This window comes from Selaginella moellendorffii, unplaced genomic scaffold, assembly GCF_000143415.4.
Source record: "Selaginella moellendorffii unplaced genomic scaffold, v1.0 SELMOscaffold_1, whole genome shotgun sequence".
In the NCBI taxonomy this organism is placed as follows: domain Eukaryota; kingdom Viridiplantae; phylum Streptophyta; class Lycopodiopsida; order Selaginellales; family Selaginellaceae; genus Selaginella; species Selaginella moellendorffii.
This window is the reverse complement of record NW_003314262.1, coordinates 2,799,473-2,929,830: the sequence shown is the minus strand read 5'-3', so window position 1 is coordinate 2,929,830 and position 130,358 is coordinate 2,799,473. Positions and strand designations below refer to the sequence as shown.

At 45.1% G+C, this 130,358-nt stretch overlaps 29 protein-coding genes and 2 long non-coding RNA genes across 40 annotated transcripts; 16 read left to right on the top strand and 15 right to left on the bottom strand.

Annotated features, from left to right (window-relative positions):
* Positions 1–25,731: 25,731 nt before the first annotated feature.
* Positions 25,732–26,561, top strand: LOC112348254 (cytochrome P450 750A1-like). The gene is made up of 2 exons (XM_024680432.1): positions 25,732–26,432; positions 26,552–26,561. The coding sequence occupies exons 1-2, from the start codon at positions 25,732–25,734 to the stop codon at positions 26,559–26,561; spliced, it is 711 nt and encodes a 236-aa protein (XP_024536200.1).
* Positions 26,557–27,427, top strand: LOC112349974 (cytochrome P450 98A8-like). The gene is made up of 2 exons (XM_024685321.1): positions 26,557–26,601; positions 26,668–27,427. The coding sequence occupies exons 1-2, from the start codon at positions 26,587–26,589 to the stop codon at positions 27,298–27,300; spliced, it is 648 nt and encodes a 215-aa protein (XP_024541089.1). The 5' UTR covers positions 26,557–26,586; the 3' UTR covers positions 27,301–27,427.
* Positions 27,428–28,786: 1,359 nt separating this feature from the next.
* Positions 28,787–31,568, bottom strand: LOC9630461 (pentatricopeptide repeat-containing protein At5g27110). The gene is made up of 2 exons (XM_002961499.2): positions 29,365–31,568; positions 28,787–29,063 (listed from the first exon to the last, which is right to left on the bottom strand). Exons 1-2 carry the CDS (start codon positions 31,566–31,568, stop codon positions 28,787–28,789), a joined length of 2,481 nt encoding a protein of 826 aa, XP_002961545.2.
* A 78-nt stretch (positions 31,569–31,646) lies between these two features.
* On the top strand, positions 31,647–33,708 carry LOC9630460 (callose synthase 5). The gene is made up of 7 exons (XM_002961973.2): positions 31,647–32,530; positions 32,586–32,777; positions 32,847–32,947; positions 33,003–33,121; positions 33,176–33,269; positions 33,336–33,446; positions 33,495–33,708. Exons 4-7 carry the CDS (start codon positions 33,054–33,056, stop codon positions 33,525–33,527), a joined length of 306 nt encoding a protein of 101 aa, XP_002962019.2. The 5' UTR covers positions 31,647–32,530; positions 32,586–32,777; positions 32,847–32,947; positions 33,003–33,053; the 3' UTR covers positions 33,528–33,708.
* Positions 33,709–43,784: 10,076 nt separating this feature from the next.
* LOC9630459 (probable pectinesterase 67) lies at positions 43,785–44,992 on the bottom strand. The gene is made up of 4 exons (XM_024680413.1): positions 44,760–44,992; positions 44,598–44,712; positions 43,996–44,513; positions 43,785–43,938 (listed from the first exon to the last, which is right to left on the bottom strand). Exons 1-4 carry the CDS (start codon positions 44,990–44,992, stop codon positions 43,785–43,787), a joined length of 1,020 nt encoding a protein of 339 aa, XP_024536181.1.
* Positions 44,993–45,195: 203 nt separating this feature from the next.
* LOC9657849 (GTP cyclohydrolase 1) lies at positions 45,196–47,220 on the top strand. The gene is made up of 2 exons (XM_002961971.2): positions 45,196–45,591; positions 45,904–47,220. The coding sequence occupies exons 1-2, from the start codon at positions 45,351–45,353 to the stop codon at positions 47,073–47,075; spliced, it is 1,413 nt and encodes a 470-aa protein (XP_002962017.1). The 5' UTR covers positions 45,196–45,350; the 3' UTR covers positions 47,076–47,220.
* Positions 47,095–48,667, bottom strand: LOC9630458 (dnaJ homolog subfamily B member 4). The gene is made up of 3 exons (XM_024679452.1): positions 48,351–48,667; positions 47,851–48,278; positions 47,095–47,669 (listed from the first exon to the last, which is right to left on the bottom strand). The coding sequence occupies exons 1-3, from the start codon at positions 48,513–48,515 to the stop codon at positions 47,228–47,230; spliced, it is 1,035 nt and encodes a 344-aa protein (XP_024535220.1). The 5' UTR covers positions 48,516–48,667; the 3' UTR covers positions 47,095–47,227.
* Positions 48,668–48,778: 111 nt separating this feature from the next.
* On the top strand, positions 48,779–50,772 carry LOC9630457 (probable bifunctional riboflavin biosynthesis protein RIBA 1, chloroplastic). Its single transcript, XM_002961970.2, has 6 exons — positions 48,779–49,165; positions 49,258–49,479; positions 49,546–49,868; positions 49,931–50,060; positions 50,107–50,403; positions 50,458–50,772. Exons 1-6 carry the CDS (start codon positions 48,827–48,829, stop codon positions 50,713–50,715), a joined length of 1,569 nt encoding a protein of 522 aa, XP_002962016.2. The 5' UTR covers positions 48,779–48,826; the 3' UTR covers positions 50,716–50,772.
* A 16-nt stretch (positions 50,773–50,788) lies between these two features.
* LOC9657285 (elongation factor Ts, mitochondrial) lies at positions 50,789–53,077 on the top strand. 2 transcript variants are annotated; one of them, XR_002992887.1, is made up of 9 exons: positions 50,789–51,022; positions 51,087–51,259; positions 51,313–51,402; positions 51,453–51,624; positions 51,678–51,868; positions 51,936–52,061; positions 52,115–52,203; positions 52,262–52,396; positions 52,442–53,077. XR_002992887.1 is itself a non-coding variant. In XM_024679442.1 (8 exons), the coding sequence occupies exons 1-8, from the start codon at positions 50,800–50,802 to the stop codon at positions 52,305–52,307; spliced, it is 1,110 nt and encodes a 369-aa protein (XP_024535210.1). In that variant the 5' UTR covers positions 50,789–50,799; the 3' UTR covers positions 52,308–53,077. The 2 variants fall into 2 exon arrangements, 1 of the variants encoding a protein (XP_024535210.1); XM_024679442.1 differs by having other exon boundaries at positions 52,262–53,077.
* A 4,722-nt stretch (positions 53,078–57,799) lies between these two features.
* Positions 57,800–59,755, top strand: LOC9630455 (elongation factor Ts, mitochondrial). The gene is made up of 8 exons (XM_024680404.1): positions 57,800–58,178; positions 58,320–58,588; positions 58,642–58,731; positions 58,782–58,953; positions 59,005–59,195; positions 59,264–59,389; positions 59,443–59,531; positions 59,590–59,755. The coding sequence occupies exons 1-8, from the start codon at positions 57,800–57,802 to the stop codon at positions 59,633–59,635; spliced, it is 1,362 nt and encodes a 453-aa protein (XP_024536172.1). The 3' UTR covers positions 59,636–59,755.
* A 19-nt stretch (positions 59,756–59,774) lies between these two features.
* LOC112348240 lies at positions 59,775–60,176 on the bottom strand. The gene has a single exon (XM_024680397.1). It carries the CDS (start codon positions 60,174–60,176, stop codon positions 59,775–59,777), a length of 402 nt encoding a protein of 133 aa, XP_024536165.1.
* Positions 60,177–62,275: 2,099 nt separating this feature from the next.
* LOC9657284 (elongation factor Ts, mitochondrial) lies at positions 62,276–63,352 on the top strand (the record flags this gene model as incomplete). Its single annotated transcript, XM_024680388.1, has 6 exons — positions 62,276–62,329; positions 62,380–62,551; positions 62,603–62,793; positions 62,861–62,986; positions 63,040–63,128; positions 63,187–63,352. Coding segments are annotated over 6 exons (678 nt in total), but the record flags the coding sequence as incomplete, so codon positions are not given.
* A 2,142-nt stretch (positions 63,353–65,494) lies between these two features.
* LOC9630454 (N-terminal acetyltransferase A complex auxiliary subunit NAA15) lies at positions 65,495–69,760 on the bottom strand. The gene is made up of 25 exons (XM_024678336.1): positions 69,577–69,760; positions 69,436–69,514; positions 69,287–69,369; positions 69,075–69,230; positions 68,902–69,017; positions 68,738–68,843; positions 68,620–68,691; positions 68,453–68,568; positions 68,266–68,395; positions 68,044–68,121; positions 67,939–67,992; positions 67,817–67,887; positions 67,714–67,768; positions 67,571–67,666; positions 67,312–67,523; positions 67,033–67,263; positions 66,853–66,985; positions 66,685–66,801; positions 66,506–66,637; positions 66,402–66,458; positions 66,254–66,348; positions 66,140–66,198; positions 65,990–66,083; positions 65,854–65,939; positions 65,495–65,793 (listed from the first exon to the last, which is right to left on the bottom strand). The coding sequence occupies exons 1-25, from the start codon at positions 69,625–69,627 to the stop codon at positions 65,645–65,647; spliced, it is 2,628 nt and encodes an 875-aa protein (XP_024534104.1). The 5' UTR covers positions 69,628–69,760; the 3' UTR covers positions 65,495–65,644.
* Positions 69,761–69,779: 19 nt separating this feature from the next.
* LOC9657283 (ubiquitin carboxyl-terminal hydrolase 3) lies at positions 69,780–71,131 on the top strand. The gene is made up of 9 exons (XM_024678352.1): positions 69,780–69,877; positions 69,971–70,099; positions 70,167–70,220; positions 70,300–70,402; positions 70,461–70,516; positions 70,574–70,648; positions 70,706–70,763; positions 70,819–70,895; positions 70,951–71,131. Exons 1-9 carry the CDS (start codon positions 69,809–69,811, stop codon positions 71,047–71,049), a joined length of 720 nt encoding a protein of 239 aa, XP_024534120.1. The 5' UTR covers positions 69,780–69,808; the 3' UTR covers positions 71,050–71,131.
* LOC9657282 lies at positions 71,084–72,495 on the bottom strand. The gene is made up of 3 exons (XM_002961493.2): positions 72,375–72,495; positions 71,979–72,308; positions 71,084–71,921 (listed from the first exon to the last, which is right to left on the bottom strand). The coding sequence occupies exons 1-3, from the start codon at positions 72,471–72,473 to the stop codon at positions 71,109–71,111; spliced, it is 1,242 nt and encodes a 413-aa protein (XP_002961539.2). The 5' UTR covers positions 72,474–72,495; the 3' UTR covers positions 71,084–71,108.
* A 19-nt stretch (positions 72,496–72,514) lies between these two features.
* Positions 72,515–78,179, bottom strand: LOC9657281. The gene is made up of 12 exons (XM_024680385.1): positions 76,772–78,179; positions 75,695–76,008; positions 75,459–75,525; positions 75,315–75,403; positions 74,901–75,257; positions 74,478–74,615; positions 74,251–74,421; positions 73,930–74,196; positions 73,721–73,869; positions 73,233–73,664; positions 72,908–73,166; positions 72,515–72,848 (listed from the first exon to the last, which is right to left on the bottom strand). Exons 1-12 carry the CDS (start codon positions 78,165–78,167, stop codon positions 72,672–72,674), a joined length of 3,816 nt encoding a protein of 1,271 aa, XP_024536153.1. The 5' UTR covers positions 78,168–78,179; the 3' UTR covers positions 72,515–72,671.
* Positions 75,674–76,762, top strand: LOC112347449. Its single transcript, XM_024678360.1, has 3 exons — positions 75,674–76,040; positions 76,398–76,567; positions 76,617–76,762. Exons 1-3 carry the CDS (start codon positions 75,939–75,941, stop codon positions 76,717–76,719), a joined length of 375 nt encoding a protein of 124 aa, XP_024534128.1. The 5' UTR covers positions 75,674–75,938; the 3' UTR covers positions 76,720–76,762.
* A 1,479-nt stretch (positions 78,180–79,658) lies between the features above and the next one.
* On the top strand, positions 79,659–82,890 carry LOC9630452. Its single transcript, XM_002961965.2, has 2 exons — positions 79,659–81,434; positions 81,487–82,890. The coding sequence occupies exons 1-2, from the start codon at positions 79,659–79,661 to the stop codon at positions 82,684–82,686; spliced, it is 2,976 nt and encodes a 991-aa protein (XP_002962011.1). The 3' UTR covers positions 82,687–82,890.
* A 145-nt stretch (positions 82,891–83,035) lies between these two features.
* On the bottom strand, positions 83,036–87,001 carry LOC9657279 (CCR4-NOT transcription complex subunit 4). 4 transcript variants are annotated; one of them, XM_024684960.1, is made up of 15 exons: positions 86,682–87,001; positions 86,491–86,618; positions 86,276–86,420; positions 86,124–86,218; positions 85,980–86,063; positions 85,872–85,920; positions 85,730–85,821; positions 85,588–85,675; positions 85,431–85,528; positions 84,698–85,383; positions 84,528–84,644; positions 83,964–84,477; positions 83,794–83,897; positions 83,650–83,724; positions 83,054–83,550 (listed from the first exon to the last, which is right to left on the bottom strand). In XM_024684960.1, the coding sequence occupies exons 1-12, from the start codon at positions 86,766–86,768 to the stop codon at positions 84,041–84,043; spliced, it is 2,106 nt and encodes a 701-aa protein (XP_024540728.1). In that variant the 5' UTR covers positions 86,769–87,001; the 3' UTR covers positions 83,054–83,550; positions 83,650–83,724; positions 83,794–83,897; positions 83,964–84,040. The 4 variants fall into 4 exon arrangements, with proteins under 4 accessions (XP_024540738.1, XP_024540728.1, XP_024540734.1 ...); XM_024684966.1 differs by having other exon boundaries at positions 83,650–83,721; XM_024684970.1 differs by having other exon boundaries at positions 83,036–83,550; positions 83,650–83,897; positions 85,739–85,821.
* A 109-nt stretch (positions 87,002–87,110) lies between these two features.
* Positions 87,111–87,573, bottom strand: LOC112350005. Its single transcript, XR_002993606.1, has 2 exons — positions 87,454–87,573; positions 87,111–87,382 (listed from the first exon to the last, which is right to left on the bottom strand). It is a non-coding gene; the product is annotated as an uncharacterized LOC112350005 (long non-coding RNA).
* Positions 87,574–87,648: 75 nt separating this feature from the next.
* Positions 87,649–88,849, bottom strand: LOC112348223 (zinc finger protein 474-like). Its single transcript, XM_024680371.1, has 4 exons — positions 88,606–88,849; positions 88,384–88,536; positions 87,751–87,938; positions 87,649–87,704 (listed from the first exon to the last, which is right to left on the bottom strand). Exons 1-4 carry the CDS (start codon positions 88,689–88,691, stop codon positions 87,649–87,651), a joined length of 483 nt encoding a protein of 160 aa, XP_024536139.1. The 5' UTR covers positions 88,692–88,849.
* Positions 88,850–88,892: 43 nt separating this feature from the next.
* Positions 88,893–89,531, bottom strand: LOC9657278 (putative phosphatidylglycerol/phosphatidylinositol transfer protein DDB_G0282179). The gene is made up of 4 exons (XM_024685336.1): positions 89,447–89,531; positions 89,289–89,387; positions 89,071–89,231; positions 88,893–89,020 (listed from the first exon to the last, which is right to left on the bottom strand). The coding sequence occupies exons 1-4, from the start codon at positions 89,529–89,531 to the stop codon at positions 88,913–88,915; spliced, it is 453 nt and encodes a 150-aa protein (XP_024541104.1). The 3' UTR covers positions 88,893–88,912.
* A 7-nt stretch (positions 89,532–89,538) lies between these two features.
* Positions 89,539–90,363, bottom strand: LOC112349975 (putative phosphatidylglycerol/phosphatidylinositol transfer protein DDB_G0282179). The gene is made up of 4 exons (XM_024685326.1): positions 90,244–90,363; positions 90,064–90,165; positions 89,830–89,990; positions 89,539–89,739 (listed from the first exon to the last, which is right to left on the bottom strand). Exons 1-4 carry the CDS (start codon positions 90,326–90,328, stop codon positions 89,635–89,637), a joined length of 453 nt encoding a protein of 150 aa, XP_024541094.1. The 5' UTR covers positions 90,329–90,363; the 3' UTR covers positions 89,539–89,634.
* A 4,267-nt stretch (positions 90,364–94,630) lies between these two features.
* Positions 94,631–96,004, bottom strand: LOC9630451. Its single transcript, XM_024680361.1, has 7 exons — positions 95,956–96,004; positions 95,786–95,887; positions 95,570–95,685; positions 95,333–95,519; positions 95,201–95,269; positions 94,983–95,143; positions 94,631–94,932 (listed from the first exon to the last, which is right to left on the bottom strand). The coding sequence occupies exons 1-7, from the start codon at positions 96,002–96,004 to the stop codon at positions 94,750–94,752; spliced, it is 867 nt and encodes a 288-aa protein (XP_024536129.1). The 3' UTR covers positions 94,631–94,749.
* Positions 96,005–98,709: 2,705 nt separating this feature from the next.
* Positions 98,710–99,467, top strand: LOC112348215 (negative regulator of the PHO system-like). The gene is made up of 2 exons (XM_024680352.1): positions 98,710–98,979; positions 99,147–99,467. Exons 1-2 carry the CDS (start codon positions 98,710–98,712, stop codon positions 99,465–99,467), a joined length of 591 nt encoding a protein of 196 aa, XP_024536120.1.
* Positions 99,468–105,144: 5,677 nt separating this feature from the next.
* On the top strand, positions 105,145–105,397 carry LOC9657277. The gene is made up of 2 exons (XR_002993485.1): positions 105,145–105,240; positions 105,299–105,397. It is a non-coding gene; the product is annotated as an uncharacterized LOC9657277 (long non-coding RNA).
* A 3,996-nt stretch (positions 105,398–109,393) lies between these two features.
* LOC112349717 lies at positions 109,394–112,082 on the bottom strand. Its single transcript, XM_024684642.1, has 7 exons — positions 110,899–112,082; positions 110,753–110,847; positions 110,453–110,691; positions 110,313–110,394; positions 110,067–110,262; positions 109,820–109,996; positions 109,394–109,760 (listed from the first exon to the last, which is right to left on the bottom strand). The coding sequence occupies exons 1-5, from the start codon at positions 112,025–112,027 to the stop codon at positions 110,176–110,178; spliced, it is 1,632 nt and encodes a 543-aa protein (XP_024540410.1). The 5' UTR covers positions 112,028–112,082; the 3' UTR covers positions 109,394–109,760; positions 109,820–109,996; positions 110,067–110,175.
* Positions 112,083–112,163: 81 nt separating this feature from the next.
* Positions 112,164–113,922, top strand: LOC112348208 (RAF proto-oncogene serine/threonine-protein kinase-like). Its single transcript, XM_024680343.1, has one exon. It carries the CDS (start codon positions 112,164–112,166, stop codon positions 113,862–113,864), a length of 1,701 nt encoding a protein of 566 aa, XP_024536111.1. The 3' UTR covers positions 113,865–113,922.
* Positions 113,923–116,735: 2,813 nt separating this feature from the next.
* Positions 116,736–117,709, bottom strand: LOC112348201 (uncharacterized protein At4g15970-like; the record flags this gene model as incomplete). The annotated part of the gene is made up of 3 exons (XM_024680334.1): positions 116,736–116,942; positions 117,126–117,489; positions 117,534–117,709. Coding segments are annotated over 3 exons (747 nt in total), but the record flags the coding sequence as incomplete, so codon positions are not given.
* Positions 117,710–118,616: 907 nt separating this feature from the next.
* LOC112349719 lies at positions 118,617–120,632 on the top strand. 6 transcript variants are annotated; one of them, XM_024684672.1, is made up of 7 exons: positions 118,617–118,962; positions 119,012–119,319; positions 119,371–119,588; positions 119,647–119,738; positions 119,820–119,882; positions 119,934–120,327; positions 120,388–120,632. In XM_024684672.1, the coding sequence occupies exons 1-5, from the start codon at positions 118,956–118,958 to the stop codon at positions 119,846–119,848; spliced, it is 654 nt and encodes a 217-aa protein (XP_024540440.1). In that variant the 5' UTR covers positions 118,617–118,955; the 3' UTR covers positions 119,849–119,882; positions 119,934–120,327; positions 120,388–120,632. The 6 variants fall into 6 exon arrangements, with proteins under 6 accessions (XP_024540440.1, XP_024540430.1, XP_024540418.1 ...); XM_024684662.1 differs by having other exon boundaries at positions 118,619–118,962; positions 119,647–119,882; positions 119,961–120,327; XM_024684650.1 differs by having other exon boundaries at positions 118,619–118,962; positions 119,647–119,882.
* A 7,504-nt stretch (positions 120,633–128,136) lies between these two features.
* Positions 128,137–128,778, top strand: LOC112348195 (probable serine/threonine-protein kinase MRK1 homolog). Its single transcript, XM_024680326.1, has 2 exons — positions 128,137–128,545; positions 128,720–128,778. The coding sequence occupies exons 1-2, from the start codon at positions 128,137–128,139 to the stop codon at positions 128,776–128,778; spliced, it is 468 nt and encodes a 155-aa protein (XP_024536094.1).
* The last annotated feature ends 1,580 nt before the right edge of the window (positions 128,779–130,358 follow it).

The following is a 130,358-nucleotide window of genomic DNA, read 5'->3' as shown; positions in this document are numbered from 1 at the left end:
GCGCCTGGCAGGTAAGCCTCGTTGCATGTGGCATAGCATGTGGCCTCACGCCATTTCCATTGCAGGAATTCTCAAGTCTTCTCTCGAAAACACTGGGGGTCAATGACACACTCAGCATCCATAACATTCTACTCACGACAAAAGTTGTTTTTGACAAATGGGTAGATGTGCTGAGGAGGTACCATGACGGGGAGTTACTAAACTCAATGGGTGTGGAGGACGGCCGGAAGCCCAATGATTTGAAGCTCAACGCCTTGCGTTTCTCGCGGTCTCTAGACGACGACGACCTTCTGACAGTGGCTAATGCTCTTCTACGTGGTGAGGTAGTCTTCAACAAGACCAAAATGACTCCCAGCCATATTGTGACATACGAGGACTTGTGCACGACTCTGAGAGCTCGTGCGCTATTGAAGAATTGGATCTTCGAGCAAGTGGCCGTGGAGAGGGTGAGCATCGACACCACGTAAGAGATGATGGAAGCGCTGGATTTGTCAAATGAAGACATCGACAAGTACGTGAAGGGGGCCCCCAAGTTCATCGATTTGCTGCGGGATGCCACGAAAAGTAAAGCTGAGAAGTTGGATCAGTATCCAAATTTCATTAAGAGTGATGTCAACCGCCGGCTCCAGAAACAGCTCGACCCCGCAGCAGAGGCCTATCGAGAACCTTACCGGGTATACTTGAATTCGGATGAGGATCAAAGGTGGAGGAGCATCGTTTCCCACGGAGATGAGCAGGTCAAGAACATCTTTTGTGTGATGGACTTCACAAACGTGGAGATCACTCATGCAGACGAAGTCAGCTCCATCATTGACTTAATGGTGGGACTTGCGGAGGTGGAATCTTCAGTCCACTATATGATCTACGACTCCGAATCCTATCACAAGTTCTGGAAGGCCTTGAACGAGGTGAAGGCTCGGTTGAAAGGCAAGGAGATGCGGGAGATCCATGGGATAATGGCTAAGAAGAAGATACCGACGAATGTCCACATCTTCACACTCGCTCTTATTATTGGTCCTGCAGCAGAGTGGGACTGGACTGACTTCCCAGCTTCGTTCGACAAGGCCAATCGAATTGATCTGAGGGAGGTCAATTTACCCGTGCCTGAGGAACTGAAGACGGCTATGGAGCTTTCAAATCCAAAGAAAGCTCCAGGTGCAGCATGGGAAATGCTCCGCTGGGTCTTCAACGCAATAGCGGGTGGGTCACCTGCTTCCGACTCCAAGGGCAAATGCGTTGTCGAGTACAACTGCGACGGACTATTCTTTCGAGCTGCACTACTCAAGGGTGTCCCGTGTGTTGTGGTGACAAACTCCATTGAAGAGGTGACTTCAATGGAGCATATAATTACAGTTGCCAAAGAAAAACAGTATCTTCTCTGTGAACCTGGTGAGTACGCATTTTAAGTTTAAATGTTATCTCACAAGCTCTGTATGCAGGAGCGTGGCCACCCCCAGATGCTGAAACGGCATTAACAGCTACTGTTGAAGATACCCATGTTGGGCCGAGCTCACAACCTGCACAAGGTAAGGTCACGTGAGGCCTCACGCCATTTTGATTATAGATCGTTGTGAATATTCAGACACGAGGACTGAAAAGCGCACTGGTGGCGCGTCGAAGAAGGACAAACAGACAAGCAATAGGAAAAAAGGAGGTACAAATTATATTTGCAATGGCGTGTGGTCTCATGCCATTCCTTGTAGGAGACACTACTTCAAAGGCAAAACAGGCAAGCACCAGCCAAGCTCAAAATGACAATGGTCATAAAAAGCGAAAGCACGTTGGACAGTTGTCGGGATCAGAGGCGTTTGATTCGAAAAGGAAGAAGGGCAACGAAAAGATGATAGGTAATACCTCGCGGTTATGGCATGTGTGCTCATGCCATTCATTGCAGATCAAGGGCTAAGTGAAAGCAGGCAGTCACCACCTCCTGACTCAGATTCCTATGGCGGACTCCCCTTCCCCAATCTCAATAGAGAGGTACAATGGATGAGGGATGCTTTTCAAGTCAGGGCCACGTTTTTCTCATCTCGTCGTCTTCGAAGGGTGCAAGAACGTGCAGAAACCATGTTAAGACAGTCGGGTGAGGATACGGTCCTAGGTCACGCACTAAAACAGGCTATGGATGTCTTGTATTTTGAGATGGAGACTCGGCCAGATGATTTTCCCAAGATGGTCCTGGAAGAACAAGCCATCCAGCCTGAGCAGCCTATGGAAGAAATGCAGGAGGGGGATGAGGAGCCAGAGAAAGATAATGAGCAGGAAGAGCAGAAGGACGAAGAGGAGGACAAAGAAGAGGAGGACGAAGAGGACTTGGATGGTCCTCACAATGGTGACGATCACAATAACGACGACGACGATGATGACGACGATGGCCAGCCTGAGGTGGCCAAAGAGCAGCGGAGGAAGGTCATACAAGACAAACCATCAGGTAAATAATAGTACATCCATTCCTAACCTTTTACCATTTCTAACATTGTCCATGTAGGTCGCAGAGGAAATGGTAAGTAGAGATTATTCAGTTGAATTTACAAACTCTAGCCTTTAGTGTCGAGGAAGGATAGTGCCAAGCAAGGGTCGAAACATATGTCCAATCCTTCAGAATCAGCAGTGTGCCCAAGTGATATCGGTCCTAGTTCCTCAATAGCAGTTGATGGTAAATATAGTATAGTCGATTCAATGTGCTAATGAGTTTGTTTTTAGTAGCACGGGAGGATACCATCTCAATCGAAGGGAGATATTTGGACATGCATATGGATCCGCCAGTGGACTCTACTTGCCTACAAGAGTCATTAGAGCTGGTGGAGGCTACTATCCATATCAACGCCAAGCAAGCTGACCACGCTCCACTTGATGCTGCCCATACCACTGAGTCAATCTTGTCCACGTATCCAACTGACGGTGACCAGGCGCCATTGGACCCGCATGAGGCCGCCCCAGCCGTCGAGCCGGTCGTATCCCCATTTCCAACAGACTCAACGTGTGCCCAATCGTCTGACTACGCGCCGTTGGAACCTCCCTACACCGCCCCTGCTACCTGTTCGGTCATGTCCACTTTGCCAACGGAGGCACCAGCTGAAATGGCGTGTGATCACACGCCATCGGAACCACCCCATGCCACTGTTGAGCCAGTTGTACTAGAGTCTACAGCTGAAATGGCATGTGCCCACACGCCATCGGATGCGATTGACCCCACATTGCAGAGGAGAGTATTTCTGCCCTTCACGTTTCCTTGACCAAAACCCTCTCAACGACCATCGGGAGCACCATTCGCTAATATTGTAGATGGTAAAATTGACTTGTACCATTTTTTATGCTGACGCATTTCATTTCAGAGTCACGGCGAAGGTATTGTATTGTTTTTGATCTGAATGGTGTCCTTTTCTCCCATGAGCATGGCTCGTCCTCGAATGTCACTGCACCCTCCAAAGCCTGCGGTCGCAAGTTGGTCAAAAGAGACAGATTCACATTAATCACACGGGAGAAACTACGGGATCTAATAATGACCATGCGACACTTAAAACAGAGGGCCGGGTTCAATTTGCAATTGGGAGTTTGGACATCCATGATGCGCCACAATGCATTAACGTTGCTACAGATGATGCACGATCAGACGCAAGTAATATTACCATTTGAATTTCTCCTAATGCAGGAGGATTGCTTGACTATGGTCCATGTGAGGGGTAGCAAGCCCATCTTCGTCAAGCCAGAGGCTGTAGTGATGAACCGGACTGCTAGGTCAAGTGAAATCCTCATCATCGATGACTCGCCGATTAAAATTGCAGCGAACACGCACACATATGCAATGCACCCCATCTCTTGCAGTATGGAAACTAAGGAGAAGAAACCGTATGTTCTGGGGGACCTTGCAAAACGGCTTGGAGCGATGGTGATAGAGAACCGGCCAGTCCAGGAGGTGGCTGTAGAAATCAACCAAATGGCAGATGGAACGGTATATCAGAAGCCATTTGATCGGACAGACACCAATCATCATTTATGGCATGTATATTGTCTAGCCAAGCACTATCCGCATCTCCATAATCTGCTCAACCGGATGGGTTCTTCGACCACTGAACATGAGCATGGACGTATTAGAGAAGAGATGGCATTACTATTGGGTTTAAATCCTGATAGTGTGGAGAGTGATGAAATTCCAAGATTATTGTATAGGCGTTGGAGGCAAAAAATAACAGTCTGAGATGGCATGTATTTATTTAAAAATGTTACTAGAAGTGTTACAGCATGTTATTGGAAGTCTACGAAGTTGTTTTATTAATAAGGGGAAAGTAAAGATTGAATGGGGACTTGGGCTCCACCTAGACTCGGAGCAACTGAGCCAATATTAAAAGGATGGAAAGAAATTGGACGACGATGACAAGGAGAAGAGAGAGGTGAAGCAGTGGCAGGGGGAGGAGAAGTGATTGAGTAGACATTTCCTTGTTTAAAATAAAATGGCATGTGCCTCAATGCAGTTGAATTTTGTTATATTTATATACTATATAAAGGTTTGGAAACCTTATTTTACAAGTGGGATAATGACAATTCCCACTTTAACGAAATAGAGCTTATTTTGGCTCCTAGCTTCGATGTTGAAGTTAGTATTTGCATCTAACAATCATTGGTGATGATTGACTATCATCTGGGATAATTGATTATCCTTGTCAGAGGTTTTGCTTGATTATCATTGATCTAGATTGATTTGCTATTCTTCGGGATGGTGGATTCCTTCTTAAACGATGATTTTGCATCTCTTTATTGGTGGGATGATTGATGATCTTTCATGATAGTTAGTTGTTCTCTTTGATGGCTTATGGCTTTTTGCATTACCACATGTTCTTTGTGGTTTGCCTTGGATTGGTCTCTTGGGTTTGAGACATCAATAGAATGTTGCTAACACTTGCTTAAGCAACTCTAGTTCCTTGGTATTGTTGACCGGGATCTATTCAAATTGGCTAGTGCAATAATTGGCATGACTGAGTGTTTGTTGGTCTTACTGCATTCATTCTATTCTGTTGATTGTTGCTCGAGTTAGTTTTGATAGATTGGGATGTTATTTCCTTCGGGTTATACATTCGAAAGCATTGTGCTTGTCAGTCAATGATGTTTTGTGTTTTTTGAGTTATCTTTCGTAAATTGTTTGGCATACTGTCTACCATCTTCGATAGTTAAGTTTCATCATTGAGTTTCCTTGATGATATCTTTGCTATTGAATTTTGTTGGATGGTCATTCCTATGTTTACCAATTATGATGATCTTGGTGGCTCTTATACTCTAATACTGGTTTATCGGATGATAACTTACTTGGAATACTTTGTGTTCTAAACTAAGATATATTCACTGATAATTAAATCTCTAAGATATCAATGTCTATGACTTTGATATAGTCCATCTATTGCTCTCTAAGGTTGGGCCAGTATAGGCAGACTGGCTTCGGCACTTCGTGTGCATGTTGAAATCTCTAGTCATGGGGTAGCTACTGTCGACTGGTCACATAACCCGCCTCTCTGTTGATGTTCCTTAGTCCGTTGAAAGGGCATGACTGTGTAAACAACTCTAACTGCCTGTTGACAGTAGTCTATCTAAACCTTACCGACGGGTTTGGTTTCTTTGCTCAAGAGGGTTGGGGCCTCTAGCTTCTCTCTCTATGTCTCTGCGGGCAGGGCGTATCACACTTTTGTAGCTGGGTGACACCCAGAGCAGCAAGGGTGGCTAACTCCGTTGGTCATTTCCTTGTCGGCGACGGCCGGAAGGTGTCTGAACTCGTAGCGCATCTGCGTTAGACAAAGAGGTTACCCCCTAACTCATTTAAGTTGGTGCATTTCTCACATAGTGTGAGTACCGTGAACTTTTTATGGAGTTGTTTCCTTGGCGGTATTCTAGACTGGAATATGCATCGACGAAGACGTCGATCTTCCCTAGGGGGGGAGAGTGTCGCGAATGTGACTTCGGGTATCGAAAGTTACCTGTCGGCTAGTCCTTTTGGATATTCTTTCCTTACTACCACGATGGCAGGAGGTCGGTATTGCTGGACCCGTTATCAGTTTCCCACTTGAGTTAGTTGAGAAACTGGTCAATGACCATGTACTTAGATCGGATAAACATAAGGTAGGAACCCTATGTGTTTCTTGCTGAGCATACTCAGCCTGGTTTGAGAAACTCCTGTCATTGGCTTGCACTTGCTAGTATCAAGAACCCCTGCGATATTGAGATTGGTCCCTCAACATCGCTAGATGATAGCTTACCGTGTCTGCCAAACACCCTCGCTATCATGCCCTTTGTGTTAGTCTCAATTCGTCCTAGATGCTATTTATGGAAAGTGTCTAGATTTGCTCATTTGGCATATCTACGGAATGTAGAGATCGTCCTGAACACAATGGTGTTCGTCCCGTATCCAAATTTGCAATCTAAAGACATTCCGTATTTAGTAAGTTTTGAGCTTGTCCCAGAGACTAACTCCTGATACTAAGGGAGGCTTGGGGTGAAAGCCCAAAGCGTGTGTTCCTCAAGTGGGGGGGGGGGGGCTATGGGGGGTTCCAAATGTATAGTAGGGATAGTGGGTAGGTCGGGCATGGCCGACCAACTTGAGGCATAGTCTAGCTCCCGCTTGCGTGCCTGTCCTTGTTCTGCGTCCGGCTTGGGTCTAAGCCCAAGTTCCATTCCATGCTAGCTGATGGAGTACCCATACTCTCAAGTTAGGCCACCGGTATGCCAAAATAGCACCAGACTCCGTTTGGCTCCGTTTTGCATACTGGTCCTGGCATAGGGATGCTGGTTGCTCCAGGACTGTTCCAAGTCGCCTCGAGCCCTTGTCCCTTCGCTCCTTGGGCTGTATGCTCGGGAGTTGCTCCGTGGTTCAGTTCCGTCACTCCTTGGCTCCATGCTTGGGAGGTGGCACCGTTCCTTCGTTCAGTGGCCCAAGGCCTTGAACCTCGGGTTCCACACCACGGTCCTTTGGACACGTGGCATGTGACACGTGGCATCTGTCATGTGGCACAAAGAGGGTTTAGGTTCCGCTTCGTGGTGTTATCCTGTGGTAAATCACCATAGGATAAAGGGTCAAAACCACATGCGCTACAGTTGCACTTACTAGTGTTAAGAACACTAAGGAGTAATAGAACTACAGCACAGAGCAACTCTTGAGTATATAGCCCAAAAAGTGAAGTTTCAAGAGTATAGAGTGACTTGGAACAATTCTAGAGCATCTGGCATCCCAATGCTAAAACTAACACGCAAAACAGAGTTAAATGGAGTTTGGCACTATTTTAGCATACTGGTGATCTAATACGAAAACATGGGTACTCCACCAGCTAACATGGTGTGGAACTTAGATTAGGCTTAAGCCAGACATAGAATAAGGACAAGCACGCAAGCAGGAGCTAAACTATATCTTAAGTTAGTCGACCATGCCCGACCTACCCACTATCCCTACTATATATTTGGAACCCCTTAAGATAGTATAGTAGCTTGTATTTCATATGGTAGCAGTTATGTTAGGTTACCCAAAAGGCATATGTAAGAGAATTAATTTGGATATAATAGTAACCAACAATTCAATCCTTGTTAATGCCTGAGGGACCAGCATAAGAGGGACTAACTCTACTAGCACAAGAGGGACTAATAAAGGGTCCAACAATACTAACCTTCTACTGTTGTGGTAGTAAAGAAAAAATATCTAAAAGGACTAACCGACAGGTAACATTGATATTTGAAATCATATTTGCGACACTCTCGCCCCCTTAGGGAAGATTGATATCCTCGTTACTCCATACTCTTATCTAGAACATTACTAAGGAAACTATTTCAGAAAAAGTTTATGGTGTTTACACTTTTGTGAGAAATGTACCAACTTAAATGAGTTAAAATAACCTCTTGTCGACAAGAAAATAACTAACAGAGTTAGCCACCTGTGTTGCTCTGGGTGTCATCTAGCTTACAAAAATATGATACACTTTTGACTACAAGGACATAGAGGCCCCAACCCTTATGAGCAAAAAAACTAAACTCATCAGTAAGGTTTAAATAGACTACTATAAATAGTCAGTTAAAGTTGTTTACATGGTCATATCCTTGAAAAATAAGGAACATTGACAAAGAGGTGGGTGATGTGACAAGTTGATAATAGCTACCCTATAATTAGAAATTTCACCAAGTACACTAAGTGCCGAAGCCAATCTTCCTATACTGGCCCAAACTCAAAGATCAATAGATATACAATATCAAAGTCATAGACAATAATATCTAAGAGACTTAATTATGAATGAATAAATCTTAAGTTAGAATACAAAAGTATTCTAAGGAAGTTATCATTCAATAAACCAATATTATAGTATAGGAACCACCAAGATTATTATAATTGGAAAACATAAAATTCACCATCCAATAAAATTCAATAGCAAGTGTATTATCAAAAAAACTCAATGATAAAACTTAACTATCAAAAATTGCAGATAATATGCCAAATAACTTATAAAAGATGATTAAAAGAACATAAAGTATCATAACAAATAAAAAAAATATTCGCAAATGTATGAAATAACATCATAATTTATCAGAACTAACTCAAGCAACAATCAACAAAACAGAATGAATGCAACAAGACAAATAAACACTCATTCATGTCAACTATCACGTTAAACAATCTAAATAAATTGTAGTCAACAATACAAAAAAACTTAAGTTGCTCAAGTAAGTGTCGGCAACATTCTATTGATGTCTTAAACCCAAGAGATCAATCCAGAGCAAACCACAAAGAATATGTAGTATTGCGAAAAGCCAAAAGTTATCAAAGAGAACAACTAACTATCATAAAAGATCATCAATCATCCTATCAATAAAGAGATGCATAATCATTATCGAAGAAAAAATCCACTATCTAGATGAATAATAAATCATTCAATACCAATAATAATTTAGCAAAACCTTTGACAAGGATAATTAACTATCCTAGATGATAGTCAATCATCACCAATGATTGCTAGTAGAAACGAACTTCAATATTGAAGTTAATGAGCCAAAAATGCCTTCCCTAACAACTTTTAGCAAACAGAATAATGACTATAAAACTCAAGGACCCAAAAGCGTAAAGAAATCTATAACCAAATCTTGTCTAACAATGATCATAAATTTCGTATAAATTAATGTCAAGGCCAAAGAAGAAATCATGGTACAACCCACAATATTCTCCTCAGTATAGCTAGAAGTAAAACATGCAAAAGCTAATGAAAAGCATATTTGCATCAATCCAAAATCTAAGCATATTGAAGCTATGCTTAACAAGTAATTACCAAACAATCCTCTATGAATCCATCTTTATAGCAAGATGTAACTCACTTTATAACAAGCACAAGAAAAATCATCAATAATTGATATATCTTAATTCAAATCCAACAAAGAACCAACATTTTCAATATCGATCATTAACTCTTCCTCTCATAAAGTTAGCATAGTCCACAATTGAATCATTTTTCAAGGAAAAACCAAAGTTCAACCTTTACTAAATAATCTTATCTAAAACACAACTAACTCAATTTGCTACTCAGCTCATTTGAATGCCAAAATAGTTGCTAACTAGCAACTACACAAATGCTAATTACACAAAGTTATAGCCAAATCCTTAAAACTATCTGCATCGAAACTAATGAAACTCAATATTAATTCTACGGAGAGACATTTTATTTCACTCAAATCTCAACATGAACAATATCAACGACAAGGCATCACTTCAATGCTATCAACACTAGAACAAAATTAGAAAAAAGCAAGAGTGAATTACCACTCAAAGCTCTTTAACAACCAAACTAACCAAAGTTGAAGATACCTTAGTCAATATTTAAGACCAATCTTTCAACATTACTCAGTTACAGATACCACATTACTAAGGAGTGAATCACCATGTCCAAGACTCAATGTAATCCAACACTACGGACTAAATGCAACCAAATGATATCAACAGAGGTAGAGTTGATATACTAACATGGAAAACTTATATAAGTTCAATGACATAATCCTTTACAACACTATCCGATAAAGTAAGCCTATCATTGATAAATCTTCATCAAGCAAAGCAAGTGTCAATAGGCATTGACAAAATTTATAAATAATCACTAGTTGCAAAGCAACCAACAATCACTCTTTAACTTGCCTTCACAAAACCCAAACACTAAACTCACATCATCAAGTCATATACTTTTCCAACATGAATATAATACCTTAAATCTGAAATAAAGGTTTATGGACAAGTATGAACTAAATGATCACTCGAATCCAATTAAATCGCAATAAGCCCACTAACATGTTTAGCCAATAGCCCTAAGCATGCATTGAAAAGGCTAGCTTTGCATAATCAACACTTAGCTGAAACTAAAGTGAAGATCATAAGATAGACTCATATTGGACCTTCTCATAGACAAGGTATAATATGGGTACTAATATCTCAACATTAAACAACTAAATTGAACATCATTATCCTCAGCCAAGGTGCAAGGCTATTAAGATTAAATCAAGATTAGTGAGAGCTCACTACTCTCATAAAGGAGCGTGGACCATACTTGAGCTCACGAGTTGAAGAGTTGAGCTTGTGAGTTGAGCTCAAGTTTCAATTGTAGTTTAATACAAATATTAAAAACTTTAAAATATTAGGGTTATGGCAAACTTAATAATTTCATAACTCTCTACATATTATATAGATAAAAATGTTCTAAAGGACACTTTTTGTTCTAACAATTCAAATATTTACTACATGCCATAATAGGGATGTTTGTTAGAACATAAAATAAAATGTTTGTAGAAAAAGTATTCTTGTCACTTCCTTAAATTTGTACTCTATGCTTATTTACTAGTAAATGTCAGGTTTTTCAGAATTAAAAAAGTATTAAATTTGAAATAAAATTCTATGTAAAGCCATATAACCGTTTGAAAGGAAAGAAAAAAAACCTGTAGCGCATGTGATCATAGGATGAATACTGTCACCGTGGATCCTTGGAACCTTAAGGGATAAATGGGGATAAAATAGCCACTAAGGGCTCTTTCATCAAGCAATTGCCCCTTTACTAGTTGGCTTAAGGGGAGAGAGATAGGGTGTGCTATAGTTGGTATCAGAGCAAATGGCATGAGTTCGATTCCCATTGATTAGTGGCTACTTAAAAATATAATATACCCTTGAGTAAGGTATATTCCTACCTCTAAATTTGAAATCATACGTATTGGGCATCCATGCGTATGTCCTTCCTCTTGTGTGGAGTATCCACGGACGAGGGTATCCACCGTGAGACTGTGGTATGGGTGGATGACTACTTGCCTCACATAGAATAGCTAGTCTACACAATGGAAGGATTGGTAGAGATTGCCTCACATAGAATAGCTAGTCTACACAATGGAAGGATTGGTAGAGATTGTGGTATGGGGGGATGACTAGTTGCCTCACATGGAATAGCTAGTCTACATAATGGAAGGATTAGTAGATTCAGTGCAGAAATGGAGGTGCTGGTTCCTCTTGGCTCAGTAGGGGTTGTTAGTCAATAGTCAATGAGGGCATTGACATCTCTGAAGGGGGGGTTGAGTGTAATGCATATGATTATAGAATAAGATTTGGATATACTGTCACCGTGGATCCTTGGAACCTTGGGGGATAAATGGGGATAAAATAGCCACTAAGGGTTCTCTCATCAAGCAATTACCCCTTTTTTAGTTAGCTTAAGGGGAGAGAGATAGTGCTACAAAACCGTTGATGTAAGCTTATTACATATAAAAGAAAGACTTGGTTCTTTTCTAGAATACATTTTTGAGGGGTTTGTCATAGCATATTATCTAGAATTTATAGATTTTCATTCATACTCTCATTTAAAAAGAGGGAAATACACACAAATGTCTGTAAATTTTAGTGTTAGTAATTTTAACTCTTATAATCTTTCTTCCTAGGGTTCAAGGGCTAGGAGATGCAATAACTATCCCATTACATAGCATAACCAAACCATACAAGAAAATGAAGATACAAGAAAATGAAGAGAAGATAGTGAGGATAGTGATCATGAATTGGAGATAAATGCAATAACAGAGGGCACAATAAATTGGGTGAAAAAGAATGTTCTCTTACTTGTTTTAGAAAACTGCAATTTTATGACTTTCAAGAAATGCCCTCTTTGTTTTTTAGTGTCTGGTGGAAACAATAGTGATGATCAGTATGATAGTATATATGCTCTCGTGACACATTGCAACATCACACACCTGAAAGACTATCATAAAATCTTTTTTGAGATGGTAAAGATAGAAATGAAGACACACGAGTATTATGGGTAGTATTGTAAAAAGAACACTTGCAAGTTTATAAAATGAAAAGTGAAATGAAAAAAATGTTTTTTATCAATTATATAAAGTATAATAAGTTTATATTATTGATAGAGAATAAACATTGATAGTGTTAGAAAAATCTAGTTATCTCCAAAAGTTTTTTGCAACTTAGCAATAGTAAAGCTTACTTAGTATATATGAATATCCACTTTAGGATCCTAGTGCAAGATGTTGATGACGATGTAGTACATATGTTTGTAAGGAATATATGCCTTCCCATGTTCTTCACATTTCGTAAAGTCTAGACATGTGCAAGAAGGGAAGCCTTGAATAGCAATTGTGTACTCTTTACTTTTTATTTTGACTATATACTCCTTTGCAAGCACAATGATGTACTTCGTGAAGAGAATCCCACACTCAAGTGTTTGAGCCAAATTTATTTTACCCTACTTCTACTTGGAGACGGTACCAATAATTTAACTACTTTACCTTTTCTTGCTAGCCTCATATGCATCTTTGTAGGAATAATCTTAGTTCTATCACTCATATCTTCAACTCTCCTCTTAAGATTGAAACCAGATTTCTCAAGGTTTTTAATCTCATCTAAGTTGAGTGCAACTCTATTAGCAACTAGCCATTCTTTAAGTATTGCATCAGGTTTAGTCATTACAGTGTCTTCAAGCCACTTTGTATGGTTGGCATCAATGTTGCAACAATATAGCCAACACCATCTTGAAAATCTTACTTTCTTTCGTTCCCCATAGAAACATGGGGCTGAAACAAAAGTAGATTTATCACCACGAATCCAGGCCCAACACTTGCCTCTCGAAAGCATCCCCACACACCTTACATTCAATTTTGCTAGCATGTATCAGATTGCCCATTGCTTCAGCTCCACGTTACGGTAAGCAATTTCAACCTATTGTGATACGCTCTCTTTATCAGCCACTTGAGGTGGCTCGGTTTACCGGTTCATCGAGAGTGGTGTCTTGGAGTAGAATGGTATTCAACATCAAGCCTGTGAGAGTTTTTTTACTCTAAGATCCATGCGAACACCTTCATTAGTAAAGGAGAAATGACGCTTTGAGCGGACAGTCTTCATATCACCAATAAAAGCCCAGGGAGTGTACTTTATAGATGTGCCACGAACCATTTACACAATTGCAGTTGCTATTGTTTGGGTGGGTGGGGTTAATTTTCTCTTCATCCTATCATGTAACATCTCAACAGAAGGCCTTGTTCCCACATATCTTCCTTCCTTGAATGCCAACGCTTTTGAAGATTGCTCTATAGTGGTATCAAATCTAATAGATAAGCTTCGTATAGACTCATTTTCCCTTTCCCTACCCTAGAGGAACACGAACTTTGGTGCTTACTTTTGGATAGATTCACAATTGGGGTATATATAAGGTCTTTAAATGGTTGATTATAATGGAAAAGGCAATATTAAAAGGTAATAAAATGAGAAGAAAAAATAGAAACCAACCTAAAAAAAGTGATGACCCCACTGGAATATCCTAACTTCCCACCACCTTAACCATGACTCAAGTTGTGGTAAACAACTTACATCCGTATAACCATCTTCACCCCACCACACAAATCTCATTTACTTTTGCCTAATGCTCCTCTTCAGAAGGTGCAACTTGCCATTGTTTGCACAAATCCTTAAACATTTATTGAAACTTTAGCTTGATAAGGTGGTAGTGTTGGTTTAAGCTTTGAGCTCAATGGAACTCACAAGTCCTCTTATGACCTTCTAATGGCTAACCATTCCCAAAAACTGCTCAAACACCATTCTAATTTGCACTAGCCCTAATTGCCATGAAACTGTAAAAGTTTGCAAGCTCACCAGTCTGCTTTAGGACAATATCGGAGAGGGACTTCTAAAATATTTTTTGGGCTATTTGGTCTTGTACTTTAAACTCTACTGTCGCAATTATCTAGTTATAACGTAACCTATGAAAACACAAATATTACAACAATTTCAATAGAATAAGAATAAAAATTACCTTGGATCATACACATGAGCTCCCATGATGGTCTAACCTGATACATGCTCCATATGGTCAAAATGTACCCATGTATTTGTAAGGTCACTAGACCCAAACATGTCTATTTGGGATTTACACTAGATCTACATCAGAGGTAGGGGCTATGGTAAATATTTTGAAGATGAAGGGGCACTCTTGCTCATTCACAACTTGGTTTGGAAACAAACTTCCATGGTGTAAGCGACTAAATTTTCCATTCTACTTTAGTCACTTAACCACACCTCCGACCACTTCGAGGAGTCTCATTCACCACCTCCATAAGTCCAATCCAGGACTTGGGACTTGCTAGCCCCGAGAATGGCATCCATGCCACTCAACATTTGCACTTGGTCCAAGTGCTCCACGTGTCCGATCCCATGACCGACACTCAAAGGTACCACCGACATGCCAGCCCGTTACGCTAAGGCCATGCCCAATCACCTTTGCCACACTGGTAGTCCATTACCACTTGCATCACAGTCTTGGCTCTCCAAGACTAGGCAAACCATCTGTGAGTGGTCATCTGAGATCCACTCCTTAGCACCCTTAGGATGCCCACCGACAAGGGGAATAGCCTTCCCCAATATCCCTCTGTCAGTCCCCACTAAGTCCCTTTCTGCCCCTGGCCGTGTTTGCCAACACTGCCACTGGATCGAGACCCACAGGCCCGACCACCAAGTCCCACGGTCCTCTGGGACTTCCTCACCACACGACTGTGTCCTTGGTCACTACCCCAGAGGACTGCTCCTCTTCCTTTCCATAGTCTGGGCCTTTGGGGCAACATTTCGGAACACCGTGGCCTTACGCGAGCCACCTGGGTACTCTCCCCGCCTTTCGCCTTTATGTGCTCTAGCCATGGGCTTAGAGCGAGGTTCCGTTGAGCCACACCTGGTATCCAAGTAGGTAGTGCCACCCACACTTGGACTGGGAGCATCGGCCAGTCGATCTCCCGGGGGAACTAGAGCCGGCTCTTGAACACTTCACCAAGCTACCCCGCTTGTCGGTCCGTATTCACTCTAGTCTTGGACTTCCCAGTGGTCAGTTCATCACCCAACACTGGGTCTGGCCCTTCCTGGGACAAACTGGCCTTTCCTAGCCAAACTGGCTCCACTGCAGTCCTCCCCCTCACTATACTTTTGGAGCTCACCAAACCCCCCAGGGTCTGGGAGACGAATGCTTTGAGCTTTCACCCTCTCAGACTCGAACTCGGACTTGGACTCGGACTCGGACTCGGACTCGGACTCGGACTCGGACTCGGACTCGGACTCGGACTCGGACTCGGTCTCAGCCTTGGCCTCGGTCTCGGTCTCGGTCCCGGTCCCGGTCTTGGTCTCGATCCCGGTCTCGGTCTCAGTCTCGGTCTCGGTCCCGGTCTCAGTCTCGACCTCGGACTCCATCTCGGGTCCTTCTCGGACTCCATCTCGGACTCCATCTCGGACTCCGTCTCGGTCCATCTCGGACTCCATCTTGGACTCCGTCTCGGTCCATCTCGGACTCCATCTCGGGTCCATCTCGGACTCCGTCTCGGTCCACCTCGGACTCCATCTCGGACTCCGTCTCGGTCCATCTGGGACTCCATCTCGGGTCCATCTCGGACTCCGTCTCGGTCCACCTCGGACTCCATCTCGGACTCCATCTCGGGTCCATCTCGGACTCCATCTCGGGTCCATCTCGGACTCTGTCTCGGTCCACCTCGGACTCCACTTCGGGTCCATCTCGGACTCCATCTCGGGTCCATCTCGGACTCCATATCGGACTCCATCTCGGACTCCACTTCGGGTCCATCTCGGACTCCATATCGGACTCCATCTCGGACTCCACTTCGGACTCCATATCGGACTCCAACTAGGGTCCACCTCGGACTCCATCTCGGACACTTCCACATGTCATGTGTTGGTCCTTTTTGGGTCCCTTTTTGGAGCCTCGCTTATTGCTCGCTTCATACTTGTTCCTCGAGCACTTTGTTGGGAGTTCCACTCCCGCTCTTGACTTTTCAAGTCGGAGCTTTTGGTCCAAACGTCTTACGCTCGTTTGGCTCTCGCTTCGGCCACTACCACGTGGCGCCCTTCCAGCTCCACTTTGGGGCCTAGGGATTTTGTGTCTCACACATGGATGAACTCATATGGATAGGTTTGTTTCAATTCAAGGATGGAGTCAATTTTTTATAGCAACTTCCCCTCTTGAGATTCACATATTCAAGATTTTATCCTAAATAATATAATGTAAAAAAAAGATATTATTATAATGTATGATATATAACAAATGTACCTCCTTAGGCTAGTAGCAAGTTGTACTCCTTGTAATAAGTCCCACAAGCTAGCCTTGTTTAGTTATCTTTTGGCAACCTGCATTGAGTAAGGTGTTTGCGATAAAATCCTTGAGGATAATCTTTTGAATATGTTTTGGAGTTGCAAATGAGTTTCTCATAATCTCTTCTTGCACAACATTTTTGAAACAATTAAGAGAACTCTTTTGCATCCCTTCTTACATTAGATGTATGTGTGTGCTAACATGCACTATAGCTCTTCTATCATGTGGAAGAAAGTAGTACATTTTGGCTTTGTAGATAGTATGACATAGAGGAGCATTTTTGTAGAATCGACACTTGAATCCAATAACAATAGTGTCACAAACTGGAGGATTGATTGCAAACCCTTCAAGAAAAATAGAATTTCTACAGTGGTCTCGATTGCATGCTTCATCCACACAATCTAAATACCCACCACAATGAACTATAAACACTGTGCTTTCAAAATGTTGGAAGTGTATAGTCTTGATCTTGCACCAATTATGGACATCCTGCTTGTTTTCCATCCCCTTCCATTTGGAACCTATGCTATTAATAAGAGGTGGTAGCTCGAAGAAAATGTTGCTGTTGTAAGAGGATGGAAGCTTGCTTACGAGACTATACAAAAACAAGTGCACGTCGATTGAGAGGTTTGAAAACTGGAAAGCATTGCTAACAACTTTGAATATTACTAAAGCTGGAGCTAGTGAATTCAATGTTGATACTAGCATGACTTCTCCACTTGAACTATAAGAGGATGAGAGGATAACAATTGATTCTTGCTTCACATTCACTTTAGTTGTGTAAGCGACTAAATTTTCCATTTTACTTTAGTCACTTAACCACACCTCCGACCACTTGGAGGAGTCTCACTCACAACCTCCATAAATCCTAATATGGACTTGGGGCTTACTAGCCCCGTGAATGGCATCCATGCCACTCAACTGTTGCACTTGGTCCCAGTGCACCACGTGTCCAATCTCATGACTGACACCCCAAAGGTATCTCTGACATATCGGCCTGTTACGCTAAGGCCATGCCCATTCACTTTGGTCACATGGTGATCCAACACCACTTACATTGCCATCTCATCTCTCAAATATTGGGCCATCCATCCATGAGTGGTCATCCCAGATCCACTCCTTAGCACCCTTAGGATGACCACCGACAAGGGGAACAACCTTCCTCAATATCCTTCCTTCGGTCCCCACTAAGTCCTTTCCATTTCTGGTCGTGTTCGCCAACACTACCACTGGATCAAGGCCCACAGGCCCAACCACTAAGTCCCACTATCCACTGGGACTTCCTCACCACGTGACTGTATCCTTGGTCACCACACCAAAGGACTGCTCCTTTTCCTTTCCGCAGTCTGGGACTTTGGGACAACATTTCGGAACACTGTGGCCCTACGCAAGCCTTGTGGGTACTCTCCCTGCCTTCTGCCCTTAGGTGCTCTAGCCATGGGCTTAGAGCAAGGTTCCGTTGAGCCACACTAGGTATCCAAGTAGGTAGTGCCACCCACACTTGGACTAGGAGCATCGACCATTCGATTTCCCGGGGGAACTAGAGCTGGCTCTTGAACACTTCACCAAGCTACCCCGCTTGTCTGTCCGTATTCATTCTAATTTTGGACTTTCCAGTGGTCATCCCATCACCCAACAGCTGGGTATGGCCTTCCTGGGCCAAACTGGCTCCATTGGGCTCTAACCCCCACACTCTCCCTACTATACTTTTGGAACCCCCTGCAACCCCCCCCCCCCCCCCAGGGGACGATCGCTTTGGGCTTTCACCCAACAACCTGTATTAGTATTCAGACTCGAACTTGGACTCGGACTCGGACTCGGTCCCAGTCCCAATTTCGGGCTCAGACTTGGTCTCAGTCTCAGTCTCGGACTCCATCTCGAACTTCATCTTGGGTTCATCTCGGACTCCATCTCAAACTCCATCTCGGGTCCATCTCGGACTCCATCTTGTCCATCTCGGGTCCATCTCAGAGATCTCCCAAATATGATTGTTACCCAGCTTGTCTGCATCATCCAGATGGAGAAGAAGATTGCATGCATAAACCCAGCAATTTCGGAGTGACAGTATGCTAGACTCTATTGGTTCTGCCACTAAACGCTAGATGAATTACAGTGGGACCTGGTGGAGTGGGAATGGAAGGACACATGCAAGGGGTTCTTTCAATATAAGACTAAGCTCGGCCAACGAATGATTCGCCCCTCAACTCATTCCACTTTTATCCAAAAAGCAAGAGCTTAACAAATCCTCCCCCTGAAGCACTCGCAATGTGTGAACAAGATCTGAAAAGGCCACTGATCTACCAAAAATTGCTACTTCATATGGCTAGCCCAACAAGAATGACTCCCCTCACTCGTGGCAATAAACCTCCTGAACACAGGGTGCAATGTTTGTGGAGCAAAAGAGACATAACGACATATATTATGGGAATGCTCGGCAGTATAGGAAGTTTGGGAGGGAGCCATGGGAATCCTTCATAAGGAAGCACAGTTATCATTTACGAATCCACACTCTGGGGTAGCTTCCTTCAAGGGAAGACCAAACGCTTGGATATCTGGAAATGGAAGCACAACGAACACCCCCACTTTGACAAACTCAATCAAACATACACTCACTTCACACATCTCTATCAAGAACTCTTTGATGTTCTCAAAGGATGTACTTTAACAAAGATCTAGAAGGCCCATTATACTAGGACGTTCAATGACAAGAACCCCTTGGCTTGGGCAACAATCTCAAAGGTCTAGTCATGACTGATCATCACACTAGAGTGGACATGCTGACAAAAAGAGGGAATAAAGGAAAAATCACTCAGGAATACACTCTCTAGTCATTCTTTAGATACAGAAGTGAGGCTAGCAAAGACGAATGGATATGGAAACCACCACTATGGCTCTTGCACCACTTGTTTACGAGTGATAAAACATGTACATCCTTGAGTCCCACAAACTCCCCACTAAGGACTTCGACCATATCAACCACGACAGATAGGGACACGAGCTTCACCTCACCTCCCCCCCCCATTGACCAGTTTCTCATTTAGCTCAAGTGGGAACTGATAATAAATCTAGCAATACCAACCTCTTATTGTCATGACAATAAGGAAAAAATGTCCAAAAGGACTAGCCAACAAATAGCTTTCAATATCCGAAGTCACATTCGTGACAAACATCCTATCAATGTCTCAAACCCAAGAGACCAATCTAAAACAAACCACAAAAAACATATGGTAATGTGAAAAGTCATAAGCCATCAAAAAGAATAGCTAACTATTATGAAAGGTTATCAATCATTCCATCAATAAAGATATGTATAATCGTCATCGAAAAAAGACTTCATTATCCTTAAGAATGGCAAATCATTTTAGATTAACAATAATCAAATAAAACCTTTTAAAAGGATAATTAACTATTCTAGATGATAATTAATCATCACCAATGATTGCCATATGCAAATACTAACTTCAATATCGAAACTAAATAGCTCCCCAACAACTCCTAACAAATAGACCAATGAGTATAAAACTCAAAAAACCAAAAACTCAAAAACATTTATACCCAAGTTTTGCTTAATAATGATCATAAATTTTGCATAAATTAATTTCAATACTGAAAAATAAATCATGGTACAACCCACAATATTCTCCTCAACACATCCATAAACTAAACTTTATAATACTAAAGCTAATAAAAAGCATTTTTACATCAATCTAAAAGCCAAACACAACAAATCTTATACTCAACGATTTTTTTGCACTTGTTATAAAGTGAGTTAAATCTAACAAAGAACCAATATCTTTAATATCAATCACTAACTTTTCTTCTCGTAAAGCTAGTATAGTTCATGATTAAATCACTTTTTAAGGAAAAATTCAGCAGTATAGCCCAACCCCTACTAAATAATCTTGTCTACAGCATAACTAACTCAAACTTGCCACTCAATTTATTTGAATATCAATATAGTTGCTAACTAGCAAATACACAAATGTACAAAGCTACAACCAAATTATTAACACTATCCACATTGAGACTAATGAAGCTCAATATCAATTCTATTGAGAGATATCTCATTTCACTCTAATCTCAATATCAACAATATCAATGACAAGGCATCATTTTATTTCGAACACCATAACAAAGCTAATAAAAAACAAAAGTGAATTTACCACTCAAAGCTTTTTAGTAACTTAGTTAACCAAAGTCAAAGATACTTTACTCAGTATCTGAGATTAAACCTTTAGTAAAACTCAATTACAAATAACATATCATTAAAGAGTGATTCACCACATCCAAGACTCAATATAATCCAACAAATACAACCAAATAATATCGATAGAGGTAGAATCAACATGCCAACATGGAAAAGTTATATAAGTTTAATGACATGATCCTCCACAACACCATTTGGTAAAGTAAGTTTATCACTGTTAAATCATCATCGAGTTAAACAAGTGTCAATAATTCTTGATGAAATATACAAACAGTTGCAAAGAAACCAATAATCACTCTTTAACTTGCCTTTCACAAGACCCAAACACTAAATTCATGCTATCAAGTCATACACTTGTCCAATAGAAAGGTACACTCAAGGTACTAGATATAAGAACACGGACAAGCATAGATTAAATAACCATTTGAATCCAATCGAACTATAATAAACTCACCAACACATTTAGCTACAGCTCTAAATAAACTTTGAAGAGGCTAGCTATACATAATCAACACTTAGTCTAAACTAAAGTGAAGACCATAAGATAGACTCATATGGTATATAACCTCTTAATAGACAAAGCTATAGTATGGATATTAACATCTCAACCTCAAACAACTAAGTAAAACATTCCTATCCTCAGCCAAGGTGCAGGGCCATCAAGACCAAGTTAAAATTTGTGAGAGCTCATTACTCTTATAAAGTGTTAAAGAAATATAAAGTGTAACCTACCACTAAACATAACATTATAAAAGAAAGGCACAAGGGTCATATTTCTAAAAAAGTGTAATAGCCACTTTTTTACATTAACTTCAAACTCTATCCAACTTAATTACCTTAGCCCTAAAAGTCAGCCTCCCTTTCGGGTCACATCATACAAACTACTCATTATGATTTAAACTAACTAAACTCAATTCTAACCCCTTCACTAGTTTGTATTAGCTTATGAAAATGAAATGGTTTTCAAGCAAAATGATTAACAAATCAGACATTGTTAAAGCCTAAGAAAAATTTGTAAAAAAATTTCCATTCTAAAGAAAGAATGACTCTCAATCTAAAACTCTTCCTTACTTACAACTTTACAAAAGTTCATCTCAACACAAATTCTCATGACCCAACAATATGTCTAAGTATTGAATATCTTGCCTATATATCTGACATTTAATATCCACAAAATGCAAATGCATACCCAAGACCTAATCACAAAGACCATAGATATTCATATTGCACTAATATATAAGCAACCAAAGGAAATAACTCGAGAGATGATCCATGGGGTTCAAATATAGAGGGAAAGGGTCTATGAACAAAAGTGCACCCCCTTTTCCAATCGGTTAAGGGTCTTGGGATATTTGGGGTTAAGCGTCCTTGGGTTTGAATAGTACTGGGCTGGGTGACCTCCCGGGAAGTCCAAACTCAGGAACTTACATTTAGTATTAGAGTGGTCTCAGGTCCGACTCTATTAGTTGGCTAAGGGAATCACACCATATGTTGATTGACATCTGGCTGGTCCAGTTTGCTCCTGCTGGGCTCAACCCGAGGGGTAGGGTGTTAAGAGAGCGGGGCTCTCGAGAGAGCTGCAGCTCTCAGCTTCCGTTCAAATATAGAGGGAAAGGGCCCATGGACAAAAGTGCACCCCCTTTTTCAATCGGTTAAGAATTTTGGGATATTTAGGGTTAAGTGTCTTTGGGTTTGAATAGTACTGGGCTGAGTGACCTCCCGGGAAGTCTAAACTCAGGAGCTTACATAATACTCTTCTTTAATCACGTTTGAAATCCAATGTAAAGCCAAAACACTAACAAAAAAAAAAAATGGAAAACAAGCTCTAAGGAAATTTCTTCATCACTCAATAATGCCATTTCCACTAGCACAAGTTTTAGTGATGTCAATGTCTCAACTACACACATTCTCCATTCAATAATTTACTCCAAGTGCTAACAGATAAACTAACAAGTCATAGCAAGTGAATGCTATAACCCTTCCAACACGTCAATAGGCAACCTTTTAAAAACTAAAGTATTGACATAAGCTTAGCATAATGGATCACTATTGAGAATCCAGTCAAAGCTACTATAATGTTACTACGTACAAATAAACTAGCTTCACTATCAAATATTTTGGGGTTGATCATTGTTTAATCAAGCAACTTCATAAACACATTACTCATTATCACATAGATATGATATAAATATCATAATAACTTGATCATCAATCAAGCAATACCACAATCAAATGTACATTATTACTTTAAAAGTCTACATGAATATCAAATGCCAACTCTATTTGACAAATTACAACATAAATGTTACACCCCACCAATCAAGATTTACAACATCAAACACCATCAATTTTGTTTATAACATAAATAAGCTCATGCCACACTCTTTTTTACCAAACTCAAAAACTAATCCAACACCAAGCTACTCAAGGAGCAATAGCAAGGTTCCTTAAAAAAGAATTTAGCATTGTAACCTAAGTCTTCAATAGCAAGCATAGACAAAATGGTATAGTGCTTCACTATTATCCATCCCATAACTCACCATTTATAAGACCATCATAACTAATATACATCAAGGTAAGGACTCTTAATTGCATAATTTGAACATGAGTAATGATTTCACACCTTGTTGCCAAATTATCTTTCAAAGAAGTGAAGATGATTTACGTGTTTAATCCTTCATCCCGATAACTTTCTTTTTGGTCTTAACTTTGACCAAACCTCAAGACTATGTGCACACTACTTTTAGTTCAATCTAAGAAAAGGCACAACAATGATTACTTGAACCAATAGATTAATCTACAATCTTGATTGATCCACTTTTAATCATATATAGGAAGGATCCATTAGTGCCATGCTAAACAACTATGGACCAACATATTTGCCACTCATAACTAACCTAAGAGAGGTTTGCTTTTTACCTATAGTACATGGTTTATAACCCCCGATAAGCTAACATTAATCCTACCAACTCAAAGTGTAACCTTGAGTTGCTAATGTGGCTCATAAATCCAAATGCAAACTCATGCAAATAGAACATTTCAATCCATCTTATGAGCCTAAGAGTGAACTCACATAATATAGTATAAAAAGTAACCAAAATCCATACCCAAGGAATGGATGCAAAACCTTAGCACCTAAATGTGTACCCACTCAAATCATCATCTTCATCTCTACATATGCAACAAAATTAGTTGCCCAATTTTATTGGATAGTACTCATTGAAACATATTCTTTAATACCAAATGTAGCAGTTTTCACCCTTTATCCTATGGTGATTTACCATAGGATAACTATGAAGCAGAACTTAAATCCTCTGTATGCCATATGTTATATGCCATGTGCCACATACCATATGTCCAAGGATAGTGGAGCAAAACCTAAGTTTTAGCGCCTTGGGCAATTGAATGAAGGAACGAAGCAAAACTCCTAAGTATGGAACTAGAGATTGGAGTATAGAGTGACTCATGAGTATACAGCCCAAGAAGTAAAGAAACAAAAACATGGAGCAACTTAAAACAGTCCTAGAGCATTTAATATCCCAATTCTAGGACCAATATGCAAAATAGAGCTAAATATAGTTTAGTGTTATTTCAATATACTGGTGACCTAACGCAAGGACATAGATACTCCACCAACTAGCATGGTGTGAAACTTGGGCTTAGACCCAAACTACACATAGAACAAAAATAAGCATGCAAACAGAGTTAGACTATAGCTTAAATTGGTTAGCCATGTCTAACATACTCATTATCCTTACTGTACATTAAATCACCCCACCCCCCCTTCCCCCTTGAGGAATGCATATTTTGGGCTTTCACCCTTAGCCACCTTTAATACCAAAAGTTAGTCTCTAGAACAAATTTGAAATTTATTAAATATCGAATGGTTTTAAATTGTGAATTTGGACATGGGACCAACACCATTGTGTTATAGACAATCTCTACATTCCATAGATATGTAAAACTAATAGATCTAGACACTTTCTATATATAACAATTGGGATTGAACAGGACTAACATAAATGGCATAATAGCGAGGGTGTTTGATAAACACAGTAAATTATCATTTAGTAATATGGAGGGACCAAGCTCAATATCATAAGGGTTTTTAACACTAGCAAATGCAAATCAACAACATAAACTTCTTATCACCATGTCAAGTATGTTTGACTAAATAATAATTTAAGATTTCCTTCCTTAGTGCCCTTCTAGTCTAAATGTACATGTGATTACCAATTTCTCTAGGCAAAGACTAATAACGGGTTCAGCAATATTGACCTGAACCCTTTATTATGGTTCAGGTCAATAATAACCATAATAAACCATGGCAATAAGGAATAAGGAAAAAGCAATAAGGAAAAAGGATTAGTTGACAAGTAACTTCAATACCCATAATCACAAAGATAGTATTGTAACTTATATTTTATTTGGTAGCAGCCATGTTAAGTTACCTAAAGAGCATATGCAGAAGAACTAATTTAGATACAATAATGACCAACAATTCAATCCTTGTTAATGCCTCCACAACCTATACAGAAAGCCTCTACCAGCCCATTACCACATAGAATAGGCAACTTGGGTGCAAGCCCATTTTGGCAGTTAACAGGTGTGTATGTGGCCTTCACGGGGTTGTGCCCGAGCAGTTAAAACATGTGGCAATAAGTGCAGATGTTCTCAAAGAATAGGTAAAGATCTATTCTTGGTTATAACATTTTTCAATTCAACCATCACAGATAGTTCAATTATTTAACTCAACAACCAAAAGTCAGCCCATGAAAGAGTCATTGGAATCAATCAGTACCAACCATACATATAGTTGGACTTGACTTGGCTCATTAATTGTCAAGTTAAAATCAGATGATGGATTTAGGTTTTTCACTTCAAAGCTTGATTCCGAAAATGTGCCTGGCTTTTGTTGTTGTTCTGCTTCTAATCATGATCGCCTCCTCATTCCTCAGAAAAGTGCAAGCTCAACATGGTCAGCTTCCACCAGGTCCTATGCCTCTCCCAGTTTTAGGATCACTTCTTTCTCTCAGGAATCCGCTGCACCGTCACTTTGCAAGCCTCACAAAGATCTATGGACCCATAATCCATATCAAGCTCGGGCTTGTGTCTTACATAGTTGTGAACAGCTCTGAGATGGCCAGGGAGGTCCTGAGAGCTCATGATGTGGAGTTTGCTTACAGGCCACTTTCAAAATTCGGAGAATACTTCAGCTTCGGATGGAAAGATGTTGTGCTTGCTCCTTATGGAGAGTCCTGGAAGAACCTGAAGATGATCACGGCTCGACACTTGCTGAATCCCAGCAGGCTGGATGCTGCTGCTGCTTACCAAGAATCTGAAATGGCGCTCGTGGTCAAAGATATTGGACGTCTTGCCACCGCCTCCAAAGTCATCAATCTCAAACATTTCATTGGTAAGTTTGTCTCTGGTGCGTTCTGCCAGGTTCTCTTTGGAAAGAGAGATGTGCCGGTTGTGGATTTGATCAGCCTGATTGAGAAGCAAACCCTGAGCATCAATGTCGGGAAGTTCATACCGCCACTTGATTGTCTTGATCTCCATGGAGTGAACCGGAGAATGAGGGATGATCTGATGCCAAAGTTGGAGTCTCTTCTTGCTGGTATTATCCAAGAACACAAACAGTGCAAACTCGACATTGAATCCTCGGGCAAGAAATTCATTCCCAAGGACTGGACGGATGTGCTTCTGTCTCTGCAAGACGATGCTGATAATAATCTCTCAGATATATCAATTATGGCCCTCGTCACTGTAAGTATCCGCAAAGTTCTCCATGGACAGTTTTCTAATCAGGGCTATGTCGGATGTTTGTTTCAGGACCTGGTTGTAGCGGGAATTGACGACATGAAGGGAGCTGTAGAGTGGGCGATGGCAGAAGTGATTCAGAATCCCCCTGTCATGCAAAAAGCGCAGGAAGAAATCCAAGAGGCAATCGGGACCGAGCGCCTCCTAAGGCCTTCAGATGTCCCCGGCTTGCCTTACATGCACGCAATCCTGAAAGAGGTGTTGCGACTTCATCCAACAGGCCCACTTGGAGTCCCTCATTTTAATCCCAAGGAAGCTGTTCTAGCTGGCTACAAGATCCCGAAAGAGTCCACTGTGCTCATCAACATCTGGGCAATTGGACGAGATCCAAAACACTGGCTTGACCCAGAAGACTTCCGTCCTGAACGCTTTCAAGGAACGGAGATCAAGGTGGTCGGACAAGAAGCGCAGCTGGAGATGATCCCATTTTCTGCTGGACGCAGGATGTGCCCGGGGCATCCAGTTGCTGTTCGTTTCATCCCCTTTGCAGTTGCAAGCCTGATTCATGCCTTTGATTGGAGCCTTCCACCGGATCAAAACTCGGTCGACCTGATGGAGAAGGGTGGTACAATCGCAAGCAAGCTGGCTTCAGAGCTAACAGCTGTCGCAAGTCCCCGGTTGAGCTGCAAATCTCTGTATGAATGAGGAATTCAACTGCCGGACTATTATATATCAGTGCGCTGATCCAAACATATCCAGTCTTTGACTTGAATGACAATCGTTTTCCGGAGCCACTGGCACCAATATTCCTTTGGTTCTGGTGGTACCTTCCTATCTGTGTTGAGCTTGCGATTTTCCGAAGAATGAGGAGGCGATGATTAGAAGCAGAAGAACAAGAACATCCAGCCACATTTTTGGAATTAACATCCTTGCAGGAGGATACGACGTATGGCTACACCAGTTTCCGGATCTCCCCTGGGCCATACGAGCACACGTTCCATGAAGGTCATGATCAAGTGGTCCTGGGCCAAGGCCGATTAACTACAACCACCGTTCTCGTATACGCGCAGAGCTGTCAAACCATTACTCTTTTTTTCATTTACATTGAAGTGAGTGAAGAAAAATTAAACTGGCAAGAAATAAATACCCGTAGGTTCTTGAAAGTTTGCAAAACTTACTTCCATGTGTTGAAGAACATCTCCAAGCCCAGGGAGAACGTGATGTGATCTTACACTGTGTCAAGATTGGTAAGCATCTTGCCCCTAAAACTTTATTGTTTCTATTGTTAACATTGAGTTGCAAGGAGCTCCATGCAGCACAAGCAATTGCAATTGTATCTCTCAACTGGTGCCATGTTTTCGTAAAACATACTTAAAGCAGTCTCACAAGTTCTTAAAAGAAACAAATTTCACAGCAAAGAGTAGGGTTTGTTGCGTGCATTCATGAGTTTGGCAGTTACTGTTGCCACAAGCAAATTCACCATCGTAACTAGCAAATCTAGTGCTCTTCCCACAACCTTGGAATCTCTCGGTCTTGTAGCATCCTCCAATAGCAAGCTCTGCACCATTGCACACGGTGAAGCTCATCCTGTCAAAAACTTTCCTGTACAAGAGCGTTGACCACCATTGTCTCCAACTCGAGCTCTTGGTTTGGCAACATGAAATCCCGATGAGCGGCCTTACACTGGCTGAGGCGTGCCAGATTCGCATAGCACCTGGGCGATTATGATCTTGTCCGGATGATCGATCTTGGAGAAGATCTCCATAGCGTCTTGGATGTGGCCCAGCGTCTTGGATGTTCTAATTGTGTGCTACCAGTTGCGAGCGGTTGCGAGCATGCATTTGCTATAGCTATTGAGCTTTCTTGACGATCGAGCAGAGGCTTAGATCCGATCCAGTCGTGCTTTTATCTACTCCACAACTTATCAGCCTTCCTTTTTGAGCAGCTTCTTCGGCATAGCCCGCTTCATTGATCCTCCCGCGACTCCCAAAGCTTTTCACCTGTGCTGTGGACATAGCGACGTCCCAATCGATCCCACGCGCAGGCAAACTTGCAAATTCACTGGGCATAAGCATCGATCATCGCCACCAGATCTTTCTGTAATTTTTTCCAGCCAGTCAACCTTCCTGCAGCGATCCATACTTCCTCGCAATCTATGTGGCGAAATCCCTGAAAGGCCACTCCTCCAGCGTTACACCAGGCTAACGAACGCTACCTTGTGTCCGGCTTCATCCACCTCCTCGCTGCAAGGATGGGCCGCAATCTTGAAGCCCCAAGAGAAGACGTTTTTCTCGGCGATGGCATCGAATGCCCCGCGCTTGTCGTGCGCTTGCCATACATGTCCACCAGAGGATTGCCGATACTGGTGGGCGAGTGGCGGCCATGGAATTGCAGCCGCGCTTGCATGCGTCCCACATTTCGACACAAGGGCCCCAAACTCCACCGCATCGATCGCAATGTCCGTGCTCCTGGACGCAAGGTTTCATCGAATTCTTCCATCGAATGCTGGAGCCGGACGACTTGGTCCACTCCACCGCGCTCCAATCATTCGCCATAGTGACAGCTGAGATGTTCTGGACTTCTGGATCGTCTCCTCCAAGCGCTCTTTCAGGATCCACGAGCAAATCTCTTTGGGCGGATTTGATTGGAAGGGTTTGTTGGGGAACTTGCTTCTCCAGATGTATGTAAAAAGGTGTGGACGACTAACGCTCGAGGCCAGCACGGTTTCAAGATACCTGGACCTGACGAATGTTGGAATATTTAACGTACGCCGAGGGAGATTCTAGCGCTCTTCCCACAATCTTGGAGGCCATCTCTCGGTCTCCTTGCGTGTAGCATCCTCCAAGCAAGCTCTCCACCATCGCGCACGGAAGCAATTCCTCGCTTTTGCGAGAAGAGCTAGACTCCCCAATCTCTTGCGCGTGCTTGAGCATCCCAGCCCGTCCGAGAAGATCAACCATATGAACCAGATGACTCTGGGACGCCACCAAGCTGTGATCTTGCTCCATGCTGTAGAAACAGTACGCTGCATGATCGATCAAGCCCGAGTGGCTGCAAGAGCTCAAGATACTGATGAAAGTCACTTGATTCGGCTCCACTCCTCGCTGCTGCATCCTCTGGAACAGTTCCATCGACTCGGAGCTCCGGCCGTGCTGGGCGTAAGCCGAGATCATGGCAGTCCACGAGACGATGTTCCTGGACTGCAAACTCATCCTGTCGAAAACTCTCCTGGCCTCGTCCAGGCTCCCACACTTCGCGTACATGTGTACAAGAGCGTTCGCCACCATTGTCTCCGACTCGAGCTCTTGGTTTGGCGACACGAAATCCCGATGAGCGGCCTTGCACTGGCTGAGGCATGCCAGGTCCGCGTAGGCATCCAGCACCTGCGCGATTGTGATCTTGTCCGGATGATCCATCTTGGAGAAGATCTCCAGAGCGTCTTGGATGTGGCCTGATCTTGCATATCCCATGATCATGGAGCTCCACACCACTGCATCTCGTTTGTCTGTCGGTAGTCCTTCGAAAGCGCTCCTCGCAAGGCCGAGCCTCTGGGACTTGGAGTACGAGTTGATAAGTGCTGCTACCACGACTGGATCGGATCCAAGCCCCAAACTGGTCGCTCGATCATGAAGAAAGCTCGTTTGTAGCAATGCATGCTCGCAACTGGTAGCACACGCAGTTAAAACAGTCGCCAACGTGAACGTATCAGCCTTACCACCTTCCAGATCCATCTTTTTCAGCACGAACAGAGCTTCTTCAGGATTGCTGGTCTCGGCATAAGCCCATACCATGGCATTCCAGAGCACCAAGTCGAATCTACAGAGTCGAAATCTCTCAAACACCTCCTCAGCTTCATTGATTCTCGCGTGACTTCCAAAGCATTTCACCAGTGCTGTAGCAACAACTAGATCGTCCCTGGTCGAAACATCTCCTCCAGTAGAACACAGATACTCCATGGCTCTCGAGCTGATCGTGTTTATCATGCCTGTGCTAAACCCAGACTTCGAAGAGCTCGACAATCCCTGAAGGAGAGCAACCAACGTAAAGCTGCTTGCTCGGAAACCTTGCTGTTCCATCTCTCGGAAAACTTGAATTGCTTCCGTGATCTTTTGGTTCTGAGAGAGGCAGAGGATCATCGCAGTCCACATCCCCACGTCCTTGTTCCCTGAGAAATTCTCAAACACAGCCACTGCTTTCTCTGGATTTCCGCAGCGACTGTAGCAACGCACCAATGCAGTGGACATGGCAACGTCCCATTCGATCCCATCCCTCACTACACAAGCATGTATCTCTTCTCCATCGACCAGATCGTCACAGCATGAAAGAAGCGTCGTGTAGGTGACTTTGTCCGCTTGCAAAGGCATCCTCTCGTAAATTGCAAATGCCTCTTTGCATTGCCCGCACTGGGCATGAGCATCGATCATCGCGTTCCAGGCCACCAGATCTTTCTGTCCAAGACTCTCAAAAAAATTTCCAGCCATTCGGCCTTCCTGCAGTGATCCATACATCCTCAAAAGCTCTGTGGCAATCTGCAAATCCCTGCTAAGCCCACACTCCTCGAGGAGCGATCGAACAAGGTTGCCATGCGCCAGCGTCAAGCAAGACCTCACCAGTCTAAGGAACGCCACCTTGTCCGGTTTCACTCCCTCCAAGCACATCTCCCGAAGAACCTTAAATCTCTCATCCGTGCTAGCATAGGCCGCGATCAAGAAGCCCCAAGAGAAGACGTTCTTGTCGGCGATGGCATCAAATGCTGTGCGCGCGTCGTGCGCGCTGCCGCATTTGCCATACATGTCCACGAGAAGATTACCGATCCTGGTGGGCGAATGTCGGCCATGGAATCGCAGCTGCGCGATCAGGGCGTGCAAGCGCTTGCCTGCTTCCAGGGCATTGGATCTGCCACATCTTGACACAAGAGCCCCAAACTCCTCTGCGTCCAGCGGAAGAAGCATTTTGGACTTAGAGTTGACCATTCGCCCATAAGTTATCCACTTACGTGGCATTTAGTAAAGGTTGCTTAATTCGACCATCGAGCGATAGAGTTTTTCTCTTCTTCCTTAGTTTTCAACATGGTATCAGAGCTCAGGGATTAAACCCTAGGCTGAATGGAGGAGGAAGAGGAGGAAGACGACGAGCCCCCTGATCTAGAGCGGCTGTGAATTGCAAATATCAAGATGGAGGTTTTCTTGTTTATTTTGTCTTGTGCAGGCAACCCTAAAATGGAGGCGGTTCTTGATCGAGCCTGGCCTGGATTTGAATTGGAAGGGTTGTGGCACTGCTTGCTACTGTTGGAGACGATTTGATGCCTCTGCTGCTACAAGGGAAAGCTACCTTGGGCTGGAGATTTGCTGATGCTGCCAAGAGGCTTCTTCTCTTCCTGGGAATTGCTGTGCGCAAGGGCCTTGAGGTTGATGGAGAGATCACATTTGAGTGGGGGAGATGGAACAAAATGCTGGTTCCTAACAGGTCCTGGTACAAACTGAGCTGTGTGCAAGCTTGGGTACCTTGGAATGTGCTGCTACTGTTGTTCAACACCACAAAATGCTAATTTCATGAACTCAGCTTTTCTTGGCTGAGTGGGGGGAGTGAGATAGATTCACAGTGGTTTAGCATTAGTTTATTTTTTCTGATACAGCCTTCACACGCTGATCTCGGCTGAGTGGGGTAGGATCACCATACGGCTGAGACACGTGATGACACGTGGTGGATCTGACTTTTACCCGTGTATGTATAATGAGATGATATCTGAGTGATAGAGTTTTTGTCTTCTTCCTTAGTTTTCAACAGATTAAGAGTGGAAGAATCGAACCGCAAGTGTTCTTGACACCCCGCAGGGAGCGCCAGAAGCAAATGGCGGCTTTCGTGCTGGGACTATCGCTGTTCATCGTCTAGGCGAGGAGCAAGAACCCTGGGGTTTTGGCGCCTCGGCGATTAGGTAGCGAGCTCGCATCTCCTGCCTGTCCAGGATTTCAGGCTCACAATGCTTGCAGGTTTGGGATCCATCATCTATTGGAGTAGAGATTCGATATTACGCCGCCTCTGATCGATCTCCATCGTCGTGAGCAATGACGACGATGGGACGTTCCGGACCGAATTCGATAGCGAGGTCGTGCCATCGTCCTTGGGTCCTATTGCCGCCATACTCCGTGTTGCCAAGACAGCCAACGAGTGGCTTTATCTTTGTAAGTTTTTATATAGCGATTCTTTAGAATGGTCGGTTTCTTATCTATGTTCTTCTCGTGGATTGATAGGTCGATTCTATGCTTACGACAGAGCTCACTATGATGATCCTTCTTCGAGTGGTCGAGGAGTCCGGCAGTTCAAGACGGCGCTTCTGCTGCGGCTGGAGAAGGTCTGGAGTTTTCTTTTTTTTTCGCTGTCTTGGTGTTCTTATTTCTTTTGGGCAGGATGAGGAGCCCTCCAGGCTTGCGAGGCGTGAAAGAAGCGATGCGCGGGAGATGCAGCGCTTCTACCAAAACTATTACGACAAACACGTCAGGGCTTCGGAGGCCGACCATCAGGACAGGTCTCATAGCCATGAATTTGAATGTCAAAGCTTCACTGTGATTTGGATTAACAGGGCGTCGCTTGCGAAAGCTTATCAGACAGCTGGTATTTTGTTTGACGTACTCACGTCTGTGACACGGCAAGACGGAGCGGAAGTGGATTCTGAAGTATTGTTTCTTTTCGTTGTTTATGTTCTCGCAAAATAGTTTTTCTTACAACAATATTTTGTGCAGATCCAAGCTATGAACACTGATGTGACCAAGAAGAAAAAGGACATCAAGGACTACAACATCCTTCTGCTTGATGCTGCCGGCGCGTCCCAAGCCATCATGAAACTAGAAGAGGTACGTTTACCTTGTTCGGTAGTCGGGTTTGCAATTTAAGGTTTACAGGATGATGCAATAGCGAACGGTCACGATATCTAGCTTGAACACCTGATGGCTTTCTGCTAGGAATACCGTGACTCAGTGTACTTTCACTTGTTCGAACCTCTCAGCTCTCACTTCCGGCAAAGGAATCCTCAAACCATACAAGAAAGCTATTAAATTTTGTCACTTAGCAAGATTCCAAGCTCTCATGTATTGTATTAGAAGATAACTTCCACCATGCCTGGACAATGCACGGCCTAGTGTTGAAAATCGTCCTGGTGATACTGAAAATTCGTCCTGGCGATGCTTGTGGCAGCTCTTGTTGCTGACGTTGTTCCATTGTATGAGCTGCATAATGATTTCTCGCTCAAAAACATCTTCCTCTGCACAACTGCCTTTGTCAACTTCCTCTTGGATCAAACTCATGTGAAAAAGCCTTCATCAATACAAATTGAAATGCTCCTTGTTGTTGATTTGGTAGTACTCATGAACAAGGACTTGCCAGCAAGAGGATCAAATGAGAATAAGATCCAACCTTGTAGCATGCCTAGGAGAAGATTGATTGGTGGGAACCTTCATGATCTTCAGCTTTCTTGATCAAAGCACTTAACATTGGCTCTGGAAGACCAACACCACCGCAACCAACACTTTTCATCTCTTGCATACCATCACATGTTTGAACAAACCCCATTCCACCTACACAATGAGTTTGCTGCAACTTGCTCACAGCCAAGAAACAAGAGCCTGCAACATAAGTTCTGATCTACATATTATTGGCTCAATGCCTATGTTGAATTGTGTATGAATTAGAATGGGCATATAGTGCATGGGTGACAACAAAGTATATTCTAGAATATTCTTTGGTAAATCTTCAACCAAAAGGTATCGTGCAGCCCAAATTTAGCCTTTGCTTGAGCAGCACTCATCTGTGGTAAGACGTTCGGAAGCTTAGGGTGTGATGTTGCTTGCGTGGCTGCTGGAGTGGAGGAGGATGCCACTTCTCCAGTCTTCTTGGTCTTAAGTGGCACTACCAGAAGAGATGTCCTGGGTCATTGTAAATGTAACAGAGCCCATACTCAGTTGCTTAAATTTCTTTGTCCATGACTCCTAGCTGTCTACTTCCTTTTAAAGTTCATATCCTCCAGATCGCCATGAATGTCGCAAGTATTCCATGGCATCCACAAAAATGTTAGGTAAGGCCTTCTCAACCTCTACACAGAGCTTTCTTTAGTCCCCATATACATTGGTGCATTTTTTATTTATTTGTCATGTCCTCTACTTCCAAGACCAAGGATAAAAATTCTTGAACATGGGTACCTTGTTGCTTAAAGTCATGAAGCTTGTCTCGAATTTTTAACTCAGTATTACTTGGAACAAAGTAAGCTCTCAATTTCCTAGTAGGTAGTGATGTGGATTAGGGTTTATGAGGGAATTCTGAGATCCCTCAGAGCTGGAGAATAAGAGTGGAGTGAGGGTTAGGTGAGGCCAAACCTCACCCCACCCCTTGGGGATTCTGTATTTGACAACATGTCTTAGTGTGTTCTAGAGTGAGTGTGGTTACTTATGAGCATCTTGAGTATAGCTTGGATTGAAGTGTGCTCATGTTTGTTTTGTATGGGTTTTTTGTTTGAACAGCAAGTGTGTTTCTTTTAGTGTCTAGAGTACCTCGAAGTAAGCATGTTTGGAGATCTTGTGTTGGCATCTTAAGTGCACTGCAAGGCTAAGTCAAGTGTGCAAACTTGTTTTGCATTGTAAGGCCACCACTAGCAAGCAAAGGGTGACAGGGTTATATTAGTGAGAGATCAGGGAAGCATCACTAGGCTGACATGTCAGATTTTCCATACCATGTAGCTTGAGTGATGAGTTTGTTCATTGCACCCTTCTTGATATTAGAGACATTGTGTGATGATTTATATATGGGGGAGAGAATTAGCTTCTAAAGTGTGAGTTTCTTTTGTTAATCACTAACCCAATATTGTTGTGGCATCTTCTTGATGAGTTGAATGTAGGTAGATGGCCAATGGTAGATCCAATTCAAGACCGGGTGAATATTCTACAAAGCAAAGCAGAGTGAGATTGATATTGCTGAGAAGGAAAAAGAGCACACCCAAGGAAAGACACCAATGGCAACACCTCTAGCTAGTGCCAAGGGAAAAGATGCTTAAGAGGGTGGTATGGGTATGTTTGGAGTTCAACAGTGAGGAGGATGTGAGAAAGAGCAAGCTTTCCTTGAGTGGGAGACTTTGTAGAAGGATCACAATTGGCACGGGTCAAAGGCCTGAGTGGCAAGGCAGTAGCAACCAATCTTTCTGAGGTGACTTCATGTCTTTCCACTGAAAAAGATTTGGATATAGAGTATTCTCACCATTCTCTAGAGAAGCTTGAGGTCATGCCTGAGGTTCCTTTTAGCCATGCTACTAAATCTCAATGGAATGGTCCCTCTCATGCGAAATATGTGAGTGTCAATGGATTCTCATAGTTTAGCCTAGAATCTTCACAATCCCTACCACAAAGTGATTTAACAAGTTCAAGAAGTGAGCAAGAATGAGGTGGCTATTGTCCACGATTGATATGTGGTGGTTTTGGAGTTGCAAGAAGCACTACATGAATTGATGTCAATGCAAAAGAAAAAGAGATGCCATGGGGGATCCCAAGGCAATGATGGAAGAATTAATATTGTAGTTGAGCAGATAGAAAAATATATTGGAGGGGTATCTTAATGTCCACCAAGTTGAGGACTTGCATGTCCTTGTGGCTTACAATAGCATGTTTAGCCCGATTGTAGCTTATAGGCCAATAATAACCCCATCTCAAATCTTTTGGAAAAAGCCCAACTTTTACCCTAAAAATCAAGCATCTCTGGGCAATCTGGGCATGAATAATCCAAGTATTGCTATGGTTCTTGGACTGCTGCGAGTTCTCCTCCCAACCTGAGGCTGCTCTGATCATGATGCTCCGAGCCCAGCACACCAAGCCATTCCTGAGCCCTCAGAAGCTATGTGTCATGGATTAGTCATTGATGCTCATGTGAATAAACATTTGCCACGTGGACGTGCAAAAAATTTACATGTGCAAAGCTACAAATTGCATGCCATAAGTTAGTTAAAAGGCCAAGAGTTGCTGGATAATGGTTGTTCTCACAACTTCATGTCAAGAGCAATACTACAGTGGCTGGGCTTGATGACTAAGGAACCATTGGACGTCAGGGTGGCAAATGGCAGTGACGACGGCTCCTGTCTTTGTTCTTCCAAATCCTGCAAAGTCGTTCATAGTGATGACATATGCAAGTGATGCTGGAATCAGTGTTGTGCTCATGCAAGACAATAATGTAATTGCTTTTGAAAGTCATAAATTTTCAAGTGCTGAATCTCATTACTCAGTTTATGATAAAGAATTTATTGTCAGAAACACATTCTCACGGGGGGTGGATTTTGAAGTGCATATCGATCATCAATGCGCTACAGCATTAAAAGTTTCAATTAGTCAGTGATAACAATAGAAAAAAATAACATTTTCGGGACAAGATAATTACAAATTTCAACAAACATCACTGGAGTGTCAACTTCCGGGCTATGATGCATTGCTTGGAGCGTAATCCGTGTGCATAGTCCTTCTAAGTTCGAAAGTTAACCAGCATTTCTACCTTGCTTGACGGCAACTTCTTTTAAGAGTCCGAAGGTGGTGAAACAAATTTGACAGAAAAGAGCAAGAAAATTAAAGCTTACTAGTCTGATAAAAGTTAGAGCTGAAACAGCAGTTTGTTCATGAAGATAATCTCCATGCCACAATGTTGTGATGGTGGAGATTGTCTTCGCCAACAATCGAGCCAGCAGTCTCACATTTCCCATAGGGAAGTTACAAGAACAAATTTCTAAACAAGGGTGGGGTTTGAGCCACAAGCAAAGTCACATCCTTGGACCTGTTGGAATATCTGAGGAATCTAGTGCTCTTCCACAATCATGAGGCCATATCTCAGTCTCCTACCATCCTCCAAAAGCTCTCCACCATCGCACACGGTAGCAATTCCTTGGTTTTACGAGAAGAGTTAGACTCTCCCATCTCTTGCGCATGCTTGAGCACCCAACTCGTCCAAGAAGATCAACCATATGAAACAGGTGACCACCAACCGCTCCTGGTCAAGATACTCATAAAAGTCACTTGATTTGGCTCCACTGTTGCATCCTCTGGAACAGTTCCATTGACTTAGAGTTCCAGCTGTGCTAAGTGTGAGCTGAGATCATGGCAGTCCATGAGATGATATCTGCTCCTGGAGTGGAAGCTCATCCTGTCAAACCTTTGCATAAGAGAGTTGACCACCATTGTCTCCGACTTGAACATGAAATCCCAATGAGAGGTCTTGCGCTGGCTGAGGCATGCCAGTTTCCGCATAGGCATCCATCTGGGAGAAGATATCCAGAGCGTCTTGGATATGGCCTGATCTGGAACTCCACACCACTGCATCTCATTTGTCCCTCTTGCAAGACCGAGCCTCTGGGTCTTGGAGCAGTTGATAAGGATGCCGATTACCGCAGGAAATCATGGTTAGGGTCATGAGGATCTGGGATGGAGCGTGGATTATGCTGAACTTGCACAAAAAGAACTAAAAAATGTTGAGGGCCATTCCACGCCATTTTTTGTAACACTGTACTGACTGTTTGTAGCAATGCATGCTCGCAACTGGTAAACGTGAACGTATCAGCCTTACCACCTTCAAGAGAGCTTCTTCGGGATGGCTGGTCTTGGACCATGGTGTTCCATCTCTCAAACAGCTAGCTTCAAAGCATGTGACTTCAAAGCATTTTACCAACAACTAGATCGTCCCTGGTCAGAACATCTCCTCCAGTATAACACAGAAACTCCATGGCTCTTGAGCTGATCATGCCTGTGCTTATCCCAGACCTTGAAGAACTCGAGAATCCTTGGAGGAGAGCAACCAGCATAAAGTTGCTTGCTCAGAAACCTTGTTTGAGAGCAGGCAGCCCAATGCAAACTCAACGAATCTAGAGTTGTCATTCTCCGGCATCATTGCATCCCCAGAATAAACAGCAGGGAAGAATGACAAGGCAACATTTTATCCACCACTTGAGAAATATGGTCCAGTTGAAGGATGTTCCAGGATGGAGTGCTATTCCACTCGAATGGCTTCCATGATCCTTTGCTTCTGAGCGAGGCAGAGGATCATCGCAGTCCATAGCCCCACATCCTTGTTTTCACAAACACAGTCATTGCTTTCTCTGGATTTCCACAGCGACCGTATCAGCGCACCAATGCAGTGGACATGGCAACGTCCCATTCCTCACGACACAAGCATGGATCTCTTCTCCATTGCCCAGATCGTCACAGCAAAGGCATCCTCTCGTAAATTGCAAATGCCTCATTGCATTGCCCGCACTGGGCATGAGCGTCGATCATCGCGTTCCAGGCCAGCAAATCTTTCTGTCCAAGATTCTCAACAGCCAGACATGGAGAAATCCACACATCCTCCGAATCTCTGTGGCAATCTGCAAATCCCTGCTAAGCCCACACTCCTCGAGGAGCGATCGAACAAGGTTGCCCTGCTCCAGCGTCAAGCAAGACCTCACCGGAGGGAGTGAACCTCCGGCTTCACTCCCTCCAAGCACATCTCCCCAAGAACATTAAATCTCTCATCCCTGCTAGCGTAGGCTGCGATCAAGAAGCCCCAAGGTAAGACATTCTTGTCGGCGATGGCATCGAATGCCGTGCGTGTGTCGTCCGTGCTGCCGCATTTGCCATACATCTCCACAAGAAGATTGCCGATCCTGGTGAGCGAGTGGCGGCCATGGACTCGCAGCTGCGCAATCAGAGCGTGCAAGAGCTTGCCTGCTTCCAGGGCATTTAATCTGCCACATCTCAACACAAGAGCTCCAAACTCCTCCGCGTGGATCGCAATGTGGACACTAGAGGAAGTATTGCGTTGACCCTTTGACTCTTGAAAAAGTATATTAAATTCAAATCTTTTTACATGATATTGATTCATATATTGTTTCCGTGATTACGAATTCAGGAATCCCCTCATCGATCAATGACAGGAGCAAGGAGGAGAGAAGGACAAAAGAAAAGAGAAGAAAAACCATTCTTTGGTTTCTCTCTTGTGCAGAGGAAGAGGAAGGAGATTTTGGATTTCTTTCTCTAGCTTTGTCTTTCTCTTTTATTTTTTCTTTTTTCTAAACTGTTTTAAATGTCTTGAACAACAGTGCTCTAGTACAAGTTTTTTCTTTTATTTTTAGGTTTCATATTATTTTTGATGATGATGCTCTTGTTTTTGCATTCCTGTTAAATTCCTGTCAAGTCCCACATTTACACTTAAGTACAAACATTTACATTGATAATCTTACTGACATGATCGCCTGAAGGGCAAGATGCCTGTGAGAGAATTGTATGCCAAACAGGCTATGCATTGGAAGCAAGGAGAGTGTTTGAAACCATGCCCCGAGTGATTGACTAATTCAATAATCACTGTGTTCGCCCAAAACTTTAGAGAGGCGAGGAGCTCTTTTGACAGCTTACCAGCGAAGGTTCTTCTGTGTAGAATGCTCGCTGCAGGGTATATGTCAAAGCGATCTGCCTGCAGGATCACAAGATCAATCTTGCCAAGTGCATGTTTGGAGGAGCGAAGCATAACGTGCTGAGATCTTCCATCTGTCGATGGCAGAAATTGTCTCTTTTTTCAATTTTTTGCAGTTAAGAGCTTTATGAGAAGTTGAGAAGATTTTAAAAGAATATTTGAATATTCTAAAAGAATCTGTGCGAAGAGATCCAGTGGAACACGGCTAAGTAGAGCTGAGGCCAGAGGGTGTAGCACAGAAGAGAGCAGATATGGTCACACAGCGGATGTGAGTGAGGTGTCACATGGAGTAAGTCTGCAATCAGAGAATACACACTATGCTACACATCTTACTTGATGTATTGGCAGAGTTGCTTATGAACTAATAGCAATTTCTTTCTCCATTGTAGTTCCAGAAGTGTTGACTTGGGATTTGTGTAGTAGTTGTCATCAAAATGACAACTATTACAAGCACACACAAGTTAATCCTAAATCAACACTTCTGAAACTACAATGGAGAAATAAATTGCTCTTGGTTCATAAGAAACTCTGCCAATACATCAGCTAACAGGCATAGCCATGCCTGTCCACAATGCAGTGCGTATTCTCTGATTGCTCGCAAGCCAAACCTGCTCAGGACACCTCACTCACAGCCACCCAGTAACCATGTCTGCTCCTTTGCACCACATCCTCAAGCTCTGGCTCTGCACTCCACTCGTGCTCCATCTCTTCCACTGCCCTAACCAACTTTTTCCCACCTTCCAGATCTCTTCTCGCAGATTCTTTTGAAATATTCGGACATTCTTTTGGAATCTTCTCATATTTTAAGCTCTTAACTGCAAACAATTGAAAAAAGAGACGATTTCTACACCATGTGAAAGATTCCAAGGTTCATGCTAAATGTGTAAGCCGAGCTTTACAGCCGTCTCCTTCGAGCTTGAGACGAGTAATCCTCCACCATATGAAGTTGAGTACATGCAGCCAAGCATAATGGACAATGCATGGGGATGTCTACGACAAGAGCCATCAGATCTTTTGGCGTAGCATCCAATACGAAGTCAATAGTCCTTGCGTTCAAATGTCCTCGCCGCCCACCAGTCTCTCTTGGACAGTCCCTTCATAGTCTATGCAACAAGAAATTACGGAGAAATTACAAAGGTTGCAAACTTTGAGTCAAAATAAGGGGGGCTAGATAACATCTCCAAACCGATCAAACCAAGAAAAGCCACCTCAAAAACTCTAATTGCAGGTGGATTGCTTCCTCAACACGGCTAATGGGAATGCTACAATCGAAGCTGCAAGAGCTTTTATTCCTGCAAATGCCACAGTTTTCCTTCAAACTCCAGGTTTATTACAGAAAATCTTTATTCCTGCAAATGCCGTGGTGAAGTCATATTACAGCAGTGTTGTGTGATCACATCCTAATGCAGCGGCTTCCACCACCACTCCAGCTCAAACCAGGAGGGCAGCGATGGCAGCCATTTCTATACCAGTACCAGCTGCTTGGGCAACTCACGCATTTGCTTCCACTCCACTTCCATCCGGAGAGGCATTGGTGGCAACCGTTGCCATACCAGTACCAGTCTTTCGGGCACTGGATACACTTCTCACCATCCCAGTTCCATCCGGATTTGCATCGCTGCTGGGCGTCCACTCCCCCTAGGAGGAATGTCACAAACATCGCCAAGAGTATCAGCTGGGACTTGCTCGCCATGATGATTGATCTCAGAATTGTGATATCAGATTCTAAACTATGATCTAGATCTCTCCAACTTCTTTAGCTTCTTAAAGATCAGGGTGTGGTTTGGGGAATTTATAGCACCGAGATGTTGGAAGGGACGAAGTCTAAATAATCGTCTTCACTCGGCTTTGACTTCTTACCGCGTACACTTTGTTGCTCTTGATATAGTCAAGAACTAGTACGTGTGTAAACGGCCTGTGGAATCTTCAGACGCCATGCAGGTTGGAAGCTGCTGTTGGAAACTTTCTTACTATATTATAATAAGGATATGAAGTTGGAATGGTCAAATAGTTCCAAGAACCGTGATATTGGGCCTCTAACTCCCCTCCATGCTCCACCATCTCTTACGCATGTTTATAATCATCCACACAAAGATTCTACCAGCCAGCTCGCCAAAGAAGGTGGCGAGCTTTTTCTTGCACATAGATTTTGCTAGGCTGCTCTAAGTTGAAGACTTCATCAAGACCTCTCAATGGGATCACTATATTCCTATATTTGATTGCAAACTCACAGCAAGCTCTAAAGAATCTTCTTCCTTACTGGAGACGTCTGTGTTCCCACAGCAAGTCATGTAAGATTCCCTCTCCAAAAGAAGATGGCGAGCCTCTTCTATTGGCTATTCCAGCTTGTTAGAGACGTCTTCCAACAGCTTCTCATGCTCGAGATCACTGTGTTTCTATAGTCGGTTTCAATCAATGGCTGATTGCAAGCCAAATTTTTTTTCACAAACAACAATCTTTTCTTTCTAAAGAAGATGAAAATTATTCTTAAAAGAACAAAGGGCCATGATTGTCCAAGGCCCACCATCCTCCAAGTTTGAGATTCTTGTGTTATAATGATGCCCACCATCTTAGACTTTTCATTTTTTTCATGTTTTACCACATTTCTGCCATGCTTCCCCCTCATTTTAGATTCCTTTATATCCAGGTTCTGATCTCTTACTACAATCTCCTAGATAGATAATCTAAAAATACTTTTGAAGCTGAGATCATTTGATAAAATATAATAAAATTAAAATTAAAATATTGATCTTGGAATACCCACTTGACTCATAAAAGTATTTTATCCTTTCTTGTTTTTTTATTAATTTCTCATTTTGTAATTTAGATATATTGTATAGGTAAACTTCAAATTTATTATGAAATTTTTCTTAATTTTTTATATTTTGTTACTCCTGATGATTATACTTTAGACTATAGAGAAAAAAACACACTTAGACAAAATGAGATTTTAATTATTATAATTCAGCTTTCACAAACAATTAGAAATATACTATCTAGGATCAATAAGCAGTTGTAATGGGGTATGAAAATAATAATATAAAACAAAAAGATATTCCATTAACAATATTTAATATTAATAATAATAATTATATCCTTAATCAAGAAAATTATGAAGATAGAGATAATATAAGAATTACTCTTAATAATTTTTTTAACTCGAACAAGAAGAACAATTAGAATATTAAGTGCTTTTAGTGTTACAGTAGTAATTGGCTTATAGAGTTTTGAATATATGGCATTTAATTATAATTTTACTTTCCATATAAATGAGGTATGACAAAATGCTAAGAAACGCTACTTTGGAAGAGGCAACTAAACTTACCCTGATTTTTTATGTAATCCGCTCCTAATTACAAACCATGCCTTTCTTAAAAATTACTTGTCATAGTGCTGTGTCGATCCGGATTTGAGGAGTGTCACCAACATCGCCATGACTATTCATCCTTGTAGAATTATGGATTTCTGGAGCTTTAGCTTTAAGATCAGTGTTTGTGGTGTCGTTTAGGAGCGGATTCAATTCCCATAAGTGGATAAGTGGGACACTTTTGTTGCACTTGGACATGGACATGTATAATCTCAAAACAGAAACATACATATCATTGGGAAACGCGAAACTTCAAACGCCATGCAAGTTGGAAGCTGCGGTTAGATCTTGTTTATATTATGAAGTTGGAATTTAGACATGTTTAGCTTGTTAGTGAAAATTGTTAGTGAAAATTATAAGTTTAGACTTCCAAGAACAGCCATTCTTCCCCATCCACAAACGCAATACTGCTGTAGTCCTGAGCCTCTTCTTCGCTCAAGTGTTTCACCCAATTGGCAAGCTTCGTGGGGACAGCCCCTGGACCCTGACTATCGTACTCAGCAAACAAAACGTTCCTGGAAATCACACAGAAAAACGATTACATGCCTACGAGCCAATATCTAGATTCATACCCATTGCCATTGTTGTATGGCCATCTGTCCCAGTTGTTTGGAATTACAACTTCGTCGAAATAGCTACTGATAAGCACAACGCGGGCAAAATCTTTCCAAGGGTGGCCGAAAGACAGTTGCCCAGTTCCTCCAAAGTAGCTGTTGACGAACGAGTAACCCCACGATCGCTCTGGCTTAGACTGAAGAGTAATCCCTCCAGTGTTGTTCCTCGAGTTGGAGACGATATTACACTCCTGTGCACGCAAAGAATTGATCATATAAGCGTCACGGACGAAGCAATTCTTCTTCAGTTTCATATTTACCTGGAATAATGACCTTCCTTGTCCAGTGATGAAGTTTATACTGCCTTGGATGAAGGTCCTCTTGTAGAAATGTCTGCCGCGGTCTTCAGAGAGCGTATGCTGGCTCGAAGTGATGAAACAGTCGTAAAACGCCGCAAAGTCACCCGATACTTGCACGGCTACGGTGTTGCTTTGTTGTTCTTCTACGGCTCCAGCATAAACAAATGGTGCATCGTTCTAAACTTCATATTAATAAAAGTTGAAGAGACAAGAACTCGGAAGTACCTTGAATGTGATGAACTGCGCAACAAAGTACTTTGCCTGAACTGAGAGTGTGGGCTCGTTTCCAGCGGACACAACAATCGTCGCAAACTTGTCATCAAAGTTGCCCAAGAGCGTGATGAAATCCTTGCTTGCTGGAATCGTGATTCTCTCGCTGCAAGAGAACACAAGCATTAATGATAGTAATGCTATAGTGATTACCGATAAACTCCGCTGGCGACATGGATTATATAGCGCCGCTTGTTCTCCAGTGGAACAGCATCGATGGCGGCCTGGATCGTCTTGAAATCGCTGCTCGGCCCAACATAAACGTCGATCTTTCTCTCATTCGCATTAACAAGAGCGGGGTGAAGATCATCTTCGGCATGACCTTTGCATAGATTATGCTGAGACAAAAGAACCAATAAGCCCAACAGGAAAATCACCCTCAACATTGCAACGATCTCCAAGATTAAAAATGGGAGGAAACTTCCTCTTTAAACGCTCTTGGGAGAGTTGAATATGGTTTATGCGCATGTTAATTTTATTAATAAAAACGCAAAAATAAATCTAATAATAAAAGTAATTAATTTTGGATTGCGTTAATGTACGGTTGGTGGCGCCCGTACGGCCTTGGCCCCATGGCATGATGAAAAAACCCTAAAGTGCGAGGTATGATTTTGTGTGGACTGGAAGAGTCCTACTCGAATTCCTTTGTCTCTCTTCTACGGCGGGGAGGCATTCTTGTCGGCGCGGGCGATCGATCGATCTATTCTTCTTCTTTCCTCGATCGGGCGATCGATCGCTCGGGCTATGGGGGCATTGCCGATCGCGGAGTTTGTGAGCAGCGCCAGCAGCGCCAGCGATTCCGATAGGTCAGCAGCCAGCGACGAGGATTGTCTCGTGGACGACGGCGACGGCGATCTGGTAGCCGATTCGCGGCTGGTGAGCTCGGTGCGCGCGCTGCTCCAGGGGCTGGGCGAGGATCTCTCGCGCAATGGACTGATCAAGACGCCGTCCAGGGTCGCCAATGCCTTCCTCTCTGCCACTAAAGGTTAGCATTTCTCTTCCAAGGCGAGATTTCGATCGCGTAGCGCTTGCATCACAGTCCCTTCCTTTCTTTCTCTTGAGTGATTGGTTCTTTGCGTCGGTCTTCTCTGCTAGATGACAAAGCTTTTCTTTTTTAAATCTCGCGAGCCGAGACTTTCGTATAGAACTCTTTTTTTTTCATGTCGGATAGAGGTCTAAGTTTTCAAGCTTAGAAATCTTCTTTCTTTATAGAGCTTGGAGAGAGTTCTAAGCTCTGTTGGACAGGCTTCTACGTTTCAAGCTTTCTTCTAAACTTCTTCTCTTACTTGGACCATAGGCTATGGACTCTCGGCGGAGCAAACCATCGGTGGAGCTCTCTTTGCAGAAGCGGGCCCTGGAAACGGCAAAGGTGGCGGCTGCGGAGGAATGGTGGTGGTCCGAAACATCGAGCTCTTCTCCACCTGCGAGTCCTGCCTCTTACCATTCAAGCTCTGCTGTCACATCGCTTACATTCCCTCCGAGCAGCGCGTCGTCGGCCTCAGCAAGCTCCCCCGCGTCGCGGAGATCTTCGCAGCTCGGCTCCAAAGCCCGGATCGTCTCGCCAACGAGATCGCAGGAGCTCTCTGGGACGGATTTAAGCCTCTCGGGGTGGCCGTGGTTGGAGAGACTTGGCATCTCGAGTGTCCCCGCGAGCTTCGAAGCAGCAAGGAGCCGGCTTCCTGGATTCGACGATCGGTCTGCGCCAGGAAAGGCAGCTTCGAGGACGACGATCGTGGCTCGGAAGACTGGCAAGAGTTCGTTGCCATGCTCCAGCTGAGTGGAAGCTCGCAGCTCTCGGTGACGAAGAAGCCGGCGATCTGTCCGCTACTAGCCGGTGACGCCGCCGCTGAGAGATCTTCGCACCCCAACTTTGAGACGATGGTCGAGGCGGTGGTGACGCTGCTGCGAGCTCTTGGCGAAGATCCAACGCGGGAGGAGCTCAAGCTCACGCCTTCTCGCTACGTTCGCTGGCTGCTAGCATCAACGCACGGGAGCCGGCTCTCTAGGGACTTCATACTCGGGAATGGAGTAGCAGCAGTAGAACAGGATGGCGATCACCACGTGACGATGGTAGCTGTGCTGGATCTTCCATTCTGTTCCCAATGCGAGCACCATCTTCTTCCATTCTCCGGAGTGGCTCACGTCGGAGTTCTTCCAGCGAAAAACCACCCGAGCTCTCATCCCAGAGCTAGTCGGGGCATCCTCGAGAAGATTGTCAAGCTGTACAGCTGCCGGCTCCAAGTCCAGGAGAGATTGACGAGGCAAATCGCCGACGCTGTGATGAGCTCCACTGCTGCTAGCGGCGTCATGGTTGTCGTCGAGGCTGGGCACGTCTGTATGATCTCTCGAGGCGTGAAGAAAACCGGCAGCACTACAGGAACGCTGGCGACAATGGGCGATTTTGCCGTCCATGGCAAGAAGCGGGCGGAGTTCTTACAGATGATCGCTACTGCAAACTCTTCCAAGTAAAGAGGGAGAGACAGAGATCTGCGAGTAAAGAGTTGAATTTACCGAGCAAAGGAATTTTTTTAACGAAGAACAGACTTACGTACTTCTTAGGACGTCTTTACACTTACAAAATTACGATGCCACTGCCGCTGGAGCTCGCCAGGAACTCTTCTTCACGCAGTGGTCAAGTATCTCTTCACGGCGGCCTTTTGCTCTGGAGTGAGTCGCGTGGGAAACTTGACGTCGAATTTGATCTTGAGGTCTCCTTTCCTGCCTGGCTCCTTGGCGATCGGCATGCCTTCCCGTGGAACAATCTTCTCGTAGCCGGGAGAGATGATGTCGTTGATGGGAATCGTGAGCGTTCTTCCGTCGAGAGTGTTCACTGTGATCGTCGTTCCTGTTAGAGCGTCGGCCAGGGACACCTTCTGTGTCATCACCAAGTCGTTGCCGTCGCGCTTGAAAACGTCGTGTGGCTTCTCGTCGATCACGAAGACGATGTCCGCCGGTATCAAGTTTGGCTGCTCGTTTCCCTTCTCTGGAAAAGTGATCTTGGTGCCTTTCTTCCACCCCGGCTTCACGTCGATAGTAAGAAACTCCTCCACAGGCATTGTCTTCCTGTAAAGAAACAAGAAGCTCTCACGTTAGAATCCTCCATAAGAGCGTTCTAGGCAAAGTTCTAACGAAGTTCTAGCAAAGTTCTAGCGAAGTTCTAGCAAGGTTCTAGCAAGGTTTAGCAAAGTTCTAAGGAAGTTCTAGCGAAGTTCTAGCAAGGTTCTAACTTTCCAAAGAAACTTACCCGCTGGGATCGGCGATGTTGCGAGAGATCTTCATCTTCCTGGTGGAGCCAGTGTAGAGCTCCTCGAGACTGCACGGGAGCTTGTTCTCCACCGCCGGAGCTTTCCTCGGACCGGTCGACAGAGATCCACCATCCTGGCCGAAGGATCTGAAAACGTTCTCGGTTCCACCAAAGCCCCCAAACATTCCATCGCCAAAGGGCGACCGGCTAGCGCTCCTCCCAAAACCTCCCATCCCAAACGGGCTGGATCCACCGAAGAACTCGGCAAAGATGTCCTCGGCGTTCCTAGGATTGAACACGAACACGTTGGGCCCGGCGCCATTCGCGAAATTCGTCCCTCCCGTGGCGCCGGGAGGAGGAACTTGGCCCTTGAGACCCTCCTCGCCATACTGGTCATAGATCGTCCTCTTTTGGGGATCGCTCAGCACCTGCGAATCACAGAAATCGATCGATCAGCCACAGTCGATCGAGAGGAGAGAAAAAAGAGGGATGGATCATACCTCATACGCTTCCGAGATTTGCTTGAATTTGGCCTCGGCCTCCTTCTTGTTGTTGGGATTCTTATCGGGATGCCACTTCATGGCGAGCTTGCGGTAGGCCTTCTTGAGATCATCCTCGGTGGCATTCTTGTCCACCTTGAGCACGCTGTAGTAATCTATCCCCATCGATTCCTAGTCGCTAGCAAGGATTTTCCCCCTTTCTTGATCCTAGAAGCTCGAATCTCGCTACACTACTCTCGCGAATCCGGAAATTTCACAGCGCAGTCGATCGACCGATCGCCTCAAAACCCTGATAGCTTTAGCTCCAGAATCTTCTGGAAAATACCATGACGTGGAACTTAGGCCCAAATATAAGCCGCCACGTCAGACCGGGATCCCACGTCTAAAACCCGTGTAAGGTTTAAACTCTAATTCTGCGTGCTCTACTTTAGGGCTCTTTGTTCTATCCAGAAATATTTCTGGGAAGAAAGGGCGCGATGAGGATGATGCGCTTGGATGGAAATCCCGTCGCGATCCAGCTCAATCTCAATGGCGGCGGCGCGTCAGTGCGAATGGTTGCGAGATCGCCGCGAAGGATCGGCTACGCTGCCGCCGTGCGCATCAGGCGAGGAGCATTCGCTGTGCGATGCGAGAAGGGGAATGGCGCGGTGAATTCGTCGTCCGGCAGTGGATCTGCCGAGGTAGGCGGCGTGAGGATGGATTTCGATCCTGTAGAGGAGGAATTCGAGAGCAGCGAGATCGAGGGGGATCCCGATCGTCCGTCCGAGGGATTTAGCTCCGTCGCCGAGGCGCTGGAGGCTTTCAAGCAAGGCAAGGTAAGGTATGGGTGCTTGCTAGAAAAAATTTTCCTTCCTTCCTCCTTTCTTGTTTTTTTCTTCTTGTGCGTCTTAAAGAACTCCTCATGTAGATGGTCATTGTTGTGGACGACGAGGATCGAGAGAACGAGGGTGACTTGATAATGGCGGCTTCCATGGTGACTCCCGAGAAGGTCGAGTTCCTGCGAAGCCATTGCACTGGGATCATTTGCGTCCCCATGAAGGGTGAAATTCTGGACCGATTGGACGTAAAGTTGATGGTTTCGGACAAAGAGAACGAGGAAGCACTATCTACAGCGTTTACGATTCCTGTGGTTAGTAGTTTTTTTTGTTCTTCACTTTTGGCTCGAATTCTTAGTTTTAAATTCTTTGTGCTACAGGATGGCCAAGGGACAACCACGGGTGTGTCATCCGAGGACCGTGCGAGAACCATTTCAATGCTTGCGTCGCCAAATGCCACTGCGAGCGATTTTAAGAAACCGGGGCACGTTTATCCTCTACGTTATAGAGAAGGTGGAGTTTTGAAGCGAGCAGGACACACGGAAGCCGCGGTTGATCTCGCTGTGCTTTCTGGAATGCCACCCGTCGGAGTGATCTGTGAGCTGGTGAACGAGAAGGATGGAAGCATGCAACGTTTGCCACAGCTACAAGTGTTTGCGGAAAAGCATAACTTACACATCATCTCCATTGCCGACATGGTCAGGTACTGGAAGCTCATTGTTGTTTTTCGTATGTTTCGTTCTGAGACGCAGGCTGTGCTCGTAGGTACCGGAGAAAACGCGAGAAGCTGGTCGAGCGAACAGCCATTTCGAGGCTTCCAACAAGGTGGGGGCTTTTCAAAGCGTACAGCTACAAATCCAAGCTCGATGGCATCGAACACATTGCCATTGTGAAGGTAAAAAACACTCTTTTCCATACACTCGACTTAAAAAATCTTCCAGGGTGACATTGGCAACGGCCGGGATGTCCTCGTCCGTGTCCACTCGGAGTGCCTCACCGGGGACGTTTTCGGTTCCAAGCGATGCGACTGTGGCAACCAGCTCGAGATCGCGATGATGCAAATCGAGAAAGCCGGGAGGGGAGTGCTGGTTTACTTGCGTGGTCACGAAGGACGAGGAATCGGCCTGGGACACAAGCTACGGGCATATAACTTACAGGACGAGGGCCGTGACACTGTGGAAGCAAACGTAGAGCTCGGCCTTCCAGTCGATTCGCGGGAGTATGGAATTGGAGCACAGGTAATGGATCAAACACTCGAAAACCTTGCGACTGATCGAACTTTCGTTTTGTAGATTCTAAGGGACGTGGGTGTTAGAACGATGAAGCTCATGACCAACAATCCAGCAAAGTATATGGGATTGAAAGGCTATGGTTTAGCGATCACTGGCCGCGTTTCGGTGATCTCCACTATCACTGACGAGAACAAGCGCTACTTGGAAACCAAGCGCGAGAAAATGGGCCATGTCTATGGGTCGGAGTTACCGGGGACTTTTACTGGGCTCATTGCTGACAAGGTAAATGGGAAAAAAAAGAGCCAAAATGCTCTTTAACAATACGTCGAGTGTTCGAATCCCGTCAATGGCAATTTTTTCTAAAACCCCATCAAATTCTTTCTTTCTTGTCCAAGCCCTAAAATGTGCCTTGCAATGGCGAGAGGAGCTCCGCTATGGCGCGCGGCGACGGCGATTTGTAGGGGCCGATCGGTGCGTGGATTGCCTAGAATCACTGCAATCGGTGCGAAATCTTTCTCTGTCGATGCTTCCTCGCGCACCGATCTCATCAAGACGCTGCGCGAGCGGACCGGGGCGCCGATCAAGGATGTCAAGGAAGTGCTGGTGAAATGTGAATGGAACGAAGGTATGCTCTTGATGAGATTGTGGAAAGGAAGGAAGAATTATTTTTTCTTTGGATTTTTCTATAGAGAATGCGTTTACTGAGCTGAGGAAGAAGGGCCTTGCTGCCGCGACGAAGAAATCTTCTCGTGTGGCTGCGGAAGGATTGCTTGGACTGGCACACTTCGAGAAAGGTGCCGCGGTCATAGAGATTAACAGCGAAACTGACTTTGTTGCTCGAAACGATCTCTTCCAGAGCCTTGTAAGTGATGGATGATCTTCTTCGGCTTTTAGTTTTGCTCACGATTTTTCCAGGTGCTGTCAGTCGCAAAAGCGGCATCCACATTGAAAGCTGTCCAACAATTTTCTTCTAAACCAGCTGCTCTTGATTTGCACGATTTAGAGGTAAGTCTGTTCTCTCGAAGGAAAGATCTTTCATGTTTGGAAATTTTCAGCTTGTAAATGTGAAGCTGGATCACGCATCAATCACCAGAGAGCTTCGTGTACGCGACGCAGTCTCGGAAGTTGCCGCTATCACTGGAGAAAATGTGAGACTTCGAAGAGCTTTCTATATATCTTCGCAACGAGGGATCGTGTCCTCGTATTTGCACATGAGTCCGGCATCAGGTACTTGTAAAATTCCACTGTTTGCTCCGTTTCTCACAGATTTATTTTGAAAGGTTTATCTCGGCTCGCGGGGCTCGTTTCGCTCGAGGTTGAACATGATCAAGAAGGCTCGCATTCGGAAACACTGAAAAGCTTGGGCTCGTCTCTTGCAATGCATGTTGTTGCTGCAAGGCCGCTGTTTTTGTCTAAGGAACTCGTGGACTCTGAAGTACTGGAGCATGAGCGGAACATCTGCAAAGCACAGGTGCAAGGCATTTGTTTTTCTCTGCCTTTTATTGATTGTCTATTGTTTTTTTGTTTTGTTGTTGCAGGCCTCGACTGCTGGAAAGCCAGAGAACGTCGTCCAGAAGATGGTCGAAGGCAGGCTTGCCAAATACATGGAAGAGGTTGTTCTTCTGGAGCAGAAGTACGTTGCAGACGAAACGAAACGGATCAACGTATGTCACACCATTCGAATATGTCTCATCAGGCTCACGATTTAATCTTTCAGGTTCTGCTAAAAGAGACGTCCAAAGAAATCGGGAAGACGGCCAAGATCGAGGGATTCCTACGAATAGAAGTCGGGGAGGGGATCGAAAAGTAAGCCCTTGTTACAATCCAAGCCTTCACGAACCAATTCCTGGCTTCATTTTCCCAGGCTTGAAAAGGACTTTGCTGCCGAGGTTGCTGCTGCAGCACGATGACAGGTTCGATATTCAAAACAAGTAGGTGGTTTTATTCGAATCAAATCATTATCTCGAGGACAAGACGCAATGAAATAACGAATTGGAAGGTACTTCTTTCTCGCTGGAGTTAACTGACTTAGTTCTTGGTGCAGTGAGCCTTGCTCCATTTCCAGCCATACGGACAGCGATGGCAATCGTTGTTATACCAATACCAGTCACTGGGGCAGCTCACACACTTGCTTCCACTCCACTTCCATCCGGACGGGCATTGGTGGCACTTGTTGTTGTACCAGTACCAGTTGCTCGGGCAGCTCACGCATTTGCTTCCACTCCACTTCCAACCGGAGAGGCATCTGTGGCAATCGTTGCTATACCAGTACCAGCCTTTGGGACACTGGATGCACTTGTGGCCGTCCCAGTTCCATCCAGATTTGCATTTCTGCTGGGCTGCTGCGCTTGCGATGCCACCAACGTCCACTCCAACCAGGAGGACTGTCACAACCATGGCCAGAAGCATCAGCTGGGACTTGCTCGCCATCTTGGTAGAAGAAACTTTCGAAGTGTAGTGAGATCTCTCTCTCTCTCTCTCTCTCTCTCTCGCAAAACTTGCTGCTGTGTGGTGGATTAGAAGTGGAGGCAATTTATAGGATGGAGGAAGTGGAGACCAAGTCCAGCGAGATTGCTACAGCGTCACTCGGTTCTGACTATTTAGCCAGCATGTTATGCTTGACATAGTCGTTAGACGTAATGTATCCAATTATCACAGAAATGGTATAAATTTGACGGCAGCCAGAACACGAGACATTGATTTCTATGTGCCAAACCATGAAATAGTCGTTTTGAAAGGATCAACTTTCCTCTTTAATAAGAAAAAGCGAAAACATGAAATTTAGCTCCCACCACCTTTTCTTGAGAAGCATATGATTACTAAACCAGAAAATGAAACTTATTCAACTTTCTTGTGACTAGAACCGAATAGAAGTTAGCAAAATGCAGAAACACTCTATGCTTTCGGACTAAACAAGAAATCCGCATATGCATCACTGAATTTCTGCATTGTCCGCTCTCTCTCGTACAATTTAGTCATGCAGACACAATGTGCTAACTGCTTGATGCTTTCCAAAAACTCCTCGTTCTGATATAGAGTAACCACACAAGGCCAGAAACCAGGAAGAAATCGAGTATCAAATCTTGTCCAACTCAATAAAGTCTCCAGATTTGATGCGCTCAGTTTATCATAGGTCACCACCACCTTAAAAATTCCAGGCAAACAGACCTTGTCAATCACATCTTTTGTGACAATAACCACCGCTCTCTTGTCTTTGACCCTCTTTTTCTCCAAAGTGCTCAATTCCTCCACTACAGTTACTGTTGCCATTGTCACTCTCTTGGCATTGAAAACCTGTTTGATTTCATATGCGGTATCCTTGTCGTTACAAAAGACTAGCATTGGGGCTCCTTTAAAAGGGTGTTGTAGCATACATTTCACGGCACTTGCAAACCTGGTAGCTCTTGATTCCCTATCCACTGGGATCGCACACATGCGAAACTTGATAAGCTTTTGATTGCAGTCAGTGAAATAATCAGATGGACTGCCCAAAGCACCCGGGATTTCATGTTCAAGTCGGAGACAATGCTCTTATGCAAAGGTTTGACAGGATGAGCTTCCACTCCAATCTCATGGACTGCCATGATCTCAGCTCACACTTAGCACAGCTGGAACTCTAAGTCAATGGAACTGTTCCAGAGGATGCAACAGTGGAGCCAAATCAAGTGACTTTTATGAGTATCTTGACCAGGAGCGGTTGGTGGTCACCTGTTTCATATGGTTGATCTTCTTGGACGAGTTGGGTGCTCAAGCTGCGCAAGAGATGGGAGAGTCTAACTCTTCTCTTAAAAGCAAGGAATTGCTACCGTGTGCGATGGTGGAGAGCTTTTGGAGGATGGTGGGAGACTGAGATATGGCCTCATGATTGTGGAAGAGCACTAGATTCCTCAGATATTCCAACAGGTCCAAGGATGTGACTTTGCTTGTGGCTCAAACCCCACCCTTGTTTAGAAATTTGTTCTTGTAACTTCCCTATGGGAAATGTGAGACTGCTGGCTCGATTGTTGGCGAAGACAATCTCCACCATCACAACATTGTGGCATGGAGATTATCTTCATGAACAAACTGCTGTAACTTTTATCAGACTAGTAAGCTTTAATTTTCTTGCTCTTTTCTGTCAAATTTGTTTCACCACCTTCGGACTCTTAAAAGAAGTTGCCGTCAAGCAAGGTAGAAATGCTGGTTAACTTTCGAACTTAGAAGGACTATGCACACGGATTACGCTCCAAGCAATGCATCATGGCCCGGAAGTTGACACTCCAGTGATGTTTGTTGAAATTTGTAATCATCTTGTCCCGAAATGTTATTTTTTTCTATTGTTATCACTGACTAATTGAAACTTTTAATGCTGTAGCGCATTGATGATCGACATGACTTCAAAATCCACCCCCCGTGAGAATGTGTTTCTGGCAATAAATTCTTTATCATAAACTGAGTAATGAGATTCAGCACTTGAAAATTTATGACTTTCAAAAGCGATTACATTATTGTCTTGCATGAGCACAACACTGATTCCAGCATCACTTGCATATGTCATCACTATGAACGACTTTGCAGGATTTGGAAGAACAAAGACAGGAACCGTCGTCACTGCCATTTGCCACCCTGACGTCCAATGGTTCCTTAGTCATCAAGCCCAGCCACTGTAGCATTGCTCTTGACATGAAGTTGTGAGAACAACCATTATCTAGCAACTCTTGGCCTTTTAACTAACTTATGGCATGCAATTTGTAGCTCTGCACATGTAAATTTTTTGCACGTCCACGTGGCAAATGTTTATTCACATGAGCATCAATGACTAATCCATGACACATAACTTCTGAGGGCTCAGGAATGGCTTGGTGTGCTGGGCTCGGAGCATCGTGATCAGAGCAGCCTCAGGTTGGGAGGAGAACTCGCAGCAGTCCAAGAACCATAGCAATACTTGGATTATTGATGCCCAGATTGCAAGCATTGTGGCAGCTTGAAGCCAGGCCCAGCAGTGCACGATCAAGTGCTTAGCAATCCATCCTTCCTGTGCCAGCTCTACGTCCTGAAGAAGGTCCTAAGGATCCACAGCATGATGGCGATTGCCAAGACCTCAAGAGCATCATCCTCAACCTTTGGTCATCATGAAGGCCAGGCCTCAAGCTGCTCCACAGATAACTTGGGGCAGTCCAAGGAGATTTTCCAGCTCCAGAACCTCCGGCTCCTCCTCAGCAAGAACAATCCCGCCATGACCAAGCTCTGCGGGGATCTGCCTGCCATCCTTCACTCGCCTGTGTTGTCAATCCGGTTGAAGACACTCTCGAAGGACTCTCGTCGGCCATCCTTGTTTCGTGCTCTGGACAACTGCATGAAGGCAGCGATCTACAGCACACAAAAGAGATTCAAGTTTTTAGCACCGTTGGAGAGGAGACTTTTTGAAAGTACACAGACATCTTTGTCGCGTTTCATCTTCACCATGAGCTCGCCCTTGGTGATTTTCCTGCAAGTTACTTGGAAATTGAGTCGCTGTCCAAGTAAAAAAGGAGTTTTTGCTTACCCTGTGTTTTCAGAGTCGATCTTCATGAACATGTCCAATAACCTTTGGTACTCCTTGACTGAAATTCCCGCCGCCGCCGCTTGTGTCCTGATGTAAGCAGCATCCCTTGCATTCTTGCTGGCTGCTCTTACAGCTCCAAACGTTGTTAGCTGCTCCATCGCCCTGTTTACGCACGAAACTAAGGTTACTTCTTCTGAGAATAGAGAAAGTTTCTCCTTACCTTGCGTGAAATGTCAATGCGATGTTAAGGAATTGCTTGAGAAGTTGCTGCAAACTCCTCGCAAGTCAGCTCTCATGATAGGATGTACTTAATCCTCACCATGTAAGGCTCAAATGGATCACCAATGCCTCCCGGCCAACGAGCGTGCCACCCTTCTGCGTGTGGTTTGAGCGGTATCTCAGCTTTCCTCGCAGTCAAGAGATGCTGCATCGTTTCTGATGGAAACATCTGTGTTAAGTTAGACGCGCCTCGACTCTTTGGTCTAAGCACTTACAACTTACTCTGGGAACAAGTCCACGAGAGCCAAACTGCGGAATGGAAGCATCAAGAGCTGCGTTGAGCTGCGAGATACTGCGACCCTACCGACTGGTGAAAGTTTTCGTGGCCACGCACCACTTTATACGTGGCTTATAAACATTAGTGCCACGTGGTTTTCTTCCAGCGATGCTGACATGGATAAACTGTTAACAGTGTCCACATTGCGATCCACGCGGAGGAGTTTGGAGCTCTTGTGTTGAGATGTGGCAGATTAAATGCCCTGGAAGCAGGCAAGCTCTTGCACGCTCTGATTGCGCAGCTGCGAGTCCATGGCCGCCACTCGCTCACCAGGATCGGCAATCTTCTTGTGGAGATGTATGGCAAATGCGGCAGCACGGACGACACACGCACGGCATTCGATGCCATCGCCGACAAGAATGTCTTACCTTGGGGCTTCTTGATCGCAGCCTACGCTAGCAGGGATGAGAGATTTAATGTTCTTGGGGAGATGTGCTTGGACGGAGTGAAGCCGGAGGTTCACTCCCTCTGGTGAGGTCTTGCTTGACGCTGGAACAGGGCAACCTTGTTCGATCGCTCCTCGAGGAGTGTGGGCTTAGCAGGGATTTGCAGATTGCCACAGAGATTCGGAGGATGTGTGGATTGCTCCATGAAGCTCGTCTGGCTGTTAAGAATCTTGGACAGAAAGATTTGCTGGCCTGGAACGCGATGATCGACGCTCATGCCCAGTGCGGGCAATGCAATGAGGCATTTGCAATTTACGAGAGGATGCCTTTGCTGTGACGATCTGGGCAATGGAGAAGAGATCCATGCTTGTGTCGTGAGGAATGGGACGTTGCCATGTCCACTGCATTGGTGCGCTGCTACGGCCGCTGTGGAAATCCAGAGAAAGCAATGACTGTGTTTGAGAATTTCTCTGAAAACAAGGATGTGGGGCTAGGGACAGCGATGATCCTCTGCCTCGCTCAGAAGCAAAGGATCATGGAAGCAATTCGAGTGGAATAGCACTCCATCCTGGAACATCCTTCAACTGGACCATATTTCTCAAGTGGTGGATAAAATGTTGCCTTGTCATTCTTCCCTGCTGTTTATTCTGGGGATGCAATGATGCCGGAGAATGACAACTCTAGATTCGTTGAGTTTGCATTGGGCTGCCTGCTCTCAAACAAGGTTTCTTAGCAAGCAACTTTACGCTGGTTGCTCTCCTCCACGGATTCTCGAGTTCTTCAAGGTCTGGGATAAGCACAGGCATGATCAGCTCAAGAGCCATGGAGTTTCTGTGTTATACTGGAGGAGATGTTCTGACCAGGGATGATCTAGTTGTTGGTAAAATGCTTTGAAGTCACATGTTTTGAAGCTAGCAGTTTGAGAGATGGAACACCATGGTCCAAGACCAGCTATCCCGAAGAAGCTCTCTTGAAGGTGGTAAGGCTGATACGTTCACGTTTACCAGTTGCAAGCATGCATTGCTACAAATGAGCTTTCTTCACGATCGAGTGCCCATTTTAGGGCCTAAATCGGATCCAGTTGTGGTAGCAGAGCTTATCAACTGCTCCAAGGCCCAGAGGCTCGGTCTTGCAAGGAGTGCTTCCGAAGGGACAAATGAGATGCAGTGGTGTGGAGTTCTAGATCAGGCCATATCCAAGACGCTCTGGACATCTTCTCCCAGATGGATGCCTATGCGGAAACTGGCATGCCTCAGCCAGCGCAAGGCCTCTCATCATGCCGCTAAATCCTTCCTTCTTAAAAACCTCCATCCTGGTAGGGTTTCTAACTTATTTGAAAGAAGCAGAATTAAGAATCAAAGGTTCCAGAAGCTTATGGATAAATAAACATAAACCGTTTCTTTTCAAAAAATAAAGGTGACAAAAAAAGTATATCATTTCGAAACAATTGACGAAGCTTTCTTTCCTTTTTCTTCTGCGGATTTCTACGATGTGGAGATAATGCTAATGTTAAAGGAAGGAAGAATTATTTGTTCTTTGGATTTTTCTATAGAGGATGCGTTTACTGAGCTGAGGAAGAAGGGCCTTGCTGCCGCGACGAAGAAATCTTCTCGTGTGGCTGCGGATGGATTGCTTGGACTGGCACACTTCGAGAAAGGTGCCGCGGTCATAGAGATTAACAGCGAGACTGACTTTGTTGCTCGAAACGATCTCTTCCAGAGCCTTGTAAGTGATGGATGATCTTCTTCGGCTTTTAGTTTTGCTCACGATTTTTCCAGGTGCTGTCAGTCGCAAAAGCGGCATCCACATTGGAAGCTGTCCAACAATTTTCTTCTAAACCAGCTGCTCTTGATTTGCACGATTTAGAGGTAAGTCTGTTCTCTCGAAGGAAAGATCTTTCATGTTTGGAAATTTCCAGCTTGTAAATGTGAAGCTGGATCACGCATCAATCACCAGAGAGCTTTGTGTACGCGACGCAGTCTCGGAAGTTGCCGCTATCACTGGAGAAAATGTGAGACTTCGAAGAGCTTTCTATATATCTTCGCAAAGAGGGATCGTGTCCTCGTATTTGCACATGAGTCCGGCATCAGGTGCTTGTAAATTCCACTGTTTGCTCGTTTCTCACAAATTTATTCTGAAAGGCTTATCTCGGCTCGCGGGGCTCGTTGCGCTCGAGGTTGAAGATGATCAAGAAGGCTCGCATTCGGAAACACTGAAAAGCTTGGGCTCGTCTCTTGCAATGCATGTTGTTGCTGCAAGGCCTCTGTTTTTGTCTAAGGAACTCGTGGACTCTGAAGTACTGGAGCATGAGCGGAACATCTGCAAAGCACAGGTGCAAGGCATTTGTTATTTTTCTGCCTTTTATTGATTGTCTATTGTTTTTCTGTTTTGTTGTTGCAGGCCTCGACTGCTGGAAAGCCAGAGAACGTCGTCCAGAAGATGGTCGAAGGCAGGCTTGCCAAATACATGGAAGAGGTTGTTCTTCTGGAGCAGAAGTACGTTGCAGACGAAACGAAATGGATCAACGTATGTCACACCATTCGAATATGTCTCATCAGGCTCACGATTTGATCTTTCAGGTTCTGCTAAAAGAGACGTCCAAAGAAATCGGGAAGACGGCCAAGATCGAGGGATTCCTGCGAATAGAAGTCGGGGAGGGGATCGAAAAGTAAGTCCTTGTTACAATCCAAGCCTTCACGAACCAATTCCTGGCTTCACTTTCCCAGGCTTGAAAAGGACTTTGCTGCCGAGGTTGCTGCTGCAGCACGATGACAGGTTCGATATTCAAAACAAGTAGGTGGTTTTATTCGAATCAAATCAATTGCCAAAGACGCTGGCACATTATCTCGAGGACAAGATGCAATGAAATAACGAATTGGAAGGTACTTCTTTCTCGCTGGAGTTAACTGACTTAGTTCTTGGTGCAGTGAGCCTTGCTCCATTTCCAGCCATACGGACAGCGGTGGCAATCGTTGTTATACCAATACCAGTCACTGGGGCAGCTCACACACTTGCTTCCACTCCACTTCCATCCGGACGGGCATTGGTGGCACTTGTTGTTGTACCAGTACCAGTTGCTCGGGCAGCTCACGCATTTGCTTCCACTCCACTTCCAACCGGAGAGGCATCTGTGGCAATCGTTGCTATACCAGTACCAGCCCTTGGGACACTGGATGCACTTGTGGCCGTCCCAGTTCCATCCAGATTTGCATTTCTGCTGGGCTGCTGCGCTTGCGATGCCACCAACGTCCACTCCAACCAGGAGGACTGTCACAACCATGGCCAGAAGCATCAGCTGGGACTTGCTCGCCATCTTGGTAGAAGAAACTTTCGAAGTGTAGTGAGATCTCTCTCTCTCTCGCAAAACTTGCTGCTGTGTGGTGGATTAGAAGTGGAGGCAATTTATAGGATGGAGGAAGTGGAGACCAAGTCCAGCGAGATTGCTACAGCGTCACTCGGTTCTGACTATTTAGTCAGCATGTTATGCTTGACATAGTCGTTAGACGTAATGTATCCAATTATCACAGAAATGGTATAAATTTGACGGCAGCCAGAACACGAGACATTGATTTCTATGTGCCAAACCATGAAATAGTCGTTTTGAAAGGATCAACTTTCCTCTTTAATAAGAAAAAGCGAAAACATGAAATTTAGCTCCCACCACCTTTTCTTGAGAAGCATATGATTACTAAACCAGAAAATGAAACTTTATTCAACTTTCTTGTGACTAGAACCAAATAGAAGTTAGCAAAATGCAGAAACGATCTATGCTTTCGGACTAAACAAGAAATCCGCATATGCATCACTGAATTTCTGCATTGTCCGCTCTCTCTTGTACAATTTAGTCATGCAGACACAATGTGCTAACTGCTTGATGCTTTCCAAAAACTCCTTGTTCTGATATAGAGTAACCACAGAAGGCCAGAAACGAGGAAGAAATCGAGTATCAAATTTTGTCCAACTCAATAAAGTCTCCAGATTTGATGTGCTCAGTTTATCAAACTTTATTTCTCTCCCTTTAAACCAATTGAAAAAGGGATAATAACTTGATGAGAGAGCCCATTTTATCCCCATTTATCTCCCTCCCAAGGTTCCAAAGATCCACGGTGACAGTATATTCAAATTTCATTCTATAATCACATGCGCTACACTCACCCCCCTTCAAAGATGTCAATGTCCTCATTGACTATTGATTACCAACCCCTACTGAGCCAAAGGGAACTAACACTTCCATTTCCACACTAAATCTACCAATCCCTCCATTGTGTAGATCAACTATTCCATCTAAGACAATTAGTCATCCACTTGTACTGTAATCCCATGGTGAATACCTTCGTCTAAGATGTTCCACAAAAGGAAGGACATACGCATATGTACGATTTTCAAATTTAGGAGTAGAAATATACCTTGCTCAAGGGTATATTATATTTTAGATAGCCCCTAATCAATGAGAATCAAACTTGTGCCATTTGCTCTGATACCAATTATAGCGAGATCATAGGTCACCACCACCTTAAAAATTCTAGGCAAACAGACCTTGTCAATCACATCTTTTGTGACAATAACCACTGCCCTCTTGTCTTTGACCCTCTTTTTCTCCAAAGTGCTCAATTCCTCCACTATAGTTACTGTTGCCATTGTCACTCTCTTGGCATCCAAAACCTGTTTGATTTCATACGCGGTATCCTTGCCATTACAAAACACTAGCATTGGGGCTCCTTTAAAAGGGTGTTGCAGCATACATTTCACGGCACTTGCAAACCTGGTAGCTCTTGATTCCCTATCCACTGGGATCGCACACATGCGAAACTTGATAAGCTTTTGATTGCAGTCAGTGAAATAATCAGATGGACTGCCCAAAGCACCCATGCCGCTAAATCCTTCCTTCTTAAAAACCTCCATCCTGGTAGGGTTTCTAACTTATTTGAAAGAAGCAGAATTAGGCGTAATAAGAATCAAAGGTTCCAGAAGCTTATGGATAAATAAACATAAACCGTTTCTTTTCAAAAAATAAAGGTGACAAAAAAAGTATCATTTCGAAACAATTGACGAAGCTTTCTTTCCTTTTTCTTCTGCGGATTTCTACGATGTGGAGATAATGCTAATGTTAAAGGAAGGAAGAATTATTTTTTCTTTGGATTTTTCTATAGAGGATGCGTTTACTGAGCTGAGGAAGAAGGGCCTTGCTGCCGCGACGAAGAAATCTTCTCGTGTGGCTGCGGAAGGATTGCTTGGACTGGCACACTTCGAGAAAGGTGCCGCGGTCATAGAGATTAACAGCGAGACTGACTTTGTTGCTCGAAACGATCTCTTCCAGAGCCTTGTAAGTGATGGATGATCTTCTTCGGCTTTTAGTTTTGCTCACGATTTTTCCAGGTGCTGTCAGTCGCAAAAGCGGCATCCACATTGGAAGCTGTCCAACAATTTTCTTCTAAACCAGCTGCTCTTGATTTGCACGATTTAGAGGTAAGTCTGTTCTCTCGAAGGAAAGATCTTTCATGTTTGGAAATTTCCAGCTTGTAAATGTGAAGCTGGATCACGCATCAATCACCAGAGAGCTTTGTGTACGCGACGCAGTCTCGGAAGTTGCCGCTATCACTGGAGAAAATGTGAGACTTCGAAGAGCTTTATATATGTCTTCGCAAAGAGGGATCGTGTCCTCGTATTTGCACATGAGTCCGGCATCAGGTACTTGTAAATTCCACTGTTTGCTCGTTTCTCACAGATTTATTCTGAAAGGTTTATCTCGGCTCGCGGGGCTCGTTTCGCTCGAGGTTGAAGATGATCAAGAAGGCTCGCATTCGGAAACACTGAAAAGCTTGGGCTCGTCTCTTGCAATGCATGTTGTTGCTGCAAGGCCGCTGTTTTTGTCTAAGGAACTCGTGGACTCTGAAGTACTGGAGCATGAGCGGAACATCTGCAAAGCACAGGTGCAAGGCATTTGTTTTTCTCTGCCTTTTATTGATTGTCTATTGTTTTTTTGTTTTGTTGTTGCAGGCCTCGACTGCTGGAAAGCCAGAGAACGTCGTTCAGAAGATGGTCGAAGGCAGGCTTGCCAAATACATGGAAGAGGTTGTTCTTCTGGAGCAGAAGTACGTTGCAGACGAAACGAAACGGATCAAAGTAAGTCACATCATTCGAATGTGTCTCATCAGCCTCAGGATTTGATCTTTCAGGTCCTGCTAAAAGAGACGGCCAAAGAAATCGGGAAGACGGCCAAGATCGAGGGATTCCTGCGAATAGAAGTCGGGGAGGGGATCGAAAAGTAAGTCCTTGTTACAATCCAAGCCTTCACGAACCAATTCTTGGCTTCATTTTCCCAGGCTTGAAAAGGACTTTGCTGCCGAGGTTGCTGCTGCAGCACGATGACAGGTTCGATATTCAAAACAAGTAGGTGCTTTTATTCGAATCAAATCAATTGCCAAAGACGCTGGCACATTATCTCGAGGACAAGACGCAATGAACTAACGAATTGGAAGGTACTTCTTTCTCGCTGGAGTTAACTGACTTAGTTCTTGGTGCAGTGAGCCTTGCTCCATTTCCAGCCATACGGACAGCGGTGGCAATCGTTGTTATACCAATACCAGTCACTCGGGCAGCTCACACACTTGCTTCCACTCCACTTCCATCCGGACGGGCATTGGTGGCACTTGTTGTTGTACCAGTACCAGTTGCTCGGGCAGCTCACGCATTTGCTTCCACTCCACTTCCAACCGGAGAGGCATCTGTGGCAATCGTTGCTATACCAGTACCACCCTTTGGGACACTGGATGCACTTGTAGCCGTCCCAGTTCCATCCAGACTTGCATTTCTGCTGGGCTGCTGCGCTTGCGATGCCACCAACGTCCACTCCAACCAGGAGGACTGTCACAAACATGGCCAGAAGCATCAGCTGGGACTTGCTCGCCATCTTGGTAGAAGAAACTTTCGAAGTGTAGTGAGATATCTCTCTCTCTCTCTCTCTCTCTCTCTCTCGCAAAACTTGCTGCTGTGTGGTGGATTGGAAGTGGAGGCAATTTATAGGATGGAGGAAGTGGAGACCAAGTCCAGCGAGATTGCTACAGCGTCACTCGGTTCTGACTATTTAGCCAGCATGTTATGCTTGACATAGTCGTTAGACGTAATGTATCCAATTATCACAGAAATGGTATAAATTTGACGGCAGCCAGAACACGAGACATTGATTTCTATGTGCCAAACCATGAAATAGTCGTTTTGAAAGGATCAACTTTCCTCTTTAATAAGAAAAAGCGAAAACATGAAATTTAGCTCCCACCACCTTTTCTTGAGAAGCATATGATTACTAAACCAGAAAATGAAACTTATTCAACTTTCTTGTGACTAGAACCGAATAGAAGTTAGCAAAATGCAGAAACGACCTATGCTTTCGGACTAAACAAGAAATCCGCATATGCATCACTGAATTTCTGCATTGTCCGCTCTCTCTCGTACAATTTAGTCATGCAGACACAATGTGCTAACTGCTTGATGCTTTCCAAAAACTCCTCGTTCTGATATAGAGTAACCACACAAGGCCAGAAACCAGGAAGAAATCGAGTATCAAATTTTGTCCAACTCAATAAAGTCTCCAGATTTGATGCGCTCAGTTTATCATAGGTCACCACCACCTTAAAAATTCCAGGCAAACAGACCTTGTCAATCACATCTTTTGTGACAATAACCACCGCTCTCTTGTCTTTGACCCTCTTTTTCTCCAAAGTGCTCAATTCCTCCACTAAAGTTACTGTTGCCATTGTCACTCTCTTGGCATCCAAAACCTGTTTGATTTCATATGCAGTATCCTTGTCGTTACAAAAGACTAGCATTGGGGCTCCTTTAAAAGGGTGTTGTAGCATACATTTCACGGCACTTGCAAACCTGGTAGCTCTTGATTCCCTATCCACTGGGATCGCACACATGCGAAACTTGATAAGCTTTTGATTGCAGTCAGTGAAATAATCAGATGGACTGCCCAAAGCACCCATGCCGCTAAATCCTTCCTTCTTAAAAACCTCCATCCTGGTAGGGTTTCTAACTTATTTGAACGAAGCAGGCCTAATAGCTTATGGATAAATAAACATAAACCGTTTCTTTTCAAAAAATAAAGGTGACAAAAAAGTATCATTTCGAAACAATTGACGAAGCTTTCTTTCCTTTTTCTTCTGCGGATTTCTACGATGTGGAGATAATGGACTTCGACCGTTGCAGCCGTTACAGCCCGGACGAAGACGATGCTTGGGTGTTGGCGAGGCTTTCCAAAAGCTTTCGGCTGGCCACTACTTCCGGAAGTTTGAGGTTTTCGAGCAAGAGTTTGCTGGCATTGCAAGGCTCTACAGGCCCAGCTGGAGATGTTTTCAGGGATTGAAGAAGGGAGTGATGCAGATGAAGACAGTGACTTGTCGTTTGAGTTTGTTAGTGTTTTCAACTTCTCTGTTTGTTGTTTCTTTATTTCAATGGAAACTTGGTATAGCGCGAGAGTTAAAATGGATAAACAAATTGGTCCCTTGAAAGTTTGCATCCGGGAAGTCTGATCGTGATTCAGTTGACGCTTTGGTTCATCCAGCAGGGTTTTGCTTCAAGTTTTCAAGAACAAACTAAAACACGAGAAGGGGACTCATGAAACAAGAACCATGAACAAAGGAAAAATTGATTGCCAATGCACGTAACAAACAAAAAGTTGTACCCGGAACAAAAATACGTCTGTTGTCTTCTTGCTAGGTGCTGCTCCTATTATTTCATCGGAAAAATCAAAAATTAGTGTTGAGACCACCCTTGCTAAGCTCAAGATGTTGAATTCACCGCGTCGTGGGTATCAATCCCTCTATCTACCGCCACTGTACCCGATTCCGCCGAGCCAGTCATGGAAGAAGACTTCAATCCTTTGAAGTATGTCGAGTAAGGAAAGAGCTGCGCGCAGCGAGCGCGCCATCCTGTTCAGAAAGAATAACACTTCAGTCATAACGAATCCAAAACCAGTTTTCGAGGCCTACTCTCAGCGGCATCTGGATCATCAAGCACTGATTGTAGCTTCTTGTGCACCGTCATGCATTGCTTGAGCTCCCATTTCTCTTCGCCACTGCAAAAACGAAACGTTTGAGACGAGAATCCTCTGCAGTTACCACATACCTTGAATCCAAAACAATTTTTACGGAGGCATCTTTTTCGCCAGGAGATAGCAGTTGGAGGACCTCGGCTGCGACGACTCTATGTAGCAGCGAATCTAAAAATGGTAGAAGGCATTAGGAAAGCTCATAGGAGATGGAAAATTGATCGTACCAGTATGACAGTCCAAGAAGTCCTTATTTATCTCTAACAGAGTTCTGTTCCCAAAATCCCTGCCAAGCAAAAGAAGCGACAATGAGTTTGCTTTAGACATTGAAAAACCAAGACCTTAGCAAAGATCGCTCCGCAGCGACCACTTCCCAAACCAGCTTGTCCGTAGAATCAGGTTCTGGCTTGTTGTCCACCATGTTATAAAAACGACACTGCAGACAATTCTTCAAACATTTGTTCCGAGAACAACAAGAGAAAGAAATACCAGGCAGTGATGAATGTCAGGATGGTCACTGTTCACTCTGATGAGCCTCTTGATAGCCTGTGGGACAGTTTAAGCCAGGATGAAAAATGTTTGCACAAACCAACCTGGAATGCCAGGAGAACTTTTTGCCGACGCATGTAAATCTCAAAAGCAAGAAGATGTGTTTCAAGCGAGTCCGGTGAGTGCATTTGCAAGAGTTTCAAATACTTCAATGCCTCGCCCAGGGGATCTTCCACCTGAAATCCAGTTCAGCACACAGCTGAAAGCCAGTAAAAGTACTTACATGAACAAGCTGCTCGCCGTCGGGATCGTTATCAAAAGGTTTCGGCGCCTGGGTTCCTTTCTTTGCACCTTTGCTGGCATTCGATGCCTTCTCTTCCTCCTTGGCCTTCTCGGCTTCCTAATAACAGAGGACACTTGTAACCGAATGTGTCATATGCATAAAACCGACCTTTTTAGCTCGAGCTTCTGCTTTTCTGCTCTTTTGACGCAGCTTCTTCCGTTCTGAAGGAGTCAATCCAGCATTGACTGCTTCTTCCTCCACCGCGGTCTTCGGTGGCGAATCATATATACATAAATAGCACCTGAATCAAGAATGTCAATACGGAGTCATCACTGAACCGAAACGGACCGTATGGCGCTGCAAGCAGCTCGGTAGAAAAAGGGAAACGAGTGCAGACGGTCTTGAAATCTCAGCATATGAACGTATGCGCGCAAAGTCATTTTACGAAGACAGTACGTGTGGAAGTCAAATTGGTCCTCCGTCATATCATTGTAATGCTTCTCCACGGCCACAAACTTTTTCAAAGCTTTGCCTAAAGCTCCTTGTCGAAAATGACTGTCTCCGGATGCCAGCTCGTACCTAAGGCGAGGACTTTTAGAGCATCTAAAACACAAAAAAAATACTTACCACATGCACTGCATGTCATACAGATTGTTATGTTGATCGCCATCCTTGGTGAAGAGCGCGGCAGTTTTCTCGGCAAGTTCAACCTGGTCGGCTTGCAACATGCGCTTCACGCATTCGCTATTTACAAATCTGTCAGCAAGGTCCATTGTCCTTGCCTCGTCAGCTAAGGATGCCGCAGCAACGGGATCACCGGCATGCTTTAATATCCTTCCCTGCAAGAAGAGACCCGGTGAGAACGCTTCAACTGTACCTTCCATACCTTCACAAGATATAAGTCAATTGCCGTAGGCGTATGCTTGATCGCCTCGTCTATCTTCTCCACGGCGCGTTCAACGTCCCTTTTACGGTCAAAATGCTGCAACAACTCGCATCAGAAATGCTTCTACCTGCTGAAGTACAAACCTGCGCCAACAGATAAAGTATCCACATGAAAGCAGACGGAGGTTCTTTCTCAGTGCTACAAAGAAAACGTTAAAACCCAAACGCAGAGAAAATAGTTCGGTACCTCGAGGGAAAACATCCAGTTTTTCTCAAAGAATCTTCAAACTCCAAAATGACCTCCTCTAGAATGATGGCCTGTTGCAGAAACACTATTTAGATCGAAGCAAGAGGCAAGCAAATATTTACCCGGCTTGAAGAAGAATAAAGAGGACGCAGTGCTGAAAATAGCGATGGTACTCCCTGAATCACGATTGTAAAACATTTATGATTTCACTACGGCAGGAATCATACCTTTCTTAGAAATGGTCTAATATACTTGTCTAGTGCTCTGCGGAACGAATCTCCCTCCAAAAAATCCAATGGCATGCGCTGAAGACAAAATTTCCCAGCACAAGCAACCAACCTGTCATTTAATGTTCATGTTCTTAGATTGAAAGGGGGATAGTTAGGAACATCAACCCCTTGAAAACAAAACAAGCTAACTAGTAAAATTGAAAAAAGGTTAGGCAGTACCTTGGCAACAGCAGAATCTGGATGCTTTGTCCTAAGATCGTCGTAGAGCAGAACGAGCTTCGCAGTGTCCTCCTCCGTCCGCGCATCATGTTGCGATATGCCAATACATTTTTGCAGGCTTTCGTGGTACCTGCATTGACACGAGTATTGAGGAGTCAGTGGATAGCAAATGTATCGACTAGCTTACGTAGTATTGTCAGGACAAATTTCAATCAGGTTCCTGTACCCTTTCTCGGCTTCTTCAAAACGATTCAGCTTCAATAACAAACCAGCCGTCACCTCCTTTACACCAAGCTTATCAACCTGAAAATGAGAGCAATGTATGAGTGACCAATCACAAAACCGATTACACACAATTTTAGCCTGCTTATTTCTCAACTCTTCCAACGCTTTTTCTAATGCTCCTGATTCTTCCAAAAGAGACACCTGGTAGAGGCGGCATTAGTTTCCATTCGCGTCCATAAAAACGCACCTTGTACAAAAGCATTTCGCTATGCTCATAACGCTCGTTATCCGGAGGAAAATCTTCTTCAAGCGTCCCTTCATAAGCCTGAAGAATCTCGACAGCAATATCGGCTCTAGCACGATTACAATATGAGCACCGTATTCCAATCAGTACAGACTACAGAATATTACCGGCTGTTTAAATGCTGCGCAATGGCGAAACATATCCAGTTGTTCCGATGGTTAGGCTTTAAAGTTAGCAGCTGCCTCCTCGTTTCCACAAAGCCGTCGAGGTCCCTCATTTGCACCTGGCACAGAACAATTGTAACAAAACTGTCTTGAGGCAAAGCCTCTACACTACTTACTTGCAGCAGAGACAGATCCCTGAGTATCTGAATGGGCTTGTTCTCCGGATCTATTCTAAGCGCATTGCGGTAGCATTTTATAGCTTCGCGGTATTCCCTGTCGGAGCGGTAGAGAAGGCCATAGACATGCCAGCAAACATGGCTCTTCACATCGTTCTGATACCAAACATTGTTCTATATCATGTATATATAAGATTACAGAAAAACAGTACCTTCAATCCTTTGCGAACCAGCTCGTAAGCCTCGGTCTTTCGATCCATACAATTTAGCGTCAATCCTTTCATCGCCAAAGTCTCTGTTTTGAGAGCATAACAAAGAAGAAAAAAATTAGATACTAAAACTCGCAGAGAAGGAACTCTACCTCCATGCTCCGGAAATTTTTTGAGAATCTGGTCAGCTGCCTTGAGGCCTTTCTTGTACTGCTTCGTCTCATAGGATTTCTGGATAGAGGAAGAGAAAATCGCTTAAACCCTAAACCCCCCAGAGAATTTCTTTCACTTACAACAATGAGCTTGAAGAGATTTGCCTCCTTGGGAGGCAATGACGTTCCCATTGCGCGCTCCACCGGTCGACGCTCGCGCGCCTACAATTTTGCGCAGCGAGCAGCAGCAAATAGCAGTAGAAAGACACGCCGTCGCCTCACGCCGGCACGGCTTGGAAAAACCCTAGCTACTGAGACTCAAGAGCCCTAAAAATCATTTGGAAGAAAAGAGAAACCCAATTAGGGCTTTTAGATGGCGGACGAAGCTCCCGGGGCCAAGCGATGGCTGCCGCTCGAGGCCAATCCCGACATCATGAATCAGGTGAGACGCGCATTGCATTTTTCTCGATCCGATCGGCATCGGCGCGATTGCGGCAGCTCAAGAAATTTTGGTTTTGGTTTTCCTCTCTTGCAGTTTTGCCACAGCCTCGGATTGAGCGAAGCTGCTGCTTTCTACGATGTCTATGGCTTTGATGATGATCTGCTGGCTATGGTTCCGGCGCCTGTGCTCGCCGTGCTCTTTCTTTACCCGATCAATGCCGAGGTAAGCAGAAAATATGTTTTTTTGGGGATTTTTGAGTTTAATTCTTTGCTGGTCCATTCTTTTGCAGTCGGAAGCTGCGAGTAAATCCCAGGAAGAAAAACTTCGTCGAGAGGGACAGAAGTTTAGTCTTTGTTTTTCTTTCTTTGTTCTTGTTGATAGAGGAACTCATCTCGTTTCCTATTTTTCTTTCCTTGTAACAGGTGAGCGAGAGCGTTTATTTCATGAAACAGACAGTCGGGAATGCTTGTGGCACCATCGGTCTGCTACATGCGATTGGAAACAACACTTCTCAAATTCAGCACGGCAAGTCCCCTCTATATCGATCATCTCTAGTTTTACAGTACTAAAATCTTTCCAGCAGAGGGGTCGTACTTCAAACGTTTTTTTGAGTCGACCAGCAAGTTATCTCCTTCTGAAGTACATTGGCATGGTTGAGTTCTTCCTTATTGATTTCTTCTTCTTTTTTTGTTTTAGAGAGCGAGCTATCTCGAAAACGATAGGGAACTCGAGGGTGCTCACTGCGTCGCAGCAGCTGCCGGAGACACTGCGGTAATCAATTCATCAAAGTTTTGATCTTTCTTGTCATTGAAAAACTGGTTTTTTCAGCCTCCAGCGATCGACACTCCAGTGAACCTGCATTTCATTTGCTTTGTCTGCGTGGATGGTACGTGCAAACGTCGCTCAAAAATAATCTAAACTTATTTCATTCTCTTGCCTAGGTGGTCTCTACGAGCTAGATGGCCGTAAAGAACAACCAGTCTACCATGGCCCTTCCTCTCCATCATCAGTGCTCAAGGTAACACAAGCTTGTGATCACATCAAACAAGTTCTCTAGACACTCTTCTCTCCAGGATTCCGTGAAAGTCATCCAAAACTTCGTCTCCATGAACCCCGGATCGCTAGACTTCAACGTCATTTCTCTCTCCAAGACCGAGAATCCGGAAACTTAGCACCAGCGTAAGCAAAGTGCTTAGTTTTACAGTCTTCAGGGAAAAGAGAACAAGATCTTTCAATGCAAAGGAAAGTTTTGTCCATCTCTTCTCGAGTGCAAGCACAGATCCTTGGGCGACATCCCGTCCCAAATCTCCCACCCTCGCTGGAACTCCTCATTCTGCTCGATACAGTCCGCCAGCGACGCGTTGCCGAGCCTCATCCGAATCTCCGCGGCCTCCCTCCCGGAGGCCCTGTCAAACACCGCCTCCCAGCCATCCTCCCACGCCTGCTTCGACGCATCGCACAGCTCCAGCGTCACTCCATCCGTGGGAATCCACCCGGACCTGTCCACGCTCCACCACCCCGTGTTCCTGTACAGCTTCCTCACGATCCGGTTGGACTCTCGTTGCCCGGCCTTGGGAGTGCACGGTCTGCAGTAAGCTCCGTTGAGAGGACCTTTGCTGAGGATGGACGCCACTGGGGTCTCGAGCACCGGCCAGGGGAAGTTCCGGTGGCTCAAGATGCAAAACGGCAGCATCTCTTTCGCCACCCGGATGCCCGAGACACGGAGGTGGACCTCGAACACGCGCTCCGAGTGGATGTTGCGGTAGCCTTGCGCGTGGAGACTGGGGAGGATGCTGAGCCGGTTGATGGTGGCCATGGTCGTCTGCCGGTCCCCAGCACCGAGCCTGTCGTTGAGACCGCCAAAGTCGTAACCATACGGCACCGTGTAGACTCCGGGACGAAAGATGGTGGCCGGGAGTGGCGCGGTCCAGTAGCCGTCCAGCCTTGTCCTCACGATCCATTTGTACTGGAAGCCGTGCATCTTTTCGTAGGCCACGATGAGCTGCATGCAGCCTTCGACCAGGCTGAAGTACTGCAGGAGGCCCTGAGAAAGCAAGAGTTTTTGAGAAGGCAAGAACAAAGTTCCTCGTTTTCCACTTACTTGGACGCCGTTTGGAGAGCTTTTCGACTTGAGCAGCTCCTTGTGCATCGTGCTCTCGAGCATGTCATACGCCCTGAAGATCCTGGCGATCCGGAAGCGGGCGTTGACCCCGAGCAGTGCGATCTTCCAGGTGTTCTCGTCCAGCGGGACATTGAGGAAGATATCAGCGTCCTTGTGTGCGTCGATGACGAACTTCCGGATGCTCGGACCGGTTAGCTCGAAGTGTCGCAGCTGTCCCAACAGGCAAATCGCAACACGGGAGGCATTGCCATCGTGGTCGCTGCTGCTGCTGCCGCTGCTGCTTCCCGGTGCTGAAACGCGAGTAGCGACCTGGAATGAAAAACGAAGAGAGAAAGGATTAGAATCGCATTGTCAATAAGTTTAATAAGAGTCTACCTTTGGAGGAGAGTAGTGCTGCTGAAAAGTGTCAAATGCCACCCGACCAATCGTAAACAAGAATATGAATCCCAAAAGAACAAAACGCTCTGGATACATTGCCTCATCACATACGGTGGTTGTGTGTCGTAGGATATTCCTTCACAACCGCCGGAACCATGCGGCCGCCGACGTGGGAAGGAGAATCTATTATCACTTGTTTGTTTAACTCTTGCTTTCAGCCGAATTATCAATAGCTTCTGCTGAAAAGGCCTCACTGGACTGATGTTAATAATCCGCCAAAAAATAAGAAAAAAACTATATCATGCTTAAAGACGATACTCCCCGGCTTACGCAAGGATCTGGCGCTGGGTTTGTACCGAGCCGCTTTCTCCTGTAGAACAGGACATACGCTGCCGTTGTTTTTATGGAATCGGGGCTCATGGGATTAACGCAGCTGTCGTCAAAGTTGTACCATTTGTTCTCGTTGCACAACTGAAAATAGACTGGACGTCAGCTACGAAAGGAAAAAAAAAAAGAAAAGAAAATAAAACCTTTGCATATGCAGTGTAATGACCGCCACCCACGCCTCCGTAGTGATTGCTCACGGCGAAAAGCTCGTATGGATCTGTCCGGTGTGATACGTACTTGCTCAAATCCAAGTCGTGCACAGGGAAGTCCACCAGCGTTTCCAGCTTGTTTGAGTACCGACTGTAAGAGAACCTTTTCAGGTGGACCACCAGAATCTCTGGCAACCTCCAGAGATCCAGCTTCTTGCTTGCTTGACGGTGTTCTTTACATTTCGGGCAGAACCTGCAATCGCACGTAATTCCAAAGCTCAAAGCGTGAAGAAAAAAAGAAAACGTTTTAGAAGCTTACCACATGTCATCCGGTCCCAAAGGTTCCTCTCTCATGAATGCCTCTAGGCAAGCGTACAAGGATATTGGTTCTCGCCTTCTTGAATCGGGGATAGTTACTGGAGCCAGGTTCTCTAGCTCTTTGAAGCCATACTGATCCTTAGCGCTTGGGGACCATACTAAAATCAAATATCTGTGTTCTCTCGGCGAAAAGTTGAACGTAGGGAGTGGCATATGTGGGTCTATTAGCAGATCCACCGTAGAGGCCTTGTCATCTGTTATAAACAAACGAAATGGCCAATCTTCCGGAGAACTGTTCACTTCGGCTTCCCGCTTCAACGGACTCACAACCTTGGCAACGAGATTGTAAAGCTCAGCACCCTCACTAAGCCCCGCTTCAGGTATGGCAGTGACAAGTGGAGAACCATAAAGCTTAAACTGCTTTCCTATTGTCCTGCACGAAAATTCATATGTTACATGCCTCAGAAAGTAAAAACAGAGAAAACTTACTCCTCAAGAGTGCCATGGTAAAGAATAAGCTTCGTTGTTTTGCCAGGGAACGACTTTAGCCTAAACGCAGCCAGACGATCCCCATTAGCTAGTGAAAGTGGAGCACTGGGACATTCAGAAATTACACGATAGATCCGATTATTATATACCTGCAATAGAACAGGAAAATAAAAGGTTATGAGTGAACGGAACAATAAGGATCCCATTACCTCCACAACGAACAGATATTCGTTTTCTTCTAGAGTGCAAGCCACGCTTAATGCGTGAATAAGATCCTTAGGACGTGCTTGCTTGGGTCCGGGTATTTGAACCGTATGAACCTCCGGAGAAGCACTCCCATCTCCACTGAACACCGTGACTGCTACGCTCATCAGTTGTTGTTTCTCTGGTAACGGCAAGGATAGATACATGAAGGGGTCAAATGTAACCGATACTTTCGCGCAAACGGGGCAGACCAAAGTCGATTTGTATTGTCCCTGCAAATAAAACACCTTAGTTGCCGTATTAGATATAAAAGTACGAACACAAACCTGGAAAAGGTCCACAATAATCGAGTTGTTGCGCGCCTTATGGATTGCCCAGTACTCATCTGCAACCTCTCCATCCGGTCGTCCATCAATATCTTTAACTTCAATATATGGCTTTGATTTTACGCGATTCAAATCTTCGTGCAGTCCATCCAGAAGAAAGGCCAGGAGCTCCTGTACGATGACACATCGTTAGTAGCTGTATTCTAAGATACTACAATCAAACAAACCTGCGAATCATGTTGATTGTATCCACTAAACTGTGGAGCGAATCGAGAAAGCTTGTTTTTGAACGGACGCGGCACGACAACTTCTCTTCCTGCCCATAGCTTCCTTATAAGCTCTCCAAACGCCACAGCCAGTTCACCCTGTGAAAAGAAAAGAAAAGATGGGAAAAAGAAAACACTTACGCTAGAATCTAGGACCACGCCCCAGTCATTCATACAAAAGGAATACCTTACTCCTAACTCCGCCGTTGCCCATCCTAGGTAGCTGACTGGCAGTAGCAAAAAGCAATCTATAACCCCATTGCAGCGTCCTTTTGCATGTCTGAAACACTCAGTAAAATCACTATCTTTTTCTTTCTTTGGACATGCAAGACCGCTCTTGACACCCAAGAACACAAAGCCAGCAACAGTGAAAGGAAACCGTACCTCCATCCCGAGTGGGTTCGCCGGATTGATCTCGTCATCATAATCCTGGAGGAAGTACTCCACGAGCTCCGGAGTGTGAGCCAGGCACTGGAGAGCACTGTTCATGAAGCAAGTGTTCCCGAGATTCTGGAGGCCAGCAAGACCCCTGCTGCCATTCCGGCTGCCACTGCTAGAACCCCCAAAGAAGTCGTCGTTCTCCTTCTCAACCTCCAGACCAAAGTTTTGATGCTTCACGGGAGAAACATCCGAGGAGCGCCCACCCATGAGTCCAACAGACACATCTGGAGTGGAAGCGCTAGCACCCTCGAGAGGCACCACGGCCAGCCGTTCTTCCTCGGCCCAATTCTCGCTCAACACCTACAAGCAAACCCAAAATCACTGTGCCATCGAGAATTTTCCGCAATGGCCACGAACCTCCTGTCCCATTGGCGATATATCATCGCCCGCTCTACGATCCAGTGATGAATCCGGGCCTAAATCGTCGCGTATCGCCAGATCTAGAGCTGCGACGCGACAGAAAAGCGCTGTGAGCCTAGATCTGGCACGGAGAGAGCCTACCGCAAGGATACCGCCTCGCCGTTGCCGCACGCCCAATCGATCCACGTACCTCGCACAACCACAATCCCTAACCCTAGTCCAGGAATAAGAGAAAAATGGGGGAAGGAAAGGAAAAAACAGGGAAGATCTCCATTTCATCCGTACATTCCATCCGTATAAATAGGGCTAAAAAATATTTCCGATCGATCGTGCTATAGCGGCGGCGAGCAGAGAAATCCTGGGCGCGATCGCGCGACCTTGCATTGGAATGGGATGCGCAGCGCCGCGGGTATGTTGATCAATCCTCCATCTCCCATGACGCGGAGGAAGATCTCCTTCCACCCCACGGGGCCGACGGCGCAGCTACACACGGCCTCGGTGGTGAGCGACCACAGCGCGCTGCAGCACTCGGCGCTGGGGGCCGGCGGCAAGATCCCGTAGAGCGACGCGGAGCACGGGACCAGCTCTTCGCGCAGCTGGAGGCATCGATCGCCGTCGGGGATGGCGGGATTGGTGACGCTGCCTCCTCCTTTCTCGCCAAAGTGGCCCATGGCGCATTGGATTGTTCCAGCTCCCAGGAGCAACACAAGGATCGACCATGAGGTAGCGTTCGTTTCCCTGTGATCCATCGTATGCTTTCCTTCTTTCCTTCTTTAGCGATTGTGTGTATACTTGAGAGAAGGAGTTTGAGAAAGAGATAGAGAGACAGGAGAGAATGCTAGTGGTGAGCTGGCTTATAAGCAGATCTTTCGTTGGAAGTTTTGGCTTTCATTTCTTCTTTGTTTTCATCTTGCTCGAGAGTTTCTGGTTCCAAGTTGGTTGCTCACGCAGCATTCTTTGCTCATCGTTTAGATATTGTTTAGTACTCGCAGCGATCAAATTGTTAAGATAGCCTTCATGCGGATTGAGAGTTAGGCAAAGTGGTGCTAACCAAAAAAGAGTATTATAATACTTTTGCAGCAGCGATGTGCGACGGATTCGGCAATCTTTCCATTGTGCGGTACGCAACGAACTCAAGTTGTTAGAGAAAGAATAAGTGTTTCCCAATTTTTCGACAAACGATACAAGGCTTGGGAAGTAAGTGAAGATATCAGCGACCTCTTAGCTCCGAGAAAAGATACTCTACAACAGTATGTGATTTGATTTGAGAAGGTACCTGTTTTGATCCTTTTTACTCAGGACAAACCACTGGTGGAAGACTTGCAACATACAAAACTCGGGATTTGATGAAGATTATCAGCGACCTCTTAGCTCCCGGGAGCTGGTCTCACAGATACTGTAGTATGTGATTCGACTAAAGCTTGAGAAGGTACTTGGATGGCTTATAGATGTTTATCCTATACCAGAAAGAGCTAATCCATTTCCTTCTTCCAGACCACCAACGCACACATTCCAGACGAGTCTATACGGCCCAGAGTGCTTCGGACACAGATCCATCACCTGGTCCCCAACGCTAGCTCCGCGCCCGCCATCGCCTTGCGTCTTACAAGAGCTTAGCAGCGAAGTCCACGCGATATCATTCGGCTCATACGGCATCGCTTCGAGCAACTCTTGCGCCAGCAAAAGCTGCCCTGTCCGTCCCAAGATATCCACCAGGCACACGTAGTTATCCAAGATCGGACACAGACCATAGTCGCCAACCATGGACACGAAGAACAGCCACGAGTGATACAAGAACCCGCCGTGACTGCAAGCCGAGAGCAAGTTCACGACCGTGATCTCCGTTGGCATCACACCACTCTGCACCATCTCCGTGAAGAGCTCCAAGCTTCTCCAGGGACGCCCGGACTGGGCATAGGCGCTGATCATGATACTCCACGCCACCACCGTCTTCCTCTCGCCAAGATCATCGAAAACTCTCTCCGCGATCGCAAGGCTTCCACACTTCTCGAAGAGATTCAAGAGTCCCACCGCGACTTGGGTGTCACTGCTGTATCCACTCTCGATCGCCTTGGCGTGGATCGTCCGGGCCTCCGCGGCGGTGATCCCCCCAGCGCAGGCCTCGAGCGCTTTGAGATACGTAATCTTGTTCGGTCGCTGGCCGAGAAGATCCATGGCTTTGAAGAGATCGTGAGCTTCGCGACGATGCCCGCTATAGGCATACGCGGAGATCATTCCAGTCCAGGATATCACATTCCTCTCCGGCATCTGATCGAAGAGCTCTCGCGCTGGATCACTGTGGCCGAACTGCGCGTATCCAGTGATCATAGCGTTCCAGGCCGCGAGGTCGCGAAGTGGAAGAAGATCAAATACCATTCTCGCGGCATCCAAATGCCCGGAGAGAGCATTTGCGGATAGGATCGCAGTCCAGGCCAGGATGTTCTTCGCGACGATGGCGTGGAACGCCGCGTCCGCCTCTTGGGCGTGCTCGCATCTCCCAAACATCGTCACCAGCGACGTCCCGACGTGAACATCGCCCGCGAAGCACGAATCGACGATGCAAGCGTGCACGACGCGGCCGAATTCGATCGAGGCGAGCGACGAGCACGCGTCCAGGATCGAGAGAAACGTCACGCGATTGGGCTGTATGCCATCTAGATCCATGATCCGGAAGCCTGCCAGCGCCTCCTCCTCGCGATCGCACAGCACCAGCGCGAGCATCACCGCGTTCCTTGACACCACATCGCCCTCCTCCATCGCCGCGAACAATCGCTCGACGCTGGCGACATTGGCGTCGTGGGCGTCGGCGATGAGCACCGTGTTACAGCCCACCAGATCCCTCTCGGGCATCCGATCGAGCAGTGGCGGGGATGCCCATTCTGGGCATACGCTGCGATCATCAGGTTCCACGAGAGGAGGGATCTCTGGGGCGTCGAATCAAACACCGCTCTCGCCTCCTCCACGCCGCCACACTTCCCATACATCGCGATGAGCCCATTCGCGACGATCAAATTCTCCTCCATCCTCGCCGTGGCGATCCGGCGATGGATCTTCCGGCCCACCGCGAGATCGCCCAGCGCGCCGCAGGCCTCGAGCGCGCTCACGAACACGCATTTGTCCGGCCGGATCCCATCGCCTTCCATCGCATCGAACACTTCCAGCGCCTTCGCGGGATCTCCACTCTGATTGTAAGCCGCGATCATCGTCCCCCACGAAACGCTGTTGCGATCTTCCATGCCCAAGAACAGCTCCTCGGCGTCGCGCAAATGCCCGTTCTGGGCAAGCGCTGCGACGAGCGCGGTCGCGCACACGACATTCCTTTCCGGAATCTGGCGGAAGATCTCCACCGCCCAGTCGAGCTGCGCATTCTGCGCATACGCCGTGATCATGGCCGTCCACGTCACCATGTTGCGCTCTTCCATCCGATCGAACATCTCTTTCGAGCGCTCCAATCGCCGGCACTTGCCGTACATGCTAACCAGCGCGGTGGCCACCGCGTAGTGCATCTCTGTACCGCTCTCCCGGGCCTCCACGTGAACGGCGATGCCGAGGTCGATTCTCCGCAAGCTCGAGCACGCATCGATGACGCTTACGAAGGTGATGGTGTCGGCGCGGATCCCATCCAGATCCATGAGCGCGAAGAGCTGGATCGCGGTGGCGGCGGCACCGTTCTGCGAGTGCGCGGTGATGAGCGCCGTCCAGGAGATCACGCTCCTGTCGCTGGGCGGCATTTGATCGAAGGTGATCCTGGCCTGCTGCAAATGCCCGTTCTGGGCAAATGCCGCGACCATGATGTTCCACGAGTAGCAGTTCCTCGCCGGGATGGAATCGAAGACGCGGCTGGCATCCGCGACGCAGCCGAATCGCCCAAACATCTGGACGAGGAGATTGAGGAGGAAGGAGTCGCGGCATCCGTGCTTGGAGATGTGGGCGTGGACGCGCCGGCCCTCGGGGACTGCCCGCGCGAGCGTGCATTGGCGGATGAGGACGGCATAGGTATCCGCGTCGGCCGCGCGATCGAGGGCTTCCAGGCGATCCAATTCCCTTCTCACGGCGTCGCCGGATCCAGATCCCGCGAGGCTGCCCCTGTCTAGAAGAGGCTTCTTGTGAGGCCTGCGACTGCATTGGTGCAGCGCAAGCGTCCTTCTCATGCCATTGGAGATAAACCCTAAACCCTTGCAAGAAGAAGGAGAATCTTAAGAATATTCGATAAAGTGACCCTGTAATCGGGATATTCGATAAAGTTATGGTTAACTTCATGGTTGATGAAGCTAACCTTTTTTGTTTATTGCAAATATCTGGAATATTCTTCTAAAAGAACTAGGGTTTAACGGACAAGTGATGCGGCTCAGGTATCTCGACGCGGATTTCTTCGACAGGGCCGCCGAGAATGCCACGCTTGCCTGCGCAAGATCGATCCTCCATGTCTGCGCTCTCCAGCTCCAAGATTTCGATCGGCAGCAGCAGCAGCAGCGATCGCAGCTACCGGAGATCGTCCTCGCGCAAGCACAGCAGCAAATCGATGAGAGGCCGCTGCCGGAGCTAGGCGCGTGCTTGGAATCACTCCGGCCGGGCCTCCGGGACAAGCTCTTGGAGAGTCTTCTCCCGTTCAAGCTGGAATGCCGGCCGATCTTAGATCAAGTCCCCAGGGCGCCGCCGACGCTGCCGTGCTTGCCGATATTCGTGCTGGAAATCCCCGAGGTTGATTCTCCGGAAGAGGATTTCTCAATCCAAGAAGAGATTTTCAGCGCGCAGCGTGAGCTACCGCTGGAAGAAGAAGAAGAAGGAGAATTGGCTGCCCTGGATCGCCAGGCCGCGGTTCTCCACATCGAGCCTGTGGAGTTCCAGCCGGTGGTGGTCTCTCGGAATTTCCCTTCTCGCGTTTCAAGGCAGATATTCGTTCTGGAGAGCGAGGAGGTGGATTTTCCAGATCTTTTCACGTCACTGGATGGCTCTGGGATGGAAGAACACAGTGAGGAGCTGGCTTGGGATCCACAGGCTTTAGCATCAGGTCTAGCTATCCAGCCAATCGATCTCGGGATTTTGGAGCAGCTGGCGGCACCACAGGTGTTCGAGAAGCTAGTTATCATCCCAGAGCTATCCCTGCCATACTTTCCATCTCTTGATCAGCAAGGACCGAAAGAAGAATCGCTGTTCGGGAGCTCGACTCTTGGGAAAGTTTCCATGCTGGAAACTAAGCAAGTTGATATCCCTGATGCGGGACTAGAGGAACACACTGTCGCACAGATGGTAGACTCATTGGCCATGCAGCACGTCCAGCTCGAGTTCCTGGACAACTATATAGTGACGCCACAATTGTATGAGAAGCTGGTGCTCGTTCCAGAGCTTTCTCTACGCTGCCATCTCGTCAAGCTTTTGCCGGTTCCAGCGCTCCACTTCAGCGACAGGGAGGAAAAGGTGGAAGAATTCATTTTTGGGACTCTGGCTTCTCTTGCCAAGTACTCTCAGCCGTCTGCCACGGACTTCATATATCTGGACTGGCATCTCTCCGAAAGCAACACTTGCAATGATCACCGGTGCTTCTACTTCAGGAGCCATCATCTCTGGGGTCTTGTGGAGAAAATCGCCACTGCTCCAGCTCCACATCAACCAGGCAGGGAGAGCAGTAGCGTCTCTCAAGACTCAAAACTGCCACCATTGGAATTTCCCACAGAGCCCATCGGTCCGGCTAGAGTCAGCGAAGCGCACGTTTCACTCGATCTAAAGGTGCCTCTACGTGATGCTAAGCGAACCGATGCTAAGCGGCGGAGTGGCAACTTTGGGGTTCCTGGTGCAAGGCTGCCGTCGAGTCAGACATGCACGGGGATTTTCGTGGTGAACAGCAGGCTCGTCAACAAGCACGGACTGATTTCCAGGAGGAGTACGTACCAGCGAATTCTTGCTGTTGAAAAGGGTGGAGCGCAGGTGGTGGAGAGGGAACTAAGGCTACCGATCGACGTCATTCTGAGTCCTACAAAGTGCCTCGTCTTTTACAGCCCGGAGAAGCTCTGCATGCATGAACAAGCGAACAGTGTGGAGGGCGTCTCGGCGTGGATCGAGAGCATTATCGACAATGATATGAAGGCCATCAGCTTTGCCTTCCAGCAATGCATCATGGTAAGCTCTTCAGTTTGCTCCCTCTTATAACTGATATTGTATTCTCTGTCAGGTCTTTGAAGGTGACAGAAGATTCACGACTGCCGTCCTTCAAAATATCGATGACGTCTACGCAGCAGCCGTTGGTCTCAGCATCCACGCCCAATGCTTCGTTTCCCGTGATCCGGCAAACACCGACTCGATCGTTTTGAGCTGCGTCAAGGAAGCTCAAACCAGCGCCACCTCTCGTACGTTTCCTCGAATGACAGAGTCCCCCACTGTGGCGGAAGCATTTCTGACAGAGTCGCCGACAATCAACCCGCTCACCGCTCACGCCATCTTATCTTCCGAGAAAACTCTCGCCGCCTTCATAGCAATGGCACCACCGGAGCAGCTCGCAGCCGCAAAGCCTTTCGCCATATCTTCCCACTCGCTGCAGCTCTTCAAATCCCAGTGCGAGTATGGACAAGTCGAGAGACGTGTGGGACGTGGACAAAAGAATCAGGACTTTATAGACGGATATGGACGACAGCGTGCAGTCGAACCTCTAGAACAGAAGCCTCCATCGTGCAGCGACAGACATGAATTCCAGTATTTTCCTCCCGCGGCCGAGCTGGACGAGGAATGGAACTCGGGGGACCATTTCACGTCGGCTCCATACTTTCCGCCCGCCGGGCAGCTAGACGAGGACTGGGACGAGTCGCCAGCTATTCCAGCGGCGCACACCTTTGAAGCGGTGGCTCTCGATGACATCGAGGGGCGAGAAGACATTGTCAGCAAGAAGTACACGGCGAGCGGCTTTGGCTTCTCCTCAAACAGGCGCCAATCTTCGTCGTCCTCCTCCGTCAAGGACGCTTTGAAGAGTTGGCTGAGCGCTCGCGAGCAAAGCAAGAAGAATCTCAAGAGACCCCCGCCGGCAGCGCCACCTCTGATGGTGCACGACGAGACTCCGACTCGTAGCACTTCGACGAGGAAGAGAAAGGACGCTACTGCAAGTGTTCCTGCTGCTGCTACAAAAGAAGGTGGTGGAGTTAAGAGGAAGAAGCCGAGCAACGACATCTTCACGCTGTGGGAGAACTTCAAGTACCGGAATCAGCCAGCTGCTACTCCGCTGCTCTCAACTTCCAGGAGCTTCAAGAGGCCCTCGAGCTCCATATTCTCTTCGTCGCCGGGACAGAACAACAGCTCCAGTTGCAGCGTCCAGCAGCAACACAAAGCAGGAGGGGGAGTAGCAGCGGGAGGAGGAAAGCGTGCAAAGCGAACCACGATTTGACAACTCGGAACAAAACTTTGGAAACCAGGTTCCAATCACCAGGTTCCCGGGATCGTTTTACACGTCACTCAACTAGATCAAAATGCAAATTCGATGCCAACTTCGTGTGGCAATTACAATGGGCATCCATATGGAATTTAGAGAACCAATAGTAGAGAAATCTCGAAAACTCTCACCCATCAACGAACACTGTGCCCTATGGATACAGAGAATTTTCTCTTGCAATTGCAAAACGTAAGTTAGTATATAAACATAAGACTTCTAGTTTGCAAACTAGTAATAAGTAAGCCTTTTTGGAACAAAATACAAAATAGAAAAGGTGAAGATCAAACCCTAAAATGGAGAATCATTCGACAAAGGTCTAAAATATTCGATAAAGGTGGTAGATCTTTCAATCTTTGAAAAAGTATGAATTCCAAGTAGGTTGCTCATACTATGTCCGAGACTTCTAGCGCGATCTTCAAAACCTCTCGCTCCACGCCAAGTTCTCCCTCGTGTTGCTCTCGCGACCAAGATGACAATCCCCCAGCGCTTCTTCTGGCTGCTGTGCTGCTGCTATCTCCACTGCTGCTGCTCTTGTTTCTCGTCACCCAATCTGTGCGACCAAGTCCGGGAGGAGTTCCAGCCCTGCCTCGTCTCGGCCTTCGACATCCTGCCTCCACCGCCATCGCCAGAATGCTGCAGCGCGCTCCGAGCTCTCACCCACGACGACGCCTGCGCTTGCACCACTTCCAAGCACGTCCGCTGGAGCCAGCTCGCCTCATCGCTTCTGTACGGCCAAAGCCCCCAGATGATCCCCAACTGGCCAGCCATCGACAAAATCCCCTTCCAGTGTGGTATCCCGTCCTCCCGTTTCACTTACCGCTGCAAGAGATCCCCATAGCCAAGGAGCACTAGTTAGAATAACGAACTCGTCACGCAAATCAAAATTGAAAGCAAGCTTCTCGCTTTGTTTTTCTTTACCAGACGCTTGGTACCGATCGGGTTGAAACAAAAATCTCTCTTTTATACATATGAACAGACAGCCACATTTCCCTGCTGCCATCAGTCCAAAAAATTGTAATTCGCAGAACGAAATGTGAAGGAAAAAAAAAAAGAGGTGCCTACATTGTCAAGCTCTCGGTTATTCACACTCGCGCAACAGCCTGGGCCTCTCCTTGACGTGAATCTTTTCGCGCACGTCCTTTCCCACCAGCTTCAAGTTCTTTATTCTGTAACAGCATTTTCAACCGCGTTAGAAACAAGCGCAGCAAACAGAAAGGGAAGAAGTAGCTCACCTAAGTCGACACAATGCCTACGTGAAGAAAGATTTTCTCCTCCCGTGCGCGCGAATGCTGTGAAGAAATCGTCCGTGCTATACAAATGCCCCCTGAATATCGGCCTGGAAAGACTGCTCGCTCATGTAGTGATCGAAGGCTTGGTTTCTGTTCGAGGAGAAGATACTGTCGCCATCGCCAGGTCTCATGGAGTTCGGAACTCCCGTGCTACCCAATCCGATGCCACCTCTCTTGAACTTCGCCAAGGCCTCAGCGCTGTAACCCCCTACCCAGCTATTATCTACTGTCGAAACGGCCCTGTAGTTCCTCGCAGAACTTGGAGAATACGGAGAGAGTGGATTGTCGTACTGCCTCGCCAAAGCACCCACGTCGCCATGGTCTGTAGGAGGGAAAAACTGCCGAATGCCTGCTTTATGTTGAAGCCGCATCGTCCTAGAGATATCGTTCTGCAAAGGGCTTCGACCAACCGCCATAATCGCAGGATCAATGAGATCGAATTCGTTGAGTCGGCCACCTATACAAGACATCCTGGATCGAGCATTGAGCAAATGAAAGGCGACATACCTGCAGGACTGGGGGGCATACTGCTAGAGCTCCTGAGAGAGAACCCCGGAGGAGGAACCGAAGTACCAGAGAATCCCGGCGGTGCAAATAACCGTGCCTTCATCGTAGAGGTATGCACTGAAACAAAAGAGAAGAAATAAGTGAAAACTACTGTAGCTCACATAGCTTACCAGGATCAGCAGACGATATCGACTGGCTTCTAGAGAGCAACGGTGCTTCCAAGGGAAATCCACCCAGCGTACTCTCAAGAGCATGTTGATTGCTGGTCGACGGTTCGTAGCCTATGTCTTCCTGACGAGCGAAAGAAAAGCGTGACTGCTGCTTCCCATGAGGCTTCCAAGGAAGAGGAGACTCCAGAAAATCGTCAGCCGGCTTCGGTGTAGATCTCCCGGTCAGGAAAAGCTTTGTCAAATCTCCTGGACTCGCACCGTCCTCACTGAAGTCCATGGTCAATATGTCAGCTATGATGTTACTTTCGGCAGGTTCGTTGCTCGTCGCTCGCGCAAGCTTTGGATCCAGAGTGCTTGAAGAACTGCTCGGCCTTGGAGTTTCTGTGTCTTGAACACCAAGGTCCAGTCTTTCTAACGCAGAGATCATGTTGCTCTCGGCACCAGGAGGGCTCAAAATCTCGGAGCATAGTGCATGTCCATTGGGAAGATCGGAGCCAAGACTGATACTCATCTCGCCGACGTTCAACTGAACCGGATTATCACTGGCTGCTTTCTCCTGAAAGGCGTCCCCATCATGCTGTGAATCCATAGATGATCGGTATGCATGAACAGGACTGGTGCTTTCTTGACTGGAGTCTGTTTGAGGTTCGGCTTTCATGGTCTTTGCTGGTGTGTCTCGCATACCCCTGTCGAAGAATATTGTAAGTGGAAAAACAAAAAGTGGACGTCCTACCATGCAGCAGCTGGAGGAAGATTAGTCAGCTTCGGCACAGGAGAACTAGCTGGCTTTGAAACTGGAACTTTGTTCGGAGTCTGTTGACTTTGTCCCATCTGGCAAGTTAGAAACGTCGTGAAATGATGTACAAGCTTAAAACAAACAGAATGCATACCGCAGCTGAGCAGCTCCCTTCCGCAGGTGGCGGCAAGACTCCGGCGGCCCGATGAGGCGGCCTTGTAAGATCATTAAACTGGATCTTACTGGAAGAAGCTAAAAGTCAGTGCAAGCGAAAGATGGTCAGGATCGACACATACTTGCCATACTTTGCAATCATCTCCTCCTTGGTATAGCTGTCCTCGTCGGGCCCCTCGTCATGCAAGTATAGACAATCCGGGTTGTTGCACGGCTTCACAAGGCGAGTCAGTAAGAGCAATCGGAAAATTAAACGAGACTCACCAAATTCTTTAGCCACGAGTTACAATACTTGTTAGTCCCGAAACAAGCTCTGCAGCCAGAAACAAATTTATCAGTCGCGCATTACAATCTGATGATTGTAGTTGATACCTCAACAACTTTCCCTCAAAGATGCAACCATCTATAGCATTTATGCATTTCACTGCATCATCATCTCTGACAAAAGTCACATACCTGACGAAGAATAATCTGTGTGAGTTCTCAAACACAAAAGCTGAACAAACTAAAACTTACACGCTTGCAGTGGGACCATTATGCGAATGCTGCCTAGATACCGCAACCTTCAAAATCTTGCCATACTGCCCAAAAAAATCTCGCCTCTCCAGCATCTGCTTCACACGGCATGGCGTTACCAAGACCCGAAGAACAGAGAAACAAAGTCTCACCTCTTCATCAGCGAAGTTCACCGGAAAGCCGACAATGTAGACGAGATTACGCTGTACTACTCGTACATTGCTTAGATGCTTTCTTCCCTCCTGCGTCTTCGACTTGGCCTTGTGCGATTTCCTCTTGCTGGCTGTAAACTCGAGCCTTGCAATCACAATGACGAGCAAAGAATCAGCCTTTTCTCACAGCCTCATCTAAAGTCTAAAGTTCTTACTCGGAGCAGCTTAACCGCGTCCCGACGACCTTGTCCTTGTCATATGGCGTTCGGCATGCCGGGCACCGCCCTTCGGTGTTCTCCTTGGCCGCATTTTCCATCACCTGGTGCCAGCACCACACGCAAATCTGCGAAGCACACACACGGATTATCGACAACGCTCCACCGATTTCTTCTTCCACAGCTCAAACCTGGTAGCCGCAGTGGCACGGCTTCAAGTGCCGGTCCGTAATATCCATCTCCTCCATGCACAGCGGGCAGTCCAAATCCTCCTCCATCGCGACGAGCAAGCTGGAATTTCCGCGAGGAATTGCCGACGATTGCGTCGAAAAGCCCTAGCAGCCCGGCCCAAAACCCTACAGCTAGAGTGGATCTCCAAGCTCGCGCCGACTAGTCCACGACCTTTCGCGCATCCACCATCGCCGCGCCTAATCTCTCGCAGGCCACTCTTTCTTCTCAATCCCTAGCGCCTTGCCGTCCTCCTAGCGGAAAAAATAATCGTAGAAGCGGCGTTTCGAGGGCCGCGATCGTGCCACGTACGACCAACGCATCCCGGTCGTTGATACGGCGCTTAATGCTCCTATTTGGTTAGCATGCTAAAAAAAGGCAAAACGAAGAGAGAATCGGACAGGAATGATTCCGGTTATGAGTATATTCCTCTTTCAAACTTTGACACGAAGCGAATTGTTCCTGGAAGAACACGAGATCACAAGCGTGTGGCTTCTTGTGAGAACTCCCGCATCGAAATCATAGAAGAAGATTAAACCTTACTTCTTTCTTACTTGGTTGGCAGCGTCGATCTCTTGGCACCGCATTCCGAGCAAAACTTTGCATCCGATCGACCATAAGGAACGTCGCATTTGTCACACCTTTCTCCCGGATTACATGGAGTCTTCTCGCAATCAAAAATTTCTCTCGTGAGTTCTCGCGGAAAGAAAGAAAAGAATCGATAGGAACACTCACAGTCGTGCACGGGAGCGACCACTTTTGTCGTCCTTTGGAACCGGAGCTGGAGCCCCCGACTTCTACTTCAACCTGTGCATGATCACAGCTGAGAGGAGATGGAGGCGAGCACGAATTTTAATCAAGATCTGTTTAGATTGTGCAAGCATTAGATGACAAGCTTCCAAAGTTCTCGGAGATAAAATGTACTTGCCTTCAATCTCGAAGCCCCAGAGGAAGATGATCCAGCAACCTGTTCTGGAAGAAACGTCCTTGTTTCAAGCAAAGGATTTAAAAAAAGGGAATGGACGGACGTACTTGCGCCACGTTGGACGAGTCCAGGTGGCAGGCGATTGGAGAGCGCCGCGGCAGTGAGCCCGGTTCCAGCTTTTTTGGCGGGGCGAAGGGCCGTACAGCTCTTTTGATGGTGCTTGAAAGCTTCCGGACGAAACTTTCGATCGCAGTGAGGGCATTGCTCCAAATTGCCTTCCCATTGCGCATAGGCCCTGCGAAACATTCATCCACAAAATCAGTAAGAACTTTGATCACGAAGAGGAAATAGGAAGAGCTCATTCTGAGGGGGGAGAGAGAGAGAGAGAGAGAGATGGAAGAAAAGAATGATCTAGGAACGGATTGGAAGGGCTCACTCTGAGAGAGTGATGGAAGAAAGAATGATCTACATGGATTGGAAGAGCTCACACTGAGAAGAATGGAAATTCTCGACCAAGAGAGAGAAAAAGAATGAAATGGACTTCAAGGGAAGGGATTGGAAGAGAAGAATGGACAAAGGATGAGAGAGAATGAAATGAAATGTCTACGAAGGAATAGATTGGAAGAGCTCACTCTGAGTCTGAGAAGAATGGAAATTCTCGACAAAGAGAGAGAAATCTTTGAAGGAAAGAGAGAGAAAGAACTTGAGGATCAAAGCAAGAAATTTGGAATGGAGCTCACGCGTCGTTGAATGCATCCACATTGTAGCCTCCCGAGCTCGTCGCGATGGGAATCTCGGCGGGCGGCAGCGGCAATGGCCGGCGCTCCTTTGGCGGCTTGAGCTCCTCCTCAGCTAGCCATTTCTTCTGGCACTGCGGGATGTGGATCGGCAAACTGGCCACGAAATATCACCAAAGTCTCACAGCAAGATCGCGCGGCAGTGAGATCGAATCGAAGCTTTACCTCTTTGTTCCATACTCGCGGCCGCAGAGGTAGCACATCAGCATCTTGGGCCTGGCGGCCATGTTGCCGCCCACGGCGATGTCCATCGGGGGCGCGATCCAAGAATTCCTGCCGAGACGAGGGCGATCGCGGAGAAAATCGGTGGCATTCCACGGCGCGCGATCGATCGAGAGTGATCCAAAGAAAGGATAGAAACCCCAGAAACGCCCACTGCCACCACGGACGCGTAGTATAACGTTCTCACGGATGGCGTGGGGCAATTGTAGCGGTTGGATCACAAACTCTACGGCTAGAATTAAATCCTTTCTCATTGATCGGCGAGTGGATTTGGTCTTACAATATCGAAATTGACCATCGCGCAAGCGAGGAGTTTGTTCTTGGGGTCTAACATCTCGAGCTTCAATCGATACGCTCCCTGCAAGAAAAAAAACTTTAGATACAAAGTTTGTACGAAGATCTTCTTACCGATGGCGTGACCGATGGCAAGTTTTGGGAGCTCTTGAGCACAAAGTTTCCTGCTTCCACTGGACAGCTTGTTTTCTGGCACAGATCGTAGATTTCCCTGTGCACAAAGATTCCATGGAAGTAGACTGTGATCGCAAGCTTTCCCGACGCCAATCTAGCACCTGATGGAAAACTCACGCTCTTTAATACACATATACAGCTCTGAAGAAGAACTTAACTTGATGAACCAGTCACTTGGAACTCGACGTCTTCGCCAGTAATCGCAGGATCTGGGACAACTTTCACGTCTTGGAGAGTGATCTCACGAGGGCGATGATCTGCACGAAAACGAGGGAAACGAGTTAACAAAACCAAGGAAAATCAAAAGACCACTCACCACAAGGTGTCCAAGAGCTGCTCGCCGAGACAGCCGAGAAGGAAAGAACAGCGAGAAGCAGTAAGCTCTGGAAAAACTTCTCCATAGCTAGGTTTCACAAAGAGGCCAAAGCCTTTTCGATTCATAAATAGGCAACTCAAAAGGAAAGCACAGAACCCTTTTTATCGTTTTTGCGAAACTTAAAAAGCTTACGCTGCCGCGTCTAATCGTCGCCAAACGATCTGGAACTGGATGTTTGCACAGGCCAAAAGGCTGGAGCCCTGAACGATCTGCATTCTAATCTTGTACTTCCCCTGAGAGAGAGAGAGAGAGAGAGAGAGAAAGTTTGCGAGAGTGAGAGAGAAGATCTAAAAAACAAAAGAAAAAAAATTCCTGTGACTTACAGAGGGCGTAAATCCAGGGAGCGCTTGGGTGCTGTTCAAGACGAAATCACCAGCAGCAATTGGGCACTTTGTTTTCTCGCACAAATCGTCCACCTCTCGGTGCACAGGGATGTTATGCCATAGCACAGTGACAATCACAGTGCCGGACTTGATTGGAACACCTTGAAAAAGCAGACAATTCGCAAAGAATCACGCAATAATCACTTACACAGAAATCTCGCAGAGAAAACCTACTTGTGCTCGCTGGAACAACGAATGCCGCATCCTGGCCGCTCACAACGGGATCCGGCAGGACCTCCACGTCCTTGATCTTGACGGAATAGCTCTTGTACTTGTCTAAAGGAAGAGAGCAAGGATTGTTATGCCCTAATTCGCCAAGCAGCTAGAAAGGACGAGGGAATGCAACGCGCTTACCGCATAACTCCCAGGAGCTCGCCACAGCCAGAGCCGCGGTGGCCGCCATGGCCAAGACGCACAAGAGATTTCCCGCCGAAGCCATAAAAATGCCCCAATTCAGAAACCATACATACCAATTTTATAATCCATGTATGAAGTGTTTAAAGTAACTCATACTTCTTGAGCAACGCAGGACCATGTAAACAGTATATGAATGAATGAACGATGAAACAGGCAAGGCTTGTATGACAATAAAACTCTGTTATTTCATTCATTCATTCATTCATATACTCTTTACAAAGTCTTGCAGCGCCAAAAAGCATGAGATTAATGGGTTCAAATATGTTGCAACACACGAGTCTCCATACAGGATAAATGCAAACCTTCCTTTGTCGATGGCTGTCACCCATTGTTCCGCCAGCTCTTGAGGGTGGCTGTTTGTCGTCCAATCTCATGGGCATCTACATCCACCTCGTCCCTTGTGCCTGGCCTTTGTATAGATCTTCAGAAAACTAGATTCTAAAGTACTTAATCACTGAGCCTGGGAACCACAGAGCATTCCATTCTTATTACGAACTCAGTCTCTAATGCCTACTCAAAGCCTCTTCTTGCAACGCTGCCAATTCTTCCAAACGTTTAATGCGTGCCTAGCAAGCAAATAATACCTCGTATATTATTATGTTTGTTTATGTAAAGACCAGCTTACCAGGCTGCGAAAACCACGCACAAAAGGATGATCAACCAGTTGCACCGCTGTGGGTCTGTTTGTTCCTCTTTCGAAACACCGATCCAAAAAGTGATGGCATTCGACCAGGAAGCTGTTAGGGGTCTCCTCCGGACCAGATTGGACGTCAACTTCCCGTCCAAAGAAGTGAGAGCGCTGTGAACTTAAAATGTAAAACAGAAAAAAATGCAAAGGGAGCAGACAAACCCTGGAGGGAAAGAAATCTTTGCTGATGCTTAAGTATTTACTCTGTGGCTCCAAATTCTTGATCATTTCAAGTACAACACAGCCCAGGCTCCAAACATCCGCTGAAAGACTATCACAATACTGGAAATACAAGTTTCAGCAATGTGGCCACGATTATCAATCCACAAACCTCAGCCGGCATCTCAGGAACGACCTCTATCTGGTAAGGAAAATTGTAACAGTTTCAGAGTTTACAGACTAGACACGTACCGATTGCAAAGCGATGCCATAATGAGAGAGCTTAACAACTTCATGCGAAGTATCCACAAGTATGTTTGCAGCTGTGAGCGCCCTGACAAAGAATCTACAGATCCGTATGAAGTTTTCATTTGGAATTGATCAATCTTAAAGCATGAACCCGTGTCTTGTGCGTCTGCTATGAAGATACACCAAGCCAGATAAAATCTGATAAGTGTAGCTTCGAACTGCATCTTCGTTGAATGACACACTTGCAAGTGCTTTTCCACGTACGTTCTTCTCATAAATGAACAGCATGCAATTCACAATCCATGGATAGTTTATAGCTTCAACGACTGCCTCAGATGCATAGTACTGCACGATGTGGGGGTGCCGCAGAGCGCTGAGTTCTGCAACTCGCTGAAAGTCATAAGTTAGATGTGCATGAGCTACTAAGCTAGAGAGTAGACTACTTCCCACCTTAGGCAGGTTCTTAAATTGTGCAGGGAGCACATCGGAACTGTAAAGCAGAATTCTGCGGCAGGGTTGGCCTCTGTAAAGGCCTTGAACATATATATGTTTGGAGTGGAGCTCAGAGTGTGGAATAATGTTTGTCTGTCTCCACTCAGCAGTGTCACCACCTGTCCTGCCAGCATGAGCTCAAATTCATAGCCTATTACGTTTATACACACCTGCATGCTGTCTTCGAAAGGCTTGCAAGATATCGATTATCACATCCATGTCTGAAAAGTCAGAGTCACTTTGGTTCATGATTTCTTTCAGGGCCTCTGCATTTTGTTCACCATAATTAACTTCAGCCAGCTTTACAAATAGTTTTAATGATTCACAAAGTAAGCTCTTCAAGCTTATCTCATTCCTCTTTTCTGATCGCCACCAGTAAATCATGAACTCAACAGTATTATGCAGCCTCAGGTCAATCTCAACTTCCCGAAAACCATGTTTATGCAAGTGTAGAACAGTTTGTACAACTTGGTAAGTGACTTCTAGAAGGCAAGACACGGTGAGTGCCTCACTATGGTGACTGTGACGGTCGCTACTCTCCGTAAATATGCGACGCTCGCGATTCTCGGTAAGTATGTAACGCTTCCCAGTATCGTGGCAGTGACACCATCCAAAAATCTGCACAATAGAGGAACTTGGACCTAGGAAAGGACCCTTTGTCACCTCAAGATCCTCATCATAATCGAGCTCCACAAGTTTAGCAGCCTGACCCAGCCAACCAAACCACTCCTCAGTAGGACCAGCAGGCCAATCTTCCATGTTTATTCTTGGACAGTAGCCGCTTTGTCTTTGAGATAAGTACACGACAAGCTCCTCTGAACTTGCATTCTTCACCAATTCGGCACAATCTTCGTTTGCCAAACTGTGGAGGTCATAATACAGATCCTGCTCCTGCTCAATATCGGACAGCCGCTCAAGAACACGGCCCGCCCAAATACCCTCTGACCTTCCAATTGCGTCCGAGTTGATTATGTCCACACATTCCTGAAGCTCTGACAGAAATTCCACAACTTCCCATCTTCTGTCATACCTGGATGCAGCGATCCACTCCCAGTGCTCTTTATGACTACATTGCCCGAGAAATTCCTTCACTCTATCCAATACATGGGCAAGGCGCTCCAAGGCCGCAGATAGGGGTGGGATTGAGAAAGGTAGCCCGGCATTGATGATCTGCCCCCACAAGCGGCAGTACAGGGCATGTTGATTGCATACCAAAAACAGTAGCCTGCATAGACGAGGATACGCTTTGGCATTTGGCGCAAGCTTAGAAATCGCATCGATCAACCTCAGTATGTCCTCCATACCCAGGCTTTGACTTGGCTTGGGTGAAGGGGGGAGGGGGTATGCAGATATAAGCGCTGTTCATCTTCTTGAGCTCCACCAAGTTGGCAAAATAGGAGCCAAGTCAACAGGGAGTCAATAAATAATAGTTTGTTATAACTATAACAAATCATATCTCAAATCCATAGAACTAGTCTTCTTCTCTCTCAGCTTTTTTGTTTTTCTCTCTTCTTTTGATCATCAACAAGTTTCGACATGAAAGCTGACTTAACACATATTGTAAAACTTAGGGAATATTGGAGCTATTCGCACTTGCTCTTTATTCTTGAAATGTGTTAAATTTAAGTGATGAATACATTCGCACTATGTTTTAAAATAAAGTAAATTACTTTACATTAAAATTTAGGATATTTTTTTAAAACATTTTGATTCGCACATAGTGCTAACTTTAACACAATGTTTTCACTTTTTAAAACATTCAGACCGATTTTAAAAGATGGGGGGGGGGGTTCTTTTAAACTTAAAATATTTTTAAAAGGAATCTCCGAGATTCCCCAAAGATTCTAGCGCCCTGATTAGGGCATTTCAGTTTTTTGCCGCGAGCTGCTGTGATCTCAGGCATTTTATGGCGGGGGAGCCGACAGTAGTCATCGCCCTAGGGTTAGATCCTGTTGGGGATTCAGTGGAGGAAGGAAGAGCCGATTTTGGGGAAGGAGGAGCTGTAGGGTTTAACACAGGTTTAGGGCAGTGGCATCTAGTGAGGAGGTGCTGCTCGTGAAGTGAGGAGCAACCGTGGTGGATCTGGGAAGAGCACCAAGCCCAGCTGTTGCTTGAGGAGGCAGGCTGCCTCAGGGCTGAGGCCGTGGAAATGTGGATCTCTCGAATCTTGGTTTATTTTGAAGACATTTTAAAGTAAGTCAAGTGCGAAGTCACTAGTGTTTTACGTTAAATTTTTACTACAAAAACTTATGCAGGTGGGAATGAAAATGTTTTAAAATGCATACTTAAAGCTTAAAACAACCTAAAAACTATTGAAGTGCGAATGCAACAGTCACAAAAATTAAAATACACATTTTAAAATATTTTTATATAAAGCGCAAGTGCGAATGGCTCCATTTTATATTTCGCTATATAACCAAACTAACAAGAATAAAGATGCCCGCCACCAGAAATCAGTAGCAGGAATAGAGCAATATAGATGCTGAGGTGTATGAATGAGAGGCTGTGCCGACAATAGGGAGGCGAGAAACAGCAGAAGAACAAAAATCATTGGCAGGCTTGTCGCTAATATTGACTAGGTGGGTGGTAAATCAGTGTAATTGTAAAATTGGGACCAGATAATAGCGAAGGCTTACTTAAAATCTTGTTGATTTCGAGCTTGAGGAGCAAATCCGACGCCAGCAGGACGAGCCCGCTGCGAGCGACGTCATCTTCATCTCCCCGAGCTAGCACGACTAAATTTTAACTCATTTATTTGACTTAAGCAGTGGTAGAATAGTCCTGCCACGGAACAGATCCGGGTTTTTCATTCCCGGGCAGTGCACCTGTGAAAACTAAGCAAATATACCACCCACCTAGGGACTACTAAAGTCTAACTTCGCAATATTTGCAAAAGACAATTTTTGTTCCTTTGATGCTGTCTTGCCACTTGTCGTTGGTGTGAGTGGATTTGGTCTTACAATATCGAAATTGACCATCGCGCAAGCGAGGAGTTTGTTCTTGGGGTCTAACATCTCGAGCTTCAATCGATACGCTCCCTGCAAGAATAAAAGCTTTAGATCCAAAGTTTGTACGAAGATCTTCTTACCGATGGCGTGACCGATGGCAAGTTTTGGGCGCTCTTGAGCACAAAGTTTCCTGCTTCAACTGGACAGCTTGTTTTCTGGCACAGATCGTAGATCTCCCTGCGCACAAAAATTCCATGGAAGTAGACTGTGATCGCAAGCTTTCCCGACGCCAATCTAGCACCTGATGGAAAACTCACGCTCTTTAATACACATATACAGCTCTGAAGAAGAATTTAACTTGATGAACCAGTGACTTGGAACTCGACGTCTTCGCCAGTAATCGCAGGGTCCACGACAACTTTCACGTCTACGAGGGCGATGATACGGGAAACGAGTTAACAAAACAAAGGAAAATCAAAAGATAACTCACCACAAGGTGCCCAGGAGCTGCAGCCGAGACAGAAAGAACAGCTAGAAGCAGTAAGCTCTGGTAAAGCTTCTAGCACAGAACCCTTTTTATTGCTTTTGCGAAACTTAATAACTTGTCTAATCGTCGCCAAACGATCTGGAACTGGATGTTTTGCACAAGCGATCTGCATTCTAATCTTGTACTTCCCCTGAGAGAGAAGATCTAAAGAACAAAAGAAAGAAAAATCCTGTGACTTACAGAGGGCGTAAATCCAGGCAGCGCTTGGGTGCTGTTCAAGACGAAATCACCAGCAGCAATTGGGCACTTTGTCCACCTCTCGATGCACAGGGATGTTATGCCATAGCACAGTGACAATCACAGTGCCGGACTTGATTGGAACACCTTGAAAGAGCAGCAATTCGCAAAGAATCACGCAATAATCACTTAGAAAGAAATCTCGCAGAGAAAACCTACTTGTGCTCGCTGGAACAACGAATGCCGCATCCTGGCCGCTCACAACGGGATCCGGCAGGACCTCCACGTCCTTGATCTTGACGGGATAGCTCTTGTACTTGTCTAAAGGAAGAGATTATGCCCTAATTCGCCAAGCAGCTAGAAAGGACGAGGGAAAGCAACGCGCTTACCGCATAACTCCCAGGAGCTCGCCACAGCCAGAGCCGCGGTGGCCGCCATGGCCAAGACGCACAAGAGATTTCCCGCCGAAGCCATAAAAATGCCCCAATTCAGAAACCATGCATACCAATGTAAATATTATAATCCATTACAACAGTGATCAAGGAATCTGTATCTCTCACTTATAAATCTAGTGTTTAAAGTCACTCGTGCCTCTTGAGCACCGCAGAAGCATATGAATGAATGGATGATGACTAATGAAAACTAAAGTTCACTTGGTATTACATTGTGCAACAGGCAAGGCTTGTATGAGCCCGCTCCACAACAATCAAACTCTGTTATCGATCTTCAGAAAATTAGATCCTAAAGTGCCTTATCACTGAGCCTGGGAACCTCAGAGCATTCAATTCTTGTATTACGAACGCAGTCTTCCTTTTTTCCACGGCCGTTTCAATTCCTGAAAAAGTTGGTGACGGTGCATCTAGCATGAAAACAGCTCGCGGGCAAGGACCTGTAAAGCCGCAGCCTCTGCTGCTCATCCGTGAGACAGTGCTTTGCCCCAGCAGCCGCAAGTTGTGTGAAGAAGCCCTGGAGCTTAGCAGTGTGAGTCTAGATACTGCCATTTTCCTCTAGCCTCAAGGAATCCATTTGTGAATGGATGTTGAAGACATCCATTTCACTCTTGGTGCCATAAGTGTCACTCAGCCACTTCCAAAGCTCTGCGGCAGTGGACTTTGGAATTGATGGGGCAGCAAAGAGAACATTTGAGGACAAGCACATCGCAATACTCCCTCTAGCCTTGGAATCCCGAAGGTTCCAATCACGCACCTCAGCAGCGCTAGAGCCTGGAGCCGGTGATGACTCTGTCCCATCTACAATCCCCAACAAACCATGAAACAAGAGATAGGATTCAAGATGGATCTTGAATCCCTCAAACCCTTCTCCATCAAACTCGCGGATGGATGGCTTTCCTTCCATAGCACTATCCCAGCTCCGATACCATGAGACAAATCGGGATCAAAGCGCACCGCGCTAGCGGACAGAACAGGAAAACCTTAATGAAAGACCAGCTTACCCGGTGCACGAAAGGATGACAAAGCAGTTGCTCCGCTGTGGGTCTGTTTGTTCCTCTTTCGAAGCACTGATGCAAAAAGTGATTGCATTCGACTAGGAACCTGTTCCCAGGCATTTCAGGGGTCTCCTCCTCAGCAGATTGGACGTTGACTACTTCCCGTCCAAAGAAGTGTGAGAGCTGTGATGAAACCAACCACTTAAAATGTTTACAAAAATGCAAAGGGAGCATACAAACCGTGCTTGAGTATTTACTCTGTGGCTCCAAATTCTTGATCATTTCAAGTACAACACAGCCCAGGCTCCAAACATCCGCTGAAAGCCTATCACAATACTGGAGATACAAGTTTCAGCAATGTGGCCACGATTATCAATTCACAAACCTCAGCCGGCATCTCAGGAACGACCTCAATCTGGTAAGGAAAATCGTAACAGTTTCAGATGTCACAGACTAGACACGTACCGATTGCAAAGCGATGCCATAATGAGATAGCTTAACAACTTTATGCGAAGTATCCACGAGTATGTTTGCAGCTGTGAGCGCCCTGACAAAGAATCTACAGATCAGTGTGAAGTTTTCACCATCAATCTTAAAGCATGAACCCGTGTCTTGTGCCTCTGCCATGAAGATACACCAAGCCAGATAAAATCTGATAAGTGTATTGTCGAACTTCATCTTCGTTGAATGACAGACTTGCAAGTGTTATTCCAGGTACGTCCTCCTCATAAATGAACAGCATGCAATTTACAATCCATGGATAGTTTATTGCTTCAACGCCTGCCTCAGATGCATAGTACCGCAAGATGTGGGGGTGCCACAGAGTCCTGAGTCCTGCAATAACCTGAAAGCCAAAAGTCAGATGTGTATGGACTACTAAGCTAGAGAGTAGACTTCTTTACCACCTTAGGCAGGTTCTCAAACTGTGCAGGGAGCACATTGGAACTGTGAAGCTCAATTCTGTGGCAGGGTCGGTGTCCGTAAAGGCCTTTAACATATATACGTTTGGAATGGAGCTCAGAGTGTGGATTAATGTCTGTCTGTCTCCACTTAGCATCTGTCCTGTCAGCGTGAGCTCAAATTCATAGCCTGTTACGTTTATACACACCTGTGTGCTGTCTTCGAAAGGCTTGCAAGATATTGATTATCACATCCATGTCTGGAAAGTCATAGTCACTCTGGTTCACGATTTTTTTCAGGACCTCTGAATATAGTTCACCATAACTAGTTTCAGCCACCTTCACAAACAATTTTAATGATTCACAGAGTAAGCTCTTCAAGCTTGTTGCATTCCCTCTTTCTCGTCGTCACCAGTAAACCATGAACTCAACAGTATTATGCAGCCTCAAGTCAATCTTAAGTTCCTGAAAATCATGTCTATGCAAGTGTAGAACAGTTTGTACAACTTGGTAAGTGACTTCCAGAAGGCAAGACACGAGGAGTACCTGTCTGTTACGGTCGCTACTCTCCGCAAATATGCGACAGTAGTGATTCTCAGTAAGTATGTAACGCTTGCCAGTATAGTGGCAGTGGCACCATCCAAAAATCTGCACAATAGAGGAACTTGGACCTAGGAAAGGACCCCTCGTCACCTCGAGATCCTCATCATTATCGAGCTGCAAGTGCTGCAAGTGCTGTTGGAGTCCATAACAAACAGTGCAAGCTGTTGAGTTTGGTTTGCAAGGCGAGCGTTCAAATGGCGAGAGGGTATGCAGGCAGTAAGCTCTTCTTGAGGAGGCTAAGACAATTCATCAGGAAAGCGAACGGGCTGATTCGAGAGTGTTCCGTGCTTGAGGAGCATTGGGAGTGGCTTGTGGCTGTGAAATACGACAGGGAATTGGAAATTGAGGAGATCGTTGAGGAACTTCATTTCATGTGCGGGCTCATTGGTGCCAGTCCCATTCAGGCTTTCTTGCCACAAGTCTATGCAGTAGCCCAGCTCGACAAAGCCGTACTAGAAAAACAGGCCCGAGATGGGGGACTTCGAAGTCACTATGCTGAATACATACTACAGAGAGAGTAAATTCTTCAGAGTTGCCCGAGTTGAATTCAGAGAATGTGAGTGTTCATTTTGGGGAAATGCTCGGTAGAGGAAGCTTTGGTGTTGTTCGTAAAGGCACGTGGCATCAACAGTTAGTTGCAGTTAAGGAGTTTCATCATCTATCACCAGAACTGCGTGCACTATCAAGTATACAGGCTGCTCCTCACATTGTTCAAACCATTGGCTACTACAAGAAGGTTGACGAAAGCTGTACCCACTTGGTCATGGAGGTAATGAGGATGGATCTAAAAGAGTATGCAAGCAAGAACAAAGGGCTCACGCATTTGCAATTGGTCGAGATGCTGCTCCAGATTACCAAGGGCCTCGAGTTCTTGCATGGGACAAACATTGTGCACAGAGACCTCAAGCCAAAAAATGTTCTAATCGATTTCACTGACGAGGACGAAGAGTAGTTTGTCCTGAAACTCGCTGATTTCGGTACTGCATGCATCAACTTCAATACTGAACTCTCACATACAGCTCCAGTAGGGACGAGTATTTTCATGGCCCCCGAGCTACGGAGTGAAGAAAGTAGAAGAAATGGTGAGAGCGTGTACTCAAGATCGGTAGACCTTTACAGCCTTGGAATGACATTCTCCCAGTTGGTCTCGTCGCAGCCTACCATCCAGAAGCCAACAGCAGAGCTGGAGGCTCTAATATGTCAATGTTGTGGCAAGCCATCCCAAAGACCGGTTGTTGGTGACGTTCTGAAGTCATTACGTGACATTCTGCGCTTCAGTCTTATTGGCAAAAGTTCTATATGAAACCTGCCATACACAAAGCATATATGGGCATTTTTAAGTATGGTGGCAACCATGCAGATCCATGGATGTATTTTTTTTTGGTTATAATAGCAATTTAAATGTGACTGTGGTATAATATTTTTGTCATTGGATATGCTGTGTATTCATTGAGCGACACCTCAGACTGCATATGCAACTTTGATATCAATTCATTTCAAATAATGTGATCTCATTGCAAATTTAATAAAGTTTATTTTTCTTCATTCTTGCCTTTTTCTCATTCAATTTCTGATTTTCGGATTGTGACTTCTCTCTCCTTTCCTTTACACATTCAACTATGTCATTTGCCTCTCACTTCTCATGAGAGAGCACTTGCATTTCTCACACAAGAGCACGTACCACAATTATGCACTAATTTAGGCTACATAGTGCTTAAAGTGTTATATGTGAGAGCTTATTGTAATTAAGAGTGATTGATTAAAAAAGGGCATTAGGTAATGGCACAGAGGATTTTTCTTGGTTGGCTTCGTGTTGAGTATGGTGGTTTTGCAGCAAATAATTGAATCATATGGTAGTTGTAATAAAATATTAGCTCCATTTATTTTTCACATTTTTATAGATTTTTGGCATTGCAATGGTTTATTGTGCTCATAAGGGGCTTTTGCTTTTCTTTTTAAGGCTTTTTCTTTTTGGGTTAGTGAGTCTGATGTAGGGAGTGTGGATTATTACAACATAATACTTGCATGTAAGTAAATAACTAATTTATGCCAATTCCTCTCCAATGCATGTACTAATGTGTGTGGTTTCCATTTTAGATTCTTTCATGGCCAAATAACCAAGATTTTTGGAGTAATTTGAATGACACACACTTGGGTACATGAAAGTGTGGTTAAATGACTTTTTTTGCCATCTCATGTTCAACCACCTCACACCATACAATGTGGAATTGTGGTCCAAGGTCTGCAGTAGTAGCTTTGTAAAGAAAAAATGAGTGAAAATAAACAATTAATGCAAAGCATATATATCATACATAACCATTACATCATTTACAATGATATAAACTTTATTTGATATGTCATCTTGCACTAGCAAAATCATTTTTTCTACATTCTATAGATCCAACACTACTTTTGTAATCTCTATGACAGTGAAATCTTCTTCTTCACCTTCCTTTTTTACTTGTGCTCGTAACTTTGTGATTTGCAATGGAGGAGGGCTGTGTGGAAACACCCATACATGCAAGTTCATTGTGTTAGGAGAAAGAAAGATGACATAGTTTCTAATCTTCATGTTGTATGTAAACAAGTATTGTCATTAAGCCATATATAAGAATTTTTTACTCCTGGTTTACACTCTTGTGGCCTTTTTTTTCTTCATAAGAGAGAGCATGAATCTCATTTTGAGATTTGTGGGAGGTTCTTCATTTCATTTCTTTTTTAAAGCATTAGGAATTCATCCAGTCACTATATTAGGTGAGGATAGTGAAATGATATATTTTATATATAAAGGGATATTATGTTTATATCATACCTCCCCACATTTACACTTTTGTGGCTTTTTATTTTCTTCATATCAAATCATACCACCTTAAAATGTATTAGCATCAATGAGACAATTTGAGATTTTAAGCTTAAAAAGTTAGCAAATCACTACACTAATTCTTCCCAACTTAGGGTATTACCTTAAATATAATTTTGATTTTGTCCAAATGTCTAATTCCCATATCACACCAAAAGTATTATTTATATATCAGGTTCTTATATTAAAAATAAATTCATTTTCATTTGCCTCATTAGTAATCCAAGACTATTTGTACCTATATAACACACTTTATTTCTCTCCTAATTAAACTAACTGAAGTAATTGCTAACATTTTCTAACCTGTTTATATATATATTCTAAACTTTTTTTTTAACAGAATGAAAAGCTGAAAACTTTATCAAACAAGCCTAAATACTCAAAATTTATCTTAGTGTTTTTTAATATAGAAGGCAATGGATTCTTGTTCTTCTGCTGCTCTCTCACCTCCTTGTTGTAGACACCTCAACATTGCTACATCAAAGGGTTTTAGAAATTGTACGAACTATCTAGTGGAAAAACTTCAACTTCAACTTCGGATGGAAAGATGTTATGCTTGCTCCTTACGGTTCTGGAAGAACCTGAAGATGAGCATCAATGTCGGGAAGTTCATACCGCCACTTGATTGTCTTGATCTCCATGGAGTGAACCGGAGAATAAGGGACGATCTGATGCCAAAGTTGCAAACTCGAGATTGAATCCTCGGGCCAGGAATTCATTCCCAAGGACTGGACGGATGTGCTTCTGTCTCTGCAAGACGCTGCTGATAATAATCTCTCAGACATGGCCCTGCTCACTGTAAGTAAACGCAAAGTTCTTGATCCGGTTGCAGCTGAATTGACAGCATGAAGGGAGCTGTACTGGGCGATGGAAGAAATGATTCAGAACCCCTTGGTCATGCAAAAACCGCATGAAGAAATCCAAGACGCAATTGGGACCAAGCGCCTCTTAAGGCCTTCAGATGTCCCCGGCTTGCCTTACATGCACGCAATCCTGAAAGAGGCATTAGCCAGCTACACGGTAGGACGAAAGTCTTCTGGGTTAGGCCAGTGTTTTGGATCTCTTCCGATTGCCAGATGTCCATGAGCACCGTGGAGCCTTTCGGGAGACGATCCCATTCTCTGCTGGATGCAGGATGTGCCCGGGGCATCCAGTTGCTGTTCGTTTCATCCCCTTCGCAGTTTTGCAAGCCCAGCCTTCCACCGGATCAAAACTGTTGAGAGTAGATGCTCAGGTAGATGCTTAGCTAGGCAGTTAGGATGATGTGGCATTAGGCAGTTGCCACAGCCCATGTATATATAGCTTCATATATACAATATGAGCAGTCGTTGCCAGCAGTCGCTGCCTTTTGTATCAAAAACTCGGTCGGCCTGACAGAGAAACAAGCAAGCTGGCTTCAGAGCTAACTTTGCAACTCCCCGGCTGAGCTGCAAATCTCTGTATGAATGAGGGTGAAAACTGGCAATTCACAAAATAGGAAGCATTATGCACTTACATGAACTCATTGAAAATCTGATGAAAACAAGTTTTCCTAGTCCCATTGAAGAACAAGTTTAAGTTGGCATCGAGGAAACATTCAAACTTCTGTTGTAGCAAGACCTGTTGCACGGTTTCGACATAAAGGAAGCATCCCTTGAGGCATGCCCTCGGAGCTTGAAACCTCTTGGGGAGATTTGCTCTGTTCCTGGTCCGCATGAAATGGTTTCAGTCCTCTTGGACGAGCTGCAAATCCGCAAGCTTGGACCGGAGGCCCTGGCAGCAGTTGGCGTGAATGGTGCAAACTCTTTCCATGTCGCTGGCTGGCTTGCAAAACCCAGTGAAAACCTCCGTTGGCATGAACGGGATCTTTGGCTCCTATGGCCCGGAACTCGGCGTGGAGCTTGATCCTGTCGAAGACTTCCTGGTCATGGATGTGGTAGTAGAACTTGGCGTGCCTGTCCAAGTACTTGAAGAGCTCGATCGTCCGGTTATTGGATCTCACGTGCATCAACCCCGTGTTGTCCTGGTTGCGAATGTCCGTCTCGTTGCCATTGAAAAAGTCACAAGCTAGCTCCACGTCTGCTTCCGGAGAGAAATTCGAGAAGGGATTTCGCAGCCACAAGACGTCTGCATCCTGGAGACGATTCCTGGAGAAGAAGTTAGTACAGGAAGGCAAGGAGAAAGTGGTTCAAAGTTTTACCGAGAAGATGAAGTTGTATCCCATCTGTAGAAGAATGCTCAGGAACGATATTTTCTTCCTTGTCATTCTCAAGTAGTCCCGGGTCATGTAAGGCTTCTCTGCTGAAAGGTCCACACCATTGCTCTCGAGGAGGATGCAGTGCGGATGAGCTTCCAGGCATTTCTTGTTCGCAGATGGATCCAACGTGAAGATCACCAGTGTCGGAAGAAGGCGAGTCGTATCGTCACCGTCTTGGAAGCTAGCCAGGAAGTAGGATAGCAGTTCTGATGCCCAAGCCTTATTCAAAGGAGTCACGATGACAGTCTTGTTAAATGCAGCTTCCTTCAGCACAGTTTGAAGGTTGCGAAACTCGTCCGCGGTCTGAAAAAATAAAAAAAAAGGAAAGAAAGAAAACAGCAATCAGTGAATAGAAGAGGATTTAACTTACCAAGCTGTTGATGCTATCAGCGGCAATCCAGGGTAACGAAACGGTTGTAACTTGAGGAAATCACAGCCATTGATCCGGGTGACGAAAATGCTGTGCCCTCCATCTTATTTAGCTCGTGTGCATTCGCTCTGAGACAGCCACTCAAACCTTCCTCAGAAAAAATTGGCTTGAATGGAAACGCTACCGTCTCCTTACCCATCACCGCGGTTTTGTACAGTATGCTGCTCCATATACTACTAACACTGCTATATTACGCTCGAGCTTAAGTAGGAAGCAAAGGTTGTCTGTCATCCATCATACCGACTTTAAGGTTTGCCTGTTAGCACCGGATGTAAGTATACATAGCAAATAATATTGATGTCCATACCTGTTCACCAGCACCAGCATCGATAAAAGCGTCATCCTTGCCTAAAGGAAAGAAGGGTGAAATTTAGAATGGACAAATGGAGGTCAAATATAAAGGTTACCTCGTGTAGGTAATCAATCGCCATGGAGTGGAAGCTCATGGAAACCTAATTATTTGTGCCACCCAGGCTGTGATCGCGCATCGGAGCTACATAAAGCTCTCCTCAAGGTCCTCTTTGCTTCGGTCCTCCAGGTAAGGGATCCTCGATAAACAGGATGATTTAAAGCTCGTATCTTTTCAACACCAAGAACGGGGTATAGCTACCGGATGAAGGCTTACAGCAGCAGCAGCAACGGGCAGCACAAGAAGACTTACGGCGGCAGCAGCAACGGTCACTGCAGCAAGGCTTACGGCGGCAGCAGTAGCAAAGGGCAGCACAAGAATGCCTACGGCGGCAGCAAAAACGGGCAGCACAATGTGTTCACAAAGGAAGAGCCCAAGGAGGTGGACATTTTTGCAATCGAGAACCCTACCGAACGCATCCGAGCAAGGTAAGCAAGATTGAGTTTGATGTTTACTTGCTTTTGTTTGTAACAGGTACGAGATCATAGGAACTCATCGTCCGGGTGAGAAGGAGGGATTACTCGTCGACCAATGCAGAAGCTGTAAGCAGAGAGGCCATTGGGAAAGACACTGCAAGGGGGTAAGAAAGCTCACTTATTCTGAATTTTCCAGATTTGACTTTTTGTTTCTTTTTCTAGCATGGAGTGGATCCTTTTGCTCTTGAACAAAAGAAATGCTACCTCTGCCTAGCGAAGGGACACGACACGTATCACTGTTCAAGAGATCCCCTGAGAAATGAGGACTAGAAACTGATACAAACCTGAAGACGGAGTCTCTTCATTGGTCCAGTGTAAGTCCTCTCTGCCCATTCTCTGTTTCCTTATATGTTTATTTGTGTACGTTTTCAGGTGGGTTATATCGTTCAGGTAGCAGACTTCCCGCAATACCATCCTCGTTTCTGCGTCCAACGAATTGAATACGAAAACCTCAAACGGATCTGCAAAAAACATCCAGACTTGGGAATCTTCATTGTGCCTCGGCCACCCCGTCCTCTTGCGGCCCTTATCTGGGAATATTTTCAGCGACTGGATGAACTTTTATACGAAGCAGGCCTAGGCTTCGAGTTCTACAGATCCGTTGAAGAAATGCCTCCAGGGTATAACCGGTATGCAGCTGCAGAAGAAGCATGGACTAAAGAACTGAAAAATGAAGCGAAGGATTGAAAGGTGATGTGTTATAGAATAAGTATTATAGATATTAAGCTGCAAATTTATGAGATAATACTTTGAATCATGATGAAGCTAAGCTGGATTGAGCACGATGAAGCTAAGCTGGATTGAGCACACGGAGAAATATAAGTACCTAGTCAATCAACACCTCCTGTGAAAACTGAAGTAAAGGAGCCCATCACATCAGTGACAAAGGCTTCCAATCGAATTGCTGTAAAGCTAACGTACATAGGTGAGGTGTCAAACACATCTATTACATATAAAGGTAATGATAGTGGCTTTGTAAAAAGTTAGGCAAAATAATCAATAAGCATTTCATCTCAGCAGAATTCAGGGTATACAAGGCTCCATATTTGACCATGGTTCTAGAGACAGGCTTACTCCCAATGGAGATTCTTGCTTGGAGACATTGCATCATGCATGGGTGAAGTGCATACTTTCTTCACAGGCAGAAATTTACAGATGTGGCAATTGCTAAAGCCCAAGTGCTTGGAAAAGGTTGGTGGTAAACTCTCAAGATATGGGGCAATGACCAAGTGTTATGCTTGTCAACGAACGTGTCCATTTGATTGTCATGCTTTTCGTCCTTCGTTTTGCTTAGTGCCGAGAAGAACTGTTACATTATTATGTTAGCAGAGTATTTGCAATAGAGCTACGAGAATACCTGGTGCATAGAAATTATAACAATTGATACTCCTAAGACAAAGTTGATTGTCAGTTTGTGCCGGAATAAGGCGGCAGAAGCCAAAGCCGTAAAGATTGTTGCAAAGGCAAAGGTTTATTTTTTTGAAGGAATGTCAAAGTTTCTAGAATGCAAGAACTTGTTGATTACACTTTGAATGCTATCAACAATTGTCACTACCAAAACATATGCCTACTATGAAATATACTAGTTAGCCATGAAACAGTAGACGAGTACTTTTTCAAGATTGCATCTGGAAAAACGCACCTATAGAAGCGCCACATCAAAAGTTCAAGACTTACCAGCATATTTTAAAAAGATGCAAGAGAGTATTCCTTTCGCTGCGTTGTTGAAGATTAGAAACATTTTTGCCCGAGAGTGGCCCTTGAAAAGATTAAGCCCATTCCCAGCTGACAAAGCGCATATGGATTAAGAAAAAGAAAAAAAAACAGATAGAGAGTAAAGGCCATACCACTAAAATCAGCAGTAACCAGAATCGCTAGAAAGTTGAACATCGCACATTTACAAAAACTACGTGTAGCACACGCACCTGAAGATGAAGACTTGTCTCGAACTGACTCTTAAGGGCGCGGTTTCATTGAACACGGACGCCATGGATGGCACAGTGACCTGTAACTGAGATCGTAGATTGAGCAAACAGCACAACATGCAAAGAAGAGCTGACTTACAAAAATCAAGGTGTATACATATGCAATGGATTGAAGCGGAACGACGACCGTTGTCCCAGTTGGCGTCGTATGCAGCTGATTCACACTGATACCAATCAGTAGCAAAGCAAGTGCCTCCCACTGCTTCCACAAGTTAGAACACATGAAGAGCAAAATGCACGAAGTTTCACCTGTAAAACTGAAAACCGGCGTCTCATGATCACTTTGAGAACAATAAAATACTCATCACAAGAACAATAAGAAGAAAGAAACAACATGTCTCTAACCTTACGGTTACTCAGCATCTTCACAGTCGCTGGATTAAAATACAGCTAAGAAACTTCGCAGAGAAAACCTACTGGTGCTCGCTGGAACAACGAATGCCGCATCCTGGCCGCTCACAACGGGATCCGGCAGGACCTCCACGTCCTTGATGTTGACGGGATAGTTCTTGTACTTGTCTGGAGGAAGAGAGCAAGGATTGTTATGCCCAAGCAGCTAGAAAGGACGAGGGAATGCAACGCGCTTACCGCATAACTCCCAGCCAGAGCCGCGGTGGCCGCCATGGCCAAGACGCACAAGAGATTTCCCGCCGAAGCCATAAAAATGCCCAATTCAGAAACCATACATACCAATGTAAATATTTTATAATCCATGTGACTTTTGACAACACCCAGGAACAGTGATAAAGGAATCACTATCTCTTACATATAAATGTAGTGTTTAAAGTCACTTGTGCTCCTTGAGCACCGCAGAACCATGTAACAGTATATGAATGAATGAATGATAACTTACGCAATGAAAACTAAAGTTAGCTTGGTATTACATTATGCAACAGGCAAGACTTGTATCCACAACAATCATCAATCTTCAGAAAATTAGATCCTAAAGTGCCTAGGCTCCAAATATCCGCTGAAAGACTATCACAATACTTGAGATACAAGTTTCAGCAATGTGGCCACGATTATCAATCCACAAACCTCAGCCGGCATCTCAGCAACGACCTCAATCTGGTAAGGAAAATTGTAACAGTTTCAGATTTTACAGACTAGACACGTACTGATTGCAAAGCGAAGCCATAATGAGATAGCTTAACAACTTCACGTGAAGTATCCACAAGTATGTTTGCAGCTGTGAGCGCCCTGACAAAGAATCTACAGATCAGTATGAAGTTTTCATGATCAATCTTAAAACATGAACCCGTGTTTTGTGCCTCTGCTATGAAGAAACACCAAGCCAGATAAAATCTGACAAGTGTATGCTCGAACTGCATCTTCATTCAATGACTGACTTGCAAGTGTTATTCCATGTACGTCCTCTGCATAAATGAACAGCATGCAATTTACAATCCATGGATAGTTTATTGCTTCAACGCCTGGCTCAGATCCATAGTACTGCAAGATGTGGGGGTGCCACAGAGTGTTGAGTTCTTTAACAACCTGAAAGCCAAAAGTCAAATGTGTATGAACTACTAAGTTAAAGAGTAGACTTCTTTACCACCTTAAGCAGGTTCTCTAACCCCTAGGACTTTCTCGCTATGTGATCGTATTTTCAATCACTACACAAGAGGACTATTCTTTTTCTTTTCCACACACTAGGACTTTAAGACAACATTTTGGAACATTATAGCCTCAAGCCTTGTGAGTACTCTCCCCACTTTGCACCTTTGGGTGCTCTAACCATATAGTAAGGTTTCAATAAGCTATGCCATATATCCAAGTAAGTAGTGCCACTCACACTTAGATTGAAAGCATTGATTATTTGATCTCCCGAGGGAGTTAAGGGTATGAACTACTAAGCTAGAGAGTAAACTTTTTTACCACTTTAGGCAGGTTCTCAGGACTTTCTCACCATGTGATCGTATTTTCAGTCATTACACAAAAGGATTACTTTTCTTCGCTTTCACACATTGGGACTCTAAGACAATATTTTGGAACACTATAGCCCTACACAAACCTCATGAGTATTCTCTCTACTTTCCACCTTTGGGTGCTCTAACCATATAGGTAAAGTAAGGGTCCAATAAGCCATGCCATATATCCAAGTAGGTAGTGTCACCCACACTTAGATTGAGAGCATTGACCATTTGATCTTTCAGAGGAGTGAGAGCTAACTTTTGAACATTTCACCAAATATACCCCATTTATTTGTATATGTTCACTCTAACCTTGAATTCCTTAGTGGTTGTATCACGTGGGTATAACTTTCTTTGGTTACATTAACATTTCCTAGCCAAATTGGCTTTATTGAAATCTTTTTCCTACTATACATAAACAATTAAATTTTTTTATTCTACTTTAGTCATTTAACCACACTTTCAACCACTTGGAAGAGTCTTACTCACCACCTCCATAAATCCTACTCCGGATTTAAGAAAAAATTGCTAATCCCATGAATAATATCTATGCCATTTAACCTTTGCACTTAGTCTAAATGCTCCACATGTTTAATCCCATGACCGACACCCAAAGGTGCTCAAACTCAATTTTAACTTCAGACACCATCTCAAATCCATCTTAAACTCGACTTTGGACTCTAATTTATGTTCATCTTCAACTCCATCACAAGTCCTTCTTAGACTCCATCATAGACTCCATCTTGGATCCATCTCAGACTCCATCTCAGGTGAATGAATAGACAAACCATGAAATGCGCCACTTGAAAATCTATTTGAATGCCGAGGAAACCGGCTCAAATAGAAATCTTCAGAGTCTATCTTCAATGCCCTTAGCTCTTCTTTCAACCCTGCCACTTCAAGGTCCAAATCCTTGTTGATGCTGATGTTGGTTGGCTGGCATGCAAATAATACCTCACATATTATTATGTTTGTTTATGTAAAGACCAGCTTACCAGCCTGCCATAACCACGCACGAAAGGATGATCAAGCAGTTGCACTGCTGTGGGTCTGTTTGTTCCTTTTTCGAAGCACTGATGCAAAAAGTGATTGCATTCGACTAGGAAGCTGTTCCCAGGCATTTCAGGGGTCTCCTCCTCACCAGATTGGACATTGCCTACTTCCTGTGGGAGCTGTGATGAAACCAACCACTTAAAATGTAAAAAGGAAAAAGAAAAAAAAAAAAGAAATGCAAAGACGAACCAAATCTTTGCTGGTGTTGGATATGCTTGAATATTTACTCTGTGGCTCCAAATTCTTGATCATTTCAAGTACAACACAGCCCAGGCTCCAAACATCCGCTGAAAGACTATCACAATACTGGAGATACAAGTTTCAGCAATGTGGCCACGATTATCAATCCACAAACCTCAGCGGGCATCTCAGGAACGACCTCAATCTGGTAAGGAAAATCGTAATAGTTTCAGATTTTACAGACTAGACACGTACCGATTGCAAAGCGAAGCCATAATGCGATAGCTTAACAACTTCACGCGAAGTATCCACAAGTATGTTTGCAGCTGTGAGCGCCCTGACAAAGAATCTACAGATCAGTATGAAGTTTTCATGATCAATCTTAAAACATGAACCCGTGTTTTGTGCCTCTGCTATGAAGAAACACCAAGCCAGATAAAATCTGACAAGTGTATGCTCGAACTGCATCTTCGTTCAATGACCGACTTGCAAGTGTTATTCCATGTACATCCTCTGCATAAATGAACAGCATGCAATTTACAATCCATGGATAGTTTATTGCTTCAACGCCTGGCTCAGATCCATAGTACCGCAAGATGTGGGGGTGCCACAGAGCACTGAGTTCTTCAACAACCTGAAAGCCAAAAGTCAGATGTGTATGAACTACTAAGCTAGAGAGTAGACTTCTTTACCACCTTAGGCAAGTTCTCAAACTGTGCAGGGAGCACATCAGAACTGTAAAGCTCAATTCTGCGGCAACGTTGAAAACTGTTTTTTCTCCACTCAGCACCTGTTTTGTCAGCGTGAGCTCAAATTCATAGCCTGTTACATTTATACACACCTGTGCGCTCTGTTCGAAAGGCTTGCAAGATATCGACTATCACATCCATGTCTGGAAAGTCATTGTCACTTTGGTTCATGATTTCTTCCAGGACCTCTGAATATAGTTCACCATCAGCCAACTTCACAAACAGTTTTAATGATTCACAGAGTAAGCTCTTCAAACTTGTCGCATTCCCCCTTCCCCGTCGCCACCAGTAAACCATGAACTCAACAGAATTATGCAGTCTCAGGTCAATCTCAACTTCCCGAAAACCATGTCTATGCAAGTGTAGAACAGTTTGTGCAACTTGATAAGTGACTTCCAGAAGGCAAGACAGTGTGAGTGCCTCACTATGGTGACTGTGACGGTCACCACTCTCCGTAAATATGTGACGGTCGCGATTCTCGGTAAGTATGTAATGCTTCCCGGTATCGTGGCAGTGGCACCATCCAAAAATCTGCACAATAGAGGAACTTGGACCTAGGAAAGGACCCTTCGTCACCTCGAGATCCTCATCATAATCGAGCTCCACAAGTTTAGCCTCCTGACCCAGCCAACCAAACCACTCCTTAGTAGGAGCGGCAGGCCAATCTTCCATGTTTATCCTTGGACAGTAGCCGCTTTGTCTTTGAGATAAGTACTCGACAAGCTCCTCTGAACTTGCATTCTTCACCAATTCGGCACAATCTTCGTTTGCCAAACTGTGGAGGTCATAATACAGATCCTGCTCCTGCTCAATCTCGGACAGCCGCTCAAGAACACGGCCCGCCCACATACCCTCTTTTCGCCTTGACCTTCGAATTGCGTCCAAGTTGATTATGTCCACACATTCCTGAAGCTCTGACAGAAGTTCCACAACTTCCCATCTCCTGTCATACCTGGATGCAGCGATCCACTCCCAGTGCTCTTTATGACTGCATTGCCTGAGAAATTCCTTCACCCTATCCAATACATGGGCAAGGCGCTCCAAGGCCGCAAATTTGATCGGTGGTGAGAGGTAAGAGATGAGCCCGCATTTGATCCACATGGGGCAGTACCGGGCATGTCGATTGCATACCAGAAACAGTAGCCTGCACAGGCGAGGATACGCTTTGGCATTTGGCGCAAGCTCAGAAATCGCATCGATCGACCTCAGTATGTCCTCCATAGCTCTCTGAAACCTAAATAGGCAAGAGTTTGGCTTTGGGGCTGGGTAAGAGTTTGGCTTTGGGGCTGGGTTGGGTGAAGGGGGGAGGGGGTGTGCAGGTATACGTAGCGGCGTTCATCTTCTTGAGCTCCACCCAATGGCGAGGAGGGTGCATATCAAGGTTTGCAGCGCTCGCGGCTTGATGCCGAGAGATGGACGCGGATCAGCAAGTCCTTACTGTATAGTGAGTTTCGAGAGGCAGCAGGTCAATACCCGAGTACAACATGGGACTCTGGATCCCGAATGGAACGAGACCCTGGTTCTCAACGTTGAGGGGGATGCATTGCAGCGAAGCCATGTTGGTGTCTCTGTTCTGAATCACACGAATGGGCGTTCTCTGGGGAAAATCAAGATAGAGGGTAGTGAGGTTCCGCATCGTTCAGCTGAGCCTTCCGAGCAGCGAGAGTACCCGCTGAAGTTCGGCTTCGGCTGCATCGCGATCATGGAGAGAGGTTCGTTGACACTCAAGCTATGGTGGAGCGGCCCGGTTGACCATCATGAACATCCTTCATCTCATGTCCGAATCCCTGCACCACAAATTGACAGCGTCGAGCATGAAGCTGAACTCGATCAGATCATGGCAAAGATAGACCGGACTGCAAGTGCTGTCGGAGTCCATAAGGAACAGTGCAAGCTGTTGAGTTGGGTTTGCAACGACAGCGTTGAAATGGTGAGAGGGTTTGCAAGCAGTAAGGTCTTCTTGAGGAGGCTAAGACAATTCATCAGGAAAGCAAACGGGCTGATTCGAGAGTGTTCCGTGCATGAGGAGCATTGGGAGTGGCTTGCGGCTGTGAAATACGACAGGGAATTGGAAATTAAGGAGATCGTGGAGGAACTTCATTTCATGTGCGGGCTCATTGGCAAAAGTCCTATTCAGGCTTACCTGCCACAAATCCAAGTAGCAGCCCAACTCGACAAAGCCGCACTGGAAAACCTGGCACAAGATGGGAAATTTAGAAGTCACTATGCTGAATATATACTACAGAGAGTAAATTCTTCAGAGTTGCCCGAGTTGAACCCGGAGAACGTGAGCGTTCATTTTGGGGAAATGCTCGGTAGAGGAAGCCAAGGTGTTGTTCGTAAAGGAACGTGGCATCAAAGGCTAGTTGCAGTGAAGGAGTTCAAGGAGTCTCAAGATCTTCCATCACGAGAACTGCCCGCAGTATCAAGTATACAGGCTGCTCCTCACATTGTTCAAACCATCGGCTACTACAAGGTTGACAAAAGCTGTACCCACTTGGTCATGGAGGTAATGAGGATGGATCTAAAAGAGTATGCCAGCAAGAACAAAGAGCTCACGCTCTTGCAACTGGTCGAGATGCTACTCCAGATTACCAAGGGCCTCGAGTTCCTGCATGGGAAAAACATTGTGTACAGAGACCTCAAGCCAGAAAACGTACTAATCGATTTCACTGATGAGGACGAAGAGCAACTTGTCCTGAAACTCACCGATTTCGGTACTGCATGCATCAACTTCAATACTGAACAATCACATACAGCTCCAGTAGGGACGAGGTTTTTCATGGCCCCCGAGCTGTGGAGTGAAGAAAGTAGAAGAAATGGTAAGAGCATGTACTCAAGATTGGTGGACCTTTACAGCCTTGGAAAGACATTCTCCCAGTTGGTCTTGTCGCAGCCTGCCATCGGGATGCCAACAGCAGAGCTGGAGGCTCTGATATGTCGATGTTCTTCTGATGAGCCATCTGAAAGACCGGTTGTTGATGAGGTTCTGAAGTCATTACGTAACATTCTGCACAACATTCTGTGCTGCAGTCTTGTCGGCGGAAGTGCTATATGAAACCTACAAAGCATATATGGGCATTTTTAAGTATGGTGGCAAACTTGCAGATTTTTTTAAAATTGCTATAATTGCAATTTAAATATGATTGTATTTATAATATTTTTGTCATTGGATATGCTGTGTATTCATTGGCATGACACATTAGACTGCAATGCAACCTTGATATCAATTCTGTGATATCATTGCAAATTTAGTAAGGTTTTTTTTCCTCATTTTTGCCTTTTTCTCATTCAATTTGTGATTTTCTGATTATGACTTCTCTCTCCTTTCCTTTACACATATTCAATTGTGTAAGTTGCCTTTCATTTCTTGTGAGATAATAGCACAAAGGCTTTTTTTTGCTAGTTTCACCATGTTTCAGGTGTTGAGTATGTTGGTTTTGCAGCAAACAATTGGATCATATGGTAGTTGCAATAAAGCATTACCCCCATTGATTTCTCACACTCTTACAAATGTTTCACATTTCAATCATTTATTGTGCTTGAAAGTGACTACATAAGCTTTTCTTTCTAGGGCTTTTGCTTTTTGGCTTGAGTTGTATGATCATTATGGTGAATTTGTTTTGGGGAGTGTGGATTATTACAACACAATATTTGTATGTAAGTAAATAATTAATATATGCCAATTCCTCTCCAATGCATGTATTAATGTGTGTGGTTTCTATTCTAGATTCTTTCCATGGTCATAAGTTAGCAAATCACTACATTACAGTCATGTACCCAAGTGTGTGTTATTCAAACTACTCCAAAAATCTCAATTATTAATTTTCTGAGCTCAAAAAATGCTAATACATTTTAAGGTGGTATGGTTTGAATTTTGATATTTGTGCAAGGTTTTTCACCTCTTTTTTTTTTAAAGCATTAAAAATTTAGTAGTCACTATGTTAGGTAAGGATAGTGAGATGATATACTTTATATATGAGGGGATACTATGTTTATATTGTTATGTATATACCTCCCACATTTACATTTTTGTGGCCTTTTATTTTCTTCACAGGAGAGAGATTTATACTCTCTCCTATAAAGAAATTAAAAGGCCACAAATGTGTAAACTAGGAGCAAATAATTCTCATATATAGCTCAACAACAACACTTGTTTGCATACAACATCAAAATTAGAGACTATGTTATCTTCTTTTCTTCCCACACAATGAGTCTGCATATATGAAGAGGAAGATCTCACTGTTATAGAGATTTATAGAAGTAGTGTTGAATTCTTAGAATGTAGAAAAAAAAAATTTGCTAGTGCAAGATGACATATTGAATAGAGTTTATATTGTTGTAAATGGTGTGATGATTATGTATAACATATATGCTTTGTATTAATTGCTTAAATATCTTTTACTTGTTTTCACTCATTTTTTCTTTGTAGGGTTACTAGCAAAATTACTACCACAGACTTTAGACCATAATTTTACATTGTATAGTGTGAGGTGGTGGATGAATGTGAAGTGGTTGAATCTGAAATGACAAAAGAGGATTATTCTTGTGATTAGCATATAATTTTGTAAATGGATTTGATTAAAAAATGTATTTGAAAAAAATATTAAAATTTGAAACTGATTTCAAATGAAAATAAAAATCTACATAAATTCATTTCATCATGAAAAGAAATCATTTACATTAAAGACGAAATTAAAACATAATATTTTTATTTCTTTTTACATTTTAAAAGATACACAAAAATATTATAAATATCTATAAATTATTAAGAATATTCTATTACCCTGACTTCTATAATTTTATTAAACCTAAAAACATAGATTTAACTTTTTTTATTTCAATTATTAATAATAAAAATTTGGAAGAATGTATAAGTGACAAAACATTTCATTCTATTTTAATCATTTAACCAACTTTCAACCACTTAAAGGTGTCTCACTCACAACTTTCACAAGTATTCATCTCAATTTAAGTGTTAGATTGTTCACCCAATAGAGAACATGTAAATATGGCCTCAAATCGACTTTAACTTTATACTTGGTCCAAATGTATAACTTTTATATCACATACCAAAAATACTATTGACATATCAAGTTTTTATATTAAAGATAAATCCATTTTCATTACCATTTATATATATATAACACTTTATTTCTTTCCTTTTAAACTAATTGAAAAAAGGTAATTGCTAACATTTCTAACCCATTTGTATATATTCTCAACTAACTCTTTTTGCAATAGAATGAAAAGGAAGAGATGACAATTTTATTAAATAAGCCTAAATACTCCAAAACTATCTTTTTTTGAGCTATAATTAATTTAGTTATTGTGTAAAATGCCAAGATTAAAAAGTCAAACATTAATATTTTAAAAGGCATTATAAAGTTACTCTTGCTCTCTCACCTCCCTATTGTCAGCACAGCCTGTTATTCATACACACACCAACTAAAGAAAAACCAAAACTTCAACTTCAACTTCAGATGGAAAGATGTTATGCTTGCTCCTTACAGTTCTAGAAGAACCTAAAGATGATCACTATCTCTGCACTTGCTCACTCCAGGCTGGATGCTGCTGCTGCTTACCAAGAATCTGAAATGGAGCTCATAGTCAAAGATGTTGGACGTCTTGCCACCGCCTCCAAAGTCATCACACTCAGAGAATTCATAGGCTCTGGTGCGTTCTGCCAGGTTCTATTTGGACTTGATCAGCCTGATTGAGAAGCAGACCCTGAGCATCAATGTCGGGAAGTTCATACCGCCACTTGATTGTCTTGATCTCCATGGAGTGAACCGGAGAATAAGGAACGATCTGATGGCAAAGTTGCAAACTCGAGATTGAATCCTCGGGCCAGGAATTCATTCCCAAGGCCTTCAGATGTCCCCGGCTTACCTTACATGCACGCAATCCTGAAAGAGGCATTAGCCAGCTACACGGTTCTTTGGAAAGCGTTCAGGACGACAGTCTTCTGGGTTAAGCCAGTGTTTTGGATCTCATCCGATTGCCAGATGTTGATGAGCACCGTGGAGCCTTTTGGGAGATGATCCCATTCTCTGCTGGATGCAGGATGTGCTCGGGGCATCCAGTTGCTGTTCGTTTCATCCCCAGCCTTCCACAGGATCAAAACTCGGTCGACCTGATAGAGAAACAAGCAAGCTGGCTTCAGAGCTAACTTTGCAACTCCCCGGCTGAGCTGCAAATCTCTGTATGAATGAGGGTGAAAACTGGCAATTCACAAAATAATGCTACATGAACTCATTGAAAATCTGATGAAAACAAGTCCCATCGAAGAACAAGCTTAAGTTGGCATTGAAGAAACATTCAAACTTCTGTTGTAGCAAGACCTGTAGCATGGTTTCGATGTAAAGGCCGAGAAGCATCCCTTGAGGCATGCCCTCGGAGCTCGAAACCTCTTGGGCCGATTTGCTCTGTTCCTGGTCCGCATGAAATGGTTCCAGTCCTCTTGGACGAGCTGCAAATCCGCAAGCTTGGAGCGGAGACCCTGGCAGCAGTTGGCGTGAATGGTGCAAACTCTTTCCATGTCGCTGGCTGGCTCGCAAAACCCACTGAAAACCTCCGTTGGCGTGAACCGGATCTTGGCTCCTATGGCCCGGAACTCTGCGTGGAGCTTGATCCTGTCGAAGACTTCCTGGTCGTGGATGTGGTAGTAGAACTTGGCGTGCCTGTCCCAGTCCGGTTAGGGTTTGTCCGGTTATTGGATCTCAACCCCGTGTTGTCCTGGTTGCGAATGTCCGTTTCGTTGCCATTGAAAAAGTCACAAGCCAGCTCCACGTCTGCTTCCGGAGAGAAATTCGAGAAGGGATTTCGCAGCCACAAGACGTCTGCATCCTGGAGACGATTCCTGGAGAAGAAGTTAGTACAGGAAGGCAAGGAGAAAGTGGTTCAAATTTTTACTGAGAAGATGAAGTTGTATCCCATCTGTAGAAGAATGCTCAGGAACGATATTTTCTTCCTTGTCCTTTTCAAGTAGTCCCGGGTCATGTACGGCTTCTCTGCTGAAAAGTCCACGCCATTGCTCTCGAGGAGGATGCAGTGCGAATGAGTTTCCAGGCATTTCTTGTGCGCAGATGGATCCAACGTGAAGATCACCAACGTCGGAATAAGGCGGGTCGTATCGTCACCGTCTTGGAAGCTAGCCAGGAAGTAGGATAGCAGTTTTGATGCCCAAGCCTTATTCAAAGGAGTCACGATGACAGTCTTGTTAAAAGCAGCTTTCCTTCAGCACAGTTTGAAGATTGCGAAACTCGTCCGCGGTCTGAAAAAATAAAAAAAGGAAAAAAAGAAAGTAGCAATCAGTTGAATAGAAGAGGATTTAACTTACCAAGCTGTTGATGCTATCAGCGGCAATCCAGGGTAACAGTAGCATCCGAAAGGCTGCACTCGTAGGCCAGCTGCCTGTTGTACCACTGTGGCTCCAGAGATGAGTCAAGTTGTAGACGCTGAAAATATAGAACAGAACAAGCAAGCCCGGTCTGCTCAAGCTGTTGTGATGTAAAAAGGGATGGACATAACACTCATGAGCTCGTTCATTGTGTTCCGACTCTTTTTACATGACTCAAGGGACATGACTCATGACAGCTGATCGAGACTGACATCTACTACCCCTCCCACTCAGCCGAAACAGATGGAGAGCAGACTCCCAGTGCAGCGCGATGGCGTTCAAAGGAGTCTCGAGCCAAAGCCTTCGTGAGTATATCAGCCACCATTGCCTCGGTGGGGCAATATTCCAGCAACAACTTTCCAGGACTTGTTCCCACACGTAGTGGAAACGAATCTCGATGTGTTTCGTCCGAGAATGGAAGCGAGGATTGGCGGCCAGTGCAAGAGCACTTTGGTTGTCCGAGAACAGCACCATAGGGCCGGTGCAAGCAGGAATCTGGGGCAGGTCACGGCAGAACTGGGTCAACCAAATCGCTTCTTTGCTGGCAGCAGTTAGGGCAATGTACTCTGCCTCTGTCGAGGACAGAGCCACCAGCGGCTGGCGCTTACTGCTCCAGGACACAGCAGCCCCATGGAGCAAGAACGCATACCCGGAGGTAGAGCGCCTTGAGTCCTGGTCGCCCGCCCAGTCCGCATCCGAGTACCCATGAAGTTCCTGTGACACAGCAGCGCCATAGTGAAGCTGCAAATGCAAGGTACCTCGAACGTAGCGGAAAATCCGCTTCACAGCTTGCCAATGTCCAGGTCCGGGGTTCTCGAGGAACTGGGAGACCATCCCAAGTTCCCAACAGCATAGGCGAGATCTGGTCGCGTGCCCAGCATCAAATAAACAAGACTTCCCACAGCTTGACGATATGGCACCGTGTACTCTCAGGGGCCATGTCACGGCTGAGTTTGTGATTGACCTCAAGAGGTGTGGCCATGGAAGAGCAGTCCAGCATATTGAAGTGTTCCAAGATCTCCCTTGCATAGTGAGCTTGTGTCAAACTCAAAGTGTGTGCTCCTCGATTGCGTATAATTTGGATGCCAAGGAAATGGCGAAGCTCGCCCAGGTCAGACATCTCAAATTCTTCACTCAGCTTCTTTTTCATCTCATCCAGCAGGTGGCGGGTTTTTGCACCGAGAATGCAGTCGTCAACGTACACAGCAACCAGGAGAAAATCGTCACCACACTTGTACAGGTACACGTTTCCTTCCACTGCAAGAGGAACACACCCCAGGCTCTTGAAGAACGCATCAATGCGTTCAAACCAAACCCTCGGGGATTGTTTAAGCCCATACAGGGCGCGATTCAGCTTGCAAACAAGATATTCCTCACCAGGTTTGACGAATCCAGGTGGTTGCTTGACGTAGACCTCCTCGTTCAACTTGCCGTGCAGGAAAGCAGTGCGAACGTCCAACTGGTGCAGTTCCAGGTCGTACTTGGCAGCCAGTGCAAGGATCACTCGCACAGAGGTCAACTTCACAACTGGTGAGTACGTCTCCATGTATTCCAAACCTGGAATCTGGCTGAATCCCCGTGCGACAAACCTGGCCTTGAACTTTGCTACAGTTCCATCAGGTTTGTACTTGACTGTGTAAATCCATTTCGAGCTCACAAGGTGAGCACCTTCAGGTAAGGTTGTCTTTGTCATTGTATTGTTTCGCTCATGCGAATGCATTTCAGCATTCATGGCTTCTCGCCACTGGGAAGCATGAGGTCCAGCTAATGCCTCGTCAACATTCGCTGGAATGGGGATTCGCTCTGGATTAGCAGCCACGAAGTTAGCCTGGTGCGTTCCTTTCTTTTTAATTTTTCCAAAACTAAAGAAGGGACGAGATTGCTCAGCTTCCAGTTGCAGCCTCGATGGTACGGGAACTCGAGCAGAGCGCCGTGGTTCAGGACATGCTGGAGGGTGGATCACAGGTGGTGGAACAAGTGGAGAGTCTGGGAGAGCTCCCACTGAAGTTGGCGACCTGCTTCCAGCTCCCACTGAAGGTGATGATCCACGTCCAGCTCCCACTGAAGATGAGCCGAGGAAGAACTCAGGAGCAGCTTGAAATTCCTCGTCGCCCTCGAAGTAAGTGTTCATCAGCTCTTCAGAGAAGCTAGGTGTTCTCACTGGAGGAGATTCTTGCAGAGGCGTAGCTGGAGGGCGTGGTGGCAGTGCTGGAGGAACCACCAGGTTACCACCAGCAGGAGCAAGAGGCAGCAATGGAGGCAGCTGTAGTCACGTGAACTGTGTCCACCAGCTGGAGTTCCACGAAAGTAGGAGCAGGAACTTCAGCGCGATCCTTGTACAGCTTGCTCTCATCAAAGAGCACATCCCGTCTTTCCAGCAAAGTCTTGCGCTTGAGAGAATAAAGGTGATATCCTTTCATGCCCTCCAAATATCCCAGGAAAATGGATGGCTCAGCCTTTGACTCCAGCTTTCGGCGTTGCTTGTGATGATCGTAACCAGGTGCGTGACCAGTCCAAAGCTCATAAGGAGTGGTCTTCCCAAGCAGGGCACGTGTTGGCAACCGGTTTCGAACATAAACAGCCGTGTTAACTGCCTCTCCCCAGAAAGCAGCCGGCATTCCCGCGTGAAGCAGCATACAGTGTGCAGCTTCTATGATGGTGCGATTCACCCTCTCGACAGGAGAACACTTCTGACTTATGAGCCAGCAGGTACACGATCAGGTGCCGTGTGTAATCATCCAGGAAGGTGACTACGTAACGTTTGCCTCCCAAAGATTCAACCATAATCGAACAAATGTCCGAGTGTACCAACTCAAGAACAGAACTTGCTCGAGAATGAGAAATCTGTGGAAAAGGAAAAACGTGGTGTTTTCCACCAACACAAGCTTCGCAAAAGGGCAGCGCGCTCCCAGGCGCCACAGGATTTTTAGCTGTTGCTCGTTCACGTGACCAAGGCGCTGGTGCCAGGTTGCAAGTGTCGGTGGAACCTGAGCCATCAGCGCCACAGGTGGAAGGATCACGTGAGCATCCAGGCGGTAGAGCGTATCAACTGGAACTCCAAGTCTCCAGTCTCGGCATTGCTGTGAACAGAGTATCGAAGCCTACTTGAGCAGCAGTTCCAATCGACAGCAGCGTGTGTGTAAGTCCCGGAACATAAGACACAGGATAGATCTCCCGGATTTCTCCAGAAGAGAGCTGAACCCTGATTGTTCCTTTGCCTAGTACGTTGTGAGCAGAGGAGTCACCGAGTCCCACGGCGTCACTCTCACACGGTTCTTGGTAGTCAAAAAACAAGGAAGCCATGGGGGTGCTGGGTCTCCTGTCACGGACGATCGCGCCAGGGCGTTGCTGCTTGCGACCGTCACGCCTGCGTTTAGCACGCTCGCATCTGTTCTATCTCACATGGCCATGAACTTTGATCAAGTCGTGGGTGCCCTAATTGAAGAGGAACGCAAGATGAAGCGATGCCCTCAGCCAAATCTTCCTTGCTTTATGCTGGTGCTGCGGGAGGATCATCCTAGTCCTCTCAAGCTCAGCCGAACGACATTTCGTGGCATGTGTCACTATTGCCACAAACCTGGACACTTGGCGAGGGATTGCAAGAAAAAGAAAGTTGATCGTGCTAAAGCTGCCAAGAACAAAGACAAAGGAAACATTGTTCTTGGAATGATGCTCCAGAATCCAGCCACAGCTCTGGTCCGAGCACGGGCTGGTGGCTGCTGCTTGCAGAGCGAGCCATCAAGAGCTTACAAGGAGTCCCAGAGCCCTTGTCTTTGTTTCCTTTGTCATTGTTCTTGGCAGCTTTAGCATGATCAACTTTCTTCTTCTTGCAATCCCTCGCCAAGTGTCCAGGTTTGTGGCAATAGTGACACATGCCACGAAAACCAGTGTCGTTCGGCTGAGCTTGAGAGGACGAGGATGATCCTCCCGCAGCACCAGCATAAAGCAAGGAAGATTTGGCTGAGGGCATCGCTTCATCTTGCGTTCCTCTTCAATTAGGGCACCCACGACTTGATCAAAGTTGTGAGATAGAACAGATGCGAGCGTGCTAAACGCAGGCGTGACGGTTGCAAGCAGCAACGCCCTGGCGCGATCGTCCGTGACAGGAGACCCAGCACCAGTCAATTCAGCCATTAGCCCTCGAATCCGTCCCACGTACACAGCAATGGTTTCACCCGTTTCCATGTGAAGCGCCAAGAATTGTTGATTCAGCAGCATGGAAGAATTTGTGGCTTGGGCCACGAAGATCGTGCGAAGCAACGTCCAGATTTCAGCAGCGGTCTTGGTGAGATCAATCAGCGGCAAGAATTCATCGCTCAATCCCAAGCCAATGACGGTGATGGCTTGCTGATTGCGAAAATCCCAATCTGATTGTAGCGTCTGCTCAGCGGGACGAGGCTCAGTCCCATCAACGATGTTCCACGCCCGTTTCGCAGAGAGAATCAGCCTGATTCTTGTCGCCCATGTGAAGAAATTCGTGCCACTGAATTTCTCCACCTCCTCTGTGGAAGCCACGAGAACTTGAGCAGCAACCGGTGGCGGCGGCGGCGGCGGCGGTGGTGGTGTTGAAGCGGCCATGACAGCAACGTCAAATCAACCAACCAGGATCGTCCCCGAAATCCGATACCATGTTGTGATGTAAAAAGGGATGGACATAACACTCATGAGCTCGTTCATTGTGTTCCGACTCTTTTTACATGACTCAAGGGACATGACTCATGACCACGTGGACATGCCACGTCAGCCGATCGAGACTGACATCTCGACACGGGCACCTCATCACTGGAAAAACAAAAAGAAAACACGAAACGGTTGTAACTTGAGGAAATCACAGCCATTGATCCGGGTAACGAAAATGCTGTGCCCCCCATCTTATTTAGCTCCTGTGCATTCGCTCTGAGACAGCCACTCAAACCTTCCTCAGCAAAAATTGGCTTGAATGGAAATGCTACCGTCTCCTTACCCATCACCGCGGTTTTGTACAGTATGCTGCTCCATATACTACTAACACTGCTATATTACTGCGCTCGAGCTTAAGTAGGAAGAAAAGGTTGTCTGTCATCCAGTATACCGACTTTAAGGTTTGCCTGTTAGCACCGGATGTAAGTATACATAGCAAATAATATTGAAGTTCATACCTGTTCACCAGCGCCAGCAGTCATATCGATAAAAGCGTCATCCTTGGGCCTAAAGGAAAGAAGGGTGAAACTTAGAACGCACATATGGAGGTCATATATAAAGGTTACCTCGTGTAAGTGTTATGCTTGTCAACGAACGTGTCCATTTGATTGTCAAGCTTTTCGTCCTTCGCTTTGCTTAGTGCCGAGAAGAACTGTTTTACGTTAGCAGAGTATTTGGAATAGAGCTACGAGAATACCTGGTGCATAGAAATTATAACAACCTAAGACAAAGTTGATTGTCAGTTTGTGCCCGAATAAGGCGGCAGAAGCCAAAGCCGTAAAGATTGTTGCAACAGTAGACGAGTACTTTTTCAAGATTGCATCTGGAAAAACGCACCTATAGAAGCGCCACATCAAAAGTTCAAGACTTACCAGCATATTTTAAAAAGAAGCAAGAGAGTATTCCTTGTGCTGCGTTGTTGAAGATTAGAAACATTTTTGCCCGAGAGTGGCCCTTGAAAAGATTAAGCCCATTCCCAGCTGACAAAGCGCACATGGATTAAGAAAAAGAAAAAAACAGATATAGAGTAAAGGCCACACCACTAAAATCAGCAGTAACCAGAATCGCTAGAAAGTTGGACATCGCTCCATAACTGTAAAGAAACAGGTTCTGCAAAAAGAAACAGAGAGAAAAACATTTACAAAAACTACGTGTAGCACACGCATCTGAAGATGAAGACTTGTCTCGAACTGACTCTTAAGGGCGCGGTTTCATTGAACACGGACGCCATGGATGGCACAGTGACCTGTAACTGAGATTGTAGATTGAGCAAACAGCACAACATGCAAAGAAGAGCTGACTTACAAAAATCAAGGTGTATACATATGCAATGAATTGAAGCGGAACGACCACCGTTGTCCCGGTCGGCGTCGTATGCAGCTGACTCACACTGATTCCAATCAGTAGCAAAGCAAGTGCTTCCACAAGTTAGAACACATGACGAGCAAAATGCACGAACTTTCACCTGTAAAACTGAAAACCGGGGTCTCATGATCACTTTGAGAAGCAAGGCAATCATCAGCACCTACAATAAAATACTCATCACAAGAACAATAAGAAGAAAGAAACAATATGTCTCTAACCTTAAGATTACTCAGCATCTTCACAGTCGCTGGATTAAAATACAGCTAAGAAAATTCGCAGAGAAAACCCACTCGTGCTCGCTGGAATAACGAATGCCGCCTCCTGGCCGCTCACAACGGGATCCGGCAGGACCTCCACGTCCTTGATCTTTAGCTCGTGTCCCCAATTCAGAAACCATGCATACCAATGTAAATATTATAATCCATTACAACAGTGATCAAGGAATCTGTATCTCTCACTTATAAATGTAGTGTTTAAAGTCACTTGTGCTTCCTGAGCTCCGCACGCACGTCCTCCACAAGTTTCTCAATGTGTTGCTAGCATGCAAATAATCTCACATGTTATTATGTTTGTTTATGTAAAGACCAGCTTACTATGTGCACCAAAGGTTGATGAAGCAGTTGCTTCACTGTGGGTTTGTTTGTTCGTCTTTCGAAGCACCAATGCAAAAAGCGATTGCATTCAACTAGGAAGTTGTCCCCAGGCATTACAGGGGTCTCCTCCTCACCAGATTGGACGTTGACTACTTCCCGTCCAAAGAAGTGTGAGAGCTGTGATGAAACCAACCACTTAAAACGTTTTTAAGAAAATTTTAAAAAATGCAAAGGGAGCATATAAACCGTGCTTGAGTATTTACCCTGTGGCTCCAAATTCTTGATCATTTGAAGTACAACACAGCCCAGGCTCCAAACATCCGCTGAAAGACTATCACAATACTGGAGATACAAGTTTCAGCAATGTGGCCACGATTATCAATCCACAAACCTCAGCCGGCATCTCAAGAACGACCTCAATCTGGTAAGGAAAATCGTAACAGTTTCAGATGTTACAGACTAGACACGTACTGATTGCAAAGCGATGCCATAATGAAATAGCTTAACAACTTTATGCGAAGTATCCACGAGTATGTTTGCAGCTGTGAGCGCCCTGACAAAGAATCTACAGATCAGTATGAAGTTTTCACGATCAATCTTAAAGCATGAACCCGTGTCTTGCGCCTCTGCTATGAAGATACTCCAAGCCAGATAAAATCTGATAAGTGTATTTTCGAATTTCATTTTCGTTGAAGGACAGACTTGGAAGTGACGTCCTCCTCATAAATGAACAGCATGCCATTCACAATCCATGGATAGTTTATTGCTTCAATGCCTGCCTCAGATGCATAGTACCGCACGATGTTGGGGTGCCGCAGAGCGCTGAGTTCTGCAACAACCTGAAAGCCAAAAGTCAAATGTGTATGAACTACTAAGCTAGAGAGTAGACTTCTTTACCACCTTAGGCAGGTTCTCAAACTGTGTAGGGAGCACATCAGAACTGTAAAGCACAATTCTGCGGCAGGGTAGGCCTCTGTAAAGGCCTTTAACATATATACGTTTGGAGTGGAGCTCAGAGTGTGGAATAATGTTTGTCTGTCTCCACTCAGCACCTGTCCTGTCAGCGTGAGCTCAAACTCATAGCCTGTTACGTTTATACACACTTGCGTGCTGCCTTCAAAAGGGTTGCAAGATATCGATGATCACATCCATGTGTGGAAAGTCATAGTCACTTTGGTTTACTATTTCTTTCAGGGCCTCTGCATTTAGTTCACCATAATTAACTTTAGTTAGCTTCACAAACAGTTTTAATGATTTACAGAGTAAGTTTTTCAAGTTTGTCACATTCCCTCTTTCCCATTGCCACCAGTAAACGATGAACTCAACAGTATTACAACTTCCGGAAAACCATGTCTATGCAAGTGTTGCAACCAACTTTGGACAACGTTTATAAGTAGGTGAGACATGGTGGGTGCCTCCCGTATGGTGAGTGTGACAGTCGCCACTCTCCCTAAATATGTGACCTCATGATTCTCGGTAAGTATATAATGCTTCCTGGGATTGTGGCAGTGACACCATCCAAACATCTGCACAATAGAGGAACTTGGACCTAGGAAAGGACCATTTGTCACCTCAAGATCCTCATCATAATCGAGCTCCACAAGTATAGCAGCCTGACCCTGCCAACCAAACCACTCCTCAGTAGGGCCAGTGGGCCAATCTTCCATGTTTATTCTTGGACAGTAGCCGCTTTGTCTTTGAGATAAGTACTCGACAAGCTCCTCTGAATTTGCATTCTTCACCAATTCGGCACAATCTTTGTTTGCCAAACTGTGGAGGTCATAATACAGATCCTGCTCCTGCTCAATATCGGACAACCACTCAAGAACACGGCCTGCCCACATACCCTCTAACCTTGGAATTGCGTCCGAGTTGATTATGTCCACACATTCCTGAAGCTCTGACAGAAGTTCCACAACTTCCCATCTCCTGTCATACCTGGATGTAGCGATCCACTCCCAGTGCTCTTTATGACTGCATTGCTGGAGAAATTCCTTCACCCTATCCAATACATGGGCAAGGCGCCTCAATGCCGCAACTGGGAGTGTGCATAGTGGGAATCTGGCATTTTGTATCTGCTTCCACATGGAGCAGTACAGGGCATGTTGATTGCATGCCAGGAACAGCAGCCTGCACAGACGAGGATACGCTTTGGCATTTGGCGCAAGCTCAGAAATCGCATCGATCGACCCTCAGCTCTCTGAAACCTAAATTTGACCATAGAGAACCTACGAAACTGCCTATGCCCTTTTCCCGCTTAACCCAAGAACCCTAAACTCTTTCATATAAGTTCCTAAACCAATTTTCAGAATATTCTCGTATCTGGCTTTGACTTGGCTTGGGTGACGGAGGGAGGGGGTGTGCAGGTATACGTAGCGCTGTTAGAGATGGATGCAGATCAGCAAGTCCTTACTGTATGGTGAGTCTCGAGGGGCAGCAGGTCAAGACCCAAGTACGACACAGGACTCTGAATCCGGAATGGAACGAGACCCTGGATCTCAACGTTGAGGGGGATGAATTGCAGCGAAGCCATGTTGGTGTCTCTGTTCTGAATCGCACGAATTGGCGTTCTCTAGGGAAAATCAAGATAGAGGGTAGTGACGTTCCGCATCGTTCAGCTGAGCCTTCCGATTCCGAGCAGAGAGTACCCGCTGAAGATCAGCTTGGGCTGCATCGTGATCATGGAGAGAGGTTCGTTGACACTCAAGCTATGGTGGAGCAGCCCGGTTGACCATCATGAACATCCTTCATCTCGGGTCCGAATCCCTGCACCACAAATTTACAGCGTCGAGCATGAAGCTGAACTCGATAAGATCATGATGAAGATAAATCACATTGCACAGATTGTCGAGGTCCATTACCAACAATTCTTGCTGTTGCGTTTGGTTTGCAAACTGAGCGTTGAAATGGCGAGAGGGTATGCAGGCAGTAGTAAGCTCTTCTTAAGGAGGCTAAGACAATTCATCAGGAAAGCAAACGGGCTGATTCGAGAGTGTTCCAAGCTTGAGGAGCATTGGGAGTGGCTTGCGGCTGTGAAATACGATAGGGAATTGGAAATCAAGGAGATTGTTGAGGAACTTCATTTCATGTGCGGGCTTATTGGCAAAAGTCGCATTCAGACTTTGCTACCAGAATTGCATGCAGCAGCCTAGGTCTACAAAACCGCACTAAAACAACAGGCCCAACGTGGAAATTTTAGAAGTCACTATGCTGAATACATACTACAGAGAGTAAATTCTTCAGAGCTGCCTGAGTTGAACTTAGAGGACGTGAGTGTTCATTTCGGGGAAATGCTCGATAGAGGAAGCTATGGTGTTGTTCGTAAAGGAATGTGGCATCAAAGGCTAGTTGCAGTCAAGGAGTTCAAGGAGTCTCAAGATCTTCCATCACGAGAACTGCCCGCAGTATCAAGTATACAGGCTGCTCCTCACATTGTTCAAACCATCAGCTACTACAAGGTTGACAAAAGCTGTACCCACTTGGTCATGGAGGTAATGAGGATGGATCTAAAAGAGTATGCCAGCAAGAACAAAGGGCTCACGCTCTTGCAACTGGTCGAGATGCTGCTCCAGATTACCAAGGGCCTCGAGTTCCTGCATGGGAAAAACATTGTGTACAGAGACCTCAAGCCAGAAAACGTACTAATCGATTTCACTGATGAGGACGAAGAGCAGCTTGTCCTGAAACTCACTGATTTCGGTATGCATCAACTTCAATACTGAACACTCACATACAGCTCCAGTAGGGACGAGGTTTTTCATGGCCCCCGAGCTGCTGAGTGAAGAAAGTAGAAGAAATGGTAAGAGCATGTACTCAAGATTGGTGGACCTTTACAGCCTTGGATAGACATTCTCCCAGTTGGTCTTGTCACAGCCTGCCATCGGGACGCCAATAGCAGAGCTGGAGGCTCTGATATGTCGATGTTCTTCTGACGAGCCATCCGAAAGACCGGTTGTTGATGAGGTTCTGAAGTCATTATGTAACATTCTGAACAACATTCTGTGCTGCAGTCTTGTCGGCGGAAGTGCTATATGAAACCTGCCATACACAAAGCATATATGGGCATTTTTAAGTATGGTGGCAACCATGCAGATCTATGGATTTATTTATTTATTTTCAATTGCTATAATAGGAATTTAAATATGATTGTATTTATAATATTTTGTCATTGGGTATTCATTGCCATGACACATTAGACTGCCATGGAACCTTGATATCAATTCATTTCAAATAATGTGATATCATTGTAAATTTAGTAAGGTTTTTTTTCCTCATTTTTACCTTTTTCTGGTTTTCTAATTGTGAATTCTCTCTCCTTTCCTGTACACATATTCAACTGTCATTTGCCTCTCATTTATCATGAGAGAGCACTTGCATTTCTCACATAATAACATGCTTATTCTCACACAAGAGCACACTCTCTTTTCTTTCAGCACCTTGGTGGTGTGTTTGGAGCACGCACCACAATTTTGCAGTAATCTAGGCTACATAGTGCTTAAAGTGTCATAGGTGAGAGTGATTAATTACTGTAAGGGCATTATGTAATGGCACAAAGGCTTTTTTTTGGCTGGCTCCACCATGTTTTGGGTGTTGAGTATGTTGGTTTTGTAGCAAATAATTGGATCATATGGTAGTTGCAAACATTAACTCCATCAATTTCTCACACTCTTATATATTTCAATGGTTTATTGTGCTTGAAAGTGACTTTTCTTTCTAGGGATTTTGCCTTTTGGCTTGAGCTTTATAATTATTATAGTGGGAGTGTGGATTATTACAACACAATATTTGTATATAAGTAAATAACTAATTTTGGCAATTCCTCTCCAATGCACGTAATGTGTGTGGTTTCTATTCTAGATTCTTTCCATGGCCATAAGTTAGCAAATCACTACACTACAATCATGTACCCAAGTGTGTGTCATTCAAACTACTCCAAAAATCTCAATTATTAACTTTCTGAGCTCAAAATCTAAAATCATTTTGCTGATGCCAATACATTTTAAAGTGGTATGGTTTGAATTTTTAGATTTGTGTAAGGTTCTTCACCTTCTTTTTTAAAGCATTAAGAATTCAGTAGTCACTATGTTAGGTGAGCATAGTCAGATAATATACTTTATATATGAGGGGATACTATGTTTTTTTTGTTGTGTATATACCTCCCATATTTACACATTCTTTTATTTTCTTCACATGAGAGAGATTCATACTCTCTCCTGTGAAGAAAATAAAATTGTGAACTAAGAATTGCTATATATGGCCCAAAAACAATATTTGTTTGCAACATCAAAATTAGAGACTATGTCATCTTTTTTTCTCCCCACACAACAAACCTATATGTATAGGTGTTTCCACATAACCTTCCTCCATTGCAAATCTTAGCACAAGTAAAGGAGGAGGTGAAGTGGAAGATCTCACTAGTATAGAGATTTATAGAAGTAGTGTTAAATTTTTAGAATGTAGATAAAACAATTTTGCTAGTGCATAATGACATAATAAATAGAGTTTATATCAT

What these genes read in the sequence shown, in the direction of transcription:
- LOC112348254 (XM_024680432.1), top strand. Translation starts at nt 25,732, where the DNA reads ATGTGCCTGGCTTTTGTTGTTGTTCTGCTTCTAATCATGATCGCCTCC.
- LOC9630461 (XM_002961499.2), bottom strand. Translation starts at nt 31,568, where the DNA reads ATGGTCAACTCTAAGTCCAAAATGCTTCTTCCGCTGGACGCAGAGGAG. An exon ending in GCGCTAGAATCTCCCTCGGC is followed by an intron (nt 29,064 to 29,364) that starts GTACGTTAAATA and finishes CCTTGCGTCCAG; the next exon opens with GAGCACGGACATTGCGATCG.
- LOC9630460 (XM_002961973.2), top strand. Translation starts at nt 33,054, where the DNA reads ATGCAGCGCTTCTACCAAAACTATTACGACAAACACGTCAGGGCTTCG. An exon ending in GAGCGGAAGTGGATTCTGAA is followed by an intron (nt 33,270 to 33,335) that starts GTATTGTTTCTT and finishes TATTTTGTGCAG; the next exon opens with ATCCAAGCTATGAACACTGA. An exon ending in CCATCATGAAACTAGAAGAG is followed by an intron (nt 33,447 to 33,494) that starts GTACGTTTACCT and finishes TAAGGTTTACAG; the next exon opens with GATGATGCAATAGCGAACGG.
- LOC9630459 (XM_024680413.1), bottom strand. Translation starts at nt 44,992, where the DNA reads ATGTTGAGGGTGATTTTCCTGTTGGGCTTATTGGTTCTTTTGTCTCAG. An exon ending in AGCCCACACTCTCAGTTCAG is followed by an intron (nt 44,514 to 44,597) that starts GCAAAGTACTTT and finishes TATGAAGTTTAG; the next exon opens with AACGATGCACCATTTGTTTA. An exon ending in CCATACAACAATGGCAATGG is followed by an intron (nt 43,939 to 43,995) that starts GTATGAATCTAG and finishes TGTGATTTCCAG; the next exon opens with GAACGTTTTGTTTGCTGAGT.
- LOC9657849 (XM_002961971.2), top strand. Translation starts at nt 45,351, where the DNA reads ATGGGGGCATTGCCGATCGCGGAGTTTGTGAGCAGCGCCAGCAGCGCC. An exon ending in CTTCCTCTCTGCCACTAAAG is followed by an intron (nt 45,592 to 45,903) that starts GTTAGCATTTCT and finishes CTTGGACCATAG; the next exon opens with GCTATGGACTCTCGGCGGAG.
- LOC9630458 (XM_024679452.1), bottom strand. Translation starts at nt 48,515, where the DNA reads ATGGGGATAGATTACTACAGCGTGCTCAAGGTGGACAAGAATGCCACC. An exon ending in AAATCTCGGAAGCGTATGAG is followed by an intron (nt 48,279 to 48,350) that starts GTATGATCCATC and finishes TGTGATTCGCAG; the next exon opens with GTGCTGAGCGATCCCCAAAA. An exon ending in AACATCGCCGATCCCAGCGG is followed by an intron (nt 47,670 to 47,850) that starts GTAAGTTTCTTT and finishes GTTTCTTTACAG; the next exon opens with GAAGACAATGCCTGTGGAGG.
- LOC9630457 (XM_002961970.2), top strand. Translation starts at nt 48,827, where the DNA reads ATGAGGATGATGCGCTTGGATGGAAATCCCGTCGCGATCCAGCTCAAT. An exon ending in CAGCGTTTACGATTCCTGTG is followed by an intron (nt 49,480 to 49,545) that starts GTTAGTAGTTTT and finishes TTTGTGCTACAG; the next exon opens with GATGGCCAAGGGACAACCAC. An exon ending in AGTATGGAATTGGAGCACAG is followed by an intron (nt 50,404 to 50,457) that starts GTAATGGATCAA and finishes TTCGTTTTGTAG; the next exon opens with ATTCTAAGGGACGTGGGTGT.
- LOC9657285 (XM_024679442.1), top strand. Translation starts at nt 50,800, where the DNA reads ATGTGCCTTGCAATGGCGAGAGGAGCTCCGCTATGGCGCGCGGCGACG. An exon ending in TTGATTTGCACGATTTAGAG is followed by an intron (nt 51,403 to 51,452) that starts GTAAGTCTGTTC and finishes GGAAATTTTCAG; the next exon opens with CTTGTAAATGTGAAGCTGGA. An exon ending in GTCGGGGAGGGGATCGAAAA is followed by an intron (nt 52,204 to 52,261) that starts GTAAGCCCTTGT and finishes TCATTTTCCCAG; the next exon opens with GCTTGAAAAGGACTTTGCTG.
- LOC9630455 (XM_024680404.1), top strand. Translation starts at nt 57,800, where the DNA reads ATGGTCCAAGACCAGCTATCCCGAAGAAGCTCTCTTGAAGGTGGTAAG. An exon ending in TCTTAAAAACCTCCATCCTG is followed by an intron (nt 58,179 to 58,319) that starts GTAGGGTTTCTA and finishes CAATTGACGAAG; the next exon opens with CTTTCTTTCCTTTTTCTTCT. An exon ending in GGAACATCTGCAAAGCACAG is followed by an intron (nt 59,196 to 59,263) that starts GTGCAAGGCATT and finishes TTGTTGTTGCAG; the next exon opens with GCCTCGACTGCTGGAAAGCC.
- LOC112348240 (XM_024680397.1), bottom strand. Translation starts at nt 60,176, where the DNA reads ATGGCGAGCAAGTCCCAGCTGATGCTTCTGGCCATGGTTGTGACAGTC.
- LOC9630454 (XM_024678336.1), bottom strand. Translation starts at nt 69,627, where the DNA reads ATGGGAACGTCATTGCCTCCCAAGGAGGCAAATCTCTTCAAGCTCATT. An exon ending in AAAATTTCCGGAGCATGGAG is followed by an intron (nt 69,370 to 69,435) that starts GTAGAGTTCCTT and finishes CTCTCAAAACAG; the next exon opens with AGACTTTGGCGATGAAAGGA. An exon ending in TTTATTCTTCTTCAAGCCGG is followed by an intron (nt 67,888 to 67,938) that starts GTAAATATTTGC and finishes TTTCTGCAACAG; the next exon opens with GCCATCATTCTAGAGGAGGT.
- LOC9657283 (XM_024678352.1), top strand. Translation starts at nt 69,809, where the DNA reads ATGGCGGACGAAGCTCCCGGGGCCAAGCGATGGCTGCCGCTCGAGGCC. An exon ending in TTCGTCGAGAGGGACAGAAG is followed by an intron (nt 70,221 to 70,299) that starts TTTAGTCTTTGT and finishes TCCTTGTAACAG; the next exon opens with GTGAGCGAGAGCGTTTATTT. An exon ending in CAGCTGCCGGAGACACTGCG is followed by an intron (nt 70,649 to 70,705) that starts GTAATCAATTCA and finishes TGGTTTTTTCAG; the next exon opens with CCTCCAGCGATCGACACTCC.
- LOC9657282 (XM_002961493.2), bottom strand. Translation starts at nt 72,473, where the DNA reads ATGTATCCAGAGCGTTTTGTTCTTTTGGGATTCATATTCTTGTTTACG. An exon ending in AGCACTACTCTCCTCCAAAG is followed by an intron (nt 72,309 to 72,374) that starts GTAGACTCTTAT and finishes TTTTCATTCCAG; the next exon opens with GTCGCTACTCGCGTTTCAGC. An exon ending in GCTCTCCAAACGGCGTCCAA is followed by an intron (nt 71,922 to 71,978) that starts GTAAGTGGAAAA and finishes TTGCTTTCTCAG; the next exon opens with GGCCTCCTGCAGTACTTCAG.
- LOC112347449 (XM_024678360.1), top strand. Translation starts at nt 75,939, where the DNA reads ATGGCGGGATTGGTGACGCTGCCTCCTCCTTTCTCGCCAAAGTGGCCC. An exon ending in ACACAAGGATCGACCATGAG is followed by an intron (nt 76,041 to 76,397) that starts GTAGCGTTCGTT and finishes ATACTTTTGCAG; the next exon opens with CAGCGATGTGCGACGGATTC. An exon ending in AGAAAAGATACTCTACAACA is followed by an intron (nt 76,568 to 76,616) that starts GTATGTGATTTG and finishes CTTTTTACTCAG; the next exon opens with GACAAACCACTGGTGGAAGA.
- LOC9657281 (XM_024680385.1), bottom strand. Translation starts at nt 78,167, where the DNA reads ATGCCCGAGAGGGATCTGGTGGGCTGTAACACGGTGCTCATCGCCGAC. An exon ending in ACAATCAACATGATTCGCAG is followed by an intron (nt 74,422 to 74,477) that starts GTTTGTTTGATT and finishes GTCATCGTACAG; the next exon opens with GAGCTCCTGGCCTTTCTTCT. An exon ending in AATATCTGTTCGTTGTGGAG is followed by an intron (nt 73,870 to 73,929) that starts GTAATGGGATCC and finishes GTTCTATTGCAG; the next exon opens with GTATATAATAATCGGATCTA.
- LOC9630452 (XM_002961965.2), top strand. Translation starts at nt 79,659, where the DNA reads ATGCGGCTCAGGTATCTCGACGCGGATTTCTTCGACAGGGCCGCCGAG. An exon ending in CCTTCCAGCAATGCATCATG is followed by an intron (nt 81,435 to 81,486) that starts GTAAGCTCTTCA and finishes ATTCTCTGTCAG; the next exon opens with GTCTTTGAAGGTGACAGAAG.
- LOC9657279 (XM_002961490.2), bottom strand. Translation starts at nt 86,768, where the DNA reads ATGGAGGAGGATTTGGACTGCCCGCTGTGCATGGAGGAGATGGATATT. An exon ending in CTTCCTCCAGCTGCTGCATG is followed by an intron (nt 85,384 to 85,430) that starts GTAGGACGTCCA and finishes ATTCTTCGACAG; the next exon opens with GGGTATGCGAGACACACCAG. An exon ending in TATGCCCCCCAGTCCTGCAG is followed by an intron (nt 84,478 to 84,527) that starts GTATGTCGCCTT and finishes TGTCTTGTATAG; the next exon opens with GTGGCCGACTCAACGAATTC.
- LOC112348223 (XM_024680371.1), bottom strand. Translation starts at nt 88,691, where the DNA reads ATGGACATCGCCGTGGGCGGCAACATGGCCGCCAGGCCCAAGATGCTG. An exon ending in CGCGAGTATGGAACAAAGAG is followed by an intron (nt 88,537 to 88,605) that starts GTAAAGCTTCGA and finishes TTTCGTGGCCAG; the next exon opens with TTTGCCGATCCACATCCCGC. An exon ending in GTGGATGCATTCAACGACGC is followed by an intron (nt 87,939 to 88,383) that starts GTGAGCTCCATT and finishes AATGTTTCGCAG; the next exon opens with GGCCTATGCGCAATGGGAAG.
- LOC9657278 (XM_024685336.1), bottom strand. Translation starts at nt 89,531, where the DNA reads ATGGAGAAGTTTTTCCAGAGCTTACTGCTTCTCGCTGTTCTTTCCTTC. An exon ending in CAGCTCTTGGACACCTTGTG is followed by an intron (nt 89,388 to 89,446) that starts GTGAGTGGTCTT and finishes GTTTTCGTGCAG; the next exon opens with ATCATCGCCCTCGTGAGATC. An exon ending in CCAAGTGACTGGTTCATCAA is followed by an intron (nt 89,232 to 89,288) that starts GTTAAGTTCTTC and finishes GTTTTCCATCAG; the next exon opens with GTGCTAGATTGGCGTCGGGA.
- LOC112349975 (XM_024685326.1), bottom strand. Translation starts at nt 90,328, where the DNA reads ATGGCTTCGGCGGGAAATCTCTTGTGCGTCTTGGCCATGGCGGCCACC. An exon ending in CGTTGTTCCAGCGAGCACAA is followed by an intron (nt 89,991 to 90,063) that starts GTAGGTTTTCTC and finishes TGCTTTTTCAAG; the next exon opens with GTGTTCCAATCAAGTCCGGC. An exon ending in TCCCTGGATTTACGCCCTCT is followed by an intron (nt 89,740 to 89,829) that starts GTAAGTCACAGG and finishes TCTCTCTCTCAG; the next exon opens with GGGAAGTACAAGATTAGAAT.
- LOC9630451 (XM_024680361.1), bottom strand. Translation starts at nt 96,004, where the DNA reads ATGGCGGCCACCGCGGCTCTGGCTGTGGCGAGCTCCTGGGAGTTATGC. An exon ending in CGTTGTTCCAGCGAGCACAA is followed by an intron (nt 95,686 to 95,785) that starts GTAGGTTTTCTC and finishes CGGCACTGTGAT; the next exon opens with TGTCACTGTGCTATGGCATA. An exon ending in CAGCTCCTGGGCACCTTGTG is followed by an intron (nt 95,270 to 95,332) that starts GTGAGTTATCTT and finishes TCGCCCTCGTAG; the next exon opens with ACGTGAAAGTTGTCGTGGAC.
- LOC112348215 (XM_024680352.1), top strand. Translation starts at nt 98,710, where the DNA reads ATGGCGAGAGGGTATGCAGGCAGTAAGCTCTTCTTGAGGAGGCTAAGA. An exon ending in AAGCCGTACTAGAAAAACAG is followed by an intron (nt 98,980 to 99,146) that starts GCCCGAGATGGG and finishes TGGCATCAACAG; the next exon opens with TTAGTTGCAGTTAAGGAGTT.
- LOC112349717 (XM_024684642.1), bottom strand. Translation starts at nt 112,027, where the DNA reads ATGGAGGACATACTGAGGTCGATCGATGCGATTTCTGAGCTTGCGCCA. An exon ending in CTTTCGAACAGAGCGCACAG is followed by an intron (nt 110,848 to 110,898) that starts GTGTGTATAAAT and finishes CTGACAAAACAG; the next exon opens with GTGCTGAGTGGAGAAAAAAC. An exon ending in AGTTTGAGAACTTGCCTAAG is followed by an intron (nt 110,692 to 110,752) that starts GTGGTAAAGAAG and finishes TTTGGCTTTCAG; the next exon opens with GTTGTTGAAGAACTCAGTGC.
- LOC112348208 (XM_024680343.1), top strand. Translation starts at nt 112,164, where the DNA reads ATGGCGAGGAGGGTGCATATCAAGGTTTGCAGCGCTCGCGGCTTGATG.
- LOC112349719 (XM_024684662.1), top strand. An exon ending in AAATGGCGAAGCTCGCCCAG is followed by an intron (nt 119,320 to 119,370) that starts GTCAGACATCTC and finishes CTCATCCAGCAG; the next exon opens with GTGGCGGGTTTTTGCACCGA. An exon ending in AACAAGATATTCCTCACCAG is followed by an intron (nt 119,589 to 119,646) that starts GTTTGACGAATC and finishes CTTGCCGTGCAG; the next exon opens with GAAAGCAGTGCGAACGTCCA.
- LOC112348195 (XM_024680326.1), top strand. Translation starts at nt 128,137, where the DNA reads ATGCTCGATAGAGGAAGCTATGGTGTTGTTCGTAAAGGAATGTGGCAT. An exon ending in CCTGAAACTCACTGATTTCG is followed by an intron (nt 128,546 to 128,719) that starts GTATGCATCAAC and finishes GTCTTGTCACAG; the next exon opens with CCTGCCATCGGGACGCCAAT.